Consider the following 144,179-nt stretch of genomic DNA (forward strand, 5'->3'; position numbering starts at 1 on the left):
GTAAACAAGGTCACAACTGAGACACGTCTCAGAATTATACCTCAACGTATTTGGACTATGGTAGCTTAATTGGTTGCATATCCCAAGTTGAACCATCTATCAATGTCATCAATATCAAAGGCCCAGACACTCAGTGTGCAGTCACTACCTATTGGACACGACTCAATGTAGCTGGTCCATCTGTATCCACCCAAGTCAGATCACCATCAGCACGACCACCTCCATCTCAAGCATCTCCATCAGAATCACCTTCACTAGGGCCACAGTATAACATCCTGGAACACCTCAGAAACACGCCAGCCTAGATCTCCATCCTAGATCTCTTACGAACAAGCCCACTTGATCAAGAGATCCTTGACAGTACTCTACATGAGTCACGTGTCCCTTCCAACATAAATGCCACTAAGTTTCACAACTTGGTTGGCCATCTTTCGGCCTCATATGCCTTATTTTTCAAAACCATTGATATCCCAGCAGTTGAATCGATCACATCCTCCCACTCTGCATAGCTATCATGGTTTTTGACTTTGCAGTTAAGCGTGTCATGATAGATAATGGATCATCTCTCAACCTATGTACTCTAAAGTTCATCAAGCAGGAAGGATATACTAAAGCAAATATCATCAATGAGGTGATCACCATCAAGACATATGACAATTTGGAGCGTACTACTGAAGGAACCATCTTGCTCCCTATCAGGGTCGACCCAGTCACTCAAGAAACACTTTGTCATGTAGTTGATCTTAATCTTCTATATAACATCCTCCTCGGTCATCCATGGATTCATGCCATGAAGGTTGTTCCATCCACATATCATCAATACGTCAAATTTTTGCATAATGGCACTGAGATAACCATCCACACAGATCCTGAACCCTTTACTTATTGCAATGTGGTTGAAGCTTCATACACCAATCACTATCTTGGCATCGAAATTGGCACCACCATGGCCAGTTCCTTTGGCACCTGCCATGATCCAGACACCATTTTAGCCTCCACTCTCTCCATGGTTAAGATCAACTACCAAGGTTGTGGTGAGTATAGTCTCACAGATGCTTTTGTTATTGGTGCTCTACCACTTGACCCACATACTCAAGGATTCCTAATACATCAAGGGTCTATACTAGAAGCTACCTCTTAACTTCACTAGTTGGGCCCTACCACATTTTTCACCAAAGGTATCCTTGATGGAGCAGAAAATACACCAAACATTAACACATGGCTATACAAGGAGCCACCTCCTAAAAGTGAAGCACTTCTTGATCACTTTAAACAGAAATATCCCTGGTCACATTGCTTGGCCATGGAGCAATGGGATTATCAAGGAGGTGGTTTAGGCTGCCAAGAATCAGGTATGAGATAGCCTATAGAAGCACACCAAGGGCAGAAAACCAAAGGCTTGGGCTATGGACTCCCCGCAACTGGGGGCACTAAAACAGAAGGCCACGCCTTTACGAACATCCAAAACACTCTCGTTGAGGTTGAAGACATACCAGAGGAAGTTGAAAAGAAAGCTTACAATGATATTTTCCTTGATGAAATAATCCTCAGAGCCTCTGTGCTATGCCAGTTGTCATTGAACCTCATAGACCTCCCCCTCGCTCACCCCAAACTCATCGATTGGGACCAACCAAGTGTCGTTCATGTTGATGAGTTCTCTACCAAGAAAATGCTCCTTAAATTCATGGGGGTAGAAATGCCACATAAATGGCCACCTCCATCATCGGCATATGTCTACAAGCTGGATCTCGTAGGTTACTTCAGGGAAGAGGAAATCTCTAGTCACAAAAATGAAATTCCAAAAGAAACAAAAAAGATAAAAGATAAAAGAAAAATATCTCATGGTGAAAACTCCTCTGGAGTGCCATTGGGTGACTCAAAAAATGAAACAAAAATGAAGGACATATCCAATGGTAAAAACCTCTCAGAGGCACCTGAGGATGGAGATTTCATCCTTCCCCCCACAAGAGCATCCACCTCCTATATCTTTAGTTTTGACAGAAGAAACTCGGCCCATAAATATCAGTCTGACAGAGATACCACATATCACATACATCGCAGCCTCTTTACCCTTTGAACAGGCAAAGCTTCTTCTTGAAGTCCTCCATGAAAATATAGGCCACTTTGCATGGTCATATCAGGATATGCCAGGGTTGGACCCCAAACTAGTTGTACACCATCTGGCAGTGGATCCGGGGGCCAAGCCCGTCAAACAAAAACTTCAAAAAATGCACCCCAAGGTGGCTTTATTAGTCAAAGTAGAGCTAGACAAGCTATTGGAGGCCAAAATCATTCTCCCAATAGATTATTCTGAATGGATTTCTAACATGGTACCTATTACCAAGCCCTCTGGTGATATCAAGATTTGCACTGATTTCAAGGATCTTAATAAATCCTACCCAAAGGATGACTTTCCATTGCCAAATATCGACATGATTGTGGATCTCACCACAGGTCATGAACTCTTGTCACTAATGGATGGTTTCTCTAGATATAATCAGATTCATATAGCAGAGGAAGATCGGCATAAAATAGCATTTACTACACCTTGGGGCACATTCTGTTACAATATGATGCCATTTGGGTTAAAGAACGTCAGGGCAACCTATCAATGTGCAATGACGGTCATCTTCCATGACCTAATACATAAGATACTTGAGAATTACGTAGATGATATTCTAGTCAAATCTCTCAATGCTCTGGATCACTTATCTCACCTCGAGGAAGTGTTTAACCAATTGGCAGAATATCGTCTCATGCTAAATCCAAAGAAGTGTGTCTTCGATGTTACTTCAAGAAAGCTCCTCGACTTCATTATGTCACAGCGTCGTATTGAGATTGACCCTAAGAAGGTCAAAGCCATCATGGATATGGCTCCCCCTAAGACACTCTGGTACCTTCGTTCTTTGCAAGAAAAACTCCAATCAGTCCGGCAATTCATTTCTCAGCTTGCTGATAAGTGTCAACCCTTCACTCACTTTCTTAAGAAAGATCAAAATTTCAAATGGGACCCAGCTTGCCAGTGCAATTTTGAGCTCATCAAGCAATACTTAGCTAATCCACCTATTTTGGTTCCTCCTATTGCAGGGCGCCTTCTCATCCTATACATCACAGCTACCCCCACAGCATTAGGTGCTCTTCTAGCACAGCTTGATGATGTGGGAAAGGAAAGAGCTATTTATTACATCAGTCAAACATTAGTGGACTATGAGCTTAACTACACGCCGACTGAGAAGGCATGCTAAGCAGTGGTATTTGCCACCCAAAAGTTGCGTCATTACATGTTGAGTCATACTGTGCAACTAATATCAAAGATTGACCCATTGAAATATATGCTCTCTCGCACAGTACTCGCCGGACACCTAGCAAAATGGGTTATGCTTCTTAGTGAGTTTGACATTCAATATATTGACAGAAAGGCCATCAAAGGCCAAGCTATTGCAGATCACTTGGCTGATGCACCCTTAATTGTAGATCACCCACTCATCATGGAATTTCTCGACGAACACCTCTGTTTGATAGAGACACCATCACTCTAGAAGCTATATTTTGACAGCTGTTATACCTCTCATGGCTCCGACATAGGCATACTCTTGGTGACACCTCAAGGTGATTATATCCCTAAATATTTCAAACTATAATTTTGGTGTACCAATAACATTGTAGAGTATGAGGCCCTCGTGGCAGGACTCAAGATCACCATTGAATGGAATATCACAGAGCTTCAAGTCTATGGTGACTCTCAGCTTATCATCAAACAAGCATTGAATGAATATCAGACCAAGGACAACAAGCTGCTACCCTACAAAGACCTGGTTGATCAACTAAAGGATTATTTCACTTAGATCCAATTCATACAGATACCCAGACTCCAGAATAAGGCAGTTGATGTTATGGCTACTATTGGTTCCCTCTTAGAAATATCGCGCGACGTTACGTAATATGAATTCTTGGTTGAGCAGTTGCATGAACCTGCATATGAGAATGACAAATCAACACGGATATGTATCTTGGTTGGTCCCCAATCTCCATGGTACCATGAAATTCATGCTTACCTACTAAATGGTATCATATCTCCTCACCTCACACGAGCCCAGCGCCAAAACCTTATTCGCAGAGCTTCCTATTACACTATCATCGCCTAAACCCTATATCATCATGGTTATCATGATACTCTCTCTTGATGTTTAGATCAAAATGAGTCTGCAATGGCTTTCAAAGAGGTACACACTGGACTTTGTGGTGCTCATACGATCGGGATGGTGCTAGCAAAGCAGATCCTTTGGGCTAGATATTATTGGCCTACTCTATAACAGGATGCATGTGAATTTGTGAAATGATGTTTACCTTGTCAACAACATGCTAATTTAATCCAGGCTCCAGTATAGGACTTGCAACCCATTGCACCACCATGGCCTTTTGCCTGTTGGGGATTTGATCTTGTTGGTCTTATTGTACCACTTTCTTCAGAAGGGCACAAGTGGATAATCACCACCACTGATTATTTCACTAAGTGGGTCGAAGCAGTTCCCCTTGTTACTTCCATGAGAGTTTAGGTGTCCAAGTTTATATTATATCATATTATATGTCGCTTTGGCATCCCCGCTACCATTTTCATAGACCACGAAGGTAATTTTGAAAACCTAAATATGGAGGAATTGTGCACCTCCCTCCACATACATCATTATTTTTCTAACCCATATTCCCCACAAGGTAATGGTCAGGCTAAGGCAACTAATAAAACCCTCCTCAAAATCCTCAAAATTTTTGTCAATGACTGCGACCATGATTGGCATTTGCAAATTAATCTTGCCCTATGGGCATACATCACTTCATTTCATTCTGCCACTTGTACAACTCCATACTCCTTGGTCTATGGTGCTGAAGCAGTCTTGCCTATTGAGGTTGAACTCTTTTCACTCCACATTTCTCTCTGAGGACAGATATCTGATGAGGAATATAGAGTGGCTCGACTTACTCAACTTGATCTACTTGATGAAAGAAGGCAACAGGCCTACGACCATCTCATGGTCTATCAAAGTTGCCTCAAGTGCAATTTCAACAAGAAGGTCCATTCGTGCAATTTTCAGGAAGGTGACATGGTCCTTAAAGAGAATATGAAGGTTCAAGCCGATAGAGAAAATAAGGGCAAGTTTGAGCCCACCTGGCTTGGTCCTTATGTGGTCATGACATCCTTCGGCTCAGGAGCCTACCAATTATCTACCCTTGAAGGTGAAGTCCTAAATGATCCTACCAACATTATTCACCTCAAGAAATTCTACGCCTAAGGATAAAATTTGCAAATCAAGGAAAGGAAAAAGGCATAAAATAAAGCATCCAATGGTGAAAACTTGGCAATTCAAGTGCCTTGGATAGGTCCCTAGTGAAAACCTAGTAAATAGGCACCAGGTGTACTACAGCTCTTCCATTATCTATTATCGACACACACCCCTTTACCGCCCCTCCATATCCTACCACTCACCCGCTTTTCCAAAGGTGTTCCCTATCATTATTCTCCATACTTTGCAAACATCATCCTCTGGCACTTTACACTGTGTAAAACCCCATCACATTTATAGCATCCCATGTACCCTACCATTGTACTCTCCTAGATCTACCCTATCACATGCCTTTTATCCTTACCATATGTAGCATATACTACCCATGTAAACATATGTCTCATACCCCCTGCACTAACCCTTGTCTCCCATATGTCGTACCTATATGAATATAGTAGTATCTGGACCCCTATACATAAATCGTGCTTTACATAAACCCACCTCAATAAAACCATGTATTATGACAATGTTATCTCCTCATCCTAAGCTTTCCCCCATCACGCATATACCTACTATGTTTTGCTATCCAACCTCGAGTTCCCATGTCCTTAACTAGTCTCACTTGTACATACTATCCAGGTCTTGTTCTCAACCCGTTAGTAGCTCGTCAATTGATCTCTTTGGCAAACGTTTCCCTTTTCACTTTGTGAAATCTTTTTGTTTCTCCTTTTGGTTGATTGTTTCCACGTACCTTTTGTTGTTTCCTCCTCAAGATCACCATGATCATTTCATATCATGGTGTGTTTTGACTAGAGGACCCAAGGAGGTTGGTTTCAATCACATTCTTTCGGTGATTGAGAGTCAGTTGATATTATCCTTGCATATTTCAAACATGTTTTCATCTTTCGATAAAACATGATGCACTTGGGTAATCTTGTTTGCTTATGGATCATCCAACATCGTTCCAACACTGATCTCTTCGAGACTCATGTGTGATGCTGGGGCAATCCTTGCGTGCCTGTTTGAGTCAATCCTATGGAATTTTGGGGAAAAGGCCTTGACGTTCTTAGTAACCTTGGCAGATCCCTAACAAATCCTATACCAAATTAAGTGTTTACACTACATAGTGGTACTTACTCACGAAGTACCCCATGCTCAAAGTTTCCCCTACATCTCATTTTTTTTTTTAGAAATCTTGGTATCCTCCTCCTTGTCATCACCCCTCTCCCTTGAACTATCACTTTTTACATCCTCAGAATCACTTGATTCAAAGCCTCGAACATGCAATCTTATTTACTCTCATTATGATGTGATCCCTATCATAAATTACTATCCTAGCTCTCAAATCTCTGCTATCCTCCTGGCTACGAGTTTGTTGGTTACTCTTTTTCCAACATTATTCTCCTTAAGATTCAGTATCTCCTATGATCACTTTCCATATCATAGAACACTTATCATAGGTCAAAACATTGGTTATCTTATTCCACCATCATTGTTTGTCTTGCATCTCCTAAACAATTTCGTATGTTATCTTATCATCACTTGTATCCTTTATCATATCACGAAATATCATTATGCTCGATCTTTTTATGTTATTCTCGCAGGATTATCATAAATCATAGATGTACCTTTTAGTTTGTGTTCTTTTAGCGTATCATAAATTCAATGTTCTCTCTTAGGGTTCATTTTAGCATAATCATTCATCATTCGATTATGGTTCATTTTAGCATAGTCATTCATCATTAGATTGAGCTTCATTTTTTAGCATTATCATCCTTTCTCATCAGGTTAGGTTTCATTTTAGCATTAGCGTTCATCCTTAAGAGTTGTACTTCATTTTGTGTATTTTCATTTTATTTTATCAATTTATTTGTTTTAATCTTTGATCCATTTTTTTAGTTTGTATTAACATATCCTCAAAGTGTCATGACATTATTTTCATTTTTCGTATCATAAATCTATTGCTTATCATTTAGTCGGTGATTCATTTTACATTTATAGTTTGTATTTATCATCATACAGCATCATATTAAATACTCTCCAAAGCAATCAAATTCTTGGGATCACATCACATCTATCATAGAGAAACATCACATCATCAGCATCATATCAAAAACCTATCATACTATAGGAAATCTCATCATCATCACATCTACACCATCATAAAAAAAAAATCATGTCATCAAGGATCACATCACATCTATGATATCATAGATTAAAAACACATCATATCTACACTATCATAGCTATAATCACATCACAATCAATTTGTATCCTGTACACACTGTCATCAAAAATCACATCCTGCATCACAAACTGTCAGCATAATCATAAACAACATAGCATATATCATCCTACATCACCAATCATTGGCAATATCTACAAAACATCACTATCTATCCAGCATGTATCAAAACACTATACGTAACATCACTAGTCCATAACACATATAACATCAGAATCATCATATCTATATATCAATGAAAGAATTAAAGAATAATAGTCCATCAGTGTCCAAATGTCCATATCATACAAACGGGTCTAAGCCCGCACAAAAATCTCCATATATCCCAAAAAATGGCCACTCTGCACAAAATACTCATCATATGACAAAAATCCAGCCTATCACTGGTCACTGCTCTGCCTCCCTCTTTGCCCCTAGCACTTCTAGTGGTGGAGGTGGTGGCCTCATCAATCCCCCTCCTATCTCAGAGCTCTCTGCCTCATCCCTCCCCATCCCTGTGTCTCGCCTCTGGCTATGTCCTATCCTATGACTATGCCCTGTGTACTGAGACCCGCCTATCCTCTGTGAGCCCCTAGTGCTCCATCCACTGTCCCCTCCACCCTGCATCCCTGTATGTGTCCCTATTGTACCTAACTAAGTCAGTCACCTATAATGCTCAATCTAGGATGTTGGCATTGCTACATGATACCTGCCTTGATAAAATCCAGCCCTCTCCCTCAGATCCTCCACCTCGGCCCGCAATCTCCTCAGCTCATCCAAGCCCCCTCCCATTGCTACCTGCGCTCTCAGCGTTGCCACCTCCTTTACCAGTACATCCAACCTCCCCTGGGCTGCTTGCCTCTCCAGGCTCACCACCTCCAGCCTACCCTCTATCCGCCCTAGCTCCATCTACAGTCTGCCCACCTCAAGCCCTGCCCTATCCGCTTGCCCTTGCACTACATCTCGCTCCTGTCTGAACTGATCATGCTCTATTTGAAGCTGATCTCACTCCTGCTGTGTATCCTGGAGCAACTGGCTAATGGCCTCATGAGCCTATTGTAAAGAGGCATAATGCCCTACCAACCCATTATGTCCTCCCTGGGTAGACGATCCCTCTGTATCTCCTCTTGTCACCCTCTGCGACCCCTGCTCCTCTACCCCCTGCTCTCCTCCTCTCTCTGGCACCTCCTGCTGCTCCCTTGCTCTCCTCTTCGACTGGACTCCCCTCTCCTCAACCTTCCTCCTCTACCAAGCTGGCTCTTCCTCCTAGGCAATTTCTACTGCCTGCTACCGTAATCCTTTAGCCACATACTGCCCCTGTCGGGCTGCCCGAGCTAGCTTGCCTACCACCGTCGCTACCCTCGTCCCCTATGCTCTCCCCACTGGCCTCGATCACACCCATGTGTCCCGATACTCCTGAGTAGAGCCCGCATCTGCTAACCCCCCAAACCAAACCCACTGATGTGGCTCCAACTCTAGCCATGCTCTTAATAGCCTGTCACGTCGTAGGGATGGCCCGTACACCGACACTGGCTCGCGTGTGACCCGTTGATACCAATGTGGCTCTCCTTAAGCCACCTGCTGCCACCCAAACTGTCAGAGTGCCCTATCTAGCTTGTACTACTCTGCTACATACTCCCATTGTCCAAACACAAAACACGATGATATGGTGTACGACAACTGCTCTCCCTCTTTAGCCCATGGTCTTAGGCTCATATATGGCCTCCACACCACTACTACTATCTCATCAATAGCCACCCTCTAGTAATCTATTGAATCTGTATGATGGTATGTCAGGGGCTCAGCCCAACTGTATGCCACTGGCTCCTCTGCCTGTCTATTTCTCTACCCCAATGGCCTCAACACGGCAATGTGCTCCCAAGCCCACACTTGTAACAATGTAGGGAACCCAATGCTCCTCCCCTGCCGGCCACCACCTTGGTACACTATTTGGTGGAGGTCTCGGTACAACTCGGCCAACATCAGAGAACCCCATGCCACTGGGTGCCTCGCATCCACTATCTACATCACCACTGGAATCAGCGTCAGTGTCACTCCTGTACCACCTGCATTTGGGGCAATGTACCCCGAAACCAGCCCTAACACATAAAAATAGATCCTCCTCTCTGCCGCCACCCGATCTAAATGCTCCTCCAGCACAAACTATCCCCGTTGGATCCTGTACTTAACTCCTGGCCCATCAATCTCTAAACGGACGCATCCACTATCATCTCTCTCGTCGCCATAACTGGCGTCCCCTGTACTAGCAATCTGAATATTTGATACACATCCTCCAATGTCACCGTCATCTCCCCCATCGGCAGGTGGAACGTCGCTGTATCACTATGTCATCTCTTGCACAACGCTGTGACCATAGCCATGTAAGTCCAAGTATGGGGCAACCTCGCCAGGTACCCCAGTCTGATCACCTTAATCCTTGCCCAATCTGTCGACGTCAACATCCCTTCTGCATGAAGCACTACTGCTCGTCACTCTCGTGATACTAACGCATCTAGCGATCACTGCACAAACCACAAAACTGGTCAAATATCAGTCTTTCTATATCAATTTTTCATCCTTCATCCCTCCCTTTACCTATCCCAACCCTTTTTTTAGCCTTTTGTTTCCCCGATCGCATTCCCATGAACCCGCGATCCCGCGACGCTCCCAAACCCACGTTCCTATCGGCTTATCTTCCTGCAGGTTCACTTCTTTCCCTTTCCTCATTTTTTTGTTTAATCCAACGACCCCATGGCCGTGTTCCCGATGCAAAAAACTCGCATTCTCACCAGATTATCTTCTAGCGGGATCACACCTTTTTGACTCTTTTCCCCTCCCCTTTGACTTGCATTCCGGTGAACGCTTCCTCGCCAAACTCCCATTTGGCATTCCTGCTGAACTATATTCTGGTGGAAATGCACCTTTTCTTGCCCTCCCCTCTTTTCATCCCTAGCCGGCGAGAACATGTTCCCACTCCCTGACTTGTGTTCCTTTTTCCGGGAACACGATCTCGCTTGTATTCTCATGCTCCTGCAAAAACTCCTACCTCGAGATCACGATCCTGCTCAAAATGTTTGCTACCCCTCTTAGACCTTTGCGACTAAGCTACTATTGCAGGATTTCAATCTCGCTAATCCCACTCGCGTTCTCGCCAAACCTGTGCCTACGAGATCGCATTTTTGGTTTCGCGGGAATGCAATAAAATTTACACAAAGCAAAAGCAAGATAAGGTTTTCGGGCCTACCAATCAATCTGGTGTCCCTCTTACTCGTACTCATTGCACAATGTCTGCCCGGTGTTGTGGTCACCCACGGCCTGCCATCATAACCTCCAATACAGAGCTTCGCATAGCAATATCTCCTCGTCCGTATGAGTGCAAATGAACCTTCTTGGCCCCCTTTTGGCCCCTTATAGCCCCTCTCGGTGCCCTGACTACCCCTCTTGCGCCCCCTTCCCCCCCCCCCCCGCTTCTTCAAAAAAATTCCCATTTCCTTGTTTTTCTTTTTTGTTTATGGGTTACCCAGTATTGCTTCAACGCTGCTTCCTCTGGGATTCCTGTGCAATGTTGAGGCAATCCTTGCATGTTTTTTTTGCATCTGTTCGTCAGTCCTCTAGACCGTTGGTAACAAGGCCTTGCTATTCTTGGTAACCTTGGCCTTTAACCCACAGTCCTATAGCAACTCATATGCTCAACTACGTGGTGGTCCTTCTCTTTGAAGTCTCCCCCCGCTCACCTCGCTTCGCTGGCTTCCTTCCATCTCCATAATCCCCTCATCCTTCTCCCTATCCTCGATTCCTTTTATCGCATTCCACTCCTTCATCCTCCCCCCTCCCAATCATGGAACGTCTTAAGCTTACTTCCTTTTGTGCATCTAACCTCCCTTTGTCATTCTCCCATAAAGAGATTCTCTTTTCCAATCTGAGTCTCCTTGCTTATCTTGGATTCTTGTGCTTTTCAAGAAGCTGTCAGGCCTTGCCTTCTCTCCCTACCACCTTCTTGCGGGGGCATCTCTAAGTCTAGTCTCTCCTCTTCTTATCCGAGACTGGGGCAACCTTGTTGCTAAAATATCTTCTTCATGTCGTCTCCATTCAAACTTCTTTGAAATAATGTTATCTCAACACTATGTCAAAGAGGGGCAAAATGTAGATACCTAAATTTGATTACACCGCTTTGGTAATCCTATTTAGCTATCTCTAAGGGCATCATTAATTAAATTCCTATTTAATTAAACCTTTACCATCCCCTAGCTGATTAATTTAATTAATCATCTATAGTCCTAATTGATAAATCAAATAACCTATTATTTGTCAATTAATCATATTCTCCTATCTAATTCCAAAAACCTCATTTATTAAATAAATCTATTTGATAAATAAAGCCCTCAAATATAATGGCCCCTAACCTATCCTAAATCCTCCATTTAGCCTAATCCACCCCATCCACCCATACTAACCTAGCTTAGCCACTAACTCACCCACCCTCATGAATGCCATCCACTTGCACATCTCTAACATCCTTAATCTAATCCTAAAACCAAACCTAATCCCCCCCCTAACCTTGTCACATTCCCTAATTGAGCTTAAGACTTTCCTAATCCAAGCAAAGTCAACAATCTCAACTCCCTCCAAAATATCCCAACAATAAGCCTTCAATGCTCTTACAAAGCCATAAATAGCTCTTACATCCTCACTCATGACTCTTACATCCTTAACCACCCTCATCGAGCCTTTGACCAACTCTTATCCTATCCTCTCTTACTCATCCTTCTTGTGACAAGTGTCACCTCCCTATTGGTGCTAAACAAGCACAATCCATGTGCTCCCCTTTAAGTGCATCCTAGCCCTCCTTAAGCTTTCATCTCTCCTTGATCTTAGCCCCCCATCCCTCAAGCCCTTAGCCTATAAATTGAACCCTCCTCCTTTACTAAAATCATCCACCTTCCATGCAAAGTTATAATGCTATTTTGAGAGCTCATAAACTACCAAAATACCATTATAATGGCAAAATCACTTCATGACTCCATTGTTGAAACCTTGTTTCACTCACTCCACCCATCCATTTGAATTTTGAAGCATAACTTGTGAGCATACATTCCTACAATCAAGGAAAAATCCATTGCATCATTGTGTTATACCATTTGGAGCTTACCATTCTTGGTTTGCCTCCATTTTTTGTGATAACAAATCGGTCCTATCATAAGTGTTTACTTGTTTTTAGTATTGAGAATTCTTTTTATACATTAGTGTTCATGTTGCTTTACTAATTTAGGTGATACAATAATGATATAAGCTACCTTCTCTATATCACTGTAAACTAATATCACATTTTTTTGTACTGCAATGGACACCTCATAATTCTCTATCTGCTCCCATTCCAAGTGTGGTATATTCATGCAACAGCCTTCTCATAATTATAGGCTACTGTGATGGTGCCGTTGGAGTATTTGATGTAGAGAGCTTGAGGCCACTCTATCATATTGCACCTTCTGCATATTTAGCTTCAGGCATGGATAGGTAAGCTGGCCCAAGGAGGCAAAAGTTATGTTATGTATGGATAAATGGATCCCCAAGTATTTTATGATTTAGCTCAAAATGTATCCTTTGATTATTCATGTAGTGTCTATCCTCTAGTATTTGCATCATATCCATCTGGCTCAAAATAGTTCACTCTTGGAATGACTGACAAAGGAGTTTATGTCATTGAGCCCTTAGAATCAGAAGGAAAGTGGGGTGTGGGACCTCCTCCAAATAATGGTGCCATTGGATCAAATCCAACATTAAGAAATCAAGGTTCAGAACCAAATCCAAGGTAGTTCATCATATTAGAACATGGAAAATGGTGCCTTGTACTACCTTTTTATGTTTATTACTTACCTATCTGCAACTCCACTATCGATATTGACAGTCTCTTTCCCTCACCATGCTCCTTTTGATATATTAGTCTTGTAACCTATATATATATATATATATCTTCAAGAGAATGGTGCTTCTTGGTGCATAAGTTTGAGCTTTTAGAGAAAATCATTCACTTATGAACATTCCATCAAAGATGATGTATACTGAGGATATGGCTTTTCTAGCTATTAAGTGGAAGTTTCACATTTTTTGAACATTCAAATAATTTTACTTTTATTGATGCAGTTGAATTATGAGTGCCTTTTGTGTTCTTGACAAATGGTAAGCTTTCAACTTTTCTGAAACCATTACGGATGAAAATGAACTACAACTGGTGAGGTGTCAATATTAAGGCAAATTTTGTTTCTATAGTACAGTTCAATTGCTAGAAATATTTCATCTAGAGGTGTCAATTGATAGATTGTTAACTTTTCATGTCATTTTCTACTTTGGTTGGGTAGTTCTCCTTGCATTTGTAAATCTTTCTATAGTCTTTAGCCTAATGAAAGTTTGGTATTACATCTAGGGCGATAACATAGTTAAGTTAAAACTTTGTATTAAAGAAAACATCAAGGGATAATATTTGGATTGTGGATATTTGTAAATTATGTTGGTTTTAGACATAGTTAGATCCTAAGTTACTATGTTCCAAACTGTTGTTTAGTGTGGAACCTAATCAGTCCCCAAGTGGGAGATTGTTAAATTAGGTGACTGATCAGGAAAGTACTGTACATACTTCATAAATAATGGGGTTCGGGGCATCACCTCGAAAAAAAAATTTGGGTCATGGCCGACATGGTGGCCAACATATGGCCAACATGTTATAACCCTAAAGCAGTTTAATACTTGTATAAAAGGGCTTAGGGTTGGGTATTTTTTCATTATGTGTTGTGATGTGAAATTGGTTCTTGCAGCGGTATTGAGCTATAAGGGATTATGGATTGGAATCAAGTTGTAATCACTGGATTGTAATAAGATCAAACTTGTTGTTTGGTGGATGTAGCCCAGGGATTGGGTGAACCACGTTAAATCTTGGTGCCTTGTGTTCATTTCTGTGTGTTCTATTATTTTCTATTATTGGTTATATTTGCCTGTAGTTTTTATTTCTGTCTATGGTTTATCCTAACAAGTGGTATCAGAGCGAGGTTGTCTTTCAGTTATCCTCTACAGGAAAGTCTCACGGTTAAGTGGGAGTCTCACGGTTGAGTGGGAGCGATGGCAGATGAGGGTAAGCTGAGGGTTGACAGGTTTAATGGGCAGAACTTCCAATTATGGAAGATGCAAATGGAAGACTATCTATATCAGAAGGATTTATGGAAGCCATTGGAAGGCAAAGCCAAGAATCAAGGAACTATGTCAGAGGCTGAATGGGATCTCTTGGACAGAAAGGCACTCGAAAGCATTCGGTTATGCTTGGCACCATTGGTGGCATTTAATATTACAAAAGCAAAGACGACAGAAGATTTGATGTAAACCCTAGCAACAGTGTATGAAAAGCCCTCCGCTTCAAACAAGGTATTTCTCATGAAGCGTTTATTTAATATGAAAATGGCAGAAGGTGGATCTGTTGCAGATCATTTAAATGAGTTTAATACTATTACTAGTCAATTATCTTCTGTGTGTATCAATTTTGATGAAGAAATTAGGGCTTTCTTGATTTTGTGTTCTTTGCCAGAAAGATGGAATAGCTTGGTAATGGCGGTGAGTAATTCTATTCCTAGATCTAGTACCCTAAAATATGATGATGTGATTGGTGTTATTTTAAGTGAAGAAACTCGTAAGAAATCCTCAGGTGGATCTACATCAGGAAGTGCTTTAAATGCACAAATCAGGGGCAGAACGACTGAAAGAGGAAGTAACTCTGGAAATCATGGGAAATCAAGAGGAAAGTCAAAGGGGAGGAGGTCTCAATCGAGAGGACCAAATGATGGTTGGTACTGTGGGAAACCAGGGCACAAAAAGAAAGATTGCTGAAATCAAAAAAAAAATGAAGGAGATAAATCAGATGGAGACAAGGAGGCAAATGTGGTAAGTAACAAATCCGAAGAGGATGCTTTGCTTCTATCTTTAGAGAGTGTTGATGATTCATGGGTTTTAAATTCTGGTGCTTCATTTCATGCTACACCTCATAGAGGTTATTTCATTGATTATGTCCAAGGGGATTTTGGGCTTGTTTATTTGGGGGATAATGAACCTTGTTAGATTGTTGGAAAGGGAAAAATTAAGATTAAGTTGCAGAATGGGAATCATTGGCTACTACATGAGGTAAGACATTTTCCAAAACTAAGTAGGAATTTAATTTCAGCAAGGAAACTTGGTGATGAGGGTTGTGTAGTTACTTTTAATGATAAAAATTGGAAGGTTTCAAAAGGTTCCCTTGTAGTAGCAAAAGGTGTGAAAGTAGGCACCTTATATCTTTGTACAGGTCATATTGTTCCATCTACTTTGATTGTTTCAGAGAAAAATGAATGTTTAGGAACAATTGCTGCAGTTGAGCAGGGAGAACAAATAGCTTCTATAGATTCTGATACAGTGTTGTGGCACAATAGACTTCGGCACATGAGTGAGAAAGGTATGAAAGTACTTCATTCAAAGAAATTTTTACCGGGTCTGAAATGTGTGAATATGGATTTTTGTGAAAGTTGTGTGTATGGAAAATAAAAGAGAGTGAGTTTTGTAAAGACAGGGAAGGAAAACAAAAAGGAGAAATTAGAGCTTGTGCATACAGATGTATGGGGACCGGCTCAGGTATCTTCCCTTGGTGGCTCTCATTATTATGTTACATTTATTGATGATGCAACTAGAAAAGTATGGGTTTATTTCCTTAGACATAAATCTGATGTATTTCAAACTTTTAAGAAATGGAAATGCTTGGTTGAAAATGAGACTGGTAAGAAATTAAAATGTCTCAGATCTGATAATGGTGGTGAGTATTGCAGTCATGAATTTGAAGATTATTGCTCCACTAATGGTATTAGTAGATAGAAAATTGTTCCAAGGACTCCACAGGAAAATGGAGTGGTTGAACGCATGAACAGGACTATAATGGAGCGCACAAGGAGCATGAGGTTGCATGTTGGGTTGCCCTTACACATGTGGGTGGAGGCTGTCAATACTACAGTATATTTGATTAATAGAGGTCCCTCTACTCCTTTGGGCTATGGTATTCCAGAGGAAGCATGGACTAGTAAGAAGGTGAGTTATTCTTTTCTCAAGACCTTCGGTTGTGAAGCTTTTTCTCATATACACTCTGAAAATAGAACCAAGCTAGAAGCTAAATCAAAGAAATGTGTCTTTGTTGGATATGGCATTAATGAATTTGGTTATAGGCTTTGGGATTTTGAAAATCTTAAAATTGTTAGAAGTCAGGATGTCATATTCAATGAGAAAGTGTTGTACAAAGATCTGTTGCAGCAACATGAGAAATAAGAAGATGATTATGTAGTGCTGGATAATACTCCAAAAGCTGATGTTTCAGCCATTCCTCATGATGTGCAACAACTGCAACAACAAATACCACACACACCAGTAAATGTTAGACGGTCAACAAGGCAAATTAGACCTCCACAAAAGTTTTCTCCCTCTTTGTATTCTATTTTACTTACTGATGCTGGTGAACCTAAAAGTTATGATGAAGCTATGCAGGTGGATACTAAGATTCAGTGGGAGTCTACAATGAAAGATGAAGTGGACTCTTTGTTGAAAAATAAGACATGGGATTTGTGCAAGTTGCCTGCGGGTAAAAAGGCTTTACAGAATAAGTGGGTTTACAGGTTGAAAGAAGAGGAAGGAGGTAAGAAAATATTTAAGGCCAGGTTAGTTGTAAAAGGATTTGCACAAAAAAAGGGAATTGATTTTGATGAGATATTTTCTCCTATTGTTAAAATGACTTCTATTCATATTGTTTTAAGTCTTGTGGCTACTAAAAATTTGCATTTAGAGCAGATGAATGTTAAAACAGCCTTTCTTCATGGTGATTTGGATGAAGAAATATATATGGTTCAGCCACAAGGTTTTGAGGTCAAAGGTAAGGAGAACTTAGTGTGCAAATTGAAGAAAAGTTTATATGGCTTGAAGCAAGCACCTCGGCAATGGTATCTGAAATTTGACAGTTTTATGCATGAGCATGGATATAACAGGTTTCATTCAGATTATTGTGTTTATTTTAAGAGGTTGGATGATGATAGCTACATTATTATATATATATATATATATATATATATATATATATATATATATATATATATATATATATATATATATATATATATATATATATTGATGATATGCTTATAGCTGGGTCTAACATGGATCATATTAAGGGGCTAAAATGCCAGTTAACACATGCATTTTCTATGAAGGATTTGGGGGCAGCAAAACAAATCCTTGGTATGAAGATTTGCAGAGGTAGGAAGAACAAAACCTTGACGCTATCTCAGGCTGATTATTTTGAGAAGGTGTTGCAACGTTTCTGTATGGAGAATGCTAAATCTGTCAGCACGCCTTTACCTGGTCATTTGAAATTGACTAAAGAGATGTGTCCCAAGACACAGGAAGAGGAGGATAAGATGTCCAAGGTACCCTATGCTTCAGCTGTAGGAAGTTTGATGTATGCTATGGTATGCACTAGGCCAGATATTGCACATGCAGTGGGAGTCGTTAGCAGGTATATGAGTCATCCAAGATTTGAGCATTGGAATGTTGTCAAGTGGATTCTTAGATATTTGAGAGGGACATCTAATAAGTGTTTACATTTTGGGGGCTCTATTACTGATTTACAGGGCTATGTTGACTCAGATTTGGCAAGGGATATTAATACCAGGTGGAGTACTACAGGTTATGTCTTTACTGTTGGTGGGGCAGCCGTGAGCTGAGTTTCTAGGTTACAGAAGATTAATGCTTTATCCACTACAGATGCAGAGTATGTTGCTGCTATAGAGGCAGCCAAGGAGATGATATGGATTCAGTTCTTCTTGGAAGAATTGGGACATCCTCAGAAGGATAATTATCTGTTTACAGATAGTCAGAGTGCCATTCATCTTCCTAAGAATTCAGCTCTGCATTCTAAGACCAAACACATACAGTTGCGGTACCATTTCATTCGGTCAGTTTTGGAAGATGGACAGTTAAAGCTAGAGAAGATACATACCAATGACAATCTAGCAGATATGTTGACAAAGGTTGTAACAAGGGAGAAGTTGAACTCCTCTTCAGCTTCAGTTGGTCTTTTAGACTGAACATGAATAAAAGAATAGAAGATTCCAGGGTGGTTTGATCCAGTGGGAACCCCATGTGGTAGTTGTATTGCTACAGGATCAGTCTCCAAGTGGGACATTTTTGTTTAGTGTGGAGCCTGATCAGTCCCCAAGTGGGAGATTGTTAGATTGTGGTGACTGATCAGGAAAGTACTGTACATATTTCATAAATAGTGGGGTTTGGGGCATCGCCTCGAAAAAAAATTTTGGGCCGTGGCCAACATGGTGGCCAACATATGGTCGACATGTTATAACCCTAAAGCAGTTTAATACTTGTATAAAAGGGCTTAGGGTTGGGTATTTTTTCATTATGTATTGTGATGCAAAATTGGTTCTTGCGGCAGTATTGAGCTATAAGGGATTACGGATTGTAATCAAGTTGTAACCACTGGATTGTAATAAGATCAGACTTGTTGTTTGGTGGACATAGCCCAAGGATTGGATGAACCACGTTAAATCTTGGTGCCTTGTGTTCATTTCTGTGTGTTCTATTATTTTCTATTATTGCTTGTATTTGCATGTAGTTTTTATTTCTGTCTGTGGTTTATCCTAACACAAACTTGGTGGTAGGAAAGAACTAATAGGCTCAGTGATTGATTGTGTTTTAATATTATGTCTTGGATGCTCTTGCCAAGGAATTAATCAACAAGTAGCCAAATAAGGGGTTATAGTTAGATATGCACTCTTATGATGATGTGATTGGGACTGTAAATTTTTTTGTCACATTTATCTGTTTGAAAAATAGAGATTAGTTAGTGTTATTGGCTTTTATTCCTAATAAATATTCTTTCCTAATTTTGTTTTTCCCTGCAGTCTTCACAAGCAATGGTGTATCAAGAACCAAAATTTAAATGGGTTGTGCCAATTATTGCAAAGGCTTTGCTCTCATAGGAGCATTCTAAACTGCACAAAATTTTATTCTAAAGCATAATTGCTTGGTGGAGACTTAGGATATCGTGCACATTTCTTCCTCCTTCCCATTTTTTTGTATGAAATAAATCATGTCATGAACGAAACAATGGTTTGGAGGTAGAAATGTGCACGATACCTTAAGTCTCATGCACTGAGCAATTATGCTTTAGAATCAAATTTTGTGCAGTTTAGAAGGCTCCTATGAGAGCAAAGCTTTTCCAATAATTAGCACAACCCGATTAAATTTCTACCAAGCGTTGGTCTCAATTATGACACACATGTCTTCCCTTTGTCATCAAATGTATGGTACCACCATAGAAAATTAAGGGGTCTTGGTCACAATTTCGACGACGGTTGGTCAATTCTACTATCCATGGTGTGGCACCACCATAGAAGATTGAAGGGATCTTGGTTGCAATTTTGACACTGGTTGGTCATTTTTGCCGTCGAAGGTTTGGCTTCACCATCAAAAAAGTCAAGGGGTGTTTGTCAAAATTTCAACCAATGATGGACACAAATGAGGAAATAAGAGTTTAGGCTGGACTAAGGAAATTGAAGAACCTCTCGTCGGTAAGTTGAACTTTTTAAAGTCAAAATTTTGACGCATAATTACTATGATGAAAAATTGATGAAAAAAGATCGACGATAGGTTTAGTCTTCTATTCGACCAAATCTGGTCGAAATTGCAACCTTTTCTTGTCAAAGTTTAGGGCTAAATTTATTAGTGTTTGAATATTAATCAACTTGGCTCTTATGTTGGCCTCTTCTACTGTTAATACAGCTAGTTCCTTTTGTGTATGAAGCACTGAATGGAAATGCTTCTCACTCTGAGCTGGATTTTGGGGTAATTGTATACTTGAGATTTTCAAGTTTCTTTCCAGACTCAGAATCCTTTGGCTTGTTTCTTGTGTGAAGAGTGTGGGAGCACACAATTTTGTGTACAATGAGAATATGTTCTCAAGTACCTTCTTCACTTTTTCAATTTTGGTAGCCAATTGTACTTGTGATAGTGCTATTTCACCATATATTTTCTCATTAAATTTTCCTTGAAATTTCTTTTTAGAACATTCCATGAGTTTAGCATTTGTATCCTGGTCTTCATTAGTCATCTGTTCCACAATTTTTGACAGTTGTTCTAATATGGGCTTGGATTCATCAGGTGTTTGCAAGCTAAAGGCATCTAAAAAGATGTATTTGATCTCATGTAGTGCTTACCTTTGTTTGTACTCCTTCTTGAGTATTTCTTCTTTCTTCTTTCTCTCCAATACTTCTTGCATTATACCTATTTGCTCAAGTGTCATGGTTGCATAGTCATACTTGGGTATCACTATATTTTCATCTAAAGTTGGGTCTCCATACTGAAGTACCTTTGCGACCTTTGTTGAGCTCGATCCTAGTGCTAAAATTTGCAATGGTATTGCATCAATGCTCAGCTTCTAAAGGACTTTAGTAGGAGTGCCAGTTGTTGGTAAACTTACCAATGTTTGTATGGCTTCTTGATCCTTCTCCTTTGGTATGTCCTTGTCTTCATCAGATCTACCTTGGTTAATCACAATTATTTGAGTTGCACCTTGAGTTTGTGCCTCAGGTACAAAAACCTTTGTCTGTCATGTTTGTGTTTCTGATTCTTTGGTAGTATGTCTGTTGTTCAATCATGACAACTTTAACTGTAGTATCAACCTTTGTAGATGTACCATCTGATGTTTTCTCTAGAGGTTGACCACTAGTAGCTGAAGGGATGGCAGAAGGTGGTTCTTATGTGTTCACCTTATCCCTAGTGATATCAGCTACTACTTTCTATAGTTCATCCACACTGACCAATACAGGATTATCACACAATCTAGCTTGTATTGTGGTTTGGTCAAGGATCTTCTTTAGATCCTCTGTAGTTAATGGATTGATGTTTTGAGTTGAGCTATCAGAAAAATCTTTCACTGTTATGGTTTCTGCAAGTGTCTTTGTGTCATGTGGAGGGCTTAATGTTGGCATTTGTGTGTCTTGCACACTCTATTTTGTTTATTGATCATCAATTGTTTCCATTTCATCCTCTTCTTCTCCATCATTGCTTCCCTCAAAGGGATCCTCTTCTCCTTCTTTGACAGTTGTCAATCGATATATTAACTTCCACATTTGAGTGGACTTCTTGACAACATCCTCAATGTTATTCTGCAAGATGTTAAAAGCTCTATATTTGGGTGCAAATTTTCTCCCATGTTTCTTATTCACCTTGGTGATTTTCCCCCTTGTCAAATCTGGCATCACTTGTGCTAATGTTGTTTCTCTTATTTGTTTTTCAAGATTTAGGAAATGATGCCACTTATTCTCAATAATGGTGTACAATTCTTTAGGCATTGTGTTATCCAATTCAAGAGGAGCATTCTTGAATTTTTCCATCATGGCATACACTGACTCTTCTATTATGTTTTGGTCTTCTCTACCAAGTTTCCCAAATTCAATGTTTTTCAATCTTGTTAGATCTGCATTGTCTTTAACATTACCACAATTTTTTTCAAGATCAAATTTAGGAGGATGACTTACCACTCTAAACTGACTTGTGTCCTCTGACTCTGTCTTCTCATCATCTATCTTTGGTTGTGCTATGTATTTTCTTCTTGGTTTCTTCTGCACTTGCCCTTTCTGTTCAGTAGCCTTTTTCTTCTCCTTTTCCTGCTCTTTGAATTTTTGAGCGGTGGCCCTTATACTAGCTCTTGTTGCTAGATTTGTAGGCTTCATTGCAATTTTATGTGCCTTTGGTTGTGCAATAGACTGTGCCTTAGCCTTCCTCTTCTTAGGTTCTGGTTTGGTTGGTGCTTCCTCGACTTGTTCTTCCTTTTCACCTTCTTCTTCCTGGTCTTCACCCATGCGTTGGGTTAAAGCAAGAGGTTCTTAGCCTTGTACCTCTTCTTCCTCTTCATCTTCTTCATCGTCATCTTCATCATCATTTCCTGCACCTTCTCCAAACTTAGCCTTTAGCTTCTTCACCATTTCATCTTTCTTTTTCAAAGTTGAGGCTATCTTTAGTTCCATCTCAACTTTAGATTTCCCAACATCATAGTTACCAAAAAAATTGGCAGTCTTATCAACTTCTTCTACAAGTAGTGCAGTGATAGTAGCTGAGGCTTCTTCAATTTTTATTTCATATCTTAGAGGCCTCAACCATCTAACTCTAGGTACTGTAGCCTGTATGTACGTGTAGTCAATGTCTACAAGAAAATAGATGTCATTGTAGTGTTTTTCTACTAAGGAAACATGAATTCTCAACCTCTATTTCATGGACTTCTTGAAGTCTTCAAAATAACTAGTCATTACTGACTCAAAATTCTCTCCCATTTGTTCAATATACTCATTTATTTGTACAACAACTGACCTATTTGTCTTCCATCCTAATTTTCCAAAAGATGGGAACTCATTTTCCACATAGAAAAATATACATACCAATATTGAACCAAACACACATTGAGCACTTTTAGACTTCCTTATTGCTCCTAGGTTCTCCATTATTTGTTGCATTTGGAGTTTTGCAAGATCATAAGTATGATCTTTCCTAACAATCTTATATCCCACAACTACTGATATACATGGAACATTGTTCAGTCTGCTTGACTAATAGAATTTATGTGAGCTAACCCTGATGGAAAAATCAAGAAGTGGATCTATGACAGTGTCAATGGTCATTCCACGCTTGTTCCACTTTGCTCCTATGTTTTTCTCAATCACCTCTTTAGAGTCACTCCTTAGGGTCTTGTACCAATCTAGTGTTGGATAACCAGTAACCCTATGTACAATTTTCTTTTTGATTTTAATGGGTCCACCCTCTAACCATAGGCATCCATCATGTATTCTTCTTAGGACTATTTTAATCCACTCTATTTTAAATACAGTGGGGAATTCTAGGGCACAGGTTAAGCCCTTTCTCTCAACAATTTTGAACTCTTCCTTTAATACCCCGTTTTCACATAATTTTTCATAAGCTTGATGTATTTCCATGTCTCCAATCCCTCAAACTTTGCAATTATAACATTTCCTTACATCTTGTACCATTACAACCTTAGGTGGAATCATTGACAGCACGCCAGAAGGGTCATGCTTGTAAGAAATCTCTAGTATGGCCTTGAAATCAGGTTGTTTAACCTCATTTCCAACCAATTGAACTTCAAATGTCTCTTTCCCCTTCACATTCCTTGAACTGGAGGCCATTTTGTGAACTAGGGTTTTAACAAATTAAAGTTGTGTAACTCAGCACGTGAAGAATACCTTTAAAATTGATGAACTGATGCTTGATTTCTATTGTGATCCTTGCAAATGCTTCAAACTACTTTGTAGATTGATTCTTCGCTCTATTTTCTCTTGCTTTGAATTCGTAATGACAAGAAATGGGCAAAAATTGGCCTTATACCATTCAAAATATAGCATTTATTGCATGGTACATGTACAGCTGTAAACTCGACTTCAATATGATTTTATTTTTTACTTGGCATCCATAGAGATTTCCCTTTACTCGGAGCTATTAGCATTCTTCCTACTCAGTAGCTATTAGCATTCTTCTTACTCGACAGCTATTACTGACCTAGCTCCAACTGGCTTTGGCTGACAACTCAGCATATACTAGTATTTTACTCAGCCTTTGTGGAAGACTTCTCACACTTGGTAGTAATGTGAAAACTTGAAGATTTGACCTTGGACTTTCCTTTGCATATTTCTTTATGCTAATTTATCCTTTTCAATACTAACTTATCTTAGAATTGATGTATGATAAAACATTTAAATATCAGTCCCACATACCTTCTTTTTCTTAGTTTGATGAGGTGTGACAACTTGACCTATTAGGTGAAGTGATCCCTCCATTTGATGTGTTGCTTCCATCTCTTTTCTTCTATGTTTTGTTCATCTCTCCTCTAGTGTGTTCAAAATCTACCTTTCTTTTTCCTTTGTTGAACTTAGAATTAGGTGCCCTTGACTTTGTTGGACAATGCTTGCTAATATGACCAGTCTTTAAACAACTAAAGCATGTGGTTTGACTCAACCATCTATTGTAGTTACCACTGAAATGTGTTCTCATGCAGTTCTCAGGGATGTGTCCATACTCTTGACAATAGTGACAGCTTTTCCTAGTGTTGTAATCCCAATTATAGAAGCTTCCATGACTTCTTGCCTTTGTTGATTTGTTTGGTGACCACATGGATTTAGATCTGCACTCGAAGGCTCTATGTCCATGCTTCTGACAGTTGTAGAAATAACCTTCAAATTTTGGTGCATGCATGGTTCTTGTCTTGCATTCATGTGCCTGATGAACTTGCTTTTTGCACTTATGGAAACGACCTATTTTTTAGGTTTGTCATGTTGATTTGCATTCTTGCTCCTACACACATTAGTAGTATGTCCTTTCTTACCACAATAATGACAAGAGGGTTTGGAGTTCTTACCTTTGGCATTCCTTTCTTCAGCAGTCTTGAATAATTCTCCTTCTTCAGTGCTGGTATAGCCTAGTCCTGATGTATCATTGCTAGATCTTGGAGATTTCAGCAGTTGCTCAAAGTACTTGATGGCTTCATTTGGCTTGTTGAAGCTCTCAGCAATCTCTCTTTCTCTTCTTAGATCATTTTGCATTTTTTCATTATGCAACTTCAGTGTGGTGATCTCAATGTCTTTGATATTTAACTCATGATGAGCATTCATCATCTGACTTAGGGTGTCCAATTGCATGTTGGAGATTCTAGCAAGCTTAGTTGACTTCTCTTCCAGTCTGTTGGCTAGGTTTCTTTTGTCTTCTATAATAACCTTGTCTTCTATGGCTTTCTTCTTTTGTACAATCACTTCACATAGCATTATGGCTTGTGATTCTTGATCAATCTTGAGAGTTCTGATCTCTTCTGCTTGAGCTCTATTCTTCTCCATTAGATCTGCTATTGTTGCATCAAACTCATTTGTGTCTCTATTAGCAAAGAACTTTTTGGTGTCAATATCTTTGCATTTTGTGTCATTTTTTGCAATGGCAATCTCTTTTGTTCTCTTTAGGGATTTTCTCAGCCCCTCTCTAGCTTCATCCAGTGAATGCAAAATGAGTTGGATCTTAATTCCTTGGTTCTCTATAATCTTTCCCAATTTGTAGACCTCCATCTCAAGATCTTTTCTCTAAGTTGTAAGGCTTCTCCTGATGAGAACTAAGCTCTGATACCAATTGTTGGAATTACAAATTGGAAATATATGCTTCTGAGAGGGGGGGAGGGGTGAATCAGAAGTCCTAATATTTAAGCAATAAAACTTTTAATTATACAATCATATTGAAATAACATGTAAAGTAAATGCATCCACACATACATTTGACACCAAATATGATTACCCAGAAACCCTCCAAATGAGAAGGTAAAATTGGGGTGGGGATGACCCCGACAACTTCACTACTATAGCAATAAAGTATAACTTGTCAAGGTTACAAAGTTTGATCATGAAACATGATCTACCCTATGAAAGACCTGGCCTGTTAAAGGCTTACAAGAGACTGTTAAGTCTCACCCTATTAAAGGATTTCACACCCTACTAGAAGTTTACATGTTTAAAGGATTTTTAGAACATTCACTTGGAATGTCACCCTGTTAAAGGATTTTACAATGACTGTTAAGTCAACCTTAGTCCAAAGGATTTCACCCTATTGATACAGTTGTTAGAAAGTAACAGTAGAATCTTTGATTTGATGACTTACAATCTGGTATTGTTGATTTCAAATCTTAGTTTTGTCCATCTTGATCCTCTCGATCTGATATGTGAATGTTGTATCCTCAATCCTCTATTCTGCAAATTGATTCTGCAATTCTTTTGCTTTGCTAAGTCACCTTGAATGCCTTTTGATCAATTCACCCCTTTTCTTCCTTCTATTCTTCGCTCGCATACATATTGAATTATGGGGCTTCATCTTTCTTATAAAGATTTATGTGACTTAGGGTTAGGTACGAATCCACAGCTGAGATTCGTCCATTTTGTCGCTTAACCATTCTAATTTTTTGATTGGTTGCATGTTGATTCCATATGGAACCAAATAGATTCGATATTATCTTTAAGGCTTCGAGATCTATACATAAGCTGGCATAAAATGGTTTACATAGGTTTTTGTGCCATCACAAACATCTATGTCCATTTTGTGTTACTCGACACTTGATAATACTGATGCTCGACACTTACTGTAATTCTATCTAGCTTGACACCTGAACTTGCTTAGCATCAATTGTTCACTCGGCACTTGAACTTGCTCAGCACTATCTATTTGCTCGGCACTTGATTGACTCGGCACATGTTAGGAACCTGTGTGTTCCTTCTGTTTATTTTGTTAGAGTAGAGTTGTTGGACGCATATGCTTTGTAAGTCGTCCCGTGAGTTTATTTTATTATCCCACATGCATAGGTAGTATTACTTTTCTAGATCGTACCCAGTATATAAGAATAGGTTGAGGCCCTTGATGGGCACGGACGAATTTATTGTATTGAGCTTGCTCAAAGGAGGTTACCCCCTCGAAGTGGCCTGCGATCAGTAGATTTATTCTGAGTTCTGCTATCACTTTGTATTCTGTTATTTCGAGCATTCTCACGATATTGCTATAAGGAGGTTCTTCTCATCTGGTATCAGAGCACTCTCTTGGGCTCGCTGGGTGGAAATTACATCAAATTTTTTTTCTGTCGTGGCCTTCAGGTTCCTCTCACTTCTAATATCTCTTGTTATTGCAATAACTCTTTTCAGTTGTTCTGTCTTGAGTGAATTTTTCTAAGTCGACTGTTCAGAAAAAAAAAAAAAAAAAAAAAAAGTAAAATTTTTTCTGTTTTTTAGTCATAGCTTCCTTGTTTGCTTTCTGTTTCTGCTCATACTTCCGCAGAACGTCTGCAATATCATTTCGCATACTTCCTTCCTTGGCGACCCAACCCCAAATTTTACATATCAAAGCCCTAAATCCCTCATTTATCTAATTTTAGGGTTTGCCCTATCTTTTTCACCTCTCATCCAATCGCCACCAAACTGAGCCACAAGATTCAATTCCTCATTTTGCTCCCTTATCCCCCTTGGACTGTTCGCCTCATTTCGCCTCCCTACCCTTGAAACCCTCATTTTTCTTTTTCCCTTGTCCCTAGATAGTCTCCCACCACCCGTCGAACACCCATTTCCTATATGAGTTTTACCCAAATCCAAGTTTGCCGTAACTAAAAAAGTTTTTGTTTCTCATCTTCTACCCATTTCAAAAAAAAAAAAAAAAGAAAAAAAAAAAGAAAAAAACCTTGTTTTATGGTTGTTACGCGTACAGGAGCAAAAATCATGGAAGAGGAAATTGCATCCCTCAAAACCAGACTTCAAGATCTGGATGACAAAATTCTGGGTCTTAACTTTCAGCAGTCAGCCATGAGCCGAAACCATTCAGGAGATACTGGGTCCTCTTCTGGCAATTTCCGTGGACCAAAGCTTGATTTTCCACGCTTCGATGGTTCTGATCCGACTGGATGGATCTATAGGGCAGAGCAGTATTTCAGCTTGCATAATACTTTGGATAACCACAAAGTCTCCCTTGCATCTTTTCATTTGGAACATGAAGCTCTTCAATGGTTCCGTTGGTACATCAAGGCTAATGTAGGCCCAACGTGGAGCGAATTGTGCACCCTCATTTTGGAGCGCTTTGGCCCTAGTTCCTTTGATGATTTCACAGGAGCACTCACTAAACTGCGTCAAACAGGCACTGTAAGAGAATACCAGACAGAGTTTGAAAAATTAGCTAATCACACAGAGGGCTTGTCTGATGAATTCTTCCGTAGTTGTTTTGTCAGTGGTCTGAAGGATGCACTTCGCTCAGAAGTCAAAATGTTTCGACCTACTACAATGATGGAAGCCCTTGGGTTGGCTAAGTTAGCGGAAGACAAGATTAGTGCTCTACAATGCTCCAGATCTAATTTTGTTCCATTCAGAAATACAGGTTCTCACAACCCTCCAGTCATACCAGCTCCCAGAACTACTCCGATCAAGCACTTGTCGGAAACAGAGATGCGAGTTAGGCGAGACAAAGGGCTTTGTTATAATTGTGATGAGAAATGGTCTCGGGGCCATAGATGTGTTCAGCAAAAGCTCTATCTCTTGGATGTGGATTCTCCACTGGAACTGGAAGAATATGTAGATGCTCAGGAAACAGTGGATGCTGAGGTTGAGCCTCACCAGCCTGAACCTCCTTCCCCAGAAGCTCCACCAGAGATATCTGTCCATGCTTTGGCAGGAGTCACTACTCCACAAACCATGCGGGTCCAGGGTTTCTTCAAGAAGATCCCTCTTACTATACTCATTGATTCTGGTAGCACTCATAACTTCATTGATCCACGAATAGCCAAACAGGCTTATTGCTTTATCCATCCCTGCTCTAGCTTTGAAGTCATGATTGCCAATGGGGGCACTTTACCTTGTAAAGGGAAATGTCGCAATGTGCGTCTCTCTATTGGAGATTATAACATGCGCTCTGACATGTTTGCCTTACCCTTAGGTGGTTGTGATGTGGTTTTGGGTGCCCAATGGTTACGCACTCTTGGCCCCATTCTCTGGGATTTTTCTGAACTTTGGATGCAGTTTTCAGCCGAGGGGCACCAACACACTTTGAAAGGCTTACAACCAGGGTCTCTCAGCATCATCAGTTCACACCGTATGGAAAAACTTCTTAAGAAGAATTCACATGGTGTCATCGCTCAGCTCCATTCCATTCAGATGCAGCCATCAGCAGTCTCTAGCACTCCTGCCGATCTCCAACACATTTTGGACAAGTATTCTGGTATATTTGCTGAACCTGTGGGATTACCTCCTTCTCGTCCAGAGGACCACCGTATTCAGCTCCTTCCTGGCAGTGTTCCGCCCAACATCAGGCCCTACCGCTACCCATTTCATCAGAAGACCGAAATTGAGATACTTGTCCGTGACTTACTGAAGCAAGGTATTATTCGCCCTAGTACCAGTTCCTTTTCTTCTCCAGTTCTGCTTGTTCGCAAAAAAGATGGGTCATGGCGACTCTGCATTGATTTCCGAGCACTTAATCATCTCACTATAAAGGACAAGTTTCCCATTCCAGTTGTTGATGAACTTCTTGATGAACTTCATGGGGCTCATTTTTTCTCCAAGTTAGATCTTCGTTCTGGGTATCATCAAATTCGGGTTAATGAGGAGGATATACCTAAAACTGCCTTCCGCACACATGATGGTCACTATGAATTTTTAGTCATGCCCTTTGGCCTCACGAATGCTCCTTCAACATTTCAGGCAGTGATGAATAACATATTTCGACCATACCTCCGGAAATTCATTCTGGTCTTCTTTGATGATATCCTCATATATAGCAAAACTTGGGCTGAGCATCTCCATCATCTGGAGCTTGTCTTGCAACTTCTCTCTGATCATCAACTCTGTGCAAAACTATCTAAATGTGTGTTTGGCCAGGAGGAAGTGGAGTATCTCGGGCATATTGTTGCACACCATGGAGTGCGGGTGGATCCTACAAAAATAGATGCCATGAAAACTTGGCCGCATCCTAAAACTCTCAAGAGCCTTCGAGGTTTTTTGGGGTTGACTGGCTACTACCGCAAGTTTGTCAAAGATTACGGGAAAATTGCAGCACCATTGACAGCTCTGTTAAAAAAGGATGCCTTCTCCTGGACCCCTGTTGCTGAGACTGCATTTGAACAACTGAAACAGGCTATGTGCAGTACACCTGTTCTAGCGATGCCAGATTTTTCCAAACCCTTCACTATTGAGAGTGATGCTTGCGGCAATGGATTGGGTGCTGTTCTCCTGCAAGATGACCATCCTATTGCGTTCACTAGCAAAGCCCTCTCTGGTAAGAATCTAGCCCTCTCTACTTATGAAAAAGAAATGATGGCTATTTTGCATGCTGTACAGAAGTGGCGGCCATACCTCTTAGGGAGTCATTTTTGCATCAGAACGGATCACCAAAGTCTGAAATACTTCCTGGAACAACGGGTATCCTCTCCTACACAACAGAAATGGGTCAGCAAACTCATGGGGTATGATTATGAGATCACCTACAAGAAGGGTAAGGAGAATATTGTGGCAGATGCTCTTTCTCGCACATTTGATAATCAAGCTTCCCTTTCCGCTATTTCTAAGCCCATTCCCAATTGGTTAGCGTCTGTTCAGCAGGGCTATGACAGTGACTCTTCTTTATCTCAAATCATTCACCAGCTAGCCAATAATCCTTCTGCTATACCACATTACTCTTGGGATGGTGCTTCTCTTCGATACAAGGGTCGGCTAGTGCTTCCTCAGAACCCAGCTCTACATCAGGCTATTTTTTATGAACTCCATGCTTCTCCTTCAGCAGGGCACTCAGGCTTCCTCAAAACTTATGAGTGAGCAAGGAGAAACTTCTTTTGGAAAGGAATGAAACAGACGATTCAACAGATGGTGGCTGAATGTGATACTTGCCAACGCCACAAGGGTGAAACGACCCTCCTTCCTGGCTTGCTCGAACCATTGCCCATCCCTACACGGATTTGGACTGATATTTCTATGGATTTCATTGAAGGGCTTCCTAAATCCGGTGGCAAGACAGTGATCTTGGTTGTGGTTGATCGTCTCTCGAAATATAGTCATTTTTGTGCCCTCAGCCACCCCTATACTGCCTCCTCTGTTGCACAAATCTTCATGGACCAGATATTTCGTCTTCATGGACTCCCTTCTTCCATTGTCTCTGATCGTGATGCAACTTTTACCAGTCATTTTTGGACTGAACTGTTTCAGAAAACTGGCACCAAACTGAAGATGAGTTCGGGCTATCACCCACAAACTGATGGTCAAACAGAAATTGTCAATAAATGCTTGGAAACTTATCTTCGTTGCTTCACTTCCGAACAGCAACATCAGTGGGCCAAGTGGCTCCCTTTAGCTGAATGGTGGTACAATACCTCTTACCACACTGCCTCTAAAATGACTCCATATGAAGCAGTCTATGGTCAGGCACCTCCAGTGCTCCTTCCCTACACTCCCAACAGCTCACCAGTCCAGGCAGTTGACATAGTTCTCCGCAGCAGGGATCAGATTCTTCGTACCTTACAGGATAATCTTCACATGGCCCGTAATCGGATGAAACAGCAAGCAGATCAACACCGTTCTGAGCGCTCATTTCAAGTTGGGGATATGGTTTTTCTTCGTCTACAGCCATACAAACAATCCTCCCTAAAGCTGAAAGGGCGTCATAAGCTGGCCCCAAAATTTTATGGGCCTTATCAGGTTCTGCAGAAGATTGGTTCAGTTGCTTATAAACTGGAACTTCCTCCTTCTTCCCGCATTCATCCAATTTTTCATGTTTCTTGTCTAAAGAAAGTTCTGGGTACCACTGTCAGAGCACAAACTACTCTCCCTGAAATGGATACGGAAGGATCCATTATCCTGGAGCCGGTGGCAATCATTGACCAGCGCACTCGCCAGCTTCGCTCTCGCTCCATCTCTGAGGTCTTGATTCAGTGGCATGGCATGCAACCAGAGGATGCTACCTGGGAACCCCTTCTTCAGATTCAACAACAATTTCCACACCTTAAGCTTTGAGGACAAAGCTTTTTTCTAAGGGAGAGGGGATGTTAGGAACCTGTGTGTTCCTTCTGTTTATTTTGTTAGAGTAGAGTTGTTGGACGCATATGCTTTGTAAGTCGTCCCGTGAGTTTATTTTATTATCCCACATGCATAGGTAGTATTACTTTTCTAGATCGTACCCAGTATATAAGAATAGGTTGAGGCCCTTGATGGGCACGGACGAATTTATTGTATTGAGCTTGCTCAAAGGAGGTTACCCCCTCGAAGTGGCCTGCGATCAGTAGATTTATTCTGAGTTCTGCTATCACTTTGTATTCTGTTATTTCGAGCATTCTCACGATATTGCTATAAGGAGGTTCTTCTCAGCACATGAGTGACTCGACACTCATTGCAACTCGACATCTATACATATTAGTTCGACATGAACTTAGTAAATATCTTAAATGTGTTGATACTCAATTTTCAAAACCAATCTCAGGTCAACAAATGAAGATGTCTACATAATGGATATATAGGTACAGATACAGGATATACAGGTACACATGGATGTACAGGTGGAAGTTGATATTGACATCAATGCCAAAGGGGGAGTACGTTGAACCTTTGGTATTTGGTCTTTGATTTTTGTCATTGATGTCAATAATGTAATTATAATGAGCATATGGTATGCTTAACATCATGTAATTATCTTATTTGATGTCATTCAATATTGTTCAAAACATATTCAAGACAACCACTTAAGTGTTATACAATTAACACTTAATGTTCACATTGGTTTAGAAAATGGATATAAAAAATAGTTTTGGTCTATTAGAAAGTCAACACAGTTTTTTATTAGTTAGACCACAACTATAATACCTTGATGAGTCTTTGTTAGTTTTTGCAAAACACATGTACAGAAAGAGAAAAAGTTTGTTTATCAAAAACAATTACCAAATTGTTATGACAGTTTTAATAGTTTTGAGCGGTTTTGGTCTAAATGGAAGTTTGGGGTATGTACCTGCCTCAAAAATTTCAACTTTCCTGGTTTATAAATAGAGGATACATTCCTCTAAAACATCCAACAGGTGTTTTTGATAGAAGTTTCAGGATTTGTGTGCAATTCCTTGTAGACAGAACAACTTGCAGGCAAATTTTTAACAACAAAGAAGAGGGTAATGCTTTATGTTTCTATTTTCATATTTGTGATTTGATTTTTATTGTAGAAGTTTATCAGAGGTAGAAGAAGGGTTATATATTGCTTCTTCATTCATTCATATCAATATTTGATCAGATCTTTTAATGTAAAAAGAAAATATATTTAGATACTGGATGTTTTGAGGACAATAGAAGTATGTCTTACATTATGTTTTCAACAAGAAGTTGAAACTAGTGATTCATGATTTGTATTACAATAGAGGTGACCCTCTAATTTTATATCTCATTTGTTCATTTTGGAAGTTGGTGCCTCTTGTATTCATGAAGTTGGTGCTTCAGGTGTAAGGGATTGATGTTCCTTGAAATTGGTGTTTCTAAAACAGGTTGTTGGTGCTTCCCAGAGTTGTAAATCTAAAAGATTCTCCCAAGAGGCCAATAAAGTTTCAGATTCAAAGTGGTTTTTATCCTAAGGGGTTTTCCACGTTAAAATATTGTGTCATTTTGTTATTTCATTAACTATCTTGCTCATTTGTTAAATTTTATAACGTGTAATTGTTTCAAGTTTTGAAAAGTATTTTAAACCATTGATTCACCCCCCTCTCAATGGTGTTTGTATTCCAACATAAGCTTCAAGAAGTAGATATAATTTTGGAATGCTTGATGACATTCGTCATTCTAAAGAAGGGAAATATGTTTAGCTAGTTATGAAGTTGGAGGACCTCCTGTGGTAGAATTCAAATATCCTACACAAAAATCTTCTGAACAATTTACAATAGCTAGAAAAATTTCAATAAAATTTGCAAAAATTCTTAACCTTCCTTATCACTCTTCAACTCTGCACTCTTCTTTTTGTTCCCTCCAAACACTCTTGAAAATGATAGACATGGAAATTGACTTCAATGACAACAACCATAGGAGGCATTATGATGAGTGAATTAAAAATGAGTACTCGAAAAGATTTCATTTGCTTAAAACAAATCAAAATATCATTCTCATTTCCTTATTTCAAATATGACACAACCCAAGTGTTGATGCAAGACATTTTGAGTAGACATACAATGCATGATGAATGGACAAGACATAAAAGCAAACACCCTGACCACCCCCCTTAAATAAGGTCCTCCTATTGGGAAAGGTGTAGAGCAATTATTTTTTGTAATAACCATGTGACATATATAGAAAAATAAGATTTTAGTTGGAATAAATGTGTTGGTGCACAAAATTGTTGGTTAGCTTCCTACGAGCTTGCCTACTCAATGCTGGAAAACTCAACACAATTTTAACCAACGAAGAAGATTGAATCTTAACTTTGTTCAATCTCTACACTTTAGGCTCTACAAGACCTAGGTGGTTGTACCTTAACTTGTAATGAAATAATGATTGTGATTGCAGACTTAAAAATACTCTTGAGTTAACAAAAGTTCTGAAGGAGAAATTGATTATGATAACAAATGCTTGCAATAAAGGGGGAGGGTTTCAAACAAAATGTAGTAGCATATAAAAGCGAGTTGATACTGATTGTTTACCTTCCACAAAGTCATCCTCAGTTTTCAAATTTTGATATGACCAGTGTCTTCCAAATTGGAGAAGAGACAACTTTAACAATTAGTGAATTAATCTTATGTCTCAAAGACGGGTGTGCCACCATCAACTAATAAGCAGCCAGACTGAGAGATATTAACAATCCCTGAATAATTGAATTTAACTTCAAGATGAAGACCAATTACACAAAACATACATAAGCATATGAGTTCTATTTTCAATAATTTGCCTCAATTTTGTTCTGCAAATAGTATAAATCCAAGAGAGATTTAAATTCAGCAAAATCAATGACCAGTTCCCTATATTTTAGAAAAGAACACAATATCTTTTATTAATTCAAAAAATGAGGTACACTTGGACTATAACAAGTTGTCGTAGCTAACTTCTGCTACATATCCTATACTCACAATGTGTATATTTCCTTTTTTCTATCTCTATCTATATCTCTTTACAAGGCCCTGGTATCCTTTCTTATAGAACACTAAAGGATGCCAAAAAGCTTCAGGCATTTTCATCCTAACTAACTAAAAACCAATTGCAACTTGTTATAGATTAATTACAATAAAATAGAGATCTCAAAAGAGATTTAAATTCTCTCATCATATCGAGAATTTCTTCCAAGTGCTCAACCACTTCCTCGTCCGACACTCCGAAAAGCATATTCAAAGCTTCCCCTTTTTCCTCTTCCATCAAGATCGCATTGCAGTCACTTTGGTACTAGGCATATGTTGTCCACAAATCCCATGCAGCTACATACATTTTGTTGATGACATCAAATTGGTCTTCTTCAGTTGGTGCCAATGCAGGTTGCATGACTGACGAGGTATTGCATTCTTGTCATGTGATTATACTGGTAAACCCATATCTTCTTCCTTGCAAAAAAAACACTAGAATATCTTACAAGAGTGTTTTTCTATAAAAGGATAAATTTACCAAATGCCCTTATATCTATGATCAAGGCATAATGCATTTAATGACCATATTTCCTTCAAATCCTTAGCACGAGCCATCCTTGATTAATGTCATACTTGAGAGAAATCCAGACGAATGAAATAAATCCTCTGACAAAACCTCTTCTACTTGTGAATTAATGAAATAAATGCTCCTTTCTAATTCTCAGAATTATAGAATGTCAAAGAACCGCTGGTGTCGAAATCGCGAAATTAGAGACCAAAGATATCTTGCTTGCCAAATTTGCGAAATCAGAGCATTGTTGAAAGTCCAATTCCAAAATCACGAAATCAAAGTCTAAGAATCTCATATACCCCAAAATTGCAAAATCGAAATGTTGTTCAAGGTTGGATCTCGAAAAATTTGGCAAGAGCACTCAATTTTTTAAGGGTGGCTCTTTCTGGGGACACTTATTCCTTTGGAATATGGCAAGAATCCAGTTATCTCTAGAATACAAACATAAAACATAAAATTAGTCCTACTTAATAACTAACAATAAATGAATAATAAACTAAGAGAAAAAAAGGGTTTTAGATATTGTCCATGAACATGAAACTCTAATATGTGGCCATCTATTTCTTGAAGAAGAAAGGAATGTTATCCAACTTTATCAAATATGATATAAGGTCCTAACCATAAGGGATCAAATTCGCCATGCTTTCCCTTGTCTTGGTCTTTGACTTTCCATTTTAACACCCAATCTCCCACATTAAAGATTCTTTCAGAAGCTTTCTTATCATGTAAGTATTTCCTAGGCTTTTGTCTTTCAAGGTTGTACTGCAATATTGCTCTTCTTTTTTCATCTAATTCTGCCAGGGCAATAATTCTTTCATCCATAAAATCAATATCCTCAAGCTGCTCAGTTCTAATGAATCTATACACTAGTAGCAAGTTATTTTTTTAGGAATTTTCGCTTCTTGACCATATACAAGTTCAAAAGGTGAGAATCTAGTTGATTACTTTCTTGTTATTCTATCTGCCCAGACAACTAAATGTAATTTTGAGTCCCAAACTCTTTTATTGCCATCCAACATCCTTTTTATAATTTTAAGGATACTCTTATTAGTTGATTATGCCTGACCATTTCGCTGTGGATGGTAAGGGGATGGATATGACACTGTTGTCCCATATTTAGTGCAAAAGTTTGTAAATTATTTTGGTCTGAAACACATCCCATTATCAACAATGATTTTTCTTTGAACACCAAATCTTGTTAATATATTATTCATCAGAAAATCTGTAACAACAGTACTAGCAGATCTTCTAGTCAGGATAGCTTCAACCCATTTAGTGAAATAGTCTATAGCAACTAAAATCCAACTGAATCCTCTACTTTACTTAATATTGATCTCACCTATGAAGTCTATTCCCCACATCTGAAATGGTTCTTGTGCTTGTAATGTCCTAAGGGGAAAAGCTCCATCATACCTGAAAACCTTTGACATGATTCACATTTTCTCACAGTTACAATGGTCTCTAAGAGATAAGGCCAATACTATCCTACTCTCAAAATATTGTCTGCAGTAGTCCAGCACAAAAATGCTCTCCATGAACTCCTTCATGCAATTGTTTTAGAATAATAGGTGCTTGACAAGTATCAAGGCAAAAATGTAATATGCCATCTCTATTTTTCCAATATAAATCTCCTTCAATAAGAACATATTTTGTTGCATGTAAATTAACTATTCTTTTTTTATTTTCACTCTAATCGTCACAACTTTTCATGGTTCTCAAATAATAGACAACGTCGGTATACCAAGGACAGTTTTCTATGCTCACTATGTTATTATTTGCTTCCACCTGATTGATTTGTGATTCTTGTAAATTGACATCCACCATAAGTTTTGCCAATCGTTGATCTCGAACCAATTTGGTTATTTGAATATCAATGCTAAATTCTTGGATCTGATTAATCCATCTACATCTTCTTCCAGTAGTTTCAATCTATCTGAATGTCTTTAACAATTGCATTGGAAACATAAGCAATAATGCTAGCACCTACTAAATATGGGCAAAAATCTTTGACTACCTTAACCAAAGCATTAGCTTGCTTCTCATTTATATCAGAGTTTTAACTCAGAATTTTATAGACTCCTAAAGAAGGCAATAGGTTGTCCATGCCCTCCTTATTCTTTTGGAGCATCATGGTATGAGCACATTGATACTTGCTAGAAAAGGCTTTTGTGGACAGTGAGGCGAATGTTAGCCTCTATTACTTAGTGGTTGGGAGTTAGATTATCATTCTTGTTCTACGCCCTAAGTTCTTACACAAATATTGGACACATGCCTTGTGTATCTCCCTTGGCTCCTTCAGGGTGGGCTCGCACAGACTCTGAATCCAAGTCAATCACAATATTTCTAGAGAGGATCGGGTGTGTAGACTTTGTACCTTAGCAGAGGCAGAATCTGAGATCCATTTCCTTTTCAAATGCCCCATATACTACAAGATTAGAGGGAGATTTTATTGCCTATTTAGAGATTGCAGATCCCTCTCAGATTTTTTCAGGTACACAGATCAGTGTTGCATTGTGTTTTATCTTTATGATTCCTTACAGCTTCGCGACCATACTTTACAACTATCATTTCTCAGGAATCAAACCTAGGAACAACTTATTACAACCTTCTTCTTGCCCTTAGCTTTGGCTCGGGGTGTGAAGCGATTTTATGATTTCCCTAGCACGGGCCATTCCAGATCTGTGAGACCTTGCAGGGGACCTCTTCGCTAGCGACACTCCTCTTGTAGCACTCATCCTCATCACAAAGTCTTTGGTAGCCACCCAAATTAGTCATTGTTGGACTTTTTCCTTATGAGGATGGATACCTAATCTTTTATATGATGTCTCATGCTTTCTTCTTCATTTGTTGTACTTGTTCTTTTGTGGACATCATTTGGTGCTCTGTTTGTTTGCTATCTTCTTGGTGTAAGCTTCCAATCCCATAGACACATGTTGTGGTCTTTTGTTAGACATTAATAAAATTATATTATCTTATCTTGTCTATATGTGGACAACTTGTTTCTAACAAGTTCACTAGGGCTCATAGAAGAGTGCAAGAGGAATCTTGCAACAAAGTTAGAGATGAAGGATTAATGATTGATACATTACTTTCTAGGCATGGAGGTGTAGTAGACAGATGGAGAGATTTTCCTTAGACAAGGGAAAATTTGTATTGAAATCTTGAAAAGGTTCAAGATGGAGGATAGCAAATCCATGTCTACACACATGATCATGAATTGGGAGAAGGTAGTTACATCAAGCAAGAAGGATGTAGATCCTACATTATATAGGTAGTTGATTGGTTCTCTCATGTATCTAGTCAACATCGGGCCAAATATAGCTTTTGCAGTAACCTCTCTTAGTCTGGTCATGTTTGAGCTAGAGAGTGCATTTGACAGCAGCAAAGAATGTGTTGTGGTATTTGCGAGTTACAATTCAGTATGGGATTAGATATACTTGAGGTGGAGGAATCACGTTGATAGGCTATACTGATGTAGATTGGGCAACAAAATACAATAAATAGGAAAAGCACTTCAAGTTGTTGTTCAAGTTTGGGATCAAAAGTGTCTCTTGTTTTAGCGGGAAGCAGAAGACTATTGCTCTAGGTTCTGCAAAGTCAGAATACGTAACAGTGAGCATGGTGACATATGAAGCTATATAGCTTTGAAAGTTGTTGGTCGCATTATTTGGTCAAAGAGTTGAGACTACTATGATACACCATGACAATCAAAGTTGCACTAAATTATCTAAGAATCTTATGTTTCACGATAGGTCTAAACATATAGATATTACGTATCACTTCATTGGAATTGTGTACAGTGAGGGACTGTCCAACTACAGTATATGCCTACAAAGAAGTAGCTAGCAAATATTTGACTAAGGTGCTAGGCAAGGCAAAATTCATCTTCTTCGGAGATAAGTTGGGTGTCATGTCGAACAACTTACTAAGAGGTAGTATTAGTTGGGGTAGCTTGGACAATTGTTCATTCATACCAAAGAATTAGATAATAATTGTTTTAATGTCGGGAATAAAGAATTATTATTCAACTAAATGACTCTTTTTAGAAACAACTAGAAACTTAGGTTTTGTTAAGTTGTTATTAATCTTAGCCATTGAGTGAGATTAAATCTCAATCATGTTTTCCAATAAAAGTTGTATAAAAGGGGATCGCTGGGCATTTGGAGAAAAACAAGTTTGAGAAGCATTTGCAGTGTTGGCAAATAATCTTACAATGTTACCAAATGCATAGTGAGTGTTACAGATAGCAGTGGTGAAATCTCAACAAGAGATATTGGGAGATTGTCAAAGCTCTACCAGTAGAAGGCAAGTGGTTTATGTATAATATAATTCCTTATGTACATAAATACTTTTCCCTTAAGGATATTTCCAAGGACAATTTGTCCAAAAATATTATGTTCTTTGCATTGTGTAATATTTTCGTTATTTAGTGTTAGAATTCAAACACTTGTATGCCTTGCTTCTAGTGGAATATCTTAAGAATATACCTTCATCACTCTTTACATCAAGTTTTTCATGCCTTAAATCATTCAATATATAGTACTTGCTTCCAATGACTTTGAAATAATTGACATTAGGTGCATAGCCATACCATAGTTCAAAAGGGGCCTTGTTTATACCTTTCATGACTTGAACTTGGTTCAATGTATAAGCAATAGTACTTCCAACTTCTCTCGAATACTTTTGTGAAACATTATTTTCCATCATCAATGTTCTTGCACAATCCATGATTGATCTATTTTTTCTTTCAAATATCCCATTTTGTGGTGGAGTCCTTGGTGCATACATTTGTCTCTTAATTCCTTTGTCATTACAGAATATGTTGAACTCATAGGATATGAATTCACCTCGAACAATTGTCATAAATCCCTTTACTACTAATCTGGCCATGTACCTCTTTCGTCCTCCATCTTCCTCTTTTATTCGATACACCCATTTATTTTTTAGAGCTTTACGATTTGATGGAAGAGGAACCAAATCCCAAGTTTGATTCGCATGCAATGACTCCACTTCATCTTTCATAGCACCCAACTAATGGACTGAATTTATATCATTACATGCTTAAATGTTTGTGGCTTTGCCTGATCAGAACATAAAGAAAATAATAGCTCATTGTCATCAAACTTATGAGGACGTTTTCTTTCTCAAGCAGATTTCCTTGGTTGTGATACTTCAGTGATACCTTCTAGATTTCCAACAAAAAATTCATCATTGATACCCATGTCAAAAGCTTGATTTGAAATTTGTGAACCGATTTGAGCACCCCCTGTTTATTGAATTATAACTTGATGTAACACGATATCCCAAATATCTCCAAAAACAGTGGATAAATATTGCTTTCATCTTTACAAAAGCTTCTATTTTGTTCACTACTTAGTATTTAGAGACTACATTTGTCATCATCAACAATATCAAATACAGTTGACAAAGACTTAAAAGATTTGCAAGGTGAATGAAACAATCCTAACAAAGAATATTTTAAAGAGTGATAATAAAGATACAGTGCCAAGCTGAGGTAAATAGAAATGAATGAGATTGTGTGTGTGCGCGCGCACGTGCAATTTTGCCCAACACCACCATCCTGAAGTACCTAAAATGGTTATGAAAATTCATTGCCAAGATAGATTTGACCCAGTATGAAAGATTGCAGGCTACAATAATATCATCTAGGGCGAAATAAAATTGTGGCATCCTAATAACCAAACATGGATACGTAAGTATTAGTTGCGGCTCTTAACCACAATCAAAAGACAGTTCCTTGTGAATGAATGAAAGATTTTTAATGACGTCCCCAAGGCCATAAGCCTAAGGGACCCACATAAAACTCCTAAGTCAATCTGATGTGATTTCTCCAAGCTGTCCATTTTGTTGTGAACCTACATAAGTAAAATAGCCCCCTTGAGGAGTCTTGGTCCTTCGAAAAGGTCTTTTATGCTATTCACTTTTAAAGTTTCTTTGTGCTGGTTGCGAATGTCCTCATATGCGGTGCAATCCTTCAGATAGTGCCACTTCGTTTCCACCAGACCCTTGTTGCAAAATCTACAAATTCTATCCTCCCACTCTTCCTTAGGGACCTTCCATCTACCAATTTCACGTCTCGGACGGTGTGAACTAGATCTCAGTTGGGCAATTAGGATTTTTGCCTTTCCTTTCATCTTGAAAAGGAGATGACTCCAACCCCACTTGAAGTTGGTAGGCATTAGCAATGGGCGCAAACCACTGACAATGAGACTAATTGGTGGCTTGAAGTCAAATGATTGCCCATCCTACAAGGGGTGATCATATATATGATGACGACACAAAAGCACCAAGAATAATGAAATTAATATTAATAATTCTAAACATTCAATCTAAATATAAGGTAGGAAGATAACGATGATAAACCTATCTGCAATTGTTCCAAATGATCAATACATGCAAGAGTAACACACCAACCATCATAAATTATTGTCACCCAATGAAATGGTTTTCCAAAAGTTTTTTGAGAGCCTTCCCAATCACTTTAACCCCTTTAAAATGTGAAAAAGGCTTCATTAATTGTTGTAAAACAATTTGATTAATCCTAAGTAACCTAAGAGATTGATCAAGATTTCTAGCATTCTCCTAAAAAGAGAGACATTGCAACTAGGACCGTCGAGGTGCAAGCAAGCATGCAAGTGATATATACATTGGACTCTACCCTAGATTATTGTGTCCATCTTCCTTCTGAATGCACGTAAACAAGCTCATTGTACTATGTGGCTGAATAATGCACACATGGATCACAAGCAAATGCATTGAAGAAAGCTGGAATGTATACTCAATAAAGTTGTATGTTCTCTCTCATTGTCACGGTTCTGCTCTTATCACTAGCCAACAAGATAGGGGAACTATTTATTAAGGTAAGATGAAATATTTTGAAGTCACAACACGAAAAAAACCTCCCCAAAATAAATACAACATTTGTTTACAACTGAAAAATGTTGATGATAGCTTCAATTTAAGATTTGTAACCATTGATCACTGCAGAAAAGCAAGTATTCACAAATTAAAATATCTTGCTTACAAGTAAACATTGTATTGGCAAATTCATTCTGATTTTATTCAAAATTATTAAATGTATTTCATATAAGATGTAAAAAGATATTTGGGACTTGATCATGACTACACAGATAACTTCCAAATGAAAATGTATAGCCTCAATACAACTAAATGATCAGGTTTCATAACAATGTGGTTTTGATTCATTTTAGGCATCCAATAGTCATTTGCTTATTGAATGTTAGTTGTAAGACGTGTGAGAAATAGACTAAGTGATTACATTAGGTTGCTAGCTACTATTTTCCAATAACATTAGTATCTTGCTCAAGCCAGCCTTCAAGCAAGTTTAAAATGCATCCTTTATTTCATTCTTCATCTTTGCCTTAAGAAAGCTCCTTGATATGGTTTTTGTTTTAGTTCAAGAAATACTCTGAACCACGAGCCAAGTACTAATGTGAAAAGCTGTTTAGGGAAATGTCATTCTAGTTAACAGCTTTCGAAAAGCTAATGCAACAATTCATGTATATTTTTAAACATAGAGAGTAAATCCTTTTGTTATTCCAGAGCTATAAAATAGCAGAATACAATTACAAATCAGCTGCCCAATTTTTTAACATAAGGGGCAAAACCCAGAAGAATATTTTATCTCTGTAATTTATTGTTACTCTTACCAGCTGCCGAGGTCTGCACTTGAATCTGAGTGCTTCATCTAGCCAGCTATTGGGTATGGCTCAACCAATAGAGACATATCCTGATATGAGAAAAAAGTGGTGGCGGTACAACCTACTAGTTCAGCTTAATATGTCGTACATGTAAAGAAACAATAATGGAGAAAAGCATATCTGACTGAACAATGTCGGACCCCACATTAACCAATGGTAAAGGATGCCATCAACCTTGATCATAATCAATACATCCAAAAACAGGCAACAGTCACTTAGGCATGAAACAAACTTGAAAGAACAAATGAATGAGGCAACTGGCTAGAAAATATATACAAGTGGTTTTAGAAATAACAGCTACAAAAGCAATGACTTTGCCCATCACTAATGCCGCAAAGATGGATTGATGCCTTCAGCAACGAAATGAAGAGAAAGATTAAAATCCTTCTTATAATGCCCAAACATTCCAAAGGCCTTAAAAAGGTAACATAAATTTAACTTGTGTGTACATTCTTCATTATTTGTTGAAAATGGAAACTCCTGTTAAGACAAAAAGATATCTCTGCTCCTTATATGTCCAATCAAAATGACTGTTCTGCCATCTGCCACATGCCATGCACTTTTTTAATCCTTGACACAGATACGTACAACCTGAGTAAAGCTGATGGTGAAGAAATGTGTTAGAGGGACATGTTTGCGACCAGAGCGGTATAAAGCTATGTGCACTTATTGATTAATATACAGGGCGAATGTGAAAGACAGTGCCTTTGGCAGACCAGGTCCCATTAACTAAATCGATATCTCACATGGCAGGGGCCAAGTAAAACATTAGTTTGCTAGTAAACATTCCACAATCTCCTGAACTGATTAGTAATAATTTAAATTAGTCCAACAGAATGTGCCAGTACACAATCATATGCTGTCTCAAAACTGCAAAACTGCCTTTCAAGCATCATGTATCCTTCAAGACAAGCATAGGGATTCCCCAACAAAAATTATTATTCAGGAAAGAAATCACCAGTAAGAAGTCTCAAATATGGACTCCTGTAATTTCCAATCTACAAAAAAAATCTGAATTAGGCAAGGACAATTTGAATTGCGCTGTATTAACAAACATCTTGTAGAAATCTTCATCATGACAAACTCATGGTATCCCTCAAAAGAACTAAAGTATATAAGAAATCCACAAAATAGAAAACATAAACCTGGAAGCAACAGTGTAATACTAGCTTGATAAAGGCAACATCCAACTGCTAAGATGTTACAGGCTAAATCTGGAAAATGATGAATATTTGAAATAGAATTTTTACTAGAATCCTGCGAATATTCTGACAAAGAAGATGCCCAATATGAAAACAAACACAAACAGAGCAGTCTTCAAATGCAATATCTAAAGTTGACAAATAATTGAGATATTAAATACCTGACAGCATTATTTAAGTCAATTATAGGGCTTTCTGCCAGTCATGGTCAAATTCACTCTCAAATTCGAATATAGGGCTTTCTGCTGGGCAACATCTAACCACTGCTTAGATGTTACAGGTTAAATCTGGATGAAGCTAAAAATTTGAAATAGGATTTCCACCAAGAATCCTACAAATATTCTGACAAACAGAATGCCCAATATAAACAAACACAAACAGAGCAGTCTTGAAATGTAATATCTAAAGTTGACAAATAATTGAGATAGTAAATACCTGAGAGCATTATTAAACTCAAATATAGGACTTTCTGCGAGTCACTCTCAAATTCACATTATTAATAATATATTAATAGCCAGACATAAAACTAGTTCTACAAATTATATTGAATTCTTATCACCTGTCGGTTCTGTAACATCTTTAATAAAACGAGGATTGGGGCATTGTGCAAAGAAACCAGCTCATCAATATTTTAAGGCTCAACTGCTTCCTTCCTATCTAGTATGAACCATCTCTACATACCACTCTCAGCGACACTTAACCAGTAAATGCATAAGCTTTATCTTGCTTGGAAGTCCAAAAGTCCACCTCTAAATATTCAAAATTGTAAACACAACATAATGATAAAAGACTTCACACTAGAGTTGCATAAATTTGTGATGAAAGATTATTTTTTAATGCGACTTGAATTGCAAGACATCCAACAGAGATAGTGAAGAGAAAATATTCAAAGACAAGAAGAAAAGAATGAAAAACGGATGAAAACTTACAGAACAATTGGACTGTAAGCTACAGAATTAAGAATGATAAAGAGTGCATTTTAACTGAGAAATTAGAAGGGATGAAAAATGACAATGAAGGCTGTTCTACTGGAAAACAATAAACGAACAACGAAATATGCTTAACTTTCTCTATAGGCACAGGACGAGACATTTAAAAAGTGCAAGGACAAATGCAAACCATCTGAATCTGAACATGAAAATTATGGTACTCTTAATTGAAAATTCCTTTCATGACAGCTATCATGAGGCTACAGTTTCTAGCCTCATACAGATCACCTTGGTGAGAACCTCTAATGAAGTCAAATCAACTCACACCCATAATGTGGCCTTATATAGCTGGCAAATGACAAAAGAAGCACTGTGACCGAGCATGGTTAGCTCAAAGATTCATAGGGCAGCCACCATGGAATAATCTGGGAAACAAAATGGACAATTTAAATCGAGAAAGTACCGACGTCAATTTACTTGTATGACCAAACAGACTGTACTTGCGATGGAGGATAAATCCCTGCAATATGTGGCCTCTCTGAGGCCTTTATTGTAGTTAACCAACATGAATTTTCTGCAGCTGCTTCAGCAGACCACTTGCTCTTGTCCATGGCATCCTTCCCAGACCTGAAAGCAAGTAATTACATCAATACATGAAGATATGCCCAATACAACAAACAAAATTACGATCAGATAGATCACTTTGTTCTTGATAAAAATCAAAATTTCATGGCGAACAAGAACAGTAGATGTATCAGCAGGGCTGAAGGATAAACACAGGAAGTTATAAATTTATTTAAGGCCAACATTGTTGAATCTGGCTGAATTTATGTAAAATTGTTTACAATCTTAACATTTTCTGTAAAAGAGTACTACTAAAAGCAAAGATTGTCATCTGTGGTCCATGTTTTCTGCTCAAACAGTACAACTGTAGCTTAAAGTTCTACAAAATTTGGGATTCAATCAAGTAGACACCACTTTCAGAAATGACGTTTTCTTTAAAAATTGAAATTGAAATTCCTCGTTTCTCAAACCTGCTGTATTCGACAAAATTATGAATTGCAACTTTTTTTTTCATTACAATTATTTATGAATCCTACAATGTCGTGCATGTCCAAGAATGTAAACATCTGTCACAAAGAAAAAATATGACCAAGGGTAAGTTGCTGGCTCTGGTTCGGGATCAGACTCAGGTTTGAGGATTGGACTCGTGGTTCAGTCAAAAAAATTGGGGGGATAGGTTCATCCATACAAAAAAAAAAGGTACATACACATGCAGCATTAATTCAGTTCAAAATACAAGTCAAATAACATAGCAAAATACACCACCATATTAGTATTCAAAACTTGACTATCATGATATATATCTAGTTCAAATAACATTACAAAAATGCCAAAATACAACATCAAATGAATGTTTTAATTCAAAAATAATAATGTCAAGTGTCCACAATCAGCCATCACTGATCAAATATCATACGGCTCACCAAAATATCGTCATCATCCATAAGTTGTAAACTATAGGACCCACAATTAACGGCAGTGGTACTATCATTCTCTTCCTCATGATCAGTAGGTGGCTTATGGTCAGCATCAACTCCAAGTGCAGCAACTTAGAAAATTGAATAATCCAACTTGGCATGCTCTAGATCAATATCCAACTCCTTTGTCTCCCCTTTGTGTGGGGAACTGCAACTTTGAATGCACAAAGACCACGTCCTCCACCTTTTTCGAGTGTATTCCATTCCTCTTTATTCAGTGAATGGAGTTTGCCACAATTCCTCTCTGATGAAGAAGAACTAGCAACCTATCAAGATTTTGAAATTAGAGAGCATAGAGTGATCAATAAATTTAAAAATATACGTTCATCAACTAGAATCTTTAAAAGTTCATAACAAACTTGCAATAAAATTTTGATAGCAAGAGTTGTAGGTTCTGTTATGACTCTCCATGTAAGTACCACCATTTATGAGCATCAACCCTATGCTTGTCCCAAAGATCTCCAAAACCGTGATTATCTGTGCTCGCAAAAACTCATGAATTCAGCTTTCACTGCAGTCTGTGTGTCACAATGAAGAGTCTACAAAGGGCTGCTTTGTACCCTTGAGCAATGTTCGGATTTCTATATGGGACAATTATTGTGCCACAAAGGAGTTGTTGGCTATAATATTGGGGCTCAATGCAAAGGCAAGGAAGATGCAAAGGAGTGGTCATTTTGTTCCATTTCTCCATATTTGATTTTTTGTAGTTCTTTGAAGAATGTTTCTTTGGGATCTTGCTCTTTTTCATTTATAATGACTGTCATCTTCTCAATCATTGAGTCAATGTCATCAAACAAACAAGGCATATCCATGGCGGTATAATGGATCATGCTCAATGTAGACTTAATAAAATCAAGAGGTACTCAACACAATCCCACCAAGAATAATCTAGTGGTATCATTGTCCTAATGTTGTTGCCCTTGTAGTGCTCAATTGCTTCCATATACTCCAATTATAACTGATTACCATGATGAAAACCTTCTCAAGTCGTCTCAACTCAAGTATGTTAGAGGCAAAACGGGTCTCATCAACCTAATTCAAATTCAAAATGATAAAAATTAGATTTAAAATTTATTAAACATATTATTTAACTTACCTTCAACAGCTCCAATTTCAAGAATTGTTTAAATATGCCTTGTGACATATGGTGGCTTGTGATGAACATTTGAATTTCCTTGGCATCAACATACACTTGTTCAATCCATTGCATTTTGTAGCCAATTTTTTGCAGCATTAGATTGAGTGGAGAGTACAAGGTGTCCAAAAAATGTGTGAATACTGCTCCTCAACCAATAACCCAGCAGCCATATAGTTTTTGGTTGAGGGACAACTTCCTTGATGGCTTTGCAAAGAGCTTTAGCAATGAATGAACCATCCTTCACCTACCTCTCACAATCCACAACTCTAAAATGCATTGCCCCTTTGGAGGCATTGCTATAACTGTATAACATTGATCAATGGGCAATTTCTTGCATCTCTCCATTCACCAAATACAATGGATGCTCCTGTTTCTATCCATGAATCCTTTATGGACTTAAAAGAGTCTTCTACATGTTTCACCTCTATATCCAATAAGAGAGTACACACCTCCTTGTAACCCAAACCCTTGAACCCCCTTGGAGTCTCATTAATTGATCTCACCATATTTTGTCAATAAGATGAGCGAACAACATTAGATGCCAATCCATTGGTATAAATACATTTAGCTGTCTTGCTTGGCAATCTCTCTACCCTAAATGTGAAAAATCATTCCAAACATTTCCAAGGGTCCCTTTTAATAATGTATAGGCATTTGTAGGTTCAAGATTGGTAGTAGGAAGAGAGGCTTTCGATCCTTTCTACGGCCTTTCCAAAGGTTGAGGACCTATAGGTATTTTTCCTATAGCTTCATCTACGTTTGCTTTCTCTTCAAGATATGCCATGACTTGTAGTTGTTCCTCTACAAAAAAGTCTTTACGTTTTGGCTCGACTCAACAAAATTTGATGCCTTTTGAGTAAATAAAGCATAGATAGTCTTTCACTTGGCTATTTGGGCTATTATGTTGTTCTTTTAACCCCTCCACCTAGCAGTAGTTGTACCATTTCCACATATTTCCAAAGGGGAGAGTGTGGATCTGTTTTAAACTACATTACCGGTTCACACCCTTGACTCTCAAACCAGGTCCAGATGTGAACTCACTCTAGGTTCGTGTTATCGTACGTGGCAGGGCCCTGGTGTGAAACATCACAGACCTGCATGGACTGCCAGGGACCTGCAAAAACCAAAAAAAAAGTGTCATATTTTTCCCCCTTGTAAACCTAAAACGATCTTAATAAGGAGGCTACTTGTTAGTAAACAGTTTTTCCCCTTGATTTTAAACCTCAAAGAGGGGAAATTCTTGATAAACTAACAGATTGAATTCCCACAAAGGCACAAGGAATTCTCTGCTTAGTATTGCTTTGAAATACTATTAGGTGCAGGTACCATTTTGAAAAGATATTTGTTAATTCCTCTTTTGAGGGAAAATCTTCCCAAAGAGTGTTTTTCCAGAAAATACTAAAAAAAGTTTTAAACAATCAATTCATAAAAATGAAGAGAATGTGCAAGCTGAAAAACAATTCCCATCTAACAACAATAATCATCCACATGATTAATCATTAAAGATGAAAGCGACTTAAGATTTTATCCTTCTTCCCTCAAACTCTTTCAACCTCAAAACAAGATTTTAAACTGTAACAAGACAATGCAAAGCTTTTCACAAATGACTAATCTCCTCAAGAAAATAAACCATTACAGAATAGGCAGCAGTACCTATTCCAGAAAAAACTTCAAAATATACAACTGCAGAATTTTATATTACTTGTCACAGCAAAAATTTGCATCAAAGTTCAGGGCATAGATACTTAATCCAAAAATAGTTTTGGTTTTCATATCTACGGAGAGTCAACCATTTTACAAGAGAATTTCCTAGTTTTAAAGAGATCCTATCCGAGTAGTTTCTCAACTACCCTAACTCCCTTTCCTTAAAATCCATTTTCCAATCCCATACAAATTTTCCACAAATACCTCCTATTACAATAATAATTAATTCTCTTAAAGAATTAATCATTTTGAATTCACTTTCCAAATTACCCTACCAATCCAAATTACAATAATAATAATTAATTATTTAAAAAGAATTAATTATTTTAACATTCCTTTCCAAATATAATTTGCTCCATCAACTTACCCAATTAACTCTTTTACTTTCAACCTCATATTATAATAATAATTAATTCTTTATAGAATTAACTATGTGAGAAGTTAATGTTAGCTTGAATTAATTTGATATTTAGTTATTTTGCATTTAAATGTGACAATATTTAATTCTTTAAAGAATTAAATATTATCAATTGCAAAATAATCTAAAAATGATTCTTTGAAGTTTTCTCTCTTTAAATTTCTCACATTGTTTGAGGGCGGAATATTTAGGGCTTTAAAACCCTAGGTAACACTACTAACATTTCATTTCACATTTGCTCTATCATTTGGCTCTCTCCATCTTGCAAGTTTGAACTAAGTTAATTGTATTCCAAGGAGATCAATTGTGGAATTGCAAATACCTTCCAAAGATCATTTTTAAGTGTTTAAGGTATGCGTTCCAACCATATTCTTTAGTTTTTTGATAGATTGTTTCAAGTTTTTGTAGAAATTTTTAAGTTTGTTTGTTTTTTCATTCGTGTTATAGATTGCAACAATGAGTAGTCAAAGCTCAATGGGTATGTCCCAAAATTTTAGAATTGATAAAGTGTCTCCTATTTAGAAATACACTACAAGAATTTCTCAATGTCTGGGATTTAGGGGGTTTGTATGGAAATGTAAACTTTATTACTTAACATATAGAGGCTCCTGCTACCGAGTAAAACTTCGTTTTACGGACCCTAGGGTAAAGGGATTAATATATAAGGAGGAGCTACCGCCTAGACAAATAGCAGCATTCGTTATAGAACAAGAAAATGCAAATAAATTAGTTGCAAAACGAAACAAAGTGGGTTATAGTTCTGGAAAAAAAAAACCACCACTACCACCCACTCAACTAGCCTCTAGGCATTCCTTCTTGTCTATGCCTTGTAGGGAGGAGGATGAAGATGTAGATTACCACAAGTTACCCCCTGAAAAAGAGGCCCACTAGATCAAGCATTTCAAAATGAGGCAAGAGATATTGCTGATGAAAAAATTGCACATTGCCTCTATGTAAATGGTCTTCCATTCAACTTAGTGAGGTCACCTTATTGGAGAGAGATATGATAGAAATTAATAATGCACCTTTTGGTTACAAAGGTCCTAGATTTGAAAAGGTGTGCACCACCTCATTGCATAGAGAGAGGAAAGATATAGAGGCCCAATTAAAACCGATTAGAGATTCTTGGGTTCAAACAAGTGTATCTATTGCCTCTGATGGATGGAAAGATTCAAAAACACCGTCACTTGATCAATGTAATTCTTGTGACCCTCAAGGTGATGCAGGAGCATCCAGAGGTATAAGGGCAATCCTGTGTCACCCAAAAAAATATACTTAGACTTAGTTTCTGTTTCATGTGTTTTCATTTTTGGATACCCATTTGGGTCAAATAAAGGTTGCATCTCTCACAGTTCCACTATCAGTGTGCTAGAAAATCCCGAAAAAATAGGAGCAATTGGGTCATCATTTTGGTAAACTAGAAGGTGTGAATTGGCCAGATGAATGTAATTGTGATTTAGAGCATTCTAGAAAAAAAATCAGGTCAAAAGGCCCCACGGTTTGAAAGTTATTGCAGTTTTTCGGGTTTTGGAGACCTCCTAAAAATGCTTCAAAGTCAGGTTAGGGGCATTAAATGACCTCGAAAAAGGCCGAAAAATGGGGAACGAGCGAAGCTGGTCCATAGGGCTATAGAGTGCTTCGAGAGCTTTCCGAAAATGTAAACGGTTCGTCAATCGGAGCTACGGTTCAAAAGTTATGCCTCCCAAAAGTTCGGTTACCGTTTCTGGATTCTTCTAGATTTGCGCCGACTTCTAAGACAGCTTCTGGAGCCTTCTATTTGGTTGGTGGATGCCTTCTAGCACTTCTAGAATGTATTCCTAGTCCTTAACCCTCCGGGATCTATTTAAGGAGATTCCTGGCATTGTAAAAGGCAGTTCGGAGTGGAGTTTGAGAGGAGGTACTGAAAGGAGAAATTATCTCCACATTTATGCTATTGTAGGCCCTTAGGGCATGTTTTGAAGTTTATTTTCTTTGTACTGAATGCACTAGCTTATTTTTCAGTTAATACAATTTCCCTTTTCTATTGTGTCCATTCTGTTCTTGGGTCGTGTCTCCATCAAGTGGTATCAGAGCTGATTTTCCTGAGTTTGTAGACAGAGCGCCGACTGTGAGGCAGTTTGCACCAGGACTGTGTGGTTGTGGGTTTGAGTTAAGAAGATGCCTCCACGAAGAGAGCGTGGCGGAAGGGCCAGAGCTATTAATCCTGAGGAGGTTAGAGCCCTCCAAAGGCAGGTACAAGCATTGCAGGAGGAGCTCCGTAGAGGAACAATTGTGGCCGCAGGTGATGAAAGTGAAGATGACAACGAAGAAGATGAAATTGGACCAGAAGGGGAATTTGATGGGGAAGTTCTAAATCATGCAGAGGAAAGGCTTTTTAGGGTCATTACTAAGTTTGGGAAAAGACATACAATTGAAGTGGGTGTATTTTCAGGAAATCTGAAACCAGATGACTTGATCGATTGGATCAATGAACTGGAAGAATACTTTGAGTATGAGGATATCAGGGACCCAGATAGGGTTAAGTTTGCAAAGGCCAAACTGAAAGGCCATGCCAAAATTTGGTGGCAAGAGGTCCAATTGGAAAGAAACAGAAGAGGAAAGGAGAAGATCACAAGGTGGGATCGCATGGTGGACAAATTGAAGAAGCAGTTCATTCCTATGGACTACGAGCTTGATTTGTTTAAGAAGATGCATGGGTTAAAGCAAGCAGGAAGATCAGTCCAAGAATATACAGAGGAGTTTTACCGACTCTTGATTAGAGCAGGGCATGCAGAAGCAAATAAGGAGAAGGTTGCTCGTTATATCAGTGGATTGCGACCTAGCATCCAGGAGGAATTAAGTCTGGTTAGAATGACCAGCGTTGAAGAGGCATACCAGTTTGCCCTACGAGTTGAAGAAAAGTTGAATAAAAGGTTTGAAGGAAGACAAAAAGGGCGCGGTCAAGGAGGAAGGGAAAGCGGTAGATCATCTGGAGGCCGCAATGAAACCCAAAAGAAAAATGAAGATGTGGGGTACTAGCAAGAACCAGAGGAATGAGGGTTTCAACCGCCCCCATGATCAAGACTTTGGAAATCAGAGAGGAAGAGGTAGAGGACGTGGACAAGGAAGAGGAGGCTTCCGTGGTACCTGTTTCCATTGCAATGAAGAAGGTCATCGTGCCTTTGAATGCCCTCAACGACAAGGAAGGACAGATAGGAGAGTTGAGGGCCAAGCTAGGGTTGCTCATGTGGATGAAGATGCACAATCATCACATTCAGAGGATGCAGAAAGAGAGACCTTGGTAAATGAAAGAGTCCTACTAAGTGGTGAGATTGAACCAGGAGAACGGAGGAGTTTGTTTCGTACCAGATGCAAGTGTGAGGATAAATGTTGTGACGTGATCATTGATGGTGGTAGCACTGATAACTTGGTATCAGAAGAGATGGTCTCTAAGCTGAAGCTCAAGAGGGAGAAACATCCCCAGCCCTATCGGATTGCTTGGGTAAAAGATGATCATAAGGTCCTGGTAAGTGAACAATGTTTAGTGAAATTCAAAATTGGGAGTTACCATGATGAAGTTCTCTGTGATGTTATTTCGATAGATGTTTTCCATCTATTGTTGGGTAGACCATGGCAGTTTGATAGGCATGCAGTACATGATGGACATTCAAACACATACTCTCTAACAAAGGATGGAGTTCGCCACAAGTTGAAGCCCATGAAAAAGGAAGGTGAAAAGGTATGTAGCAGTGCTAGGATTTGTCTTGTTGATGAAAGGAAGTTTTTAAATGGCATGAAACATCAGCATATGTGCTATGTTTTGATTCCTAGGAAAGATAAAGAAGGTAGTAGTGAAATACCACTTGAAGTTTCAGATTTACTAGGGGAATTTGGAGATATTATCTCTGATAATGTTCCAAATGGATTGCCACCAGTAAGGCAAATCAGTCATCAGATAGATCTGATTCCAGGAGCTAGTTTGCCTAACAAGGCTGCTCACAGGATGAGTCCTACTGAAACAGAGGAGCTAAATAGACAGGTTCAGGAGCTGTTGAGAAAGGGCTTGATTCGGTACCTGCAGTACTCGCACCAAAGAAGGATGGAGAGTGGACGATGTGTACAGATTCTCGAGCTATAAATAGGATAACCATCAAGTATCAGTTTCCTTTGCCAAGGATGGATGATCTTATGGACTGCTTGAGTGGCGCTCGGTACTTCACAAAGATAGATCTCAAGAGTGGTTATCACCAAATACGGATTCGAGAAGGAGATGAGTGGAAAACAGCCTTCAAGACCAAGGAGGGTCTTTATGAGTGGTTAGTCATGCCCTTTGGATTGACGAACGCCCCAAGCACCTTCATGTGGCTCATGAATGAGGTACTTAAGAAGTTCTTGGGAAAATTTGTTATTGTTTATTTGGATGATATTTTAATTTTCAGCAAGACTTTGGAAGAACATTTATTGCATATTCGTAGTGTCCTTGAAAGGCTAAGGGAAGAGAAACTGTTAATTAATCTAAAGAAGTGTATCTTTGCAAAAAGGGAGTTAGTCTATTTGGGGTTTGTTATATCACCTGAAGGTCTCAAAATGGATCCAGAGAAGGTAAAAGCCATCTTGGAATGGCCTACTCCAAGGTCTGCTACTGAGGTAAGATCATTTCATGGTCTGGTTAGTTTTTACAGGAAGTTTATTAAGAATTTCAATGGCATATGTGCACCCCTAACTGATACAATAAGAGGGGATAGAAAAGAGTTCAAATGGACTGCAGCAGCTGCGAGAAGTTTTGAATTGCTGAAGAAGAAGGTAATAGAACAACCTGTGTTGGCACTTCCAGATTTTAGAAAGGTTTTCCAGGTGGATTGTGATGCCTGTGGCAGCGCTATTGGGGCTGTATTAAGCCAAGAAGGTAAGCCTATTGCATATTTTAGTGAAAAATTGAATGATGCAAAGAAGAAGTATTCTGTTTATGATCAAGAGTTCTATGCAATAGTTCAGGCATTAAAGAAATGGAGGCATTATTTATTGCCAAAGGAATTTGTTTTGTATACTGATCATCAGGCATTACAGTACCTAAATAGCCAAGGTAAATTGAATCAGAGGCATATGAAGTGAGTAGAGTTCTTACAGAGTTATACATTTGTGTTGAAGCATAGAAGTGGAAAATCTAACAGGGTTGCACATGCACTAAGTAGGAGACAGTTGTTGCTTATAGTAATGCAGGTTGAAGTAGTTGGGTTTGATGAACTCAAGAATTTGTACCCTGAGGATCCTGATTTTGCTGAAGCATGGAAAGCTTGTAAAGAGCCCGTTGTTGTAGATAGAACCAAGTGGTTAGACTATTTGATTCAAGATGGCATGTTGTTCAAGGGTAGTCAATTGTGCATTCCAAGGAGTTCCATGAGGGAAAAATTGATTAAGGAGAAACATAGTGGAGGGATGGCAGGACATTTTGGTCAAGATAAGACCATTGCCATTCTTAGAGAACATTATTTTTGGCCTCAAATTTCACAGGATGTGAAAAAGTTTGTACAGAGTTGCCAGGTTTGTCAAGTTGCCAAGGGGTTTAGTCACAATACTGGCCTATATTAGCCATTGCCTGTTCCATCAAGGCCATGGGAGGACATAAGTATGGATTTTGTTCTTGGATTTCCAAGGACACAAAGGGGTAATGACTCAGTATTCGTGGTGGTTGATAGGTTCTCCAAAATGGCACATTTCACTCCATGCCACAAAATTCATGATTCTGTCCATATTGCAGACTTGTTTTTCAAAGAGGTGGTAAGACTACATGGACTTCCAAGGAGTATAGTTTCTGACAAAGATACTAAATTTGTGGGGTATTTCTGGAGGACATTGTGGAAAAAGTTGAGAACAGACTTGAAATTCAGTTCCACGCATCACCCACAAACTGAAGGCCAAACAGAAGTGGTAAACAGAAGTCTGGGCAATTTGCTAAGATGTTTAGTTGGGGATAAGCCCAAGGGATGGGATTTGATTCTACCACAAGCAGAGTTTGTTTACAATAACTCTATAAATAGGAGTACTGGAAAATCACCATTCCAAATTGTATATGGGAATAGCCCAAGGACTGCACCAGAATTGAGGAAGATAGAGCAAGGGGAGAGGACGAGTGTTGAAGCGGAAGAATTTGCTAAACATATCAAGCGTCTACATGAGGAGGTTTAGGCACACATTACCAAGATGAATCAAGAGTATAAAGCTAGGGTTGATCAAAGGAGAAGACATTAGGAATTCCAAGTAGGGGATCTAGTCATGGTGCACTTACGAAAAGAAAGATTTCCAGCCGGTACTTACAACAAGCTAAAAATGAAGAAATTTGGCCCCTGCAAAATTTTGAAGAAATATGACTCAGGAAATGCATATGAGGTGGAGCTGCCAGATGGTATTCACATTTCTCCCATTTTCAACATTGCAGATTTAACAGAGTATCATGATGATGGTGTAGATGAGGAACTAGTGTTAGAGCCATGTCCAATTCCTACTTCTAAGAAGAGGAGATAGAAGACATTCTAGATCATCGTGTGGGTAGGAGTACCAGAAACAGGGTGTATGAAGAGTATTTGGTCAAATGGAAAGGACGACCGATCGAGGACTCAACTTGGATTTCAGCAGCTGAGGTTTCCCATTTGGGATTTCCTCTACCATTCATAAAGTGACAGGGTCACTTTTCAATCTACCCTGGGTGTCTGATGCAGGAGCATCCAGAGGTATAAGGGCAATCCTGTGTCACCCAAAAAAATATACTTAGACTAAGTTTCTGTTTCATGTGTTTTCATTTTTGGATACCCATTTGGGTCAAATAAAGGTTCCAACTCTCACAGTTCCACTATCAGTGTGCTAAAAAATTCCAAAAAAATAGGAGCATGTAATTGGGCCATCATTTTGGTAAACTAGAAGGTGTGAATTGGCCAGATGAATGTAATTGTGATTTAGAGCATTCCAGAAAAAGAATCAGGTCAAAAGGCCCCACGGTTTGAAAGTTATTGCAATTTTTCGGGTTTTGGAGACCTCCTAAGAATGCTTCAAAGTCAGGTTAGGGGCATTAAATGACCTCGAAAAGGGCCGAAAAATGAGGGACGAGCGAAGCTGGTCCATAGGGCTATAGAGCGCTTCGAGAGCTTTCTGAAAATGTAAACGGTTCGTCAATCGGAGCTATGGTTCAAAAGTTATGCCTCCCAGAAGTTCGGTTACCGTTTTTGGATTCTTCTAGATTTGCGCCGACTCCTAACGCAGCTTCTGGAGCCTTCTATTTGGTCGATGGATGCCTTCTAGCACCTTCTAGAATGTATTCGTAGTCCTTAACCCTCCGCGGTCTATTTAAGGAGATTCCTGGCATTGTAAAAGGCAATTCGGAGTGGAGTTTGAGAGGAGGTACTGAAAGGAGAAACTATCTCCACATTTATGCTATTGTAAGCCCTTAGGGCATGTTTTGAAGTTTATTTTCTCTGTACTAAATTCACTAGCTTATTTTTCAGTTAATACAATTTCCCTTTTCTGTTGTGTCCATTATGTTCTTGGGTCGTGTCTCCATCACAAGGGGGCAAATGTTTTTAAAGGCAGTTCACTATAAGGTGGAAGTAAAAGATGCAGAGTTTATTTCCCATATTCTCATTGATTCCATCAAGGCAGTGGGTAATGATAATGTTGTCCAAGTAATTACAAATAATGCAAAAGTTTGCAAGGTTGTAGATGCTTTGGTAGAGGCTAGATATGATCACATCTTTTGAACACCATGGACTGTACACACTTAATTTGGTGATGCAAGCAATTGGCACCCAAGTAGACTTGGTGAAACAAATTTATGAGGGTGAGGAAATTCAGATGTTTGTGACAAATCAACATATGTCACAACCAATTTTAGAACTTTCTCCAAATTGGAACTATGAAGGTAATTAATAAAATTTAATTTATTTAGTTTCATTAATCATTTTATGTCATTTTTGCATTATTAAGTGAAGTAGTTTTTGTATTGTTGTTTACATATTCTAAATGTGTTACTAACTTGCTATTAACATATTCTTAAGTTGCTGAAACTTATTTTACCTCTCACACAATTGTCTTCAGATGACTTGTGAAGGTAAAACAGACATTGTCACAAATGGTCATCAACAACCAATTGGCATTTGGAAGCAGTCCAATACAAGAAGGGCCCAAAAAGTGAAAGCAATGATATTAGATGATGATTTGCGGGGTAGTGTGGAGTATGTATTGAAATTCACTAAGCCAATCATATCTTCACTTCACTTTGCTGACACTGATGAATTGTGCCTTGAAAATGTCTACGATGCCATGGACACCATGTTGGAGAGGATAAGAGTGGTAACTTATAAATTTTAATTTATAATACATCCCTCTATCATTGTTTATTGAGACATATCTAAATTTTTAATTGACATGACTTACATCAAGATAACTTACATTAACATAATTTGATATCCCAGGTGACACAAAGAAGAGAGAATGATCCTAAGGACACCTTTCAGAAAAGGTGGAAGCAATTGTTCTCCATTGTTGGATAAATGACCACACCTCCTCACCTATGCTCTCTCTCAGTTACTAGAGTGCAGAGGTACTCACTATTCCTGGTAGAGTACCACCATATAGAGATGTTGAGGTTGTTATTGAGTACAAGAGGGCACTTAGCATGATCTTCATCCATCTAGAGGTGGGGGCAGCTGTTAGGAGAGAATTTGGATTATTCATCTTAGAAAAAGATCTTCTCCCTCCTACACTACGAATGACCAAACATGAATGGCGGAGATTACATGGTGGTACCTTCATGGTCGGGATTATGCATACCTCCAACCTCCTGCCATTAAGATCCTCTCGCAAGTCTTTTAATTTTTAATTCTTTTCTTCTTTTTTGGTCATGTGCATTGTAGAATTTAACACTCGACATTCTTGAATTTATCTTGTATTTTAATTTTTTACTTTGTTTTCTTTCTCTTGAAGTTGCTATCTCTTCTACAAGGTGGAATTGGAGTACTTATTCCTTTATCCACTTAGTCACTCAATCAAGCGCAACCTGTTGCCTGCCAAAAAAGCTAAGACTTGGTGTTTATTCACACCGATTTGTGTCTTGTGCACGAAAGGATCCAAGATACAGAAAGGCCACAAAGAAGGTGTAAGACGTAACATTGAGTCCATTGAGTTGGATATGACCATTCAAGATCTTGCTAGAGCCACCTTGCCTGATGTGGATGATGATAAGGACATGGCACTTGGTGAATCTAATGCTAGTGGAACCTATTTGGGTGATAGTGAGGTCGGTTTGGGTGATAATGAGGATCTACTATACTGGAGGCTTTAGCAAAATTCAGGTTTGGTTACACTATAATAGATATCTTAAATACATCTATCTAAAAGATGACGAGGGATATCACTCTTGAGATGCTTATTTCTTCTCAATAACAATTTTGACATCTCCATGTCTTTCAGATTAATGTATTTAAGATATCTAAACTTAATTTTATTATAGTACAATCTAATTTAATAGTCAAATAATCCAATCTAATCTTATAGTCCACTCATTAGAAATTTGATTAAATTTTTCTATCACACAAATGAATAGAAACTTTTTATCCTAGTTTATAGTTTTAAAAAATGATTTTATTACTAGTTTCTCAAAAAATGTAAACATATGCAAACCATTCTCTAAAACATAAAAGATAGTTTGTACAATAAAATGTAAGATTTTAATTATGAGTTGTATTTTAGATTTCGATTTATAACCTTAAAAATTATTTAAAAGTATAATTTTAGGAGTATTTATTTTTTACCATGCAACTCGACTCTTGATTATTAACAAATTTTACTATATAAACTATAAAATAAATTTATTTAACATTTTTTTATTAAACTATAGTTATGCCTTTTGGCATTATAGGCATAAATATGATTAAAATTGCTTGTAAGGGAATTGATGTTTATCATATTTTAAATCTTTGGAGATGCAATTAATGATATTCATATCAAGGAATTTATGTCCTCTGTAAAATTCATGTCACTAATTCTATATTAATAAGAAGTTTTCACATGGGATATTCTAAAGCATGAAGACTTCATTGTCTTCAAGACACAACCACCACCACTGGATGACATGTGGGATAAAATCATGTCAATATGATGGATTTAGCTACTGCTTCTTGGAGCATTTGAGCAAAGGTTCACTGGTCTGGTATATTGGAGATTCATAATGATAAATGGGATCAAAATGGTATGATAGATGACATTGTGAATTCACCACAATGAGAGTACTATGGTGACTTAGTAGTTGATAGATTCTGATTGAAGTCTTACTGGGGGTGAGTATCTTAACATGGATCATTTGCATGGGTTGTTGAGAATTAAACATAATGGGAGAGACATACTATGCGAGGTTATTGATCCACAAGGTGAAAGAAATGTTGTTGTTTTCTCTTTGTGAATTGGAGACTGTCTGAACAAAATTTGGATCTCTTAGGTGTTGGGGACTCATGGAAGTGCCTTTGCAGCCGAGATTAATAAAAGGATTTTCAGCATTGCACTGATTGTTCTTTCTAGGTGTTGAATTTTGGAGATCCATACTTGAATAGCAGCAAATTTGAGCATTTTCAGCCCCTTCAGCCTCCTGACAATGTTAGCTTTTGGTTTTGAAGGGAATAAGTGTTACAAATAACAAGGTTCAATGTTGAGAGGGGAGTTTGGGTATTAGTTAGTGGTTGTTTTGTTGTTTTCGTCTTACAATTAAGGTTGGAAAAACAGAATGCTTTCCAGTGACTCATTATGCTAGAGTGCAAGTAGTTGATAATGTGGAAGTTATCATTAATTATCCTGAGTGCCCTATGTTGCCATAGACTTATTATGGAAAGCAATTTGCAAAGGAGTTGACTGAGATTTTGTTGTATTTGGTTTCACTTATTACAAGAGAATTGTGAGAGATCACATGTGCAAGAGCCCAACAGCATAGTTGGGAAATTCTGCAGACTTGGACAAATGTGCAAGTCCATGAGCGAGGCAAATTGACTTGCCACACACTCCCAAGTTGAGTCCGGGAGAGTCAATGGATTGGATTCAAAGAGTTTTTTTAAGGACTCAAACATGGACTAGGGAGTCCTTGAATAAGACTCGATGTTTTCTGAGCATGCCCAGCCAAGGTTAAAATATAAAAAGTCATCACTTTTATGATTCATTATTTCTCAAAACAGGTTTATAGGGTTTGAAGAAGGTGAGGAAACAACATCAAAGCAGCAAAAGAGATCTAGGTGATTTTCATGTAAACACTTATAAACTTATGTTGTTGTTACACATTTTAAAGTTGGAAACTGAGTATGAATAATGAAGTTTCAAATATTGAGTGTTTGGAGATCATATGACATGTGAAATGTTTCAATTATGGCTCTTATGTACTCTAAATGCATTAATTTCTTCTTGATTTTTCCTAAAACTACAGCTTTTTCCTTTGCCAAGTCCTTTCTCGAGTTTTTTCTAAGTCCAAGTCCGAGTCCAATTTTTTTGGGCTGCCAAGTCCAAGGTGAGTCCAAATTTTCCAACCATGTGCAACAGTATAGTGTCTTAAGCAGATGGACCACCAAATTGATGCAGAGTTTGCAGAAAATTCCTCAATTCCCTAGGATCAATGTTACACCAGTACAGGGGTACTTCGGGACGCCAAGGCGAGTTTCCAAGATGCAGGGAAAATGGACCTCATTTTCAGGATGGCGGGGGGATGGCTAGGGGATGGCCAGAGAGGGGTGTTGTATAGTATACATATAGAACTTGAAATGCTAGTTATGAAATGATGTTTCAGTAGTTCACTAGAAGATACCATATTACAATACTTGAACATAGCAAAATTGCAACATGAATTAGAACCATTGACATTCAACATAGTAATGTATTACATACCCAATAGTAACACTCAAAAATCAAAATTCAAATAGAAATTCAAGTACGCATCCCAGCGATGGCATGGTTGAGGAATGGTAGAGGTGGGGGTGCTTGGGTACTCAAGTACCTGGTGCAGGGACATCTCAGGGAAGGGTACTTCAAGGTTTGGGAAGGGGGTGTGAGTCTCCAAGTTACACTGCCTAGGATCTACCTAATTCATCCTTCATTTTACCATGTAATCAATTTGTCAAAGGCATAATCAACTTCCTGTTCCAATAACCAAATCTTACAATCAATTAGTTCAATTAGCATTTTCACCCATTCAATCAATCTTTGATATGGAACCATTATAGGTTTCTCAATCCTATCAAAGGAAACATATTGCATATCTCATCAAATCAAGGGTTCAATCAGGATTGATCAAAAATAAACTTCAAGGTTCATTCATCACCTTAGAAATCAAAGCAACATTCCATTTAACATCTATCTTCATTAACTTCAATCAATCAATCAATATTAGGAACTAGCCCTTGATCAAGGTTTTTCAATTCAACTCAATGGTTTTAAATGAACAATCAACTTAATAACACCATTACCTGTACTAAACATAAACACCATCTTGCACACAATCAAGTTAATTACTCCTTTGTCATCATATTCTGCACATCAACATTTTGACCATTGACCTCCTATATGTGCATGTACCTTAGGTGCTTCTACACCACAAACATCTTAGACTTGTTTGGGATCCTACAGTCACATGGAGTTTAATCCAAGAACAATCAGTTCATAAAGTGACTAATTCATTGAGTTGTCCACAAAATTAGTATAGGATATGAATTTAATAATTAACTTTATTATAGAATAAAGTAAATGTAATAAAATAATACAATATGTCATTTTACTAAATAAAATTTTCAAATTACTAAAGTTGACCTAATCTTATACATGTTGCTCGGAGTTCTTAATAAGAAAAGGTTGGCCATGTGTTTGGCATGTTCACATGTTTTATTGAAATTGATATATGATTCATTTCCCTTGAGGAGTGAATTTCTGACGATGAAAACCCTTGAAGTTGAAGGTGTAGAAGAAAACCCATCCCTTCCCATGGAGTGTTTGCGAGGCAGCATGCACTATTGAGCAAATGAGTGAAATCTCCTTTGGAGACCAATTTGGTGAAAATTTCAGAAGCAAATATGGAGGTTTTACCAGGTTTGAGCAAGTGTTCAAAGAGGCATTTTATAGCATGTCCAAAGATAGGATTTGAATTCCCAAATTTAAAAAGATTTGTGCCAAACCCGATTCTTGAAGAGGCAAAAAGTTATTACAAGCTTTTGGCAATGTTTTGGAGTTAGCTTTGTTGTTTTCCTGTGGTGCTCATATAACCACAAGCACTGAAACACATACTGGAAACAGAGAAAATAACAAGTAGTTAAAAGAACCGAATGTTGGCTTCTTATTATCTCCAAAAGTATGGAATTACAAATTTCAGAAATACATTTTCCTGGCAATATTATGTAAGCCAGAGCCACCACCAACCCATAACTTTTTTAGACAACCCTACAGGCCTTCTTTATTGTTAATTTTATAGCTTTAGTCAGATAAACATTAAGTGTAAATATGAATGAGACATAATAACTCTTTGTTATATTCATATATTATCAAATAAGTTGACATTTATGTATATATCAAACTTAGACAGCTGTCTTAATTATAAACTTAAGTAATAATTGTTTATTACCAATGATTGACGTGGATGACCAAATACTGTTATCGACTGCCTAATCTGCGAACGGTCCTTCTTGGTCACATGCATATTAGAAGGGATGCAACTATGTATTGGTTGCCTATGTTTGTTTTGATTGCGACTATTGGTTGCGTGTCTTAAAAGGGAGAGGCAAGTCCATGAATGGCCGTGTAGGAGACATGTCCATTAGACATATCTCCCCAAACTCCAAACTACCTATACTATGGAGATAGTGGCAGAGCAAATAACCAATGATGAACACATGTGAAAGCAATCTTCTACGTGGTCAATGGAACTGCCGCTCTGCAATTAAACATAACTGCCGCCTTGTAATAAATTGGTATAATTTAAATATTTTGAATACAAATGTAATGGTCTTTGTGCCTTTTGTCTGCAATAAAGAGGTGGAAAATATTATTATTCAATCACACTTTACAATATTAATCATTACTAAAGTCTGCAATCAGACTTGTTCGAAAGTGTTATATTCAAAGTTGATAAGTGTATTAACTTCATACACATTGATAAATAACATATATATCTATAATCAATCTGATCAACAAATTTAACATGGTATCAGAGCAGATTTGAGAAATGATCATGATCAGATTTTAATCTATATATTCCATTGGAAATTTTGTACCTACAAAATGGTGAATGCAATCAGACTTGAAGACATTGAAATTTTGAAGTTTGGAAACTGCGAATGTGCTAATACTAAGAAAGCATGAGTTAAAAACAATTGTAGAAAATCCTCCTAAATCCAATAAAAATGATGAGAAAAGTCAAGTGGAAAAGGACAATACCAGAGCAACGGAATTATTAGTAGACAGAATAAAAGATCATCTACTACCTATTATCACAAAATTAGACTTTGCATATGATATGTTCAAAGCCGTGAAAAACATGTTTGATGTTAATTTATAGGATCTCTGATAGAAATGATAACACATATATATCAGACTTTACTTACTTTGGGTTACTTGAATGCAACAGGTAGATACCTTTAGAATGCTTCTGATATGCTATGACTAGAATGCCGAATGCTGACAGGAATGTAGTTTGTAATCTGCAATGTTGCTTTGTTAATTCTGGGACTGCAAGTATGTTATGTCTTTCATATTTCCTTGTCCACTGATGAGAGTAACTATATATATAAATGTGAAGGGTTATGTCCCCGTAGAGGAATGACTCTTTGTGGCTAAAGGCCAGGTAGGGTCATGACCCTATGTGGTCATAAACAACCGTTTGTTAACCATAATCACTCGGTAATTAATCATGCCCGATAACATGTTCGATAATACTCTTAATGTATATTGATGGTAATACAAATGAAGCCCAATCCCTGATCAGTGATAACACTCAATAACTGAAAGTAATCCGATGTGAATCAGTAGCAGTAGTAATATGAATCGTGGCAATAACCCGATGTCAGTCAGTAACAGCAGCAATATATATGCCCGATCTGAATCATGTCTTGTCTAAGTTATATATATACATATCTATACATATATAAGTATGCATATTATCATGTGTGTATATATATATATATATATCAGAGCATAATAGATTCAAATACTCAGTATTACTTTGATTGATGCTAAACTTTCAACATTTGAGATCAACAACACTAGCAAGTATCTTACTATTAAAATCAACTCTCTAATATTAAAATGAATAAAAGAGAGACCATCAGCTCATACTTTATGAGGATAACAAAATTAAGACACCAACTCTCAACAATTGGTCACATCTATGATAGTAAAGAGTTAACTATGTTAACTTTAAATAGACTTCCTATCTCATGGGAAAACTTTAGACAAGGAATAAGTGCTCATTCTAAACTCCCCAAATTTGATTGACTAAAAGTCAACTGCAATCAAGAAGAGTGTAATCTAATATCTACAGGAATATATGTGGGATCCACAAATGAAGACATTCAGATTCTCACCACTAATTTGAAAAGGAAAAAGGGCAAGGATTCAAATGGTAAAAAGTCGTTCAAGAAACAAAAAGACTACTCTAAAACACAACGTTATAAATGCGACAACTATGTTCACATTGCATCAAAATGTCCTAACAAACTCAAACATCAAGCTTCTTTCCTTGGAGTCAATAATTCAAACTTGGATTCAAAGAAATTTATATTCTAAAGAACTTCAAAATATCTCAAAATTCGTGAAATATTGGGTTGAGAGGGAGATCACTGTTCTTTAACATCCTCACCAAGCCTCTTGCGAAAATGAAGGTGGAACACTTCAAAGGTAAAGTTGGTATGGTGTAATTATAGAGAAGAGTCTCAACATATTTAATTTTTGCACTAATGTATTATTTTATTAATGAGTGTTATTTTCACAAATATATGGGACTTGTGTACATCATGAGGAAGTGACAACTTCCAAATGATTATTACTTGTGTTTGCAGAAGTTATTGAAAGGTGGCAATCTTACAATAACTTAATTTTCTATTATGATGAATATCTTATGGTGTCTAAGCAAATCATGATAGACTATATCTTGCATGGTGGATTAATTCCCTTAAACAGACCATGAATATAGTGTTCCTATAGTAAGTATCAAGAGTATGTGTGCACATACCTTATGAGCATTTTGAGTACTTGGTGAATATCATGTGACTTAATATTCTGAGGCCATTACACAAAGTACTTGGTGAATATCATGCTACTTGATATTCTAAGGCCATTACTCCTGATATCATGAGATGATATCTAAATTGTGAGTATCTTCTGATCAAAGATATTCTTAATCATGTCATCTTGACATTACATTGAGGTAATATCAAATCATGTGTTTATCCTCCCTAGCTAAGAGGGAGTGTTAGTTTTATAGCTTCAACCGGATGAACATTAAGTGTAAATATGAATGAGACATAATTATTCTTTGTTATATTCATATATTATCAAAAAAGTTAACATTTATGGGAATTAAATATATATATATATATAAATTTTATTATCAAATATAGACGGTTGTCTTAAATATAAAATTAAATAACAATTGTTTATTACCAACGATTGATGTGGATAACTAACTAATGGTATCAACTGCTTAATCTGTAAACTGTCCTTTTTGGTCGCATGTATGCGACTGTGTATTGTGTCGCATATGTCTATTTTGACTGCGAGTGTTGGTTGCGTGCCTTGGAAAGGAGAGGCATGTCCACACATGGTTGTCTCCCCCACAAAGGAGACATGTCCAACCTACCTATATTATGGAGATAGTGGCAGAGCAAATAACCGCCAACAACACATATGAAAACTATCTTCTAAGTGGTTAATGGAATTGTCGCTCTATGATTAAACATAATTGTCACCTTGTAATAAATTGATATAATTTAACTATTTTGAATACAGACGTCTTCGTGCCTCTTTTGGGCAACCAAGAGGTGGTAAATATTATTATTCAATCACAATTGACCATATTAACTATTACTAAAGTCAAGAATCAAACTTGTTCAAAAGCATTATATTCAAAGTTAATAAATGTATCAACTTCATACATATAGATATATAACATATATCTATAATCAATCTAATCAACAAATTTAACATTTATATATGCAATTTTCCACCGCCCAAGAAGGTTCTAGAATTTCAGCCCAAGACCCTAAGGCCAGCCAACCTACATATTATTAACTTTCATATTTTGTTACAATAGAGTTGGCTCAAATAATTTCATTTTTCATAATTTCAAGTAGCACAACTTTCAGAGACCATAACTCCTCAACCGTTGCTCCAACTGACTATGATTACCCCTCTTTGGAAATGGCACCTCCTAATCTACAACTCCTGACTCGAACAAGTTCCACTTAGCCAAGGTTGTCCCCATTTCAGAGCCTCTAAGGCCTTAAAAACTAAGTTCAAAGGTTTTGTAACGAAAATTCTCAATAACTTCACAAATACACTTGGTATTGCAATGAAACTTTACTGGCAAGCTAATATATCTAAAATAGAACTCCATAGATGAAATCAAAACATTCTAAGCTCGAATGAGAACTTACTAAAAATGGTAAGTTCTGAAAATAGCAACTTTGCATAAAAAATAGCCTTTATTGAAAAGACAAAACAGAAACAACTTTGGGTAATGCAAGATTGCCCTTACACACAAGATGCTACTGCACCATAGAGTAACATCCACTGTGGCTACTACCAAAGGATGGCTCGATCACGGTTGCTCCCATGAATGAAAAATGCAAACAAATGCAAGTTGTTACATCCCTATTTTTGCTTAGTTATAAAATATTCCTTATAGCCATTGCGACCGCATGCGAAGTTGAGTTGATTAGTTAAGTTAGTTAATCATTATGGTTTCATGTGAAATGGAAGTGTTGGTTATTTGTTATAATTTCATGGAAACTTGGAATAATGGTTGTGCTATGATGTAATACGAAGGCTAAGTGGTTTAGCTAATATGATTATTTGATTTTTGATTAAACAATTTGGATATATGTGATTGCCTTGATAAACTACTTTTGCAAGAACGCGACAAAGGGGGGAAGCATTGCCAAAAAAGGAAAGAGCGTGAGGGCACCACCTACCATAGAGCTAACAGGTATGGGTCCTAAACGACCTCGGTCAAGGGAAAATCGAGCTAGGCAAGCAAGGAGTATACCAAGCGATTACCATGAGCTAACTGCCTCTATATATATATAAAATAATTAGCGAGAATCGAAATCGGCAAAGGCCGAATCAAATTGCAAATCCGCCATGAATTAGAATTGAATCGGCCACGAATCGGAAAATTTAAAAAACCCTTAAAATTTAGAGATTTTAACAATTTAAAATTTATTTTATACACCCTTTATTAAATATAACTTAAACACACTATAACATCATCAAATAGAAGTTAACATACATAAACATGGAACATAAATGATAAATTCATCACATACGTAACTATGTTACACATAAAATGTAAATTGTAGGTTGTAGCTGAAAGAAATCATAGGATCATAATGATTCAAATCATAGAATGTATGTAAGATGAAGATCCATAAGACATCAAATGATAAATGTATGTAAGATGAAGATCCATCAAGATCCATGAAACGTATGTATGTAAGAATCTAAGATGAGGATCCATAAGACATCAAATCATAAATGTATGTAAAAATCTAAGATGAAGATCCTCTCTTCTACTCATGTTAAACAATTAGAAAGTCCTTTAGGGTTAAAACAAAGAGGAAAGGCAAAAAAAATAATTAAAAAACATGTGTTTTTATTTAAAAATTGTCTTTACTTTTGGCAATCAGTCGATTCATCAGGTCAATTCATGAGATTTTTTGCATGAATCGCATCAATCGACAATCCATGTGATTCATGACAAAAAATCGGTGATTTGATTCACCGGCTCTAAAAAATCACCAAGCATGAATCGAATTGCCAAATCAGCGATTCTGGCAATTTTAGGGTGATTCTACACATAATTAAATAATAAAAGAACTTACCAACCATAAATCAAGCTAAGAACAATTGTTATATATATTAATAAAGGTAAAGTATCATTATGGTAAACATATGAAGCAAAAATATTATTTCCATCTTATGTCAATGTTTTAGTTATTATTTCCAACCTTGGCAATGTTTTTAATATTATTTTATATCATGTACTGCCATATTCCTTATAACTTTCAACGGGCCTTAATATTTCTCAGTGGCCATTTTAATAATATGAAATTGCATATATGTTACAGATGGTTCTTGTTGTAACTCATATCACCACCTTCTCCCTTATAGCTCATAACTGAGCATGCTCTCAAAGATACAAGTCCTTGTACGCGACGGTTCCTTCATGCCAACAATTGCAGTTTCATATATTATTCTCAATGGCATATTGTTCTGTAAATTCATTCAAATCACAGTCGCATACTATTCTACAAATTCACTACATACCACATTCGCAGTCACAATCAATAGCAATTCTACTACCGTATATTTATAGTTGGTTATCTGCAATAACGTACATCATTGTTGATAATACCTTCCACACAGAGTTGTGAAGCATTTTTGCAGATATGTTTCATACAACGTTGACCATCCTTGCTTGAGGATAGGAGCATATAGTGTCATGAGACAATATTGGAGGTGCTCTTAAATCCTTGCTCTACGATTGCAACCCCACACTTGCCAGCAATTTGCTAAGGATTTGTTATGAACATTCAAGAAGCAATTATTTATCAGGTCGTGCATTTTTATTCTATTCTTTATGATTGTTATATGAGGCTCGGAAATCTTAGCTATAGAATTGGAAGAAAGCAATGATAATATAGATAGACTCTAGCACCTAATGGAGTGTCTTTTATTTACTCATGTCTTGTTGTGCAAACATGCATAAGAGTTTGAAGAATTAGTTACATTCAAAATTAGTTTTCTTATCAGAACTTTGTATAAGTTGAAAAGAGATCCAACCAGTGCAATGCTTATACAAGGGCATCTTCTATATGCCTTTGAGATAAGAGACAACACTCTCAAGACGAGTTAAGAAAGACAATTATAAAGCCTCATGAATCTTTTGTTTTAATGTTAAGCCAAAAGCCTAGGCTGGGGAAGAATGTATTTCACTGTGATTACCCAATGTTTAGACAGCCACCTCGAGATTCATCAAGGATGACCAGCAAGGTAAAGATGAAGGATGTGAGGTGATGATCAATGAATAGTGGGTTATCCCTGCATGATAAGAGAAAAAGATCGGCAACTAATAAAAAAATAATAAAAAGAAGCAATCTAATGAACTGAGTCAACTTGTGGTCATCCAAAGTATAGGTCTTGTTTGTCAGGCCAAGCGGTAAGTAGTCAGGTACATAGTGCCAACGCAAATCCTTGGCCAAAGGTAGGTTAGTGGCATGTTTGCTAGTAGAGGTCAGGGTGCTAGCAGTTGGTAGATAGGTTGATGGAAGTTATCCATAGCCTAATTGGCTGCCTAGCCGACACTCTAGCACCAAGATGCTCAGTGGCAAGACAGTGGTGTCCTATGCCTTATCCCAAGTAGGGAGGGTCTTTCTCAATTGAGATTGTGTGGGGATACTTAAGGGTCTGTGGTTGAGAGGTTAAGTCCCTAACAATGCTACTCCTCTCTACCAAATGCTAAGACTTGCAAAAGACAGAGATATGAATTGCATACAAGTTGTCTTCCTCTTGACGGGTACTTTACTTTTATGTATTTACTCTTTCAATTGAATATATGTTAGTGGTTAATATTGTTAAATCACTTACTCTCTTTCAATGGACTAGGATTCAGTTAATCTGTTAAAACCGTTGATCCCTTTCATTTGAATACTTAGGGCAATTGTTATAACTGTTTTCATGTGAATATGAAAGATATTGTTTATTTGTTTATAATTAATTGTTTATTTAGAAATGGGAAAGATTAGCATGTTACATATGGTATTAGAGCTCTAGGTTCGACACTAAACCTTGGCCTCATCATTGTCTTGCTTAGAAAATTGAAAATGTAATGTTAAAATGGAAATAGGGTGTACACTTGAATTAGTCCTCAAAAGAAACCCAACAATCCTATATTCTTTTTTTTTATTAAGAACATGCCAAATTTTGATTACTCCTATTGTATTGAAACCTAAGGAGGATAAAACTCTAGCACATGCCTTGCTTCAATCAAAAAGGAACGAGTCAGCTGGACTCCTGCCAAAAAGGCAATTATGAGAAACAAACTCATTCAAACATGGATTTCCAAACAAACAAATCCACTTATGATCTATCATGTACCTTGTAAATTGCAGAAAAAAACCCGAGGAAATGGATAGGACACCCAAGAATAGGGTGTTCATTTTCCTTAAGAATTTTTGTTAGTCGCTGCCTTATATAAGGCAGGGAACTAGTGTTTTTGTTTGACCCCCCTCTTATTTCTTTTTTTGGGTAAGCAATCATTATATTCTAAAGTTTTGGACTCTATATTTTTAAATTAATTTATCAAAACAAAAAACCTTTTTTATGATTCATCTAAGGCTATTTTCCAATGCATAAATCCTATTTTTCCCAATTGAAAAATGTAGCAAAAATCTAAAAGGCTAAAGATGCAATTAATGTTGTTGTCAGAATTTATTAACTATTGTCAATTACTCCTGTTGCTAGCTAGCAGTCATCCCCAACTATACCATCCATTAAATACATAACAGTTGTCTCTATTGGTAAGGGCAGAGTACAAAGAAGTAGAAATTGGAAGAGAGCTGATGGGAAATTGCCTAGCGCCACAATTGGTTGCCATCACATTGGGAAGCTTCCTTCACTGTATTCTGTGATGACCTACCATTTGCCTTTTTTCTCACATTTTCTCTAGGTACAAAGAGGTATAAAAATGGATGAGGTGAAAATATTTTTGAAGTAGATTTGTTCAAATAAACATAAGTAATTGGAAAAACTCCTTTTCATTTATATTTTATTTTAAGTAGATTTGTTAAAAATAAACATAAGCAATTGGGAAAAAAAGCCTTTTCATTTTTAACTTAAAAATAGTTTCTTTGACTTTTTTCCTTATATTTTTATGTTAAGTAAAATAATACTCAAAATATTCGTTATTATAGTTCTTGGATATTAAAAATGTTTATTACTAATTTCCTATTTTAAATTTATCTATTGATTTTAAAAATAAATTTAACAATATTAAAAATATAAAAAATTTACAATTTATGATCAAATAAGAGGAAATGACAATCAAAATAAAAAATAAATTTACATTTTACATTTTAAGTTTGATTTTACTTTTACTTTAAATATAAAAGAATTTAGTTTTAATAATTTAAAAAAAAAAAAAAATCGGCTTTCTATTTTAATATGGTTTTACCTTTTTTAATTTACTTTATGTTTAAATATTTATAAAATTTAATATAATGAGAATAAATGGCATTTTGCACCTAAATTATTTTGAGCAAACAATTGTAACTTCCCTCTCCCTGAACATATGTATGAACACATAATATTGATAAAGGAGCCAATTGTATATTTCATGAAACAATTTAGAGAATGAGGTGTCCACTGGTACCATTCCTCGAAATCCCACAGACCTGTTGGTGCAAGACTTGCAGGGCACTCAAACCATGATGGAAAATATGGAGAAATGATTGAATGCTTCTTTAAATTGCTATAATCGTTAAGCTCTCCCATATGAACATTTAAATAGCTGTTATAATTGCCTTCTCATGCTCATGAATACTGAAAAAGTAATTGTGTTCAATGGTATGATAGTTAACTAAGTCTGGGAAACTCGGGATGTTTCATTTACTATACATAACTAAACATGCAAGCTGGAAAATCACACCAGAGATCATCAATGATAGCCAAGAAGGGTTGAGATCAGTGGTGTAGTTCATATGAATTGGACAGATGGAAAAACCAGCAAAATCAGAACTATGAAAAACAACATTATTGGAATCTAGTTAGTCTATCAAGTCGAGAAGTGGGTGATTGGGCACATAGTGTCCATGTGAATCCCTGGCCAGTGTAGGTTTAGTGGCGAATGATGCTTCTATGATCACTAGAGGTCAAAATAACTCGTAGTCAAATGCATAGACTATTGGGAGGTACCCACGGTTTAGTCGGTTGTGTAGTTGACAACTCTAACACCAGAATACTCAGGTGGGCAGACAAGATGGAGTACACGTGCCTTATTTCGTGCAAGGTAGGGTCATTCCCAATAGAGAATGAGTGGGGATTACACTAGGCCAAATGCCTAGACTTGCACAGTTCAGACAAGTTTCGACTTCTCTTGATGCGGTGTGATCTAAACCTTGATTAGTAATTAGTTATTTCTTTCAATTGCATGATTAGCATTATACTTTATGCAATTACATTCCTTTTCATATGAATGGTAGTTAAGATTTTGTTATCCACTTTTTGGACTTGAATTGAAAATTATGAACCATGATATTGAGATTTCTCTTGATCTTGAAGTGGCTAGGGCGTGTTTATATGTTGTTTAAATCTGTGAAGTAAACCGATGTTCTCTATCACCTTCATTTGTGGAAACATTGATAGGATATATAAAAGGAAGTATATTGTGAAGAACATGGCATTCTTCCTCTTGCATTGAAATTTTCGTCATCTTACTTGCTATGTATGAGATTGGAGAACTTACCTTTCAGTGAAGGGTGCCGAATGTGGACAGATGGGTAAGGGTGAAAGTGATGCTTTCCTCTTTCACTCTACCTACCAGTATAAATCGCGTACTTAAATGCTTGGCCAAAGCTATGTGCATATATTTTCTTGATTAGGTATACTTAGAATTATGTGGAAAATAGTCTATTTCATGGTTGCGCCAAATACCTCCTACCTTTGTATTGTGTTGAGACTCATGGGCATTGCAAGTTTGGGAATTCTACAAGTTAGGGAGGATCCCAAGGGAGTGTATGGCTTCAAGATTGGGCAGGAAAGCACCGCAACCTTTTTATTTTTTATGTCTTGCGTTTATCCTCTAATGATGATTAAATGGCGAGAAGGTCATAAATCATGTCTTGTGCTCCTGCATGGACTAAGCAAACTTGCACAGATGAAACTGTCAATGATTATTTATGATAAAATGTAACTTTTGACCTAAATTTTTCATGAACGGGAAAAGTGGATTCCCTAATCTTTTCAAGTAACTAGCGAGCATGTCTAGATGATCTACCTGCCCGGTGGTAACCCTATGCTAGATGGTACATATTACTATCTTATTTCAGATACTAATGATCAATTACAATCTAAAGATGAGGTGAGTTAAGAAATTACAGCTTGAAATGTAATATTGACTCTTGATATTTGAATTGAAATGTTACCTTTGTAAGCTATTGACTTTGTGAATGAAATTAAAGTATTTTGTGTATATGTATGAGTATGACAAGAAGTAGATATGAAGTATCTACTAGTGGGAACAAATCCATGTGATATCAAGGTATGATAAGCAAGCACAGGTATGTGTGTGCTATCATTTGTTTTTAAGGTAGTATGCAACTTGAGTATTATTTTGTAATTTTGAGACACTGTGACAATATGCTACATGGGAAGATTATGATGAGATCTTCCGAAAACTTCCCCACCTCTTCCCAAAAACATAAATTATAGTTGGCTATTACTATTTCAAAATTTGAGAACATTGTGATATGATGTTATTTGAGACTGCATAACAGCTAATTCTTCCATTATGGATGTTCCTTTATGTGAGCCATTATGAGGTACATTGTGTGTAGGATACACTTATAGTTTAATGCCTCTATTTATCTACATTTGAGTAGCCAAGAAAGAACAAAAAACTCATGTTATTGTCTATTAAAATGATGATTGATTCTGATCCAAAGATATGAGTGCTTTCCTATTATCAAGAACTTGGCTTGTGATAAAAGATGGAAATATGTAATATAATGTAATCCAATTTGCATGTATTATACAAGGGAAGGAAATAGGAAATGACGAGATAAATCGAGGAAAGATTATGATACGAGAGCGTCATGAAATGCTTGGAAAATAGTTCAGCATGACAGGTACAAAAAAGAAATTCATGGAAAATTTGTGATAAATGTATCATATTGCATGGGATTTCAAAGAAAGAGAGAATTAACAATTATATGTTGAATATGTTACAACTTGATGATATATTTTCTGCAAGTTGTCATGTTCTTAGCCCACCTTGGGATACAAGGTGTCGTGTAGCTTCTACTCCCTCTTTGTGGCCAGCAATACACTTTGTAAATGTGAGTTAATTTTCATTTGTCTTCAAATGTGATAAACTTGAAAGTGATGAAGGACTAGCTTGAATCCTTCTTTTAGATTCTTGCGACTGCCTAGACACCAAATGTGTTTCTACCAAGCATGGGGTTGTTCACTTTACTACTTTTAATTTTCTTTTCGTATGACCTTGTGGATACAATTTGAAATTTTGTGAAATTGATTTTAGGGTGGCTAGGGTGTGAGTTCTATGTTACACTAAGGAAGTAGATTGCAAATATTAAACTTGCATCTAAACATTTGAATTAGTATGCACATAGTTGTATAGATTAATACATTGTATGAAATAGATAATATTGAACAAGATATATGATATGAATTGATGCTATGAGAAGCATTTTATGGACCTTCATGGGAAATACATCTCTATGAACCTTTTTTATATTACAAACACATTGGTGATTATATATGAGACATTGTATGAAACCTGTTTTTATCAAAGCATATTATTGTGAACTTGATTGTGGATAAGCAAGTGGAGCTAACCACCCTATGGTTGGGATTTCTATAGGTAGAATCCCAAGGAAATATAAAGTTTTGTGGAAAGATCGGACCTAGGGTTTAAGCCACAATTGAAATGTTTTGTGGATAAAACATACAAGCATCTAGGCCACACTCCCATCTCGGGATTTGCATGTGGACATGTAATCCAATGGCTTAGGAGATTGGGATACATATAGTGTAGTACCATGTTTATTATGACCTCGATGATCATAATTGGATGTATTATGATCTTCCATAGTATATTACAGTTATACTACACATGCTGTATTGATTCCATATGATAATAAATTACCATGATGAATTGGGATACTTATGTTTATATTAAGCACACTTGTATTACACTGATGAAATGTGAATGCTTAATGACATTAAGACGAAAGACTTACAGCAATTATATTTTTTTCAGAGATGAAATATATTTCTATTATGAATTGAATTAAAAAAATTATTGAAATATTAATGTGATAAGATGGACATGAAGGCCTAGGTCACATAAATGGAAACATGGATCCACTTTACCTTTCAGGTTATTTGTGAGCCTACAAGGATGATTTTACTTATTTAATGAGTACCATATATTAGATGGTATGTATGAATGATTTAATTACTTGAGATCAAGTTATGCTAGTTAAAGAATTGCAAGTCTTTGAATGATTGAAAATTCTCTTACACAAGCTATTGGTATGAGAAATGAACTAGAAATGTTGTAAGTGTCTACTTGAGTAATAGGAACATGAAATAGAATATCCTGAATTCAAAGTGATGCTATTAGCATGGTGAAGAGAGCACAGATATGGTAAAGTAAACACAGGCATGTGTGTGTGTCACTTTTGATCTTACAGTATTGTGTAAGCATTTTCGGAAGGCATTGAGATAAGGGAATGATAGGCCTAGATTTTGATTTCAGCTCAAATTGTGATTCAAACTGGAATGAGACAATTTCATGATATATATATATATATATATATATATATATACCTTGTATTGCAAATATTCTTTTAAATGTTTTAAATTGCAAAGGTTCATCGAGGACGATGAAATACAAGGGGGAGGGTATGTTACATCCCTTGTTTTGCTTAACTAGCATTTGCATCAAAAGACTATGCAATAATTAGCTGATAGTAACAAATAGAAGGTACAAATAAAAGTAAAGGTTCAAATTTATAAAATGGTGATTACAATCATAATTTATTATTGCTAAGATGTTTTTTTTCAAATGTAACATTTCTATCTTTTAGATATTTCTATTTTTTTAATTAGAAAAATTAGACATATTAATAAATATCATAGTCAATATACCCAAGTTCTCTTTTTTTTCGACTGTTGTCTCAATTTTTTTGACTTGACCAAACTTTGCAAAAGTCTTAAATTATAACATTCAAAAAAAACTGATAATTTTGTCCAATTTAAACATTTTATTATTTTGATTCTATCCTAGATCCTCAATTACAAGTTTATCTTACTAAAACACTATCTCATTTATTTTGGACACATTTTTAACCTATTCTCTGTTGACTTACATTATTCAATTAACATATCTAATTCATAGGTCTACAGCATCCTTTTTTATTGACTTATACTAATCTTGCACATTGTAGTTTTTTTTCAATTTTATTTATTTTCTTATAGAAGAATTATTTTTATATTTTATTTTACTTATATATTTTATGCTCCATCAAGAGCTTAATTCTAAGTTTTGCACTACTCTCTTTTCATCAAAATTAAACCTGACAATGAAGAAAAATATCATTCATTTTTCTGTAACACGATATTGTTTTTCAAGAAGTTTTTATATAAACCAATAAACTGTGCAAACTCTAAAGTTTTTTATAGACATATATGAAATTTAAAAACAGACCACAACTCGATTTAGCCACAAAGGCTTCTACAAGCTTACCCTCCTCCTCAAACCTACTTCTGACAAGTCTACACTCTTCTTGGCTCTTGCAAGAAGGTTGGACAAGTTATTATAACACAACAAAAGTTATGTTCGACCATATGCATACATGTCAAACGACCCTTCTAGTCTCTTCTACACTTCCACTTTAATGACACTTTGTCACAAATTTTCAAATGTGTCTACAACATCGTCCCATACCTCTTCCCTTGCCCAAACAATATAAGCCCTTTGCAAATACTTCAAGTCAATTCTACTATATGCAACAAATGGCATCCAAGCTAATTCTAGGCTGAAAATGGCACCTTTTCCTTAACTACACTAAGGCATTCATCATTTTCCTCACAGAAAAATCTTCTCAACTACCATAAAATAAGCAATTTCTGTCAGCAAAGAAGATTGCTCCGACAACAGAGACGATTGTAAAGCAAACCTAAGGTTTACCGCCCAAAGTCCTTGCCAAAAATAAGGTTCCTCCATTGCCAAATTCTTCCTAGCCTTCTTAAGTCCCCTATGTTGATCCCTCTCTACGGTCGAAAATTAAACTATCCAAGCCGAGAAATTCCAATCCCATAAAACCACCCCCAAAAGTGTCGCTGAGAAGTACTAGTATTCGAGGTCCATCATTGTATCCTCCTAGTTCTCTGTGGCTTGGTATTGTTCCGCCAATTCCTCCTGGTCTTCCTCCAGATATTCTACCAATTTCGCAAAGTATCTCTATCGTGTGTAAATAAATCTCCAAAATGCTACTCAGTGCCCATACAAAAAACCTTCATAGCATACTCCATTGGTAAAAATTAAGCAAGCAAATAAACATTCAAATAAAAACAAAGTATAGAAAAAAAAAAATCCAAGGTTATTATCTTCTGAACACATAAGGAAACTATGGTGGAACATCAACAACACAGAAAGAAAATTCTTTGATATTTAAAAAAACCCAATCCTATAGCATTTACAACTAAGAAACCCCTCTTAAAAAAGGAAAGAACAAAAGAAAAGTTGGAGCCACACAACTAAACTATCGTTACAAACTTTCTCCTACCTAGAAAAGATTTGGCAGTTACATAATGATGGCTTGCAAAGGGTGGATTCTTCTATTTCTTGGAAAATTGCATTCTCATTAAAGGAAAAAATTTCGACATTAATGGCTGCCAATGTTGTGCTCTTTTACCTCTTGGAAAATTAAACTAGTATAGATAAATAAATCTATCTAAAGAAATGTCGATAGATATCCACTACAAAATAATTATAATTTAATTTACTAATCTAAATTTATTTATATTTCCTTTATCTCCATTTATTTAGTTTTTTACTAAGCCAGCCTTTTATTTTAATTTCTTAAAAAATGGATGATTTATATCTCCAAATATTATTGATATTTATTAAATTATTTTTAAAAGTATATTCTATTTATAATAAGATTTAAACTTTTGACATGTAGATGGTTGTCAAATTTAACGTAAAAGAATAAAAGTTAACATTAACACGCTCACACCATCCCACTCCCCCATTCTGCCATTGTAGAATGCCTATCGACATTAATTATTTCTCGGGAACTCCTCTCCATTTGGGTTGGTTGCATTGTTACCTAGGATATCAATTTTAAGTATTTTGGCCTTCAAATAGTGGATTCTTCTCCATCTCAGGGGCATTACTCGTTTTTTTATTTTAATGTATATTTGTTTTCTCAATCATGATCACAGTGACTTTCTTTTAGTAGCCATCTAACAAGATTTAAGGTCGATTTTCTTTCTCTCTTCACATCCTTTCCTCTGTTCATCTCCTGTTTGGTATGTTTGCATTTCTAGCACCTATGTGGTTACTGGCACAATTTTCCCTTTGCATCCCATTCTCCATGTTTTTCATAGACTTTTGTATGATGGTTTTGCAGGGATTCTACTTCCAAACTCCTTCCCCTCTTAAATACCCAAGCTCACGACAGTTAGTAATGGGAGGCCCGCAAATCAAAGAGACCAGCCAACATCAGTGGAAGGGACATTTTGCAACCATTCAACACCTATCTTGTAGGTTGATCGCCCAATTTCTTGCCTATTCAAGCATTGAAAATATTTTTTAATCTTTGGGACACCATCACTCATCTTTATTTTTCTAGTGCCTGGTTCTTTTTTCTGAGTGACACACATTACATTTACTGGCTAAAGTCTACTGTGTATTAGCCTATTGGCTAATTATAAAATATTCCTTGTAGTCGTTGAGACCACATGCGAAATTGAGCAAATTGGTTAAGGTAGTTAATCGTTATGGTTTCATGTGAAATGGAAGTGTTGGTTATTCATTATAATTTCTTGGAACTTGGAATACTAGTTTCGTTACGATGTTATATGAAGGGCAAGTGGTTTAGCTAATATGATTATTTGATTTTGATTAAACAACTTGGATATATGTGATTGCCTTGATAAACTACTTTTGTAAGAATGTGATGAAGGGCGCAAGCCTTGCCAAAAAAGGAAAGGGCATGAAGGCACCACCTACCATTGAGCTAATAGGTATGGGTCCTAAACCACCTTGATCAAGGGAGAACCGCTAGGCAAGCAAGAAGTATACCAAGTGATAACCATGAGACACACACACACACACACATATATATATATAAGAAATTACTAAGCATAATTGTTATATATCAATAAGGTATCGTTATGGTAAACATATCTAGTACTACTATTATTTCCATCTTATATCAATGTTTTATTAATTATTTCCAATATTGGCAATGCTTTTAATATTATTTTCATGTACGGCCATATTCCTTATAACCTTTAACGGTCCTTAATATTTCTCGGAGGCCATTTTAATAATATGAAATTGCATATATGTTACCAATGGTTCTTGTTTTACTCATCACCACCTTCTCCCTTGTTGCTCGTAACCGAGCATGCTACCAAAGAGACAAGTCATAATACGTGATGGTTCCTTCATGCCAACAATCGTTGTTTCATATCTTATTCTTAGTCCCATATTGTTCTATAAATTCATTCCATTCACAGTCGCATACTATTCTACAAATTCACTCAATACCACATTCACAGTTGCAGTCACTTGCAATTCCACTACCGTATATTTATAGTTGCTTATTTGCAATATCGTGCATCATTGTTGACAATACCTTCCACACAGAGTCGTGCAACATTTTTTTAGATATCTTTCATATAGTTGAGCATCCTTGCTTGAGGGGTGCAATCATATAGTGTCGTAAGACAATATTGGAGGTTGTACCTCTTAAATCCTTGCTCTACGATTGCAACCCTTGCTTCACACTGACCACCAATTGCTAGGGGTCCGTTCTGAACATACAAGAGGTAAAAATATTTATCAGGTCGTGCATTCTTATTTCTATTCTTTACAATTGTTATAAGAGGCTCGGAAATCTAGCTTGAGAATTGAAAGAAAGCAATGATAATATAGATAAAGTCTAGCTTCAAATGGAGTGTCTTTTATTTACTCATGTCTAGTTGTGGAAACATGCATAAGAGCTTGAAGAATTGGTTATATTTAGAATTAATTTTCTTATCAAAACTTTATCTTGGAAAGAGATCCAACAAGTGCAATGTTTATACAGGGGCATATTCTATATAACTCTGAGATAAGAGACAGTACTCTCAAGAAGAATCAAGAAACACAATTATAAAGCATCATGAATCTTTTCTTTTGATGTTAAACCAAAAGCCCAGGCTGGGGCAGAATATATTTGGTTATGATTACACAATGTTTAGACAGACACCCCGAGATTCATCAAGGATGACCATCAAAGTCGAGATGAAGGGTGTGGGTTGATGATCAAGGAATAGTAGGGTATCCCTACATGATAAGAAAAAGAAATCAGTACCTAATAAACAAATAATAAATAGAAACAATCTAACGAACTGAGTCATCTCATGGTAGTCCAAAGTATAGGTCTTGTTTATCAAGTCGAGCGGTGGATAGTCAAGTACATAATCCTCACACAAATCCTTGGCCAAGGTAGGTTAGTGGCATGCTTGTTGCTAGAGTAGCAGTTGTTAGATAGGTTAATGGAAGGTATCCATAGCCTAGCTAGCTGCCTAGCTGACACTCTAACACCAAGATGTTCAGTGGCAAGATAGTGTTGTCCCACACCTTATCCCAGGTAGGAAGGACCTTTCTCAGTTGAGATTGTGTGCAGATACTTAATGGTCTGTGGTTGGGAGGTCAAGCCCCTGACAATGCTACTCCTCTCTACCAAATGCCAAGACTTGCACAACACAGAGATATGATCTACATACAATTTGTCTTCCTCTTAACAGGTACTTTACTTTTATGTATTTACTTTTTCAGTTGAATATATGTTAGTGGTTAATGTTGTTAAATCAATTACTCTCTTTCAATGGACTGAGATTCAATTAATTTGTTAAAACCTTTGATCCCTTTCATTTGAATACTTAGGGTAGTTGTTATAATTGTTTTCATGTGAACATGAAAGATATTGTTTATTTGCTTATAATTAATTGTTTATTTAGAAATGGGAAAAATAGATGTTACAGAAGTGTTCATCACAAAATCACTTACGTGATATCATTATCTCATTATGTCAATCACCATAGCTACTCCTAGAGGGTCACAAGTGTTTTAGTCATGGAGTCACACACATGACCTCAACCATGGCCACTCCCAGAGGGTGGAACAAAGTCTTTCACCTCAAACTTCTCCTTCATAGAGAACAATGCTAAGTCATGAATTCATTAGCAAGGGATTGCACCTCAAACTTCTTTCTCATAGAGAACAATTCGTTAAAGTACATCTCAAGAAATCACTGGTGATAAGACTCCCTTTTAGCAAGGGCTTCATTCTCCACAACTCCATGCTTGTCTCGAAAATGCATAAACTTCACTTTGGCAAAGAGGCTTGGTGAAAATATTGTTCATTTGTTCTTCAATGCTAATCATTCCTTTGCATCAACTAAATATCATTCCTTTGCATCATATCCCTAGTATAGATATATGCATCTCCACGTGCTTTCACCTGTCATGAAATCCAAGGTTGGAGTCTGCATCACTCTTGGTGAATCCTAAACTCACCAAATATCCATCTATTCATGAATATCACGACCTAGGTATAAAGGCCTTTCAGTCTACATACATGCGACTCCATCCTATGAATCATTGTCCTCTGACTGCTATGGTTCCTTGATCACTAGAGAAACCATCTCGACCAAGATCCTTGAAGTAAAAAATTAAGCAGATCCTCTAGTTGCTCCCTCTAAAGCTCCAAGTACTTCCATTGTCCTCTTGACCTCCTCATCCAAGGTTGCATCTAATGGTTTGTCAAACTTCCTCTATATGTTAATTCCTCCTCATCATTGGCAATTAAAGGCATTACACTTGGATCAGATCCGAGCCACATTGTGGCATCATTATTCAAAGTCAGCAACAACCATATATTCTTATTGTGCACTCGTTGTGCATCCCTCTATCCACCAATCAGATTCAAGTTACCAACATCATGGTTGCAACATATTAGACATATCAGATACACCAAAAACCTAGATATATGACATCATATGACAACTAAATCCTTGAGAACAATATCATAGACTGGTCAAACTGAATCAATGGCAGCACTGTTATCACAAAAGCTCAAACTCTTCATATATGGAAAAATACATACTTCTATATTGAATATTTCCACACATTGGTTTTCAAAATCCCGTCCAATAGAAAAACAAAGAGTGACGTGTTTGAAGATTCAACAGTCTGTTACCCTGTTGAGAATGATCTTAATGCATGCTTGAAATAAACTCTAAGAACATGCAAATAAGGACTCACTGCACCCAATACGCTAAGCAAAAACATGTTGCATTCTAACCAAGCATTTTACACTGAAGCCCCTGATTCCTTCACATGAGTTGTTCAATATCAGCAGAGTAATCTTCTTCAGACTCATTGATAGGTGGTTGTGGCAAATAATGAATGGACAAACAAGGGGAATATATGGACCCCAAATATGAAAATGTTATTGATCTTCCAAGTATTAACAATCCCTTGAATCGTTGCTTCATTCCCAACAAAGGCACGATGTATTATTGCTTAAAACACATCCTTGTCGCTCATGTTTTTGTCTTCATGATTAGCTCCTATCATCATATGTCAATTCAACCCGAATGATATTGCCCAGACACGTAAATGTAATCAGTTGTTGTACAATATTTTAAACATTGTCTGGATACATATATAATCATTGACCAAGGAGTATAATAGTTGATGAACACTAATAGCTGATCCATGTATTGCTTGAATAATGATGTCTATTAAAGCCCCATTGTGTGACAAAGGGAATTGATTCATTGTCCCCCATCCAAACTCCAACAACTACGCAAACAAAGATATAATATTTCTCCAATTGTATGTCATTTCTTAGATTGTATGCGGAAAAACCAACAGTTTGGCAACATATCAACCTCCACTAAGCTCCTCCAAATATGGGCACAAAGCACCCAAACTGCAAAATGGATAATTGCCATCACCGCGGAGGTCAGCTATGAAAACACTAGCCACAATGAAAATGATGTTTGGTCGATCTAAACAGGAGTATTTAGCCACCCAGCTACAAACGCTCAATATAATGGCATGATTTTTTTATTGACAGGAGAATCATTGATTTGCCAACATATGTGGGTTGCCCAAAATAAAAAATAAAAATCAGGCCGACTTCATACCAAATGGGATGTGAAAATCTGATCACCAATCACGGCATATATGAAGCTAACAATAAATATAGAACTGCTTGGAAATATAATGAAGCCTGACCACTGGCATAAAGCACCAACCCAATTTAAATGAGCAATCAAAATCACGGGCCAAAGCACTACTCAAGGTCAAAACATATCACACTATGGACTATGGACTGCTTTCATGAACCTATGGTTGCTTGGTGATAGAAAAGAATCATTGACATAGAGAAATATTTGTTAAATTATTAAAAGAATTAAATATAATTTTCCCAATCAGCAAACCTTCTATCCTCAGTTGTTATGCACTCATTTTATTTGGCAAAAACAATTGACAAAAAAATTACCCAAATCAGCAACGTGGATTCTGTATTAATTACTTTGAAATTGTCTTTAGAGCTGAAAATTCTCCATAACACATAATCAAAAGATCAAATTTGTTTTCCTATGTCTAGAGCAACACTTGTACAACCAAACAACCCCTGAAGGCAAGCCTTCGAATCAAAGAATAATAATAAAATCATGTGTTTAACAACTAGTATATCACTTGCAATGGTGTTTTGTTCTTTGTGCATAATCGATACATGATTCACCATCCCATGCAAAGCAAAAATATATATTTGAGCTGGCTCTCAACTACTGAGCACTTAACTACAGTAAGATTTTGTTTAGAGGTTACTCTATCATGTTATTACTGACTACAAATACAAACATTACTCCTAGATTTGTTCCAGCGAATTGCATTATCATGTCATATCCCCTGTCAGTAGCAGTAAGATCATTTGACTGACTTCAAGCTCAGATTGCTGCTTTTCTAAGCATCATGCCAGGGCCGACTCAGTTAGGGAGGTTATGATACATTTATTTGGCAGACTACATTCAAAATGTTTAATTTACTTTGTTCCAGCCAACCATAATCACATTACAAATTAGAATTTTGTTTTGCGTCGAACTCATGCTAAAGAAGGCAACGGTTATAAAGCCATAACAAAAGCAACTTATACTACGGATATTGATATTTGCAGAGGGTGGAGCCTGTATGAGTAGTGAAGGATGTGATTCATCAGGATCCTTCATAAGACCAGCAATAAAGACAACCCTTTGTATAAGGAGGCAGTGATAGCAAGGGTTTCACTGCTTCAAATATAATGATGGGATATAAGACGAGGAGATTGTGCGAGAATGGCAGGAGAGGGGGAGGGCAGACAGACAAAGAATTAATGTGCCATTAATTGGTCCAGAGAAATCAAGCAATCAGTAAAGAACACCCTCTACAGATTAAAGAGATATAATTAAACATCTGTTAATATTATACAGACATTTTGAATTAAATATTCTGCCATCAAACGCATACATACATAGATATTCTTTGAAATGAGGACAGCTATAATATGTAATCCAAACTGCAGTCTGAAACTCCAAGTTAGATTTGCGATATACATTTTAATCTTGCTTTTACAACATAGCTTCAGTGGTTTTCAGCTAAGTCACAGGATTCATTGAATTTCATCAACGAGATTCAGATTTCAACGAATTTTTACTCTTTCCAAACTTCATCCGAATTTTATAATATTTAATATTATACTATTGTTTAATATAATTAAGCCAATAGGCTTATATGTGGGAGTTTTGCTCCCAGTTTTTACGATTTCCTGCCTGAATATTGTCAGCCCGGAGGACTTTTGGATTTTACAGTGGATTTTCATATGCAAAACATTTTAAAGAAATTTTTCAAGAACAGTTTTTAATCTTGTCATAGAAAGTTTTTTATAAGTTTTAGTTGATTTGCATAAATGATTAATGATAGTCTTAAATGTTGTTTGTTGAATGGCGTTATTGAAATCAAAAAAGTTGTTACAAAATTGTCACTTTTTGTTTATTGTCTTTTGGCTTTATGGATAATAGCAAGAATGAAAGGTGAATACACTTTAAAATTTTCAAAATTCCTAGTTTGCAATCAGATTAAAATCTTTGTATTCATCTAAGTTAAGCATTTTGATTTGAATACATTATTTTACTTGAATTTTTTGAATTTTGTGAACCTTGTCACATAACATGAGGGTTTTTTCTTTTCTTGCCCCGGCTGTGTTATGGAGGATTTTTTCAGCTGCTCCATGCAAAAATCTAATGATTGTCTTAGAAAGAGGCTTCTAGTCCACATTTGGTGATTTCTTGCTTCTTTCTTTTTCACATTCTCGCTGGAACAAAAAACTCATTATTTCGGGCGGACAATTTTGCATGGAAGTGCAAAGTACAGGACCACTGAACGAGGCTTTGTGGTGAGAAAAGAAAAATTTGTAGAAAACTACTAGCTCTATTCAAGAATCCATTTTACAAAAGGCCTATAGCTAATAGCTAATGATGGTATTGTTTATGTATAACATTTATGACTGAGCAACAAAAAATTCATTAGATTATATTTTTATAAACACTTCCATGTGGTTCTTGATAGTTGCATGGTTATTTGCTCCATTCTTGCTTAACCCATCAAGGTTTGAATGGCAAAAGATTGTTGATGATAGAAAATATTGGAACAAATGGATAAATAGCTGGGTAGCATTAATGTGCCTGCAAATAAAAATTGGGAATTTTGGTTGGATGAGGAACAAGATAATCTTCCATGCACTAGATTTCTCGACTGAATATTGAAGAGTTTTCTTTCCTGAAAATTTCCTTTTTTACCAATATGGAATATGGTTTGCCATACAGTGTATAAATAGAAAATAGAAATCAAAAGATAATTGTAGGCACTTACCCACTCTAACTTTTTTATTAAAAGTTTTTTATTTTTGACTTTACTAATTTGCTTTTTTTTTTCATCTAAATTTGTAGAATTTTCATTTTATGAATTTTTAATATAACATATAAATGTGATGATATAAAATTATAAGAAACGTCTATATTATTTTTCTTACTTTGTATTCAATTTGGTTAGATAAGTTTTTTCTTTGTGTAATAATGAAGTTGCAAAAATTATAAATGTAAATCATTTTTATATGGGAAATTATACATGTATATTATTTGGTAACTTTTTATTCCATTTGACTGGATGGTTTTTGCAATTAATTTGTTTGTGTAATAATGAATGTTTCAATCAAGTTCTACATCTATATTAGTAGCATTTTATTTGATTTGATTGGAAAAGATTTTTCAATAACTTTGTAATATAATTTTTTTGTTTAATAATGTTTGTTTCAAAAAAATTAGGTTGCAAAAATATACTTTCCTATCGGCTCAATGTTGCATGTACAAAAGCATGCAACTGCTAGTAGTACTTTATTTTAGACTGATATTGAGTTATTTATTTAAATTACTTAGCAATGTTTTACTATTTTGACAATTTTGTGGATATATTACTAATATTTATAAATACATAAATATATATATAACTAAAATTTAATTTCAATTTTTTTTGCCAAATGTTTACCCTAGTTGAATTTCATTCAAATTTTATGTTCGACAAACTCGAATTCGAATTCGAACCCTCTGACTTAGGTTTTTGGTATTCTTGATTCAAAACAGAAGTAGCGGACTTCTTTAAACCTTCAATAGACGAAGCAACTGTTTGACAAAATATTCCAGAATAAAATTGGGTAAAATTCTATTTGGGGATATTTTGTTATGAGTATATAGTCGGGAAGCATACACCTTTAACACACTGCCTTAGACCTTGCCAAAGTGATTCTGAATTTGCTTAGAGTTAGTGCTGACTGTTCCTTTCAACAGTCCGCTGCTACAGGTCTGGCAAAGCTACAAGATCACGCCATATCCAAGGCAATTCAGTCCTATGGACTGCTAGTTTAATTGTATTTGTCTTTCATAAACTTATGGTTGCTTAGAGATCGAAAAGAATCATTGACATCGAGAAATATTTGTTAAATTATTTAAAGAATTAAATCTAAGTTTACGAGTCAGCAAACCTTCAATTCTCAGTTGTTATGAACTCATGCACTGAATGAATAGTGAAGGGTGTGATCCATCTGAAGACAGGATCCTTCATAGAGAGTGTAATAAAGACAACCCTTTATAGAGGGAGACAGTGATAGAAAGGGTCTCACTATTTTATAGATAATGATGGGATATAAGAGAAGAACATTGGGGGAGAATGGCAGGGGGGTGGGGCGGACAGGGCAGACACAGATAAAGAATTGATGCGACATAAATTAGTACAGATAAATCAAACAACCAGTCAAGAACACCTTCAACAGATCAAAGCTAAGTTGCCACTTCGGATTCGGGTTCAAAACTAGTTCGAAAAAAAATCGGTTAGGTTCAGATTCGTTTTGGATTCATCCATATAAGTTTTTTTACAAATTTATATATCTGTATACAATATGCATCCAGATTCAAACTTCCACATCAAATGTGTTGATATATAGTTGGGTTTGGTCCTATTGGCACATACCACGGTGGGGTCTTCGACTAGGGTGAAGTTGCAACAAGGTAGCCGTAGGGGAACCTGTGCTGGATTGAATCCTTTTTTTGAGTTGACAAAATCAATTCAATAGTTAGGCGTTTCATTAAAAAGTGAAAAATTTATAGAAATCAGAGGGGGCCCCTTACTATCGGCTAGGCTATCACAAAGCATTGGTGCATGCAAAAGCACCACAAATTCTACACGTCCTATCAAATTGTATAAGTGCCCCCCCCATCGTGGCTATTGTAGGCATGGAGGTATGGAATTATTAGTGCCCTCCAAGAAAGAGTATCATTATTGAGATATGGTTATGAGCGATGCCGAACAGACTGAAGGATATGCTACCGGATAGCCCAAATCGAACAAGGAAAGAAAGCGGGCCCCCAACCAACCAACGTGCCCTTCGCCAGTCCCATATCATAAAGTTGTGTTCGACTTCGATTATGAGATAAAGATTGAAAACCTACTATTATAAAGGGTGTGTGTGTGTGTGTGTTCATTATATTTGAGATATAAGTTTATTATTATATGAGCGAAATTTATATAATATATATTATTATATTAATTATCTAATTAACAAATAGATTACATGTCTCTTCATTGCTTATGCTCATTATAAATAAGAGATCGCTAGCATTTGGAATACATATACCAGAATAGGTAGTGCTTAGTACATTTGCATACTCATATGTAGTCCTCCCGATAACCAATGAGAGATACCAATAGCCAAAGTCATATGCACTCCCTCTATCAATAACACCCTCTTGAGTCAAGACATATGTGAGGATAGTCCTTGATGTCTTGAGACGAGAAATAACATTACGTTTAATGGGCTAAAATTCCTTCCATATCTCAACCAATCGTTGCATGCAAATTCCTCCACCATGCCACCAACACTATGCAAATTCTCAAGGGTGGGTGCATATGGAACAAGCGTAGTGTTCTTGTGCCAAGATAGATTCACATATTTATTTATGATATCCTTCATCTTTAAGTTCTCCATTTCTAGCTCATCTCTTTCTTTTGTTGGCTTCTTTACCCTTTCCTAATAGTATCCACAGTGTCTCTGAACTCTTGAAATTCTTGCTCTTTAGTTGTGGGCTCTATATCAAATGAGGATAAATGATAATTGTTAGGACTAATCTCCTCCTCATTTGTGTCACCAATGGGAATAGCCAAATGCACAACATGAAATCCTAACTCATCCATGGTAGTGTTATGAACCCTCTTAGATGGCCTAGGTTCCTTTTCTTTTCCAATCCTTCTAAAAAATGTATCAATGCCATTTAAAGGTGTAACCACTTCTACCCTTCTCCTTTTCTTCATACTCTCCCTTAGCCATTCTGGAACCTTGGATAAATCCATATCATCATCATTCATTCATTCATTTTCATCAAATCCCTCCAATGCTAAAATTATCTCATCTTCCATCTCTTCAATGCTAGGATCAAGCTATATCATGCTATCACCCAAATCGACTACCAACTGTATTGTAGAGGAGGATGTAATATCTTTGTATCTTGTTGTACTCAATGCATGGATGAAGCTAACTCTTGACTATACAGAGGTAGAGTTTTTGCATCTCCACCCTACACTAAATCAATCTATAGTTTGTGCCTCTATCTCCCTAGTTGACGAGTAACAAGGAATAGGAGTAAGTGTGTTGGACTTGAGTCCTTGGCTCTCATATTCCCTACTAATGGTCCTATCACTTGATGTTTGTGATATTTTTGCCACATTACCCCCTTCCTTTGAAGCTTGTCTTGCATCCTAATGTGTAATCCTAAAGTGTTGATAGTTCCTTCATTGCCCTTAGAAGAAAAGTCTCTGTTCTACATCTTAGTGTGGGTGAAGGTAAAACCTTGTTTCATCAACTTCCTCACTTGCTTATTAATCCATGCCCTCACTTTATCCATCACTCCTCTCATCAAGGTGCATAAATCTAAAAGTTGCCCCTTTAGTGACCAGTTTGGCGGCTCAATTGACTTGCTCTTATACCTATAATCAGGATGAACTGTGTTGTCATCATCCTTGACCTAGTCAGGAATAGAGAAAACTCCACAGCTCATTAAATACATTGTCATCCTAGTCCTCATTTTCCTCCTTCCAACCTCTTCATCCATTATATTTGACCAATAATCTTCAATGTCTACCTTGTGTCTACATTTCATACCTCTCTAGGTTTGGATATTTTGGAATGAATCAAAATCCTTTCTTGCTTTTTATGTTCCCAGCTGGTAAAATTGCATCTCCGAATTGGTTGCTTCTCCTTCTACATAAGATCACCTCCAACAAAACCATTTTGTTTATAGGATACTTAGAAAGCTTGTATGTTTTTGAGGAATGTCGTTGGATCCTGATATAGGTGAAAGTAGCGAATTAGATATACCAATTTCCATACTATTTGATCAATGCAATGGCATCCTTGGATAACCCTCTGTGTTTCTTCCTAAAGTGTGAGTGATGTTAATGATAAAGATGTCATTGATTCTCCTATAATTTGCCTTCTCATGTAGTTGTAACTTAAGATAATAGTCATACACTTTAAACTGATCCTTGTCATTCACAATCACGCCTTTAAATATGAGGTCTATATACTTTATACTCCTCACTAGCAGGTAGATTGCATAGGAGCTCATATAGAACTGATTTGTTTTCCTTAAGTTTCTCAAATGTGCATGAATGTTGTCACTTATCATTCTTTCCCAATCCATCATTACTTCTCTTGTGACTATCTCTTCTATGAAGTAGAACATCCAAGTGTCAAAGAAGGCTCCTTGAGGTGTCTCTGTAACTCTGTTTAACATAAAGATTAAGTCACAGCATTCATCCTTGAAATCATCGCTCATAAGCTTCTTGGGTAACTTGATATAATGCTTTATTGGCTCAATGATTCATTTTTGTTAATAATATCCATACAAGCATATGGATTCCCCTCATATAATACTTTGGCTTGTCCTTTGGTCTTAATTTGCATCTTGGGATTATACGAAATTCCAAATGTTTCCCTCATTGCTTCTTTGTTAGTTCCTGCCAAGGCAAGAATACTTATGCATTCATGTCAATGCAAATATGACATTAACACTAATCAATCAAATCAAAGAATTTAAAAGATTATATGAGATTTTAAATGTTTATATCTTTTTCTAATTTTTCATTATTTTATAAATCACATTTTTCATCCATTCTATTGGTCCATACTATTTTTGGTGGGGGAGAAAAATAATTTTCTTCAACAAAAAATACAAATATTTCTTAACAACTTCATCTTGCATTAATGAATGTATTAATTACAACTTTATCTTTTCCACATTTATGACAAGTTGATAAGATTTTATTTTTGCAATCATTTTATCCTCCATCTCATCAATATTAATTATCACAATCTATTAAATACTTTTAATTTCTTATTTTAAATATATTTATTATTAGTTTTGCATTAATGTTTATTTTTGACTATTTGATATCACTTGTTTCTAAAACTTCATGTAATGCATAAGTTCAAATTTTATATATATAAATATATAATATATCTTTTTAATATAATTTCAATATATTATATGTTTGTATTTGAATTTCTAATTTTTTAAAAACTTTTCTTTTTTAATAAAAGTAGTTAAATTATTACTATTATTTTACTTTTATAAAAATAAATTAAACAATATTATTTTTTAATTATATTTTATAATAGTGTTTCTACTATGTATAATTGATAAGTGTTACAATTTATAAATTATATCATTTATTATTATTATTATTTTTTATTTAAACAATTTATCATTTAGTTTAAATACATTTAAAACTTAAATATATATTTTAATATTAAATTAATAATTATATTTTATATCAAATAAACATACTAAAGAAATAACCAAAAAAAAGAAATAATTCAATTCTAAAAGATATATAAATTATTATTTTAATTTTAAAAAAAAAAATTATTGGTAAACGGTCGTGGCCATGATTAAGATATATAAATTATTATTAAGTTTTTATAAACTATGTATTAAAATTAAATAGTTATATTTTATTACTTATTTATTACATCATATTTATTCATCAACATCAAATTCATATGTATTACATCTATTTATTATTTACAAATGTACATATTAAATTATATAGATATTATTTCATAATTAAAAATTACTTAATTTTATGAAAAATTTGGAAATACAAAACATTAAATAGTAAACCTTTTCTAATTGTGTAAAATTAAACAATTAGTTTTACTTATAAAATATTTTTATATTTCAATACATTTCATTTTTCTTATAGAAATGTGAAATATAAAAATTAAACTCTAGTTTCATTAATTAAAATATTATATATTTTAATTTTTTATTATAACCATGATTTTATTTTGACTATTTGTTTTATTAAGAAAAATAATTATATTTAATTCTCTCTCTCTCACACACACAACTTATGTTGGTACCACTCTATCTTACTGTTTTATCTCTCTTCCTCTTCCTCCTCTATATTATCTATCTTTTTTTTCCCTCTGCATATATGTTTATGTTGTTATTGTTGTATACTGCTATTTATCTCTACCTATATCTCTATCCTAGTTTTTGTCCAGTGCTAATGATTAAAATAGTGTGAGTTCCATTTGATAATCAAGATGAGAATAATACATAGTTGGGGTAGTTATTCCAACTACTTATGGTTCTTTAGTAGCATGCAAGGTATGCTTAAACATATAATGTGATAATCCAAATGCTTCATCACTTCTTCAAGTTCTATAATTCAAATATTGGTATGGATATCTTTCCTAATTGCACATAATTTAAGTTGTCAACGTAGAAGGTGCAAATTTGTTTAAGCATATGTATTGATCGTAATATGATATTAAGTACTTAGTGCCATATTGGAGACTTTGGCCTCTTATTCTTGGGCTTAAATACCCAAAGATATAATAATATAGCACGAGAACTTAACAACAAAATATGAGCCATCCTATCAAATCACAAGCGCATTTCTAGGACGAGAATTTAACAACAAAATATGAGCAATACTATCAGATCACAAGTGCATTTCTAAGCAAAAATTAATGCATTCACAATGTTAATTTAGATTCTCACTCATCTACACCTCTACAACCATTATGCGTTAGGTAGGAACTATGACGCATTGTGGCTCTTGTTCAAAAATGCATACACCTTTCCTTTAGCCTTGATTGTTCTAGTGAATAGATCGATTATTCCTTGCACACTCAACCATGAGGTCATTGCACTAGATAGATGAAAGGAATCTTGTCGCCTGATAAAGTCCACTCTTTATTATATTAGCTACAACCCTAGAAGGCAAACGATTCCTATATCCATACATTCTCCTCCTAAGTTTCTTCATGTCAATATGCTCCATGTTAATATTTGTAACCTTTCCCCTTTACATGCCATCAAAATTCCCGATAGAAACCCTTATATAATCTCTTAATCAACATTGTCCTCATTGTGATCCCTTTAGGCTCTGGCATTTCCCATTCGAAGCTCGAAGTTAGTAAGGATTTTAAGGAAAAAGGAATTTAAGACTCGAAATCCTTACATCAATCCTTGGATTGATTATTGAATTCCATAATTTAATTTAATAATCTAATCCAAAGAAAGAAATAGTCAACAAGTTTGCTACTCTTGTGTCCATGGATCCATTTGTGAACCTTGAATGATATTCGTGAGTTAAAAAGCATTAAAATTACATCCCATTACCATACCAAATCTGAAGACACCCTTAAATCAGTCCCTATACTTGACCAAATTCATGGCAAGTAATGTTGATCAACACTAGGAAATGTTTTTTCAAACAATATCCACAAACATTACCACTGTAATCAGAGTTTTAATTATCATAATCAGACCTGGAAAAACGTCCTTCAAAGATAAATATAATGCTTAAACATCACCCGTGTTCAGTCTTCACTAACCAGAAATTACATGAGCAACCTATAATGTCTGGAGATGATGTTAAAAGCCTCCAAGCTCATGGCATTCAGACCTTTCACGCTACCAATGATTTCCAGGAACCTGTAAATGTAAATCAGCCTGGGCATTTGAACACTCCAAATGTGCACCCAATCGAAGCAAGCCAACAAACATTCCAAAACCCAACAAACCAAACCAAAAATCAGCAAACCCACGTCAAACCACTCTGAAAATCTCAATCTTCACACACCAATAACTTCAAAACACTGTTCTTTCAACGATAACCAGCTTGATTGGGTCTTTCATCACTGAATCCAATGTCCCCGCTGAGGGTATTCGTCCTCAAACCAGCAGATTGTCCTTCCTAGAAAGACTCTAGCAGCACTTTGTTATGTAGCCAAAAACAAGATGATCAAATGAGAGCCAAAAGGTTCTTTTAAAGAAGAAAGAAAAAGGATTAGAGCAACAAAAGTTTAAAAATCCGTTCCCCTCCAAAACTCCATGCCCCTTTTAGGTTTCCTTTTAATTTTATTTAAAACTCCTTATATCTCTCTTCCTAGGCATCCACCCTCCTTTGCTTTTTAAATTGATTTTTTTTTTTTAAAGAATATATTTCCCGTTTACCTTATGCATCCACTTTCAAGGCATGACATTAGTCTTATGTCTAGCAAATACATTGGCCCCCTTTTTAAAGCAACATTATCTAACAAGGACACAGGGTCCTTTTCTGAGAAACTTAAAAAGTTACATATAAAAGTTTAATAAGGCCAATAAATTAAATATTTCTTCAAATCCCTTAAACTTGCCAAAGATATAGACAGGAGTTCTGCACAACTTTAGAACTGGTGGCCCACTTACTATAAATAGTAAGAACTCAAAATAGCTCCCTGCCAAAAATAGAAGCTCTATTGGAAAGTTCAGGAAACTCTTGCGCGAACTCAACCAAGACACAAAGAAATGGATTTACCATCTGATCAAGAGCAAAGAGGGGATATTACAAATATTGTTTGAAACTTTCATGGTTCTTCAAGGTGAGGAGACAAAAAAATTGTTTACTTTATGCTTCAAAGTTAATTACATCTTCTAGGCAGAAATTCAACTTTAAGTTCTGCCAGGATGCCCTAAATGAAACCCTGTTGGCTTGAGCCACATGTTATTGTTGACAAATCCATCAGGATGAACCCTTGGTCACAAGTGGAGATGTAAAAAAATAATGGACTCATCACGAAGTGCATAGTATAAGAAAATGCCACATCAGCCCAAGATGCAACTTACAAGCACCCACCTTTCCTGCAAAGGTTTCGGCATACAGTTTGGCAAGCTACAATCATAGTTGCATCTGATTTCACACATATAGGGGATCTGATGAAGTGCAAAAAGGGGACATTACAAAAGTTTTTTGAAACTTTCATGGGTCTTCAAAATGAGGAGACAACAATTTTGTTTACTTCACACTTCAAAGTTAATTACACTTCTAGGTAGAAACTCAACTTTAAGCTCTACGGGGATGCCATAATGTAACCCTGTTGTCATCGGCCACATGTTATTGTTGATAAGTCCATCAGGACGAACCCTTGATCACAAGTGGAGTTGTTAAAAATGACGGATTCATCACGGAGTGCATAATATCAACAAATGTCATATGCCTGCCCAACCTGCAACATTACAAGCACCCACCCTCACCCACCTCTCCTGAAAATGTATCAGCATACAGCTTAGCAAAATACAGTCACAGTTGCATCTGATCTCACACAAACAGATTCTACACCGATCCCTTGAGAAGCACAACTGCTCAGTTTTTGATGAACATATTCTCCATATAGTTACAGTATTCTACTTATGCACGCATTTTACATTTATAGTACTAATTATATGCTTTAAATCATATAATCTCCTCCATATTTTCGTGGTCACAATGTTCTGCTTATATGCATTTACACTTCTATTTGGCAATATAGTTTGCATTGCAATTATTGTTCCTTGTTATATTCCTCTATCACAATGACATTTCAATCTGGCACCTAAATATTTTTGGGATCCCAGTCAGAAAAAGGAATTGCTGACTTTCAACAATATAAAAATAAATTGAACTTATTAGATTTCAATAGTCCATGACTTATCAGATTTCAATAGTCCATGAATGGTTACATGAAAATGTCCTTGGACTCAAATGTGTAAATTATTGCATTGTCGTTTTGGATCATGATCCATAATCCATCATCAGGATGTAAGAGAACAACTTCAGGAGAAGAATTCAATTCAGAACACAAAAGCAACCCATACACAATCACAAACGAATTGTTTGGAATTTTTTATAGATCTGTGATTCTGTATGAGTCAATTTTGCGTTCTCAGTTGTGTTTTTCTCTTTCAGTGATGGATCACACAGTGTGATCTGAATGTTGAAGCAAAAATTTAAACAAAGTAGAATCCAGAAAAGAATTCATACAATATAGAAGTTGATAGAATTGAAAACAAAGATGAATAGGAAAATTGCAAGATAGCATAAGGAAACTTGTCAAATTTGCAAAAACGGAAAAACAAAACCGAACGAAACATGGAAGGTAAATTAGAAAGTATTTAATGAAGATTCTGAACTGTTAATTATTGTACATATGATCAATTCAATGCAATGAACTAAGAAATTTTCTCAAAACATGAACAAAACTCATTACATAGAAATTACAATTACAGAGGCAATTAACCATACAACAATAAAGTCATGTCTAATGCAAATTAATAGTAAAATTAAAATATTTTCTGTATCAATTCCATGTACCATTGCCAAAAAAATACTTAAGAGGATTTTAATACAGTTCCTCAGACAGTACAACCACTACTCTCCAACTAAAACACATAGTGCAGTCACTAAAGTGGATTGGAACACTTACTTGAGCCAAAAGTTGCTTTTATTCTGCTCGTATGGGCGACAATCCATAGCGATAACAGAACCTTCCACTTCTTTTATACCTCCACTGGAAAAACTGGGAGGTACCTGATGATGATTGGGGGTATTCCAAATTCCTTCTGCAGATTCAAATGCTGGCTGATTCAGCCACAAACTATCACTAGTTGAAATCAATGCCCCACCTATGGGGTTGCCACTGCTTTGGATTCGGTTATTAGACTTCTCTTGTGGAGAGAAAAGAGATGAAGGGAGATGAGTTTCAGGTTCAAATGGTGATATCAAAGTTTCCTCAGAACATGGGGGTGAAAAATCATTTCCCTGTTTAAACATGCCATTGCCAACAGGTAGCCCAGAAGGCCCTACTAAATTAGGAAGGCTGCTCTGTCCGAGCTGTGGTGTCTCCCACATCTGCCATTTGAATTGTTTAAAAGCGTCATGTGGACAATCTAGAGACAATGATCGTAAGCCCCAAGGTTCTGTAATTGGAGGAAACTGATCTCCACTTATGTGCACTTCGTTAACAATATCCGAAGGCAACAATTTGGAGATAGGCAACTCAATTGGTGTAGGTCTCTGGATAGGAGTACGTACAGGTGCACCCATCGGAGATGACACTCGAATTGTCTGTGTATCAGATATAACTTTGGTTTTAAGGTTCAAAGAAGAGCTGTTTACTGATTCAGAGACCGGCATTTTCAAAGAGATCGGATTTTGTGGACTTAAAAGTTCCTCAATAGGATTACCTTCAGGTGGTGCTGACTTATCTGGTGATATATTAACATGAGATGGAATAGAATTGTCTAAATTCATTGGTTGGGAAATATATTCTGGAACTGAATTGACTGGCATTGACATAGTGGCTACTGAAGTAAGTAAGACATCGACATCTGACTCAAAGAAAAAATGGCTGGAAGGCAATGAAACTGGTGCTTCATTTATAGACTTTTTGCCAACCTCAAACTGAGGATCATGTTCCAAAGAACTTCTCACACATGGAGTAGTGGCTACCAAGCATGATGCTGAAGGACATGTAGGACGCGAATCCAATGAGTTTGTGTTCATTGCCATGGGAGATGATGGCTGCAGTTGAAAGCCCACCTACAAAAAGAAATGTTCAGTTAGCATCTCCATTACCTATCTGCAACTGGCCTCCTCTTTCTATATGCAGACAACTAACTGCATAGGCAAATCACTACAGGAAAGGAAAATCTCAAAGAACAGTTGACAGGTAATAACCTCTGAAATAAAAATGCATTAGTAAATGTAATGTGTTTCAATCAAAATACTAATATGAAGAAACTGTAGATTGCTTAATATTTATTGATACATTGATGCTCATCATTTTTTGCAGTTCTTGTTTTTCAATGGATAAATTTATAAATTTGTATGGCATTTTCATAGGTTTAGTTTGACTTCCATCAATAAGGGAAAAGCTTCTCTTGCTGGTACTTGTTTTATCATCTTCCCAGAATTATAATTTTAGATTACATCAAATTACAAAGCACTAGAAACATAAGATGAACCTAGAGTTCTTCAAATCCAGGACCAAGCTTCACTTGATTATTCGATATCATTTATGTAAGCATGTCAGTAATAGATTCTTGCTAATAATTACAATGCAGAAGATGGAAAATAAAATATCAGGTATCTTGCAACTTACATGAGGTTGCAACTGATTTATTCCTAAACTGTTTCTGGCACAATTAGCTGACAGGTTCTCTGCTTCAACATTGCTAGAATCTGTTTCTCCCTTACCATCAACATTACCAAGTTCTTGTCTAGAAACACTTTCAGTTATAATGCTGCCTCCTTTCCCCCAAGATTTTGTCCAATCTGTTTTATTCCAAACAGAATCAATTTTTTCTGCACATGTGGTGCAACCAACAGAATTGCTGCTGTCTGAAAATAAAGCAACATCACCAGAATTAACTGTTTTGCTTGGCGTTGCTCCAAGTTTCAAATTTGTTACAAAAGACTTACCAGGCAAAGAAATAGTATTGTTTGATTTCCAAGCAGAAGTTCTTGGAGGGGAATGAAATGTCCCTTTCATGGGAACTAAATATCGAGAGGTACCAGTCTTGGAAATGCTATTAATTCCTCCCTTCATACCCTGCTCATTAGTTTTTATTCCAGACTCTGTACTAAAGACTCTAAAGTTTTTACCACCCTTTTTAATTGTGGCAAGGAAAGGTGCAGTTTTTGCCCCCTCCCTTATTTTGCCTTCTCCCTTCCGTACCATTTCTTCCTTCTTTCCATTTTCTTGTTCTTTCTTCCTCAACTCCTCTCCATCAGCCCGTGGTTTATCCTTAGGCAACCTCCTATTCTTTTCAAGTACCTTATCTTGACGTTTACTATCTGCTTCCCTCTCCCTTCTGATTTCCTTCTCCCTCTGTGCAGCAAGTTCCTGTTCACTCTCTTTTTCAGCCTTCAATTTCTCATCCCTTATCCTTCTCTGCTCCTCTACCAATCTAGCCACTTCTTCTCGTTGTTTTCTCTCTTCTTCTTCCCGCATCTCTTTCTCTAACCTAGCCTGTCTTCTCTCTTCAGCCTTTCTGCGGGCTTTTTCTCCTTTAGTTCCTTGAGCATTGCATCCTTCTTCACCCTTCCTCAAGCATCCTTTTGATCCAGAACTTAATGATTGTTCACCCCCTGGAGAACCTCTTCTAAAAATCTTTTTCCAAAACCATCTTACGCAGAAAATAAAGAATCCTACAATTCTCAAGAAGAAAATAACAACTCTAGGATATGACTCACAAGCAGAACATTTTTCCCCTACCCCAAACACATCTCCAAACATGTTATTGTTGCCTCCCAGATAATTGGGCCCTCCTGGCCAAGATCCTTTTAACCATGAGTCACCGCCAGGCCATTCTTTCGACCAAGGGCTATCCCCCATCTTTGACTTGCCTCCAGACCATCCATTCCCTACAGGCCACCCTTTCCCATTCCACGACTTGAGATTCTTTCCCCCATAGAAGCTTTGAACGGGAATGCCAATTTGAGCTATTCCCCCTTTCAAGAGAACTGCATTTGATGGAATCCCTGGACTAACAAGCCCGGAGGCAATGCCAGGAATATCCAAAACAGGCCTTCGTGAAACATGACCGCAGTATGTACACATAAATCTACCTCCTGCAGGTGCCTGGTCCCTGTAAGCTGTTAAACAGTTCCGGCATCTTCTTGTCGCCTCTTTACGCCATTTAGCGGCCTCTTGGGCCTGAATTCTTCTCCTGTCCCTCAAAAGAGCACTCCTCCTCGCTCTCCACAACAAAAGCCGCGGCATTATGACTTCGTACCATCCAAGGATAACCAGAAGCACAAAAACGCATGCCAACCGAGGCGAGGTGACCTCGAACCTGAGACGTGGAGGAAGCGCCTGAGAAAGTGCCCATAAAAGTAGAAGAGGAATCACGACACACGGCAACATGGTAACAATTCGCCGTGACCACCGTGATGCCACGCACATAATACACATTATTTTTCACCCCCCTGCGCTGTTTCTCTACGATGCTCCAGATTTGCAGTTTAACAACCAAAATCAAATGCTCCAAAACCTTGCACAACCCAATGTCACCGCCTGAATTTTGCTTTTATTTACCCCTCTAATGCTCCAGGTAGACAAAATTTATATACCGGAAAATTCAAACCAAGGCATACTGCATAGTTTTGAGTTTTTATTCTAGGGTTTTACTTAATCGCTGATTACCTTCTTCGGACCATCTGCGTAGAATCAAATCTGTAACTTTATTTACAACTGGGGAGTTCACTCTTAATGCTTGAGAGTGGACTCCAGCCAGAAACCTGCGTTTACAGGATTTATTGCTTACTAATGTTTCTGTACATTTTCCTCAACACCTCTCGATTGCGCCACTTGGATGCTATTTTATAGTTTAGCAAATTCCAACGCACAAAGAGAATCGAACAGTGAACCTGTTGCTCCCTGCTAAAACCACTAGCAATCCACCACACAAAAAATATGCCCTAAAATGTTGTGTCGTGGAATGCTGGCACGCAGTTCAATGGAGAGAAGGGAAAATAATTATTCAAAGTAAACAGAATTGAGATAGCATCTGGTTACTTACCACTGAATCGATCGAAATGTCTTTAACACACAATTTATGCTGCTTGTCTGCCCAAATGTGTTACAGAAGAAACACTGGAACGAGAATAAAATACGTTGAAATGGTCAGAATAGAATGAGAAGAAGGCAGAATAGAATAACATTAGAGTCTGTGTCATTTTCTTAACAATGATAATCAGATAATGCTGCTGACAGCCATAATTCAGAGGTTTACTTTTTATTTTAAAATGGAAAATGATTTTAACGTGGGCAAAGCCGAACGATGTAATAGAGAAATTAAGAGTGTCCCGGGTACCAAGGGTTAGTGGCGATCGTTGAAGAGGTCTAATATAAATTTGTCGGGAGTGATGTGTGTGTCCATTTCTGATTTAGAACTTCTTAGGGTTTTGTAAGGAATATTGAATATTGACTCCTACGCTACAAGCGTTTTCTTTTTTGATCAAGAGTTGTAGATTTAAATACTATAAAAATGGAAATAGGAATACCTATTTTAGAATATTTATTCTCCAATAGAAAATGGGGTTATATATTCCTTTTCTTGTTCGATTCACCTAGAATTTGATACGGAGTTCACAGAATCAAAAGTTTATGTTTTCTAAAATTAAAATAAATTGGAATAGAAATAAGTATTCCAATTCCACCTATTTAGGTGAAATAGCAAATACTCATTTTTGAGTCAAAATTGGAATAAGTATTCCAATTTTATTCCTATTCCAACTCCAATTTGGTGCATCCAAACAGAGAATTCAAAATTTTAAGAATATACATATGTTTATTCTACTTGTATTGTTGCCAAACAGAAAGGATTTTTAGTTCCGCCAAATGTAGGAAAGTATTGGAATCATTCAATTCAATTTTTCAATTTAATTAACCAATCAACTCATACAATTTAAAAGTTTAAATGAAACTTCAAATATTTATATAGTTTTCTAATTTTTCATTATTTTGTAAATCACATTTTTCATTCATTCTATAGGACCATACTATTTTTGGCAAGAAGAAAATTCAATTTTCTCTAACAAAAATACAAATATTTTCTAACAACCCTATCATGCATTAATTACAACTTTATCTTTTCTACATTTGTGACGAGTGGATTAACATTTCAAGTTTTACATTGATGTTTATTTTTGTCATTGTAAGAAAATACAAATATTTTGTAAGAAGATGAATGCATTAATTACAATTTTACCTTTTCCACATTTGTGACAAGTGGATTAACTTTTCAAAAAAAAAATCACTTTTATCGTCCACCTCACAAATGAATGTCTAATCAATATTAATTTTCATTATCTATTTGACTAAATTTGAGTAAATATAGAGTTAAATGTTTTATATTTCTTATTTTAAATATATTTATTAGTTTTACATTAATGTTTATTTTTGTCATTTGTAAAATGTTATTTCTTTAAGTTTACACTATATTTTACTAGCTACTATTTTACAATCTTGTTCTAATTTTTTTATACCATTTTACAAATTGTAAAACTAATACTACCCCTCAAACTAATGAGATATTTTGATAGTTTGAATTAAGTAATGAACAATATTTTTTTTAAATCAAATATTTCAACTGAATTGGTAGAAATGACTAGTTCATTCATATAATATAATTTCTAGTGTTATTTATATATTTTTTTAAATAATATAATTCTTAATATTTTTTAAATTCTCTTCAACTCTCTATCATTCTTTAATTGTCCATATAATAACATATCATTCTCTTTTTTAGCTCTCTTCGTATCCTTCCTTTCTAATATTATAAATCTCCATTTTTCTTCTTTTCCAATTATTGGTAGGAACTTTGATGCATTGTGTCTCTTGTTAACATTGCATACGGAAGAATATAAAAGTATAAATTTATGAATATGTATCTTTGTAGAAGGCAATTTTTTATTTAAGTAATTTTTGGCATTTCTTTAAGATGATGGGATTTCTTTGAACAATTATTATTCATTTAAGATGGATTAGACCTACATAAGTGTCTTTTTATACTTTTTTTAAGGCTTTTGTCAAAAATTCAAATATTCAAAGTGTATAGAAACATATTAGAAAGTTTATTATTGGTTTTTTTTTAAACTCCTAGCATGCGAGTGCATTTAAACACATTACAAAATCCCTTATTGGTCCTCATTAGTAATCTTAGCATTCAAGTGCATTTGAACATATTAGAAATTATCATTAATTGCTTGTTTGTGTAAGTCATTAACAATTGCAATCATCCTTCATTGGTTTTGCATTGTGCATGTTTTGCAATGTGTGACAAAATTGCATTTGAATTGGATCATTGCCATCTTCTTTAAGTAGTGTTTATAATGTTAAAATTGTATGTAATTTGTGTCGTAGATTTGTTGAGTTGTAGGTGATGCGTACATAGGTTAATCTATGATAGTTGGTAGTTGGGCAAAATCTTCTATAAAAATTATAGAAATTCCACTAGAGGAAATATGTTGCTAGGGTGATTTCCCATGTAACTTGCTATCATTTTTTAATAATAGTTTTGGCCTAGTGAAGCTTATCTAATCGATGAGAATGTACTATACATTTTTCATGTCTTCTTGTAATGTTTGACATTGCAATTTTTATGTTTCTCTAGTTGTAATCTTAAGAATTGCATGTATACTTGAGGCTTTTACATTAAATGTTGCAACTTGTATTGGAGAGAGAACAAGGAGTGGGCTTACTCCTTTAGGTATACAGTTTTGAAGTGTATTTCTTATGCAATTAATTAGATAGGGCTCTTTAATTTTATGTTCCTTTTATGACAATATATAAGGTTGTTTTGAGCAAATATTTATGGAGTGATCTTTAATGATAGAAATTGTTATTTGTTTAGGTTATAATGTGTAGTTTTGGTTGTACAAGTTTAGGGAGGTTGATATCTTGTTTGGTCAAACTTAGCACCTCAACGAGAAAATATAGATGTGGATTTATTTTAGTTATCTCATAAACTTCCTTCACAAACTATGTTATTCATTTATTTATTTATTTATTTATGATTAATAGCCCCTTCTCTATTAATTAAATATTAAAGTCACATATTCACAACAAAAAGGGTCATAGGATACAAGGTCACCCTGCAAGAGTTCACATGGAAGAGCCAAAAGTCAAACAATTATTCATTAAGAAAACACAAACTACCCTTAGGCGCCAACTGAGGGAGGTGGATCCTAACAATCATGAAAACCTCATACATCAACGGGGTTGGAAGGGGGCTCATAAGTAGCCCACCTATCATCAGCATCTGCATCTTTCTTTATCTTATTCTCCCTCTACCCTGGGAGGTAAAATTGCCATATCTAGTTGGGGGAATAACCACTTAGGATCGGTACTAGAGGTAGGCCAACAAGAGGCACCAAGAGCAGCATGAGCAGAAATCGAGGACCAACTAGATCCTCATCACAGGGAGGCGGAGTGGTAGCGGTAAACAACCCAACCACCACTAGTAGAGTGGTCAGGAGTCTAGGAATGTGGTGATTGCAAGCAGTGGGCCAAGGAGTTACAGCCTTGGTGGCAACCATGAGGTGGAGTCTGATTTATCGAAGAGGAATCTGATGGCACCCGATGACCGTAAAAGGCACATTGCCCCAGTGATTGAGGAGATCTTGTAGGTGGGCCACCTCAAGAGCCACCTTGTTGGCTTGTACTTGAATCTACATCATCACATTATTACATATGCAAGCATTAATGTACATAGATATATCTATATCAAGAAAGTTGTGGGTGAATAGAATCACATTCCTATCCTTCCAAAGAGTGAAAAGAATCTTCATCCTAAAAGCATGCCAAATTTTGCTATACTTAAAAAGGGTTATGGGGGAATCACCCAGAAGAACCATGTGACAAGAAAAGGGCTCTGGCCTAAAAGGCTTGAAAGCATTATGTATCCAGAGCCAATACTCTTGAGCTCTAGGATAGAACCAAAAGATGTACAGGAAAGACACTGGTTACCCACAAAAAGGACAATGCGGGTCAAGAGCACCCAAATTCTTGAGCCAAGGACCTAGAAGCAATCCTTGACAAAGGATACACTAGACAAAGTGTGCAATCTTTGGCTCAGTAATGGCATTCCAAATAGTGTTAAACCTATATCTCCAATTTCGCTATGAGGATTGGAGGTGCCAACGTTGGTTAGGAGAATCAACCACTAATAGTGAAATATATTATCATGAAACTACATAAGATGTAAGGTATATTCATGGAGCTACAATTCCCTAGCTTGAGGTTGCATGAATAGTGAATTTATGTTTGGAAAAGAAGTTGGAAATACCATGTCAAATAAGCCCTCTATAGTGTACTTGTTTATGGGGATTGAATTAATGTCAAACCAATCAATAATGGTATCATTCTTTATATGTAAAAATTCTTTAATGATTTGTAACTTGTGATATTTTTTAAGTGGTATTACTATAAATGATGTTGAATACTTGATTCGTAACCTTGAATATTTTCAAATTCAATGTTTGTTGATGTTGGTTCTTCATTGTCACTTTGAATTTTACAAAGTGTTTCTAAAATGTGTGTGGTATAACTAAGCAGTACTGACAATGCATTGATTTCAATATCCTGTTAGTAGGAGTAATGTTTTACTTTTTATGCTAGTCAATTACGAACATGATTTCCACTAGCATAACAATTATTATATTCTCCACGTGGCAACATGTTGGGGAACCCAAAAAGACAAAAAACTTAGTCTAAACTAGACGGAATGAAAGTGCAAATATTTTTTAACGAGTGGTACAGACCAAACATAATTAATGATTACCTAACCATAATAGTAAATATGGAAGCAAATTAATCTAACATTTAGCATGAACATCATCAATGTAATTTATCATTTGGAAGTATAATTCTAAAAGTAACCTACATCTTCTAGGGTTATCGTGACTTATCTACTTACACAATGTTATTATAATGATTTGGCTTAACTAAAGACATAAGGAACACTAAAAATTTATCATGACCATATTCATTGATATTTATAAGTACATTTTAGAACACCAATTTAACGTTCCTAATGTTTTCTTCAATGTAATATTAAGATCATATGGAATTAAAATATTCATGTAATGCATGTTATATCATTAAGATCTATCTTTTCACTAATAGTTTACATGTTACAAGTATATAGTTTGGATGAAAATTATATACTTTACATAAAACATAGGTACATATTATACTACAATTCCATATAAAGGTGTACTTACATTTGAAGATTTCAATCACATTAGGAAATTACAACTACATTATCTACTCAATATATCTAGTAGAACAATGATCTAGCTTCACATAATGTAATAACAATACGACAAAAAAATGACTCAAAGAAGCTAAAGATTGAAGCTAACATCCATGAAGCACAATAGAACATTAAGGAAGATCATTGAAATCTTGATGGTAAAAGAATCACTACCACCTAACTAAGTGGAACTTGGAGGCCCATCCCACAATGCTAAAGAGATAAACACCAAATCTTACACACACATAGGAAAAAGTAGGTACAAAGATTATATATATCTCCATTATAAGATAAGACATGGGTTTATGAAAATAACAATAAAGATGTAACTAAAACATACCACTTGTAAGCATAAAACTCATGAAAGATTCACAAGAAACACGCAGAGGGTTCTTATCACATGGTTCTCCACTTGAGTTACCCAAGAATAGTCACTCTAGAACTTCAAACCCTAAAGCCAAACCCATGTAGAACAAGACTATACTTTCATGAATACGAGAGATTCTAATCATACCTAACCTCTAGGCAGCATCTCATTCCTATTTTTAGCCTATACAAGTACGCAAGGAATGAGTGAGGCATCCATAACTAATCATGTTTAATCTTATCCCAATTTTTTTGTTATTTTAGTTTTTACCTTTTAACAACCTATAATAGGTTATCTAGTACTAGTCATTTTGAAGGGCCTATTCCCCTATTGTAAGCCTCTCTCTTATAATGTAACAAGTTAAGCTCCCCTAACATTCAAAATAGAAAGCATCATCATGCCAAGAAGCATGTAATGCTTAGTTAGATTCCTTCCCAGACCAAGAACTCACTAGTATTTATACGACCATAAATGTGTGTGTGTGTGTGTGTGTGTGTGTGTGTGTGTGTGTGTGTGTGTGTGTGTGTGTGTGTGTGTGTGTGTGTGTGTGTGTGTGTGTGTGTGTGTGTGTTAAATTTATTTATTTATTTATTTTTAAAGTGAACTTATTATTTAACATCAAGATGGGATCAAATGACCATTTCCATAAAGACACAAAATTAGACATCATAAATTTATGATAACCCGAGCTTTGGGTATAACCAACCACCATCGTAGGGATTTTATTGTTGATAATATAGTAACGCCACACAACTGGGCAAGGGGGGACTTAAAAAATTAAACCTTTAAACAATAGATCAAAATGTTAAACATGTAAACATAGCTCCAAGATTTTTCATGTGGAAATCGTGTTAGGGGAAAAATTATGGTGGGGATGGAACCCACAAATAATCACCCTATACAAGTAATACCTAGTTAAGGGATTCATTACAAATTCATTTAGGCATAGTGTATAGAACTTACTTCTCAATTACCTAAGGGAAGGCTCACTGCCTTACAAATACATTTGGACAATAATCCACAAGTTATGAAATTCCTAGTTGCATCTTTAGTATGCCTGATTAGTTATGATGAAATGCATTAGATTCTCCTCGTAGCTCTTCATAGAGTCACAAGTACATAACTGACATCCATACACATGCCCTTTGCGCACCTTGCAATTACAAACAAATTATCCCTTTATATATTTCATCAACCTTGTAGAAATAAACAAGGTTAACCTCACCAAACATATAAATACAAAACATTTATTCAATACAACTTAAGTTACAAAGAGGTCCATTGAATGCTAGCTAGGAAATAGCAATGATCCATAACAACATCCTCTAACATGAAATAACTCCATAATTTATGCCATGACCCATCGAAACATGTTACACCAGCAGGTCAAAGAGGCAAGAACAATGTTCTCGATGGATTCATCAACAAAAAATCCCCAAATGTGATCAAACCAACGAAAATGATCCAAAAATGTAAATATTCCATGATTAAGAAACATTAACAAGCTTCACAAAATAGTCTAACAATAACAAGAATACCTCTATATCATAATTCATCACCAACTCTTCATTGTTCATCATGAACACAACATAGTTACCTGTGTGAAATTAGAAACATAGCATGTTATTCTAAAAACCATGAACAAATCATGTCAAGGACACAATTCCAAGTCCCAAACATGTCATATCCATCGCATGCAAAAATTCTATCACACCAATGAATATAAAGCTTTTATTATCACCTAATTGCTTCTTGAATGTTTCCTAAATGGTAGAATACCATTGTCTGATAAATCAACCATAATTCACTTTGCTCTTACTACAAACCTATATAACTTGACATAGGTTAACTACAAACATCCCTTGATACCTTTTTTCCCTCAAACCTTTTGATTGTCAACATAGTAGCCTCATTGATCCAATTATTTTAGTAAGCATTCGTAGAACAACTCAACAACATCATTCTAACAAAAAAATATGTTGACATAAATGAAAATACATCTCTCAAATATGTAAAATCACATATTTTCCCAGTATTCCAAAAATTTCCCCCTTTGACAGTGATGGAAACATATGATGTGAAAAATCATATCGATTTCAATAATCAAATGAGTACTAACAATACTTCTCAAAATATATTTTCTTTTAGAGTCTCTCTAATAGTCTTTTCTCCCCAAAGAACAATATATCCCCCTTTTTTCCATGTGCATACATACTCTTCTCTCCATTATATAGTATTCTCTCCATACTTTTTTTACATGACTTCTCTCCCCATTTGACATCAATGATAAAGGTGCATATTTGTAACATACATATCCAATAATGAAACTCAAAAATTGATATCGTGTCTGAATAGAAGGCTTTAACTCACTTACTTTCCAGCCACAACTCCATTTTACACACCACTCTCCCTAAGGAGAAACCTCATCATATCAATCCAATAAGAAGAAACATCTTTGTTAAGCACCTTGGATTGATGCACATTTATGCATCTTCATATATGCTTAGGAGGTGTAATAAGCCCTAGCTTTACCCTTAGATACTAAAAAATATTCTTAGGTAAAGGCTTGGTGAAAATATTTTTAATATGATCCTTAGTGGACACATATTCTAACTTGACTTCCTTCTCATCTACCTTGTCCTCGAGGAAATGATACTTAATAGATATATATGCATTATTCTTTTAATGTAGCATAAAATTCTTACAAATATTGATAGCACTTTAGTTATCATACTAACTAGTACTAGGCTTAGCAATAATCTCTCTTATATCTTTCACCATTTGCTTCATCCAAACTAGACGTGAACAATTTGTAGTAGCAATAACATAGTCTACCTTAGCATTAGAGTGAGGTACATAATTTTGTTTCTTACTTACCCAAGCAATTAATCTCTTAAACAAGAGGTGTGTAACAAACTTATACTCTCTTAGTCATCTATATTTTGTACCCATTAGCATCAATGTAAGAACACGGTATAAAATCATCATCCTTATCATACCATAGGCCATAATCAATTGTCCCATTTAAATACCCAAAAATCCTCTTTACTACAACCTTGTGATATTCTATTGGTTATGCTTGAAATCTAGTTATCATACATACTACACTCATAATATCATGTCTTATTTGTGTCAAGTACCAAAAACCATAAATCATTGATTTCTATCTTATCTTATTTGTCTTTAAAGAATTATTATATTTTTTCAACTTGCAACCAATCACTGTAGGAGTTCTAACTGGTTTAGAAACTCCATACCAAATTTCTTCAATAATTCCTTTGCGTAATTTGACGGTGATATGAATTTTTTCCTTCTGATTGTGCACTTCACAAACCAATCAAGAATTTTTTCTCACCTATTATGAAAATCTCAAATTAACTTTGCATTTCATCAACAAACTCTTTTCTTTACTCATCATATTGTCACAAAAAATGATATCATCAACAAATGCCTCAACAATCAACATGTTATATTGATCATTCATAATATACGAATTGCAATCAACGGTACCTTTTAACAAAGTCAATATTGAAAAGGTATTTATCCAATCTTGCATATCATGCCTTATGTTGGTGTTTTTTAGACTACGAGATAGAACAAGGCCTAATACCAGGATTCATAAGACTTATCTCAGTCTAAGGGCTAGCTGCTTCCTATGCTTAACTAAGAAAGCTTCAAATCTGGTTCCAACTTCAACAGAATCACTAGGATTCTCTACTCTTCAAGCTCTGCAAAGCTTAGGCGGGTGCACCTTAGGGATACATGGTTATATAATTGATTATTTGATATTTTTTTCACAATTCATTTAACTGATACTTCTCTTTTCTAGATCTATCCCTTTCAAGTAGACAATGGTCACATGTCTTCTATACTTTACAACTAATCCTTGACGATAGTAGCTAACAATGACATTCAAGGGATTACTGCAAATAAGTGTTGACCAGTAGTTTAACTCTTCATACAATAAAGTAAAACTGATTTGATTTTATATTTTATGCCTAATGCAACCCTATGATTTCTTCAACATGAAATTGAATGTATGATCAGTGCCCTATCCATTGGGATTCAGAGTCTACCTAGCAAAATACATTTGAAATAATTAATTGCATTACAATTAATTTTATTAGTAATTGTCCTCAGACCCATTCTTATGAATATCCCTACTATATAACTAGAAACCCTATCAATTTATTAGAGCATTTAATTAATTCCTTGAATTAAAAGCTACAACAAATTGATATACAACCTATCCTAGTTGCACTAAATTACATAAAACTTGCTTACACAATCCCAACATAACCAGTACATAACAATGCAGACAGCATTCAAAGACAAAAATATGGTAGAACTTTCTCCTTTATATTAATTTTCCTTGAAAATTACATAATATTGGTAAAACTATAAAAACTTCAAGATAAAACAACAAATCAGTCAATGTTCACTTGTATTCTCAAATTTACAGGAGAATACATCACAAGGTTTTACAAAAGACTCAATGGACTGATTACAACAATAGCGTAATGCTCAAAATTATAGGAAATTTAGACCTCTACTCCTCATCTTGGAAATCCTTTTATAAGAAGGATTGCTATAAGCTTCAGATAGGAGGACACTTGTCAAAACATGATTGCAAAATAAAAAGTTATAGATAGTTACATCACAAAAATCCTTTATACTTGACAAAACTTTGAGATGTAATAGCAAGACTGGCAGGTGACATTCATTAGCAATTTTTCCTTTCAGCGAATTTGATTTGTCTTCAGTCCATGTCACCATCAATGCCCTTTTCCTCTATTCTTCAAATCTTTAACTATATGCTAATTGCATCTTCTAACTATAGCAATCACTGCCAGCAGATGGAAAAGCCTTGATATCTGTAATCAACTCCTATATGGTGATATCTGTGTCCACATTCGACCAAGCAATTTTTTTTTCGTTTCTAACTCATCTAAACATTTTTTCTACTTGGCATCTATCATGGCTCTAACCTCCACATTCATCTTACACATGTTTGTTTCTATCTTGTAAAGCATATCAATCATATCATAAACTATTGAAATACAAGCTTCATTGTTGCAATAAGACAAAAACCTAGGGTGATCAAGAATGTTATCAAAAGAAGATGACCACTCTGCCCAGTCTTTTGATCTACCCTCACCATCTAAAATTGTAGGCACAAAACTTGGTATACCTATAGCAATTGTCTTCATCTTATTTTGGATTTGTTGTAACTTGCCATTAAAGAAAGTATTTAAATCTTTCACTTTATAAATCATTTTCCTAATGTTTACAATGATGACCTTTGGCAAGTCTTCCTTATGTGGCAACAAAGGGATTAGTCTATCAAAGAATTGGATGTATGGGCCCCATGTATTTAAAAGTGAAGTCAGTAAGCCAATAACATCTAAACATTTGTACTCAACTCCCTCTAATGTCAAATAATTGTCATATACATTTTGGGAAATTGTTTTCAATGCATTTATCTTATGAGCTAGTGAGTTCTTCATTGATCTGATCTTTGCATCCTTGCTTGCTTCTAAGTTTTCCTCATCAATTTTCGTGACGTGGCCTGATGCCTCCCCTATCTCAATCATTTGCTCTTCTGTCTACACACCCCTATCATGGAGTTTTGTAGTAGCTCTAATAGCTTTCTTTAATGATGCTACCTCCATCTCCAACTTAATAGTGTTTTTCTATAAGATAAATGTCTTCTTCATCTCCTCTTCATAACTACTTCTTGTTCCAACAAATTTCTCATATGTTTTCTCAAGTTGGGCCTGAAGAGTGTCTATCTTGTTCTTACTCATTAATGCTACCAAAGTATGCATCCCAAATATCTAGTCATTGGAAGTAGACTCGACATGCCAAAATATAACATTTCCCCTAGGGGATTCTTTGATTTCCATGAGAGTGGGCTTATCATCCTCTATAGCTAAACTCCATATTGCCATTGTTTGGGCATCTATATTGAACCCTGATCCCATCATCTCCCCATACTAATTCTCATCCTCAAATGAGACTAATTTTTCTTGTCTTCTTATTTAATCTAGTAGAAACGAGGAGCTCAGATCCCACCCTGGGAAGATAATCATTCCACTCTTTGTTACCAGATCTCTAGCCTCTTCAATAGCAAGGGTTTCACTAGAAGGATAGCACTCCTGTAGTTTTTGCACCAACCCATCAATTACTTCATTTGATTCTTCAAGCTTCATCTATAATTTTAATTCATTCTTTTTTTAATTTTAAACAGGAAGTTTTGAATTCATCTAACTTGATAAAATTGTCATCACTCATAAACTCCTTAGCTTCAATGATTCTATCATCAATCATTTGAGCTTCTAGCTACAATTTCTTTGTTCTCTGCTCATCTTCAGATGCCTAGGATATTAAGAATCTTCTTCTAACATTGTCAAAGTATTTTCTCCCCTTTGGCAGAATCTAGAGAGCTTTTTGCTGAACTTTATTTGGTATTTCTACTATTTTTTGCTTCTTATGTCTTTGTTTTGCCCATGCAGAACTCTCAAGAACATCTTGTCTAGGTTGGTCATCTTCAAACTGATCTTCTTCATCAGATATCTCCACTATGTATTAATCATCAGAATAGTTTAGGTCAATCTTCTTTTTGATTGCCTCTGGGACCTGAAACACCAACTCATCAAAGTTCTCTATGCACTTATCCAATCTGGCCCAATATTCTTCATCAAGATAAAACCCTTTAAAATATGGTCTACCTTTCTCATCTCATGTTCATAACCAACAATATCCTTGCACTTAATCATTCTTTCCCTGCAAACATCCTCACTCAACACATCATCAATAACATCTTCTTCCCACATAAGCTTTGTAGGGGGCAGATTATATCCTCTCATACTTTTCAAAGCATGCCTAACTACATTACAGGGGTCATAAGTTCTGGTTGGCCCAATTAGCATTTTATAATTTTGCAAAAATGAATTGGTTTGTTTAATGGCATTTTTGCCAATTTCAAAGTCTCCCACCTTAGTACATTTACATAGAAATGTCCCCTTCTTGACACCTTTTTCTAAGTATTCCCTATTCAAAGAAATCAACTGCCAAAATATTTCTACCAAGCCTAGCCTCTTAGAAACATATTTAGGCAAAATGTGGGGTGGATGGGGACATCCAAAAATTCTTATAACAATATATTCTTCAAATAAGGAAACACTACCTCAATCATGAGCTAATTGTTTTCCAACATCAATACACCATTTAGGTCTAAGAAATTTCCTAATATTCCTAGGAACTCTTTCAATCACACATCCTATCATTTTCAAAATTGGATGAACAAAATCATTATAGAAAGAGATAACATTTGAATATGGGTAGTACATTTGACATACCTGTATCCATCTTTGCACTAGCAACCTCTCTCCCCGCTCTCATGTAGACTTGAAGAAGCTTTGGTCAAATATGTCAGCTCATTCTTGGACAAGATAATGTGCATGATCAAGGAGTAGTGATGAAACTTGAAATCCTTCAGCTCTCCTTGTTGGGCAGCGGTGATTTCCTTGTGAATACTCCCAATTATGTATTCTACAAAATCATATCCAACATAATGATTTGGATCTTGAATATTCAAAGCCATGACATAATGTGCCCCTAAAGCATTCATGTTTAAATTTGAACCTAGGGCTTTGTCAATCCCAAACATAGTATTCTAAAAGTACCATTGAAAGAAATCCAAGGGTATAATTTTCTTAGCATCTCTCTTCTTTGGAATCTCTCCTACATTCTTCTTCGCCTTGAGAATATGTATGGTCATATTTTTACCCATATAAAAGCTCTTATGTTTTATGAAATTCTCATTCAACTTTTCAATATCAATGGGCAATGACATAGGTCCGCCCAAATTGAATGTCTCTATGAACGTATCCTTATCAAGTGCTAGAAAAACATTTTTATCCTTCCTATGGAATGATTTATTAACAAGATTATAGCATTTGATTAATGCCTTGACCAGGTCCACGTCTACAAACGCTTTTGGCATGATCAATTTTCCCAAGTTTCTCACCCAAGGGTTGCACATTGGAACTTCTTTCACTCTGTTCTTGTAGAAAAACCAAAACAATTCATACCCATTTCTATTAGGGATAATTGCATCTCTACATATTGCATATGGGTCTTTGAATGCAAAGTAATCGACATTCTGAGCATTTGTGGAACCAGGAAAGATGTGTATCCATTCTTCTATAAATGTACTGGGAGCCTTTGGTGGTGCAACTGGTTCTTCAATTACTACCTATACAATCATTTCACCTTCGCTTTGGAGCATTTTTGCAAGTAATTTCATTGATTTTGTATACTAGATACTTGAAAACACTAGGAATCACTCTTTAATTCAAAATTTACTCTGGAAACTCTAAGCAATTATGAAAATGATAAAAAAAATTCTCTATCTTTTAGACTTTATGTGTTTCTGCAATGGGAGTGTAGCATTAATGATAGTTAAAACTCAACACACTTGAAAACTCGTCAATCCTCAAAAAGCTAGAAAAATCTTTGCTTTTTTCATATTTTTGCACCTCTAGCTCACGTCCTTTTATCTAGCTTAGCTAATGGTCGTTAAAACTATTTCCATGCCTTAAAACTAGTAGTCGCAATGATGCAAAAAAAATAGCTCATCGCCTCTTTGCTACAACTTCCCTGCTTTCCTTGATTTAGGTCGTGACCATGCGATTAGGGTTTTCTTTCTAATGCTTTTCATCCTTGCACCTAATCTTTATTCTTGCTAAAACTGGCTTTCAATGTTGCAAACCTTATGTTTCTCATTTGATCACTGCTTCGCAACTATATTTTAACATACCTGTGTGATGGCTACGACCTTGCGACGAACCTTTCATTATTTATCTTGCAACCTCACCATGGTCTAGTCCTCAAAAGATTTTATGCTTGTGATGTTGCAATGCTTTATATTTCACCTTATCGCTCCTTTGCAACTTTGAAATTGGGCATTCAACTTAACTGTGTGATAATGCGCTTAGTTGGTTAACTTAACATTTCTCTTACCTCGTAACTTTACAACTTATTATTTTAATTTCTTATGAAAGATTGTGAACATGCTCTTCACTTTCAATTGTCACTTTGCAGCTTAAAATGCTAACATCATCAGAATTGTGCGAGGGCATGATATCAACCGTAACCATAACACATACTTTGTTCGCATGCTTGCAACTCAACTTTTTCCCTTTTGATTCTAACATGCAAAGGCACGATCAATGTTTTGTTTGAATTTCATCTTACTTTTACAGCTTCACTTCTTAATTTAGGATGTTACTTAAAATGCATGCAATCATGCGATAGTCTTCAACTTAGCTGCCCTTGCTATTTCATAACTTGAAAGTTTTAACTACAATTAAACCATGCGATAGCGCAATTACAAGCATTCGCAACTTCGATTCTCTAACCCATGGTTCATTTACACTGCCTGCGATGGTGCACTAGTTTGAAACCTTAACTTAACATTAACTCCTTGCACCTTCGCAACTTATTCTTGACAACCTAACTAATCCTTTGTGATGTTGTGCTAACAATTTGTATTGACTGCCTTCCTTTATTTGCACAATCACAGCTATTAGTGCCTTAAGCCAAAATAAGCATGCGATCATGTGCTTCTCTTTGCTTCGCCCCATCGCAACTTAAAGACACATATTTATAATAACTGCAGTGGAACCATGCCTATCTTTGAAAATAGACTTCCTCACTCACAACCTCAAAAAGGAACAAGGTAGAAAATAGTGTGATGTTGCACTTAACAAAGGTTTTGCATAGTCACAACTTAGCAAACATGAAGCTTTCATGAAATATAATATCAAAAGTATTTCAAAACTTAGGATGAGAGTGCATGCATGGAAAAAATAAATATATCCTTTTAAAGATTAAAATTATATTGCATGAGCTTCAAATGATCACAATAGAATAAAACTTCGCTTAGGGTTTTTCTTAAAGGCTAATACAAAATTCATAAACCCTAGCTTATTCACATCACATTTCTTCCTAATTTTTTCAAAGAATCTTACATGAATTGGGCAAGTGAAAAATTAGGCCATCATGTTAGATGCTTGTTTTGATCTATACCCTCTCTTCGATATGCATTCCATATTGCTTCTAGTCATCAACGAGAAACCATTTAGTTGTTCCACATATACTTCCGTTTGCAACTCATCAATCAAGAATGTAGATTTGACATCCATCTAGTGCAATTTGAAGCCCTTAAAAGTAGCGCAAGCAAGAAATAATCTAATTGTGTTAATTCCATCAACATGAGAAAATATTTCTTCAAAGCCAATACCTTACATGTGTGAGTAACACTTGCAAACACATTTAGCTTGATTTCTTGCAAATTCTCCATCCACATTCAATTTGTCCTAAATACCACTTTGATAAAAATCACATTCTTATCCTTAGGACTAGGAATTAAGATCCATGTGTAATACTTATGAATATGACCGAGCTCTTTTTCCATAACTTTTATCCAACTTCTATCTTTTCATGCCCATGTATATTCTCAAGTTCAACTTTAGATATATAAAAAAATCATCTATATCCTTTTCTAATATTATTCTATTATAAACATGTTGATTCTTATCATTTATGATCCATTGTTCATAATGATTTAACTTTATATACCTTGGTCTCATTGGATTTGTATGAGTGCTTGATTCTTGAGAGTCTTCTTAAATATTTACTTTATCATCTTGATCATGTTCTCTAGGCACAATTTGACGTCGATTTTGTGATTGTATTTGTGTTCCTTTAGTTGCATATGTATCTTCCTCATATGAACCGCAAGCACAATATTTGTAGTGTCTCTAATTTCATTCTGCAAATTTTACACTTGCACTCTCAAATTTATTTTCTTCAACCTATTGTTGTAGCACTTATATTCCTTGGTCTTAAAGTAGAATAACCAATAAAAATTCCTCCATCACTTGTAAGATCAAATTGTGGGAAATTTATTCAGTTCTCCCCTCGAGATTCATAACAAGGGTTTAATTACCTCCTGTGTACTATAAGTTGAGTGGTTGTATTAGCCATCAACAGACCAGTCTTTTGATGCAACGACAATCCCACTCTAACAAGTGGTATTGGATCTTGGTCACAGGTTCGAATCCTCAAATCCTCAGGTAATGTTGAGGGAGAGATTATTGAAATTTTATTAAGTTCTCTCCTTAGGATTCATGATAAGGGCTTAATCACCTCCTTTGTACTACAAGTTGAGTGGTTGTATTGAGCATTGATAGATCAATTTTTTGGTGCAATGAAAATCCCACTCTAACATAAAATTCCCTAAATCTTCATCTATTTTGATGATATTTTCTTCCAAAATCTCTAAAATATATTAGATAGGTTTGTTACGATACGAAAGTTCACAATTGGTCTTATTGGTTCTACTTTTAATCTGCACTCATTCAATGGGTAAATTATCATCGAATTTTCCTCTCTCCAATAGATCTCTAAAACATCTTCCTCAATCATCACGGTCTTAGATGTGTCTACATTTTATTTGTTTTGTCTCTCTGCTACACTATTTTGTTATGACGTCCTTGGAGTAGACGTTTTCATCTTTATCCCATGTTCCTCATAAAAAGAATCGAACTCGCCTAGTGTGAATTCACCACCTCTATCTAATCTTAGCCACTTGATATTTGATCTATCTCTATCTCAATGATTTATTTGAATATCTTAAACTTGTGAAAAGCCTGAGATTTTTTGTTAAGAAAGTCATCCACATAAATCTTGAATAATCATCCACAAATGATATGAAGTGTCTACCTCTATGTAAACCCTTAGTTCTAAACAGACAACACAAATTAGTATGCATAAGATCTTTCTTTTGTAAAGTTAGCTTTTCTTTTGAAAGTAGATCTTGTTTTCTTATCCATCAAGAATTCCTTACACAGTATTAGTAGGTTTCATCAATTTATGTAAATCTCTCACAACCTTAGTAGTGCTTATCTTTACAATGTTGTCAAAGTTCATACATTCTCTTATACCATAGCCAAATATCATAGATTTGAGAAATAAAACATCTTATTTCAATACTATTCTTGAATTATAGATTATATCCCTTATCAACTAGTTCTACAAGATTCAAGAGATTATGCTTTAGTCATTTAATACATAAAACATTACCATTTCTATCCTTACCATTAAGAGTAATGGATCCTTCTCCTTGGAATATGATTACACCACCTTTATACCTTTGTAATTTCACAAATTTGTTTTTTTCTTCAAGAAAAGTATGTGAACATCCAATGTCAATAACCCATTAATTTCTCTCTTCAACACGTGTAACCAAATCTCTCTCCTCATTCAGAGGGCTTGGATATTCTTCCTTGATAGAAATTAATTTCTATTATTTGTCACTCTTAACACCTTTCTCAAATTCATCATCATTTACACCATCAACATTATAACAATTCTTTTGGTATCAAGGTTGATATTTCGTATAATTTTCTTTAGAAACTCTCTTACAAAATATTGATGCAAAATGACCAATTTTATTGTAAGAAAAACATTTCAAATGTAACTTGCCTTCATACTTACCAACTCATCTAGGTATTCTCCTAGAAATTAGGGCTTCATGTTATTTAAGCATCATTTCTTCTTCCCCCATATCTTAAACCTTCTTATCACAACTTAAAATATACTTTGATCAAATTTATATAGGGCCATATCTCTACTTGTTCTTAAATATAATAGCCTTGAAAGTAGTTTAAACTTTAGGAAGGGAATCACCAAATTTAGTTCACTCAAAATAAGATAACTTACCAAGTAACATGTCTTTTATCACCTTAGTCAATGCTCTGATCTCTTCTATGGCCACAACCTTGTGCTTGTAGGAAGAGGGTAAGGATACCAAAACCTTAGCCACAATTTCATCTCCATCAACTATTTCTTTGACACATCACATCACCCAAACAAGTTCATGCACTTTCTAAATGTATGTAGTACACTCTCATCTTTACTTCTTCATAGTTTTTTCTTAGTGTTTGCAACTTTGTGCCATCTTTATGTATAATTTGTAACTTTTCTCATGTCTCATTAGTTATCTCCAATTCAATGACATTAGAATACACTAAATCTAATGAAGCATTCAAGAAATTCCTTTGGTCTCTTGTTGGCATCAAATTTCTTCTTTTTATTAGCACTAACATTCAAAAGATCTTGTTGGTGAACAAATTGTCTTTCTTGATTACACTATAACTTACTCTATACCTAAGATTTGGAAAACACAATAATGTTCAAAATAGTTGAGAAAAATTCATATTATTTGCTTTCTCTCTGCATTTATAGGTACAACTCCCTTTGCAAAATTTATCAATAGACACAAGGAAACTAACAAGAATTAATTGCAAACTTTTACCAGAAAGTGCATAAGGTACTCTCACATACTCTTAGGCAGTGAGGTAGTAATTCACTTATTTTTTTATAATAATGAATGAAAAGCCATAGTCTTTTCACCTAAGACAATCTAATTGAAAGAATTAAACACTACAACAGCTTAAAGTAACCATGCAAGAAAATTGATTAACATAAATTGTAGGGGAAACAACAACAAATATCACATACACTGGATCATTAGTGTCCACAAATAACAATGATTAGATCGCTTCAAACGCCAAGTTTTAAAGCATGATATATATATATATTCAGAAACTTCCTTCAACACATAGTCATCCAAAAGAGTGTATATATATATTATATTTGTCTATTGCTATTTCGATTTTATTAGAAGAACATACTTTATCAGAGTATTTTCTAACTTTCCAAATTCTAACCCCTAACTAGTTCAATGCTCCAACATTTATAGTTTTTTTTACATATCCAAAAAGGCCTCCATTAAAGCCCAGCCTTTCAATAAAAATAGTTACAATTAATAAAAACAGTTTCAAAAGAAACAAACAGAAAGTAACTGTCCCAATCAGACTTCATTATTGATCTTCTCCTCTTCGCCCACGGTTTGCCTCACCTGCTTCCAGCTCCTGAAGGTGTTTGTGAACTCTTGCATTGCATGAGAGTATGGGTTCTTTAAACTCAACATCTTGGATCTATAGGCATCCTTTTGTCATTTGAACTCTTTGGTCTTTAGACTTTTTCGCGGCATGAGGTTGAACACTTCGTGAAGGTTTTGCAAATGGGGTTGCAAGCTTTGGGTTTAACCATGGAGGAAACTCCATAGTTAAGCACACTCAAGCTGGAGTAGTAGTGGTATGGGTGACCTCCTGGGAAGTCCCAATGCTTCACCCCTATGAGCATCACCTAGATACAATAAGTGCTAAGTGTTCCATTTATTCTCATGAGAGATGGATTCATGTTGAATCACTACTCATGAAATATGGGTCAATGAGTTTGACTCAAAATCACATAGTTAAATCCTGATAGCTATATCATAATGAGGTTCTTGTTCAAATACAACATGGATTCTATGTTTGCTAGCGTGGTGAAATCACTAGCAATGGGTGTGTCATTATCCTTAATCTTCATAATTACATCATTGAAACTTTTTGTCAGTGTCTCAGAATCCATATTGCCATCGTTGAATTGTGGAATTCCTGTAGGACTTACCACATTCATATCCTTCAAAAGCTCTTTATGCATCTTGACAATCTCATTTTCAATGGATTGTATTTCTTCAATGGCCTCCCTGTAGATTGATTCTTTCCAGCCCATATTACTTTTCATGATAAATAACATACAGGAATCTACAATTTTCATAGGATTTTCACCTAAAAATTTGAGTACTTCATATTTCTCAACTTCACTAATCTGAAACACAATGGCATGACATCGGCTTTGATTAGCTTCCCATCCTGGTGTAAGAGTTTGAATCTCACCCAAAAGTGTTCCCCATCAGCATATGTAGTAGTGAAATCTAGAATAAATTTGTTGCCCTCTTTAATGATGGAAGTTATCCAGTCTTGCATTACATCTGAAAGCAATTTTCCTTTCTGCATTTGTCTAACCAATTGCTGGTTGTCTATGGAATTAGGGTCAAAGGACTATGGGGTCTGAACTACTAGAAGAGCCCCAAGATTCATTAATGAATCTATGTAGGTAGCCACGGTCACTACTAGGGCTTTGAGTTCTTTCTTTTCTTTGCTATCCTTTTCTAATTGGGTTAACATGTGATCCACAGAGAACTTGAAAAAGTGATTACCTGTACTCTTGTTGATGGTTCCTAGTTCAACTAAAGTAACATTGAAACCTTCGGTGTCAATCTCCCCAGATTTAGTTTTCTATTTATATGTGGCTACTTCTATTGTTATTTTCCCAGTCACTGGATCGTTAATCAAATGAGCATCAATTTTTAGCTTTTTTAACCTTGGAGCCATGAGCCGCATACTTGGTTACAATGTCCTTCACTGGTGTAAAAACCGATTGCAGGTTTCTTTTCTTGTTGATCGAGTTGGATAGCTAGGATGGAATAATGAGATTAGTAGAGATTCCTTGGGTTTCTCTAGTAGGAGTCATGAACTTGGGTCGATCTATCTTGGGGGCTTCAATCAATTGCACATCGCCATCAGAATTATCTAAGAAACTAAGTCCATTGCCTAAATTCTATCCTTGAGCCATCATCTTCTCTTTTTGAACTTCTTGTTGCATGAGAGCCTCAGACTTGGTTTTAGATCTTGTTCTACGAGTCATATTATATGTAGGAGATGGTGTTCTTTTCTACCTACTAGGAGTTGACACATCACTTGCAATAGGAGATGAAACCTGAATGTCAGAAGTTAGTGGTTTAGAAAAAGAAACTATTTTTGGAGATTTTCCAGATTATGGTTCATTAACTATCTTCATGCTTTGTCTCCTTAGCCAGTTGTCTATATGTGTGAGAATGGATCTAGTTCTCAGATTTATGTCATCCTCCTCCTCTTGATTCCAATCCACTTCTAGTTGTTTCGACTCACTAGCTCCTTCCCATCCTGGTTCAAAAATGTGTGAACCATCTTCAACCACTCCATCTAATTGAAATTTTAGCTTGAGATAATTGATTTGTTGAAGTGTTAACCTTGAATGATCTCTCTTTAACACTTCTTCTTCATTTTTGCAATCATGCCATAAGTCTTCCAAATGTGGGGCTATAGATGAATGACCTTTTAAACCAAGAACTTGGGCTATTAATCTTTTACTATCAAAATCTCTTCTTCCTTGATAGGATCCAAAACCAAAACCAAGCAAATTACTCCCTATGACTGAGGCGTTAATCATGCTGCTACAGGTTAAAGAACCGAGTTTAATAGGAAACACTGACTCCCAATTTTCTTGAGGTAGATTATCTTTAATTACTAAAAACAATTGTCTACAAACTTCAGCCAAAACAAAACAATCAAATGCATAACATGGCAACTTCATCGGTTCATCCTCGAACACACCTACTCTTAAATAAGTGAATTTAGGAAACTGAATGAAATAGCTTCCATAGTTCTGAATCAATTTTTGGGCTTCTGAGGACAATCTAGGCATGGACACCTTTTTTAGAGTCAAATGCACACTTTCTATCAACACATCATGCACTTTTCTAAAATCTTCTAGCACCCTATCCCTTTGGAGTAGAGGGCAATATTGATAGATGATTATTTCTTCACTCCAAGTTTCATGTGGGAGGGAAGTGATGTTACTAACACGAGCAATGCAATATGTGAGGTAAGAGGCCATGAAGAATTTTTCTTTAGATTCCTTGGCATGTTTGAGTTGGCTCCTTAATGAACTAGTAATTACTTCAGCCCAATCAATCCACTGTTGTCCCTTTAAAATGATTTCTACATAATGAAACATCCATTCTTCAAAAAGAAAAACATCAATTGAACGCTTAACCCAATGTAACAGAACCATAAGATCATGAATATGGGGTTTCATATGATCTTTAGTGACTATCTTGGGTAGACTTGAACCACTGCCATAATTGGTTTTTGTCCACTTCTTGGCTAGGATGTTGCGGTATTTACTTGGGCTTTCTTGATACTCGGCTCAGGGCTGGATAGGAGAAAATGTAGCAAAGGTGCATTTAGGTAGGCATAAAACTGAGGCAATGGTTTCCCTAGAGATAGACAACACAAATTCTCCATCCTTGTTCAAGATTCTTTTACTTCTCACATCATAGTGATCAATAAAAAGTTGAAGCAATTCAGGGCTTAACAGGCAGGAGGAAAGGCTATGGCTTCAATTAGACCACTAATCAAGATTTCCATACAACCATTCATTTCATCGGCTCGCTCAAGGAAATTGGCTTGCAATTTTTCTACTTTAACACCCTCCAAATTAGTATCACTAATGATGGGTCTTTTACATTCCAGACTTGAAACGTTCCTGAAGAAATGTAGTACATATTTCATCTCAAATAAATGAAGTAAAGCCCAAAACTGATCTTATCTTTGAAATGAACATAGATGATAGAACAAAGAGAAGGTTTTTCTATGTTCTCACCTATAGCTCGCTGAGAAAAATGACCCCTTTTCCTTGTCTCTCTATCGCTTCTCCTTCAAATCTTTCTTTCACATAATAAACAAAAGAGGAAACTTATGTTCTTTTTAAAGGAAAAAGAGAACATATAGGTAAAAGTATGGCCTCATAATGAGGCATTCATGACAAATCAGTTGCAGCCAAGTTTGCATGTTTGAAATCTCTTGACAAGACCCTTTATTAAATAACTTCCCTTTGCGGCTGTCTTGATAATGATTACTTTTGTCTGATAACCAATCTTCCTCTCGGGTGAAAGATTTCCCATTTTAAGTCATGATGACAACTCTTCGCATGCTTGAAATTAAGGCACACCTTCAAATTATTACCTCTTAATGTATCAATTAATGCCTTGGGAACCGAGAGTCTTTAGCAAACCATAATCATTTTTTGCTGAAAGGCCTTAGTTATAGAACCACTTTGAATTACTTCAAACTGAGATTCAAAGGGGTTCGAAGTAGTTCAAAAGAACACTTTTGTAATCCTTGGCATGCATCACCTATAGGAAAACAATCAATATAAATCCCTTTGGTTGAAATTCTTTGAACTACTTCAAACCAAGGTTCAAAGGGGTTCAAAGAGGTTCAGAGTATAAAAATGCGACGATAGTACGAGTGACCTCGCACAATGTTTTTCAACAATTAGGGAAACATTAAATAAAGGCAAGAAGCTTCAATAACTAAACTGAGCATGTTTAGGGAAAGCTTAGAAAAATCAAGAATAATGACCACTCAGAATAGGGCTAACAGATCTATAGGAGGATTGCAATCATTATTTGTGATCTCCCAATGCTCATTTCCAAGGCATCTCAAATGAGTCTCCATAAACCCTTTCTATAATTCATAACCTATACCATCAAAATTCAGATTGTTCTTCTTGAAAATTTTCACCCCTAATCACATCAAGTTGTTAGGTTTCAAAAGATGAATTTTTCTCTATACCAATTGTTGATAATATAACAACACCATATAATTGGTCAGGGGAAGTGGTTGGTAGGGGGGGGGGGGGGGTGGGGGTGCGGTGGTGGGGGGGAATCAATTGTGTCCTAACCACATAAAATTCAACCAACTTGCATAATTAAACATTTAAACCATATAGTAAAATTTTAAACATGTAAGCACAAATCTACAACATTAGATAAACACATGACGCCAAGTTTTTTCACATGGAAACCTTGTTAGGGGAAAATCCATGCTGGTGATGGAATCCACAAATAATTACAATGTTAGAAGTAATACCCTATTAAGGGATTTAGTACAAAGGGAATACACATGTATCAAAACATATTGCCTATAGCTCATTGCTCAATTATATAGTGTAATGCTCACTTCCTTATAAATATATTTTCATAACAATACAAATATAGACAATAATCCATAAGTTTTGAACTATCTAGTATTATCTTCAAAATTCCTAATTAGTTTTGATGAATTACATAAGTTTCTACTTAGACCTCCTCACATAGTCACTAGTATATATCTCACATATATACACACACCTCTCACACACCTTACAATTGAAAATGGTTTCTTCCTTTATACATTTCATCAACCTAATAAAAATAAATAATGTTAACCTCACTAAACACATAACTACAAAATATTTATTCAATGAAACTTAAATTTCAAAGCAATTTATTAAATGTTAGCCAAGATATAATAATGATCCATAAAACAATCCTTGAGCATGCAACTTATATAGACCATGCCACAATCCATCACAACGTGTTACTCCAAAAAGTCAACTAGGAACAATGTTCTCTATGCACTCTTCAATAGAAAATCACCAAATGCTATCACACCAACCAATGCAATCAATCAACATAAATAGACATGATTAAGAAAAATGAACAAGATTCATAAAATAGCTCAATAACAACAAGAACACCTTTGTCTAAAAAATCCTCACCAAATTTTCACTCTTCATCAAGAACACAACTTAGTTATCTCTATCAAATTAGAAGCATAGCTTGTAATTCTCAAAACCATAAATCAATTATATCAAGGACACATTATAAAGTCTTAAACATGCCATATCCATTGCATCCCAAAAGTTTATTACAATGATGCACAATAAAGAACTTGCTATCATTATGTCTCTTTTGAAATGCTTCTTGAATACTAGAATACCAATGTTTGATAAATTACCCATAACTCGCTTTAGTTTTATAACTTGGCATAGGTAAACTAAATACATCATTTAGTACCTTTTTTCCTTCTCACTTTCTAATTGCCAACACAATACCCTCATTAATCCAGTCATTGCATTGAGTGTACTATGACAACTATATAATGTTATTTGAATAAAGACATATGTTGACATCAGTGACAACACATCTCTCAAATATTTAAAAGCACATATTTTCCCAATATTCCAACATATATTATCCATCCCAAAGAAAAAATCGTTCTTGAAACCCTTTACCATTAAAAAAGTTCACACATAAATATTTAATGCCTTTATTACCCAAATTTCTCATAAGAATTATCTTCCTAAAACATCATCCACGTATATGTATTTATTTAATTATGTCTTAACAAAAATAATCTAAATTATTATCATCTCAAGGTGATACTTCATAGTGGACTTACAAATATTCTAATTAGTAAATTAACATACTAGATTTCTAATTAACAATCTCACTACTAATTCAAGCACATAATTGTTTAATAACTAATAATTGATATAATAATATTGAATACAAATTATACTAACTATTTGGTATTACTCAAAACTCAATAATAAACTGGTATTAATAATAAATATTTAAATTCCATCTAATATGCTTTGTGTCCATGGGATAATATTGTAACAACATTACTACTAGCTTATATATGCCTATATATATAATACACCAGGAGTAATCATTCTTGAGGCACCTATTTTCATTAAATCCCAAGGTTATTTTTCTCAGTTGGGATTGATGAAAATAGGCACCTCAAGATTGATTACTCTTGGCGCGCGCGCACGCACACACACACACACACACACACACACACACACACACACACACACACACACACACACACACACACACACACACACACACACACACACACATATATAAGTTACTGGCAATCGCGACGCAACATGCAAAACATCTTATTATTTTTTAAATTTTTGTTAAGGTTTAGTATCAAATTATTAATTATGTTTTAATTATAGTTGTATATTTTGTTAAAGTCGGTACACAATTATTCTTAATTTTTTTATTTTTTATTCTATATATAGTGTTTAACTTGCATAATTTTTTTAAATTTTTATTTTAAGGATATTGTTACAAAAAAATAAGGGTTAGGAGCAGAATTATAGAAAGGATTATAGTTAGACATAGCATTAGAAATATTACTAGGGTTAAAATTAGAGTCAGGGTTATAGACAGGGGTAAGATTAGGGTTATTATTGTGGTTTCACAATGCATGCCCCATTTCTCGTAAGAAATAGGGACCCCCTACTAATTTTTTTTCCCAAACCCCTAGTCTGAGGTCTGATTCTTTTTAGGGATCTACTTGGAGTCGGGGTCTAGTCTCATCCTCTACCTAAAAAACCCAAATCCCGAGAATTGAGATTTTTTTAAAGAGAAAATGTGATTACTAGCACACCTTGAGAGGTGCACTAGTGCATTGAGTACTCTAGTGTAGAGTGCTTTCTCTTGGGTGCGCATCTCCAAGAGGTGTGCTCCATCCCAGGCCTATAAAAGCTTGGGATCCCCCTCCCCCTTATGCATTTTCTTCTTCAAGCAGTCCACTAGCGCACCTCTACACCTATCGAGGTGTGCTATCTTAGACCTACACATGCACACACCAAGTTCAAAATTAATAAAGGTGCACACCTTGTTCACCTATCCAAGCTATGAAGGTGTGCACCTTTTTCATGAAATTAAAAAGAACAAAATTACTAAACACCTTTTGTAAGGTGCACATATGAGCACCTACCTAAGGTGCGCATATGCTCACCTTACAAAACTTCGAGCTTAAGGCATTATGAAAATGGTGCATAGTTGCACACCATTTTTTGCTTTTAAAAGCTAAGTTATCTACCAAAGGAAAGGGTGTACACATGCGCACCCCTCAAGGTGCGCATGTGCGCACCCTGTTGTTTTTACACTTAGAAATCCTTGCATAAGACAAATGCTACATGAACTAACATGGTTGAAAATGCTACAAGAAATTTATGTTTTTAATAAAGTCCTATGTTGTGGTAACATAAATGGAGTAGTAATTCGATGAACTCTCCAAGTATAGCCATTGAGGAAAAATAGTGTTTGCTTTTTAGTTGAGTTAGTTATCTTTATGAGCTTTGTGTGTGTTTTAAATAATTAAGCCAACTAAGCATTGCACAGCTACAAGAAATTGGTGGCAGATTCTTACTTCTAACTAATTCCAATGATTGAGAAATGTCTCCCTATTCTTGATTTTGGGATGACATTTCATTTTCCTACATAAGAGATAGGAAAGTATTGAAAAGGCAGATTTGTAATTAATAGAGGATAGGATGCATAGCAGATAAATAGAAAGCTTTTGAGTTTCGTGTTTTGATTTTTGTGATTTTTGGTTGTGAATGTGTTTTTCTTTCCTATTTTCTCTCTGAAAACAAAACATAGAGTTTTAAGAATCTGCTCATGACATATTCATAGTTGGACGAATTTATTGTTGAGTTTTTAATTCCAACCAAAGTTGTGTAGTTTTGAATTTACTATAGAGAACCCGATTTCTTGAATCGTGAGTGTAAACACCTGTTGTTTTAAGGGTTGCAATAGCACATCAAATTTTTTTAAGCTCTACATGATCTGGTTTCTGGGGATCGTGGAAGAGTTATGTATAATATGTTTTTCTTTTTCTTTTGTTTTCTTGGTTTTTTTATTCCTTCTTATTGATGCGCAAAAGTCAATCTATAAATCAGGTGAATATTTTCACGTATTCACCAATACATATAATCACATGAGTAATATGTGATGGTGATAAACATCGATGCGAACCATGAAAGTTGTAGTTTCAGTTCATGTTTGAAATGTCCTGTTCGACTTTCGACTCAGACCTGAGTTTAAATCTCACATGCAAGACAATGGTGAGGAATTGAACATAGTTTATTATTATTTGATAATCAGAGTGTAATCATGTGGATGTTCAATTTATCTATTCAAAAATTTTCAAGCCATTTTATGTATTTCAAATCAAATTGGGAGGTGGTCGATTCATATTAAATTGATGCAGGGAACCATATGTTGCTACAAGAGGACAAGAAAGTTCTTGTTGCATGTCAGTTTATAAATTGTTATTAAGGATGTTAGCTAATAACAATCTGAGACAAGTTGAAATTGATCCTGGAAGGTGTATGTGCCCCTTGAAGTAACTTAGTAGAGTGATTGATTTCATGCTAAGTTTTCCTAGGTGAGGCTCTGCATTATTTTTGGTATCAGAGTCAAAGAGTTTGCAGATTGTGTGAAGTTACATGTTGTACATTCTTGATCAAGATTCTTCAATGTAGTTGAGAAGAAAGAAATGAAAGTAGAAGAAGAAGAGGAGGAAGAAGCCCTAGAAGATGATGAGGATGAAGTATTTGCAACTGAGAAACCATTTTTTAAAGCTTTGAAGGTTTTGGGAGGAAAACCCACTGAGTTACCTATGTTTACAGGAAAGATGGGTGTTGAATTAGTATTGGAATGGATGGAAGCTTTAGAGAATCACTTTGAATGTGAGAAGGTATTAGAATCATAGCAAGTCAAGTTGGCTAAGTCTAGAGTGAAGGGAGCAACCCTTACATGGTGGAATTTTGTGCAAGAAGAAAGAGTAAAGGAAGCGAAGAGTAGAAAATTTGTTCATGGAAGAAGATGGTGACTATGATAAGAGAGACATATCTCTCTGAAGATTATGAAGTATAGTTACATCAGAAAAGGAAGAATCTCAAACAAAGAGATATGGATATCTAGACTTATACAAAGGAATTTAGAAATTGAGTTGAAATCAAAATTTGCAGAACCCCTGAGAGTATCAAGGTAGCAAGATATCTAAATGAGTTAAGAATACATATACAAGAGGAGTTGCGGTTATTAAGTCCTAACACTGTAGCTAAGTGTTGTCAACTAGCTTTGAAAGTGGAGGAAAAAATCAAGAGGAGAAAGAAAATAACAATAGAGGTAGAGGAAGACAATCATTCAAAGGAAGAGGCACATTTAGAAGAAGAAGCCCAATTTTTCAGCCACAAACAAAGACATATAATAAAGTAAACAAGTTTGATAATTTTAGAGGAAATTTCAAAGGTAGAAGCCAAATTTTAGAGGAAGATCACCAAGAAGAATGAATGGAACAATAAGATGTTACAATTGTAACTAAGAAGGTCCCATGGCACACAAATGTCTAACAAAGGCAAGGTTTAGTGCTCATGGAGAAAGGAGGATACACCTTACATAAGAAGCTGATTTACAAGATGACTTAGAAACTTATGGTTTTCCTAAAAAGGGAGAAGCACTTATGATGAGAAGAACACTATTGAAGATGCTTATAAAAGTAGAACCACCACAGAGGAAGTCTATTTTTAGAACTACTTGTAAGTCTGGAGGAAAGGTTTTCAAGGTATTGGTAGACTGTGGTTCTACAAAGAATTTCGTCACTCTTTGTAATGGTGGACAAGTTTAAGTTACCAAGAACACCACATTTGTATCCTTACAAAGTGTCTTGGCTAAATAAAGGACAACAAAATATAGTGGAAGAACAAGTTTTGGTTGAATTTAAGATTGGAGCATATAAAGACAAATTATTGTTTGACATTGTTAATATGGATGCATGCCATTTACTTTTTGGCAAACCATGGCAATATGATCTCAAGGCACAATGTGATGGAGTGGAGAATACATACACCATTACAAAGAATGGAAAGGTCATTGAATTGATACCTCTAATTGAACTAAGTCAAGAAGAATAAAAAAGCTATAGAAGCTAAGATCATGGTCATGGGTAAGAAAGAATTTTTGAAAGAAGTGTCCACTCTTTGCATTAATTCTAGTACTCAAAGATAAATTACAAAATGATAATGAAAATCAGATTGAGGAAGAAAAGTCAGAAATGGAACATTCAAAATTGAAGGTGGAAGTGAGAGAAAAGAAGAAACAAAAGGTAGTGGTAGAAGTTAAACCAATTCTGGACAAGTATAAGGAAATCATAGCTAATGGAATATCAAGGAGTCTCCCACCTATGAGAGAAATTAGTCATTGCATTGATCTCATACTAGGTTCAACATTACCCAACAAGGAAACATTACCCAATAAGGCTGCATACAAGCTAACACCACAATAGAATGAAGAAATGGCAAGGCAAATTGATGAGTTACTTGAAACTAGTTTGATTAGAAAAAGTCTAAGCCCATGTCTAAGCCCCAACTGAGACCTGTAGACACCTAAAAACCTTTAGAAAATAAAGTATTTTTATTTTTTGAAAAATTTCTCATGACATCATCATTTATTAATTAATTAAATATTTAATTAATTTATTTATTTTTATGCCATTAAATCCTTTTATCTTAATTTAAAATATTTAATTAAAGAATCCCTCCCAAAAATGTTTAAATCTTATTTATGTTGGAAATGAGAATAGAGTAACTGAGAGGGGGAGGGGGTGAATCAGTTACTACAAAAACTTTCCACAGTCCCTAAGATGTCTGAATATACCCTTCATCTAATTAATAAAATGTTGAAACTTGATAATGCAGCAAATGATAAATATTAAGAACTGATATGATATCATGCACAAAGTAATTTAGCAATTAAGAACACAAGAGACACTAGATTTAACGTGGAAACCCAATATAGGAAAAACCACCAATGTAACTTTTTCACTCTTCTGAAGTGAGCCCTATTAGGAGCCAACCCTATTAAAGGTTACAAAAACTGTAATGATCCCATCTTTTGGCCTTCACGTTCTCCAAAGTCTAAGTGGAAGATAAGAAGAAATTAAATTAATTTTTTATAAAGTCATTCAATTAAAATTAAAAGGTGGCTTTATATTTAATTAATTTAATTAATTATTGTATTACAAAGGAGATGCGTCTAGAGTGTGTATTAATTATTGGAAAGGTGGAAGCCTCTAGAAGCACAATTAATCATTGCAAGAGAGGAGTTTCTAGAGAGTGCATTAATTATTGGAAGGGGGAAGCTTCTAGCACTTGCAATTAATTAATATTTTAGTTCTTTCTAGAAGGGTGAAGGAATAGGATAAATAAAGGTGAGAGTCTCATTGTTTAGCATGAGATTATTGTATCGGATGATTATAACTTGCATTTGATAAGAGCTTGGATGTGTGAATCACACTCTTTTTGGCAATAGGGGACGTTCATTCTCTGTTGTAACATTCTAGACGTCATTCCCTTAGGGTTTGGCCTTTGGAATACATCTCTTTGTACTTGATTGCAACATTTTTAGAATTAATATAATTTCAGCAGTTGATTCAGCTTTTGGGCATTCTTGGGTGTCCATTACAGTGGTATCAGAGCTGTTAGTCCTGCCATCTTGTGGAGATCTTATAGATAGCCGGATAGAGGGAAAAGTGTTTGACAAAATGTATATCAGTCCAAATCAAGAAAATGTAATATTTAGATTACTGGGTACATTAGAGAAGGGGTTTCGTACGCAACAGGAGCAAAATAGGCGAATGGATATGATGTTGCAACTTATGGCAAAAAAGATGGGCATCAACATTGACAATTTGTATGTTGCTCCAAACCAGAAGGTAGTTGATTCTTCAGATGGGATCGAGACACCACTGGGCTATGCTATTGGTGATAGTCAGGAGTCCACATATGACGCTTTGTCAAGGGATGGCGATGCAACAATAATGGAATTAGGAGAATGCGAGGATACTGTCATATCAGCAGCCACTTCTGTGTCCGTTGAACCATCCAACAAGGAGTTTAGTAGTATGCATGCAGTTGTACATATGTGATTTGATGATCATTGTACACCTGTTATTGCTAATGAGGTGAGTAATATAGTAACAGAGTCATATTATACTATTGATCAACAAAGTGTTGATGTTCACTTCTGCAATAGTACTATGTTCAACATGGATGCCACATTGTCTTATGATAATTTGATGTTTGCGGTCGATATTGATCACTCTCCTGAGTGGAGTTGGGCTTTGTTTTCACCATCTACAAAGATTCAATTTTGTGTTGCAGCAGTTGGGAAGAAGAGATTTCATAGATCTTCTATGGAGCCGCCTTCTAGTGACATCCAAACTTATACTTCATTAGCACAAGTTTTGGGAGCTAACTTGCAGGACATGTGGTTGGTCCTAATGATGTTCATTTTTAGTTTGTTTAATGTCCATATGGATATCACATATTACTTCAATTGGGATCCAGGTGGAGGTTGGCGTTCATTATGTTACTTAATTGCTTGAGGACAAGCAATTTCAAGGAGGGCAGATTTGTAATGATCCCATCTTTTGGCCTTCACGTTCTCCAAAGTCTAAGTGGAAGATAAGAAGAAATTAAATTAATTTTTTATAAAGTCATTCAATTAAAATTAAAAGGTGGCTTTATATTTAATTAATTTAATTAATTATTGTATTACAAAGGAGATGCGTCTAGAGTGTGTATTAATTATTGGAAAGGTGGAAGCCTCTAGAAGCACAATTAATCATTGCAAGAGAGGAGTTTCTAGAGAGTGCATTAATTATTGGAAGGGGGAAGCTTCTAGCACTTGCAATTAATTAATATTTTAGTTCTTTCTAGAAGGGTGAAGGAATAGGATAAATAGGGGTGAGAGTCTCATTGTTTAGCATGAGATTATTGTATCGGATGATTATAACTTGCATTTGATAAGAGCTTGGATGTGTGAATCACACTCTTTTTGGCAATAGGGGACGTTCATTCTCTGTTGTAACATTCTAGACGTCATTCCCTTAGGGTTTGGCCTTTGGAATACATCTCTTTGTACTTGATTGCAACATTTTTAGAATTAATATAATTTCAGCAGTTGATTCAGCTTTTGGGCATTCCTGGGTGTCCATTACAAAAACACACTGTTAGGTGTGACCCTGTTAAAGGATTTAATCACCCTGTTAGGAGTGGCCTTGCTAGAGGTCTTTAGAACAATTCAACTGAACTGTCACCTTGTTAGAGGATTTATTGAATGGCTGTTAAACCAACTCTGTTAAGAGATTTTGAATACACTGTTACAATGGTTAGAAAGCAACAATGAAATGACCTGATATAATGTGCAACTTATCTTTGCTGATTGCAGATCTCTGTTATGCTTGACTGGATCCTTACTGATCAAATACAACTTTGCAGCTCCTTTAACACATCTGATCCTTCATTAGAATTTTCTCAACATTCGCCTCTTCATACTATAATTCGCATTCATAACTTTTTTTTTCTTAATCACACACTTTAATTCATAACTTGAATGACGATATATACCTTTCAGATTATCTTACTCGGCTCAAATCACTGACTAAACAAACAATTACAATAGTCGGCTAAAAGTAATTAATTAGCAAATCCCTATACTGGCCAACCCTGCATGGTGAACTTTGTTTAGAAAATAATTCTTGTGTTAACCGACTGAGCTCGGTTGATACAGCGAACTTCGTGACAAACCATCAATCGCCGGGAGAACTCGGTAATTACTGAGTTTCCTGAGATAACCGAGTGAGCTCGGTGGAAACTAACCTTTGGAGACCGAGTGAAGCTCAGTTTACACTAACTTTTCCATAACTCATTTGATGACCAGGTGAGCTCGGTGGAAACTAACCTTTGGAGACCGAGTGAAGCTCGGTTAACACTGACTTTTCCATAATTCATTTGATGATCGGGTGAGCTCAGTGGAAACTAACCTTTGGAGACCGAGTGAATTTCGGTTAACACTGGCTTTTCACATTTCCTTTGTTGATCGAGTTAGCTCGGTTAACACTGTCTTCCACATTTCCTTCGATGACCGAGTGAGCTCGATTGGCACTGTAAATTGCATTGCAGACTGTCTGAGCTTGGTGAACTTGAGACTAATGACTGATATGACATTTGTGTGACATCAAGGACAACATTATCCAACAATCTCCCTCTTTGGAATTGATGGCAACACAACATGTCATAACATAAATGAAATTTTGAAAACAAGTTCAACAAGATAACAGACTTCTCCCTCTTTCAATAGTCTCCCTTTGTTAAGGGACTTCATGGCAAACTTTTTAAATCTTCACAAATTTCAGAAGGATATGACAGTAAAATCTCTCGCTCTTTGACAACAAATGCCAAAGACAAAAAAAGTTAAGTGAATTATAATGTAACTTTAGTACTGATTCATGTGCAATGATTTCTGATTAAACTGCATCAACAGATAGATCTTCAATCCTGTATGCGTTGATGCATCACTAGAACTTATTTTTAGTGAACTTCAGATAGAGGAATGACCCCTAACTTACCTCTGAGATACCAAAATGCATCCTTAGGTAAAGGCTTTGTGAATATGTCAGCAATTTGTTCTTTTGTATGGACATATTCCAATATGATCTCCTTGTCTTGCACCAATTCTCTGACAAAATGATATTTTATTGCAATATGCTTGGTCTTGGAATGCATCACTGGATTCTTAGATATGTTGATTGCACTAGTATTGTCACAGAACATGACAATTGGTTCTTTGATTTCCATCTTCATTCCTTGCAATAACTGCTTAAACCAAACAATATTTGAACAGTTTACTACTGCAGCAACATACTCTGCCTCTGCTGTAGATTGGGATGTACAATTCTGCTTTTTGCTTGTCCAAGAAACTGATCTTTTTCCAAGAAAGAATGCTCCTCCACTTGTGCTTTTTCTGTCATCAAGGTTTCCTACCCAATCAACATCAGTAAACACTTTCAAATCCAAATTACCTCCAAATTTGTACCATAAGCCATAATCTTCAGTTCCTTTCAAATATCTCATTATTCTTTTGATTGCCATCAGATGAGTTTCTCTTGGCTTTGTTGAAAATCTTGCAACAATACCAACTACAAGGGCAATATCTGGCTGGTATGAACTACGTATTGCAATTTTCCAATCATAGATCTATACAATGTTTGATCTACCTCTTTGGATTCATCATCTTTGGTAAGTTTCAATCCAGTACACATAGGAGTTCCAACAGGTTTACAGTCCTCCATACCAAACTTTTTCAATATCTCCTTGATGTATTTTGATTGAGTGATGTAGATGCCATTCTTATTTTGTTGAATTTGAAGACCAACAAATAATTTTATTTTCACCAAACATAGACATTTCAAATTCCTTGTTCATTTGTTCTAAAAATTCTTTGCAAAGATCATCATGCCATGTGAAAATAGTATCATCTACAAATATTTCTGCTAAGACAATCTTATTATCTAGTCCTTCCTTTATATACAAGCTACTATTATCATTAGTTCTTTGAAAACCAATCTGAATAAGATAGTTATGCAATATTTCATACCATGCTCTAGGGGCTTATTTTAGACCATATAGTGCCTTGTGTAATTTTCAAACCATGTCCTTTTTATCTGGATCAACAAAGCCTTCAGGTTGTTCAATGTAAACCTCTTCATCCAATATTCCATTGAGGAATGCTGACTTGACATCCATCTGATAAACTCTGAATCCTTTGTGAGCAGCATATGCAAGTAAGGTTCTGACTCCTTCCAATCTTGCAACAGGAGCAAAGGTTTCTCCATAATCTATGCCTTCTTCTTGAGAGTATCCTTTGCATACCAATCTGGCTTTGTTTCTGGATACTTTACCATCTTCAGTCAACTTGTTTCTGAATACCCACTTGGTTCCAATTACATTCTTATTTTTAGGCCTGGGTACTAGAGTCCATGTCTTGTTCTTCTCTATCTGTTCTATTTCCTCGTTCATTGCCTCAATCCAACTATCATTTGTCAATGCATCTTTAATGCTTCTAGGTTCAAAATCAGCAAGTAAACAAGTATTTTTTAGTTTGCTTCTTGTCAAATTTCCTTCAGACTTGTCTCCAATGATCTGATCTGGTGCATGATGTCTTCTGACATATTTAGCTAATATAGGTTCTTTGCCTCTTGAATGAGTTTCATTGCTATCTCCTTGTGCTTCAATTTCATGTTTAGACTATTCTGGTTCGGTAAGAATTGGCTCAAGTGCTTCAGACTCGGTAGATACTTGCTCAGTAGTGTCTGAATGTTGCTATGGCTCGGTTTGAACTTTTTGCAACTCGGTTACTGATGACTCAGGAGTTGAGGATTCTTGAGTGAACGGTATGCTTGGTATAGTATCTGGTTCAATGTAAACAAATCTTCTGTAATCTTCAGGTACCTTTTTGTTTTTTTTTCCAGATTTGTCTGCAAACTCATCAACTTTCACATGTGCACTTTCTATAACTTTGTGAGTGGATAGATTTAAACATCTATATACTTTGCTTTTGCAATAATATCCTAAAAATATTCCTTCATCACCTTTTACATCAAATTTTCCTTTTCTAGATTCTTTCAAAATATAACATTTGCTTCCAAATACTTTTAGATAACTTACATTGGGTTTGTAGCCATACCATAATTCATAGGGAGTTTTGAATGAGTCCTTCTTCAACTGTACTTGGTTTAAGGTATGAACTGCAGTGCTGATGGCTTCCTTCCAGTATTTGATAGCAACCTTCTTTTCTATCATCAGGGTTCTTGCACAATCCATGATGGATCTGTTTCTTCTTTCAGCTATTCCATTTTGTTCAGGAGTTCTTGGTGCTGAGACCTATCTTTTAATACCTTTTTCAATGCAGAAGTTGTTGAATTCATGTGAGATGAATTCACCACCTCTATCCGACCTTAAGCATTTTAGTCTTTTTCCTGTTTCTTTTTCTACTCTTGCTAAATACCATTTGAATTTCTCAAATGCTTCTGATTTATTCCTTAGATACATGACAGTCATCATTCTTGAGTAGTCATCAACAAAAAGAATGGAAAACTTTTCTCCAGTATAGCTTTCTATTCTAATGGGTCCACATAAATAAGTATGCACAATTTCCAATATATCTTTAGACTGATAGTTCTTACTTTTAAAACTAGTCTTTCCCATTTTACCAATCTGACAATTCTTGCATAGTCCAACGTCAGGTTTCTTAATGTTAGAAATGCCTCTTACTTTCTTGAATTTGCTTATTTTTACCAGGTTATCAAAATTGACATGACATAACCTTTTATGCCATAACCAACTTTCTTCAATTTGAGCAATAAAACATGAGCATTCACCAAGTTCTAGATAGAACAAGTTACCTTTAGTTTGGGTGCCAGATCTTATCAGCTTTCCTTGCTCATTCAATAGTCTTGCTTTTCCATGCATGAATTCCACCTTGAATCCAGTATTGAGTAACTGTGCCACGCTTAACAAATTATGTTTAAGACCTTCAACCCAATAAGCATTATTACATACAAGTTCTTTGGTTAGACAAATTCTTCCTCTTCCTTTTATGAAACAAGGTTCATTATTACCAAACCTTACATTGCCACCATCATAGTTTTCAAACTGATCAAACTTAGTTTTATCACCAGTCATATGATGTGAGCAACCATTGTCTATAATCCATGTATCATTCTTACTTATATGAGAGACAAGTGCCATTTTATCTTCCTCATCACTGTCAAAATCATCTTTAATGGCAATATAAACAATTTCATCCTCACTATTATTAGAGTCTTTAGAATTTTCAGCCATGAAGCATGATTTCTTACCTTTGTTCTTGAATGTTTTGAAGTCTTTCTTGCCATTCCATTTGTAATCTTTCTTTTCATCATTATTTTGCTTGTTTGGACACCTTGCTGCAATATGACCAATTTCTTCACAAGAAAAACAAATTAGAGGAACTTTACCTTTGTATTTTCCTTTGCCTCTAGAGTATTTTCTTGCTAGTAGAGCTTCAATCACTTCGAGATCACTGTCTGAACTTTGGCTTGATTCATCTTCACTTTCTGACTGAGATTCCTTCTCCTTTTTGGTTTTTCCTTTGAGTGAGAGCTTGGCTTGAAATGCCGATTCAATGTTTTTGGAGGCTGGAACATAGTTATCAAAGTTATCTAGTTCAAATGCAGTTAGTCTTCCAACTATGGCCTCAAGATTTATCTGATGATTTGCTTCACACCTTCTTTCTTGAATTGCAGAAACTCTGATTGCATAAACGGGAAGCAAGGTTCTGAGAACTTTGCTTATAACTGTTTCTCCTTTGATATCACCTCTAGATGCTCTTATTGCACTCACACATGCTTTAACTCTTTCAACATACTTTGCAATGTTTTCATCCTCTTTCATCCTCATTTGATCAAATTGTCGTCTTAGACTTTCTGCTTTTGCTCTTCTTACATTATCATCTCCTCCATAGATCTCTTTTAGCTTGTTCCACATCTTAAAGGCAGTTGTGTAGTCCTTAATGTCATCAAATACTTCATAACTGAGAGCGGATGCTATGTCTATCATCATATTGTTGTGAGTCTTCTTTTCAGCAATGTCATTGATAGACAATGTGCCAGGAGGTTCTTCATATTTTTCTTCAAGGTATTTTAGTCCAGTATCACCAACAATAGCCAGATGAAGTCTCATCAATCCTTGCCATGTGGAGAAGTTATCTCTATTGAGTTTTGGAATTTCTCTTTTGTAAGACATCTTGATCTTAGGCTTAGATCCTTGAAATCTTTTCTTGCAAGCACCAAAAGCTCTGATACCAATTGTTGGAAATGAGAATAGAGTAACTGAGAGGGGGAGGGGGTGAATCAGTTACTACAAAAACTTTCCACAATCCCTAAGATGTCTGAATATACCCTTGATTTGATTAATAAAATGTTGAAACTTGATAATGCAGCAAATGATAAATATTAAGAACTGATATGATATCATGCACAAAGTAATTTAGCAATTAAGAACACAAGAGACCAGATTTAACGTGGAAACCCAATATGGGAAAAACCACCAATGTAACTTTTTCACTCTTCTGAAGTGAGCCCTGTTAGGAGCCAACCCTGTTAATGGTTACAAAAACACACTGTTAGGTGTGACCCTATTAAAGGATTTAATCACCCTGTTAGGAGTGGCCTTGCTAGAGGTCTTTAGAACAATTCAACTAAACTATCACTTTGTTAGAGGATTTATTGAATGGCTGTTAAACCAACTCTGCTAAGAGATTTTGAATACACTATTACAATGGTTAGAAAGCAACAATGAAATGACCTGATATAATGTGCAACTTATCTTTGCTGATTGCAGATCTCTGTTATGCTTGACTGGATCCTTACTGATCAAATACAACTTTGCAGCTCCTTTAACACATCTAATCCTTCATCAGACTTTTCTCAACATTCGCCTCTTCATACTATAATTTTCATTCATAACTTTTTTTTTCTTAATCACACACTTTAATTCATAACTTGAATGACCATATATACCTTTCAGATTATCTTAGTCGGCTCAAATCACTGACTAAAACAAACAATTACAATAGTCAGCTAAAAGTAATTAATTAGCAAATCCCTATACTGGCCGACCCTGCATGGTGAATTTTGTTCAAAAAATAATTCCTGTGTTAACCGACTGAGCTCGGTTGATACAGCAAACTTCGTGACAAACCATCAATCGCTGGGAGAACTCGGTAATTACTGAGTTTCTTGAGATAACCGAGTGAGCTCGGTGGAAACTAACCTTTGGAGACCGAGTGAAGCTCGGTTAACACTGACTTTTCCATAGTTCATTTGATGACCGGGTGAGCTCGGTGGAAACTAACCTTTGGAGACCGAGTGAAGCTCGGTTAACACTGACTTTTCCATAATTCATTTGATGACCGGGTGAGCTCGGTGGAAACTAACCTTTGGAGACTGAGTGAATTTTGGTTAACACTGGATTTTCACATTTCCTTCATTGACCGAGTTAGCTTAGTTAACACTATCTTCCACATTTCCTTCGATGACTGAGTGAGCTCGGTTGGCACTGTAAATTGCATTGCAGACTATCTGAGCTTGGTGAACTTGAGACTAATGACTGATATGACATTTGTGTGACATCAAGGACAACATTATCCAACAATTTAAACATTATTTCCTTATTTATTAATTATTTAATTAATAAATTGACCAAAAAATCTAAAATAAATAAAAAATTTATTTTTTGCCCAAAACTTGGCCAATTTCCTTAAGACCACTAACCTCTTCCAAAATCTTCTAATCCTTCTTTAATTTTGATTAAAGGCTAATCCCATCATTTCCTACCCCTAATCCCAACTCAAAATATTTAATTAAGATTAAATATTAATCCCCATGTTTATTAAAAAAGTTTTAATAAATATCTCCTCAACCCAAACCCTTGAAATAATAAAACTTTATTTATTTCCTAAAAATTTAATTTATCCTCATCCTAAGAAGTTCTAGACTCTTCTAGAAAGTCTTCATCCTCATCCTAGGAAGTTCTAGACTATTCTAGAAAGTCTTTATCCTCATCCAAAGTCTAGACTCTTCTAGAAGATGTCTTTAAACCTAATCCTAATCCCCTCCTAACCTTGTCACATTCCTTAAACATGGGTTAAAACTTACTAACCCAAGCCAAAGTTAACAAATATCTCCTCCTTCACCCACTCTCATTAAATGCCATCCACTTGCCTATCCCTAAGCTAATCCTAAACCATCCTAATCCATCTTCTAATCATTTTCACAATCCTAAGCAAGCTTAAAACCTTCCTAATCAAGCCCAAGTCAAAATTCCTCTCATCTCCCTCAAAATATCCCAACCATAAAACTTTATGAAGCCCACTAGGCCATAAATGACTCTTCCAAAGCCCTTTTATTGCTCTTACAAGCCATTATGAGGGTCTTTATGAAAATTTTATCCCTTGAGCTTCCTTTGTTGACTCATCCTTCCCCTTTCCTGCATCCTCTCACCCTGTGACATGTGTCACTCCCTGATTGGCTGTAAGGAAGCACAATCTATGTGCTCTCCTCTCATGCAATCTGAGCCCTCCATGAGCTTTTCCCCATCCTTGCATCTTAGCCCTCAATCCCTCAAGCCTCTTGCCTATAAATTGGATCCTTCCCCTTTGCAAAACAACACAATCCATGAAGTAAAGTCATAATGCCATTTTAAGAAGCCATTTTACATTAAAACCATACACTCACACCCAAATTCCAACTCCATTTGAAGCCCTTTTTGAAGCATAAAGCTTGAGCATACATCCTATCTATTTAGACAAAGCTACTCAACAAGAGAGCTTCTCATTGAAGAGAGCCCATTAATGGCTCATATTCTCAATTGAGAGCTCATCTTAGTCTATCTTGAAGTTTATGAATTTTGTTTAATTTGTAGAAGCTTTATTTAAATTTTGTTTCTATTAGCATACTAACATTGCTCATATACATTTTGGCACGCCCGATGGGACCCCGCATGGGTCATCTTCATTAGCTTTTTTAGTCAAGTTTTGTATGTCATTTGCTAATTTTGGCTAATTTTGCTTGTTTTTGTGATTGGTAGGATTGTATAAATTGGTTTTGTAGGTCCACATGAGCATGAAGAAGACAAAGGAACTCATAGTCTATCTCATAGTATTTGTAAATTTTTCAAGCTTATAGGTGGACAAAGCACTTGGAATTCTTCTTCCTCTTCTTGTCTATATTCTTCTTATTCCATCTACTTCTTCTTCTTCTTCTTGTGGGAGATCTTGACCATTTTTTTTTAAGGAAGCAAAATCATACACACTTCTTTTTAGTGCTTAAAATGAACCCCCAAATCATACTTAAATCCATTAAAAAATTAAAAATTTGCAAAAAAGAAAAAATCTTTTAACAAGTGAAACTAAACCAATCCAATCATTTGCATCCTTGCAACATCAAGGTTTTAGATGCATTCATGCAAAGTTAGGAACACTTCATTTTTGGGAA

The 144,179-nt window shown here is 36.0% G+C and overlaps 1 protein-coding gene across 5 annotated transcripts; it reads right to left on the minus strand.

Annotated features, from left to right (window-relative positions):
* Positions 1–45,832: 45,832 nt before the first annotated feature.
* Positions 45,833–102,564, minus strand: LOC149576970 (uncharacterized). Of its 5 annotated transcripts, XR_016362550.1 has the most exons (5): positions 99,788–102,564; positions 98,111–99,225; positions 49,353–49,425; positions 47,120–47,439; positions 46,054–46,259 (listed from the first exon to the last, which is right to left on the minus strand). XR_016362550.1 is itself a non-coding variant. In XM_089821316.1 (4 exons), exons 1-4 carry the CDS (start codon positions 101,600–101,602, stop codon positions 46,106–46,108), a joined length of 2,937 nt encoding a protein of 978 aa, XP_089677442.1. In that variant the 5' UTR covers positions 101,603–102,564; the 3' UTR covers positions 45,833–46,105. The 5 variants fall into 5 exon arrangements, 3 of the variants coding, with proteins under 3 accessions (XP_089677442.1, XP_089677431.1, XP_089677424.1); XM_089821316.1 differs by lacking the exons at positions 47,120–47,439; positions 49,353–49,425 and having other exon boundaries at positions 45,833–46,259; positions 99,788–99,960; positions 100,108–102,564; XM_089821305.1 differs by lacking the exons at positions 47,120–47,439; positions 49,353–49,425 and having other exon boundaries at positions 45,833–46,259; positions 99,788–100,026; positions 100,108–102,564.
* Positions 102,565–144,179: the final 41,615 nt, after the last annotated feature.

Source organism: Cupressus sempervirens, chromosome 1 (genome assembly GCF_028749045.1).
Source record: "Cupressus sempervirens isolate cs-2001-9-10 chromosome 1, ASM2874904v1, whole genome shotgun sequence".
Classification (NCBI taxonomy): Eukaryota; Viridiplantae; Streptophyta; class Pinopsida; order Cupressales; family Cupressaceae; genus Cupressus; species Cupressus sempervirens.

What these genes read in the sequence shown, in the direction of transcription:
- LOC149576970 (XM_089821298.1), bottom strand. Translation starts at nt 101,602, where the DNA reads ATGTGTATTATGTGCGTGGCATCACGGTGGTCACGGCGAATTGTTACC. An exon ending in TAAATCAGTTGCAACCTCAT is followed by an intron (nt 99,226 to 99,787) that starts GTAAGTTGCAAG and finishes TTCTTTTTGTAG; the next exon opens with GTGGGCTTTCAACTGCAGCC. An exon ending in AAAAGCAACTTTTGGCTCAA is followed by an intron (nt 46,260 to 98,110) that starts GTAAGTGTTCCA and finishes ACTTGCTTTCAG; the next exon opens with GTCTGGGAAGGATGCCATGG.